The 142,428-nt window shown below is 45.6% G+C and overlaps 3 protein-coding genes, 1 long non-coding RNA gene and 2 other non-coding genes across 17 annotated transcripts; 1 reads left to right on the plus strand and 5 right to left on the minus strand.

Annotated features, from left to right (window-relative positions):
- Positions 1-11,327: 11,327 nt before the first annotated feature.
- Positions 11,328-41,950, minus strand: LOC105471392 (carboxypeptidase A5). 2 transcript variants are annotated; one of them, XM_011723859.2, is made up of 13 exons: positions 34,946-34,963; positions 34,381-34,438; positions 33,678-33,872; positions 32,430-32,511; positions 30,137-30,271; positions 20,350-20,448; positions 18,792-18,893; positions 17,496-17,597; positions 17,042-17,152; positions 16,528-16,618; positions 12,487-12,686; positions 12,068-12,152; positions 11,328-11,653 (listed from the first exon to the last, which is right to left on the minus strand). In XM_011723859.2, the coding sequence occupies exons 3-13, from the start codon at positions 33,791-33,793 to the stop codon at positions 11,466-11,468; spliced, it is 1,311 nt and encodes a 436-aa protein (XP_011722161.1). In that variant the 5' UTR covers positions 33,794-33,872; positions 34,381-34,438; positions 34,946-34,963; the 3' UTR covers positions 11,328-11,465. The 2 variants fall into 2 exon arrangements, with proteins under 2 accessions (XP_011722161.1, XP_070950608.1); XM_071094507.1 differs by lacking the exons at positions 34,381-34,438; positions 34,946-34,963 and adding an exon at positions 41,815-41,950.
- On the minus strand, positions 33,791-89,739 carry LOC105471389 (carboxypeptidase A4). 2 transcript variants are annotated; one of them, XM_011723854.3, is made up of 12 exons: positions 89,135-89,739; positions 83,834-83,915; positions 83,247-83,381; positions 81,762-81,860; positions 78,090-78,191; positions 76,747-76,851; positions 75,760-75,870; positions 74,237-74,327; positions 71,633-71,832; positions 70,496-70,580; positions 59,817-60,089; positions 33,791-33,872 (listed from the first exon to the last, which is right to left on the minus strand). In XM_011723854.3, the coding sequence occupies exons 1-11, from the start codon at positions 89,200-89,202 to the stop codon at positions 59,902-59,904; spliced, it is 1,266 nt and encodes a 421-aa protein (XP_011722156.1). In that variant the 5' UTR covers positions 89,203-89,739; the 3' UTR covers positions 33,791-33,872; positions 59,817-59,901. The 2 variants fall into 2 exon arrangements, with proteins under 2 accessions (XP_011722156.1, XP_011722158.1); XM_011723856.3 differs by lacking the exons at positions 33,791-33,872; positions 59,817-60,089 and adding an exon at positions 44,297-44,604.
- On the plus strand, positions 34,939-63,059 carry LOC105471390 (uncharacterized). Of its 10 annotated transcripts, XR_011621978.1 has the most exons (11): positions 34,939-35,904; positions 35,984-36,049; positions 36,257-36,419; positions 37,277-37,443; positions 38,246-38,269; positions 51,064-51,186; positions 55,820-55,935; positions 58,049-58,274; positions 61,002-61,165; positions 61,836-61,953; positions 62,057-63,059. It is a non-coding gene; the product is annotated as an uncharacterized lncRNA (long non-coding RNA). The 10 variants fall into 10 exon arrangements; XR_011621973.1 differs by having other exon boundaries at positions 34,939-36,049; XR_011621975.1 differs by having other exon boundaries at positions 35,984-36,419.
- LOC112424882 (small nucleolar RNA U13) lies at positions 35,750-35,853 on the minus strand. Its single transcript, XR_003015820.1, has one exon. It is a non-coding gene; the product is annotated as a small nucleolar RNA U13 (small nucleolar RNA).
- LOC112424881 (small nucleolar RNA U13) lies at positions 63,201-63,304 on the minus strand. The gene has a single exon (XR_003015819.2). It is a non-coding gene; the product is annotated as a small nucleolar RNA U13 (small nucleolar RNA).
- Positions 89,740-92,898: 3,159 nt separating the features above from the next.
- LOC105471394 (carboxypeptidase A2) lies at positions 92,899-115,797 on the minus strand. Its single transcript, XM_011723861.2, has 11 exons — positions 115,702-115,797; positions 113,402-113,483; positions 112,609-112,743; positions 111,620-111,715; positions 109,222-109,323; positions 107,102-107,200; positions 105,606-105,716; positions 104,434-104,524; positions 102,692-102,891; positions 100,174-100,258; positions 92,899-93,136 (listed from the first exon to the last, which is right to left on the minus strand). Exons 1-11 carry the CDS (start codon positions 115,776-115,778, stop codon positions 92,949-92,951), a joined length of 1,266 nt encoding a protein of 421 aa, XP_011722163.1. The 5' UTR covers positions 115,779-115,797; the 3' UTR covers positions 92,899-92,948.
- Between the last annotated feature and the right edge of the window lie 26,631 nt (positions 115,798-142,428).

Consider the following 142,428-nt stretch of genomic DNA (forward strand, 5'->3'; position numbering starts at 1 on the left):
AGTGCCTGACACCTCCTCCTCCCACGGCCCCTGATGGCTTGGAGAGACCAGCAGAGTGGACTAACCTTTTACGTCTGTTTGGCCTCTCACCATGCCAGCTTTGCCCAGGCTGCCCTGACCCTGTGCGGGGCACATCCCCCTCTGTGGGACTTCCCAGCCCCCTCCTGCTGGCCTTAGGGTCCTGTGGGAGTCCAGCCCGGACAGCAGCAGCAGGGGCACGAGCCTAACCCTTGCCGGCATTTCCCTCCACCCCCACTGCTACAGGGCCCTGAGGTCAGGGTTGCCCTTGACAGAAACAGTAACCAGATGTCGTCTGAATAGCAAATGTGGCGGCGGGGAGCCACTCAGACCCCTGTCGGGACTGCACAGTATCCAGGAGAAACCGGAACCCACGCAGGGGAATTCACTGGGTTCCGGATGCTGATCTCACCCCAGAGACTTCTCCAGCAAATCCACCCTCATCCATGGGGCCCCCAGGGCTTTCCTGGCACCATCTCGAGGCTCTGCTCTGTGTCAGGACCCCGACCTTGGGCACTGGTGACAGCCATAGTGCCCATTCTAGTTTCTGTCCACTCTCACTGCCTCCCTACCCTACCCCCTAGCTGGCCAACCCTCCCATGCCAAGGCAGAGTGACCCCCTTATATTTACCCACAACTCTCTCCCGAGCCTAACTCTAGGAAGGTAAGAAAGCCCTAAACCCGCTTTTAACAGATGTGGAGGCTGTGCGGAGGCTCCTGCTCTCCCCTGTACAGCCTTGCTGGCCCCACCGGCCCCTGGCAGGGCTGCAGTGCTCGCTGGAGCTTCCTCCGGCTGCTTCCTGGCTCACCTGTCTGCTCCTTCTCTAAATGCTCACCCCTTTGTCGATTTATTCAATCAATACTTATTCTTCTGGGCCAAGTACTGTGCTCCACACGGACACAACACCCAATACAGATGTTCTCTGACCTCAGGGAGCTCACAGTCAGGCTGGGAAGACAGAAGTAACCAACTAACTTGTTGGTCCTCTACAGGTCCTCCAAGAAGCTGTCACCAATACGGGATTAGACGTGCAAAGGACTTTTGGGGACTGCTCTCCTCCCTGCAAGAGACCTAAACAGCACATTTTCTGTGATGTGGTAATGAAAGTACCATGAGGGCTGAAAGTACACACACTGCGGCACAAAGTCCAGGGAAGACTTTACCAAGAAGGTGACATTTGACCTAGGCTTTTTTTTTTTTTTAGGACAAGTTCTTGCTCTGTCACCCAGGCTGGAGAGCAGTGGCACCATCATGGCTCACTGTAGGCTCAACCTCCTGGGCTCAAGCGGTCCTCCCACCTCAGCCTCCCGAGTAGCTGAGACTATAGGTGTGCACCACCACACTTGGCTAGTTTTAAAATTTTTATTGTAGAGATGGAGTCTTGCTATGTTGCTCAGGCTGGTCTCGAACTCCTGGGCTCACACAACCCTCCCACCTTGGCCTCCGAAAGTGTTGGGATTCTAGGCTTGGGCCACCATGCCCGGCTTAACTTGTCTTAGTGACAGGATTTTGCCAGGTGGGGAAAGGTGTTCATCACACTATTTAGTGCTTGAACACAAACTCACATTGATTTCTTCTTCATTGCTCCTAGAATGTTATTTTTATCTCTCCGTGGAGACTGTAAACTTCCTTAGCTGGGCATGGTGGCGCCTGTAGTCCCAGCTACTCAGGAGGCTGGGACGGGAGGATCTCTTGAGCCTGGGAGTCCAAGGCTGCAGTTAGCCATGATTGCCCCAGCCTGGGCAAGAGAGTGAGATCCCATCTCTCTAAAAAGTTAAAAATGAAATTAAAACATTAAAAAAATAATTCAATTACCCCAGGCCAGGAGGCATGTCTTCCCCACTCCTCATTTCCTGGTGCCCCACAGGGTCCTCGGGCTTCTCTACCCTGCTCCCCATGGGGAAGGAAGGTTTTGTAGAGTCTTCCTTTAGTTTGCATTATAAAAACAATATTCCTAAATATGAAGCTGTCCTATAATTTTGAATCTCTTTTGCTCACACTACACATGTTGGGGGATGTTGGCTGGTTCTTGGGCTTTTTGTGAATTCCTTCCAGAAAAGATGACACCTCTGAAAAAGGGGGCAGCCTGGGGGAAAGGGTGCAGACTCACCAGGGAAGCCTCTTGTACCTCCAGCCAGCAATTTAAGATGCCCAAGAGTCATGTATTTTTTTGTGAGGCTGGAAAGGATGAATTTGATGCTACAAGTTCATCAGGGCCGGCACCAGCAGAAAGTGGACAGCATCGTGGCAGAGGAATTTGGGTCTCGGGTGCGGGCTAAGCTTGATGCTCCGGGCCCCTCCCGACCACCTCAGGAAGTCAAAAAGGTACCTCTTGGTAAAGGCCAATTTGCTAGAATGTAACCTAGGTTACAGGGCTAGGGTTCTGCCTTCCCACTCCATGTGATGGTTTCGCATTGGTCCAAGCAAGGCAAGGGCAAAGATGGAGGCCACCGGGCCGAGGGCTGGGTAAATAGAGCACCAGGACCTACTGCCATGAGAAAGAAGCCACCAGGCTGGGATCTAGATTCAAGAATGAGTCATGGGCAAGTGCCAGAACGCAAACAGTGGGAGGCCTGCAGCAACCTCACTGACTGTGGCCCACAGCGTCCCTCCCCTTTTCTTCCTGGCTAAACAAACCAGATTGTGAGTCAGCATCTGCCCCCAGGAACACTGCCATTGCCAACTCAGGGACAAATTCTGACTGGTCTAAGACAATTGAAGAAATCTCATTCGCTTTTGCAAGTCAGTGGTTTAAAGGTGGGCACATGACCCAGCTTTGCCAATGAGACATGAGAGGAGGCCTGTAAGGAAGCTTCTAGAAAAGGTTTCCCCACTCCCAAAAAGAGGGCACCTTTCTCTGGATACTGTCAGGTCTGTTGACTCACCTTCAGACTATATATATGTATGTTTATATATATGTTTAGGTCTATATATATATGAAATACATATATAGACCTAAACATATATATAAATATATATATATGACCTATATATGTAGGTCATATATATATATGAAAGAATGTAGTTTTCTTTTTTGTTAGTTGGAGTTTCTATTGTTGAAAAAAGCATTCTAACTGATGCACCTATTAAGCTTTTAAAGTGTTTGCATTTTCAGAAAAGGGGACCAATTCTAGCCTATCAGAGCCTTTGTGTAAAATGCAGAAAGGCACCTATTTTGGTCCATGTTCACACTGCTGATAAAGATATACCTGAGACTGGGCAATTTGCAAAAGAAAGAGGTTTGATTGGACTTAAACAGTTCCACATGGCTGGGGAAGCCTCACGATCATGGTGGAAGGCAAGGAGGAGCAAATCACATCTTACATGGATGGCAGCAGGCAAAGAGAGTTTGTGCAGGGAAACTCCCCTTTTTAAAAACCATCAGATCTCATGAGACTTATTCACTATCAGGAGAACAGCATGGGAAAGACCTGCCCCCATAATTCAATTACTTCCCACCGGGTCTATCCCACAACACATGGGAATTCAAGAAGAGAATGGGGACACAGCCAGCCCATATCAGCACCCCTCCTTGGGTGGGCAGGTATAGTCCCTTTTTCTCTCAGCAGGATGACTTTGAGCAGTGCACAAACTGGGCAACTATCCATGACAGCCCTGCTGCCAGAACATCCCCAAACATGGTAGACAGAGGCTCTAAGGCAATGCTCAGAAACTCCCAAACTGAAACCTAGAAAATGGATTGTCAAAGAAGCAAAAGGAGAACTGGTCCCCATTGTCCACATTAGGAATCAATAGGGGACAGTGGAGAAAGATCCCTGTAGAGAACACGATGGGTGCTGTCAGAAGAGCCAGATGTAATAGTGAGATGAGACTTCAGCTGCCTCCCTTCAGCAGGTGTGTTCAGGGTTGGACATGACACAGTTGTGCGGATGGAAGGGAAGCCTGAGAAACTGCCCAGGGACTGCAGTGCATACCTCTCACTCTCATCACCCTGCCTGGTAGCCTCTTCCTTCTAATAACAGCACCTCCATTTTCCCCTAGAGACCACTCCTTGCCCACTCTGAGGCCACATGATTCAGGTGGACTTAGACATCCCACCCCAACCCCAGTTCTCTGGATGGGCCAATGAATTAATTTCTTCTTTTCCTCAAGCTTTTTCAAGTTGGTTTTCTGTTACATGTGACTGGGAACAGTGCACAGGTGATACAAAGACATTCTCTAACTTCAGGAGAGAGTAAAATAAAACAGGAATACTTTCTAAGTGGTTTGCTGCAAACTCGTTATAGGACTTTGGGCAGGTCACTTCACGTACCTGGGCCTCGGTTTCCTCATCTATTAAATAGGGGAGTTGGTCAGAATAATCTCCGTGGTCCCTTCCAGTGGTGACACTTTACAATGCTAGGATATTTGGGTTTTCTTTTTTTCTTATTCTCTCTTTTTTTCTTTTTCTTTCTTTTTTTGAGATGGGATCTTACCCTGTTTCCCAGGCTGGAGTGCAGTGGTGTGATCATAGCTCATTGCTGCCTGGAATTCTTAAGTTCAAGGGATCCTCCTGTCTCAGACTCCCAGGTAGCTGGGACTACAGGTGCACGCCACCACGCCCTGCTAATTTTTTAAGGTTTTTTTTGTTTTTTTTTTTAGAGATGAGGTCTCACCATGTTACCCAGGCTGGTCTCAAACTCCCGGTTCAAGCAATCCTCCCACCTCAGCCTCCCAAGATGCTGGGATTACAGTCATAAGCCACTGCATCTGACACACTTAAATTTTTTACCCCAAAACAAATCAAGCCATGGTGGCAGGTCTGGTAAGGGTGGAGAGAGGATGCCAGGTTTGCAGGGAGGTAAGGATTGAGCCAGGGAGGGCCTGGGGCTTGCAGTGGGTATGCATGTCCAGGGCAGTGTGGGTTGAGGGGGGCTGCATCCTGCTGAGGCTGTGGTAGTGGGAGGTCACCAGGGTTTGGGGGCGTTGTGGGAGGCTGAGAGGACAAGGTCCAGTTAGTGGCCTCCTTAAATTTTGCTTTTATAACTGAGTGTCCAGCAGAGCCTATTGGTGTGTTTTCTTTGAAGCTGCAGGATGGTCAAAACTTTAAAGTGAAAAACAAACAAACAAACTTTAAAGTGGCTAGTGGTATTTTTTCTCTGGAAGTAGAAGCTGAATTTTTCTCTGATGGAAGGGTCCCCTGAAGAGAGAAACCCTCCAGTGTCCAGGGTCTTTAGGGAACTTTGAGAACAGAGCCCCAGTCTCAGAATGGAGATCTGCCACTAAGAGGAATTGGGCAGGGGTGCACCTCGGGTTCCGGGAGCCTGATAGGCATCAGGAGCACCTGGGGGGCGTCCGCACTGTGGGAGGGGGCACAGGCCACCCCAGCAGTGTGGGAGCTGGCTGAGGGTCAAGGAGAGTGAAGGCCTATTGGGGTGACCAGTGGTGGGACATGAACCACCAGCTGCAACACCAGACACATCCAGCGTCCTGGTTCCATGTTTTATTTTCTATATTGTATGTTCCTTCCATATCCTAAGTAAAGTTGTGGGAACTGTTACCCCATGGTCTTAGCCATGCTTTGGGGAATTGAGAGAGGTGGTCTGACAGGGAAGGAAGGCGGACGGAGAGCTGCAGAGCTTGGCAGAGCTGGTTAGGAGAGAGCAAGAGGTGAACTGCAGGCCCCAGAGCAAGAGGCTGGCAAGGGACGACCAGAGGAAATGGATTCTCACACTAAGGACATCCTAGAAGCTCAGGGAAGAAGAACCTCAGTCAACCAAGCAGGCTGGAGTTCTCCTTCAGGGGCCTCCTCCACATTTTTTGCCCCCCAAGTTTGAGATGTGGGGCAGACCTGTCCCACGCAGGTGGGCCATGCTGGAGGACAGGGCAGGAGGAGTCTGCTACAGAAGGGGTATCAGCAGGACCCACGGCTGCAACCCAGGAAGTGGACCTGTTGCCTGGGAACATTCCACAGAGCCCAGCCGGCCCGTGTCCCAACATGCCTGGGACCGGGTCTGGGAGCCGCAGCAGCCAGGCCTGGCTCTGGAACGTCAACAAAGTGACAGCAATAAATAATGGGCGGGGAGGTGTCCGGAAGGACAAATCCAGGCAGCTTGTTTGGCCTTCAAGGTTCTCCAACCCCACGTACTCAGGACAGTCCTTGGAAATGATAACACGTTTCCCAAATCCGGTTTGGCTTGCCCGTCCTAGCCTCTGGCCCTGGAGCCCCGCAGGCCTCCTCCTGCCTGCTGTTGACTCTGTGCTGGTGTGGTCCCCACCACCAGTCTGGGAAGCTGCGACAGGCCCCATGTTTGCTGCATTCTCTCCCAGCCTGTGCTGACTGGCTGCCTGGGCCTTCTTGTTTTCCTAAAGGAACGTTTTTACATTAAATTAAATGTTCTCAGTAAAGTCTTTTTCTGTCTGGCCCTGTTTCTCGCTGGAGCGGTCAGAGGGGCCATGGAGGAGGATTGGGGTGTGAAGGGCCCCTCACTGCACTCCCTGGATCCCTGCCACCGGCCCAGCCCCCGCGGCCTCCCGGCCAGCCTGGCCTCACACAGGCCCCTCACATTCCAAACTGCCTGCCTGGTTTGTTTTTTTAAGAAAGCAATAACCGCAGCACATTTGCTGTGGTTCTTTATAGCTTTCCATATGTAGAATTGCTCTTTCTCTCTTCAGTTTTTCCAATGCTTTTTTCTTTTAAATAAATGCTCATAAATTTTGCTGGTGTAAAGGATGAAAAAACATACCTAAAAAGAGCAGTTTGTTGGAAATAAAAAAAAAAAAGAAACCACCACCAAGCAGTATGTTGAAAAACGGAGCTGCTGTTTAGCATTATATACTTCAGAAAAGGGGGGGAAAACGTTCAAGGTTTATAAAAAGGAGAAGGCTCTTCTGTAACAGCTCTACAACTTGCTTGTCTACATCTTGAGCTTTTATTTGATAAACTTAAACCCCCGCCATCAACTCTCTGGGCTTGCTGAAGGCTGAGGAGACCCAGAGGGGTGGGCCCTCAATCTGTGGTGGAAGGAAGCCACAGTGGGGCTGGGACTAGAGCACCCCCCTGGCTTTAGTCTTCTCCCAGCTGTTAAATTCACGTGGGGCCTTGTGCAAACCTTGTGATCCAGAGGCCCCTGTCTTCATAACTGCAAAAATGAGCGGGTTGGGCTAAAACATCTGGAAAATTCTATGGCTTTAGGATTAAGTCCTTGATAAACTAGAGCAGGAAACAGATTCTGAGGCCTCTTCAGATCCTCCCTGCCCCTCAGAGAAGCTGCTGCAGATTCTGCTGGCTCCTTCCAAATAATCCGTTCTTCCCTTCCTCCTTGCCCACAGAACTCCAGTTTTCTTTGGGGCAGCAATATGCCCAGCTATAGAACAATTTCCCAGTCTCCCTTGCAGTTGGGCATGGCCACATGACACAGTTTCAACAAGTATAGTGTAAGGCAAAGTCTCTGGACCCACCACCTCTGCTGGCTCACTTGTTTGCCCCTCGCTCTTCCTGCCTGGAATTCCATCACAAGGGAGGTAGAGCAGCCATCTTGAAAGTAGAGGTCAAAATAGAGCAGAATGGTGAAGCAGAAGAGATCAGAAGGGTCTGGGTCCCCAGTACATCCAGGAGTCACTGTCCAGCCCTGGACTGCCCACCTCACATGGCTACTTGTTATATGACAGAAATAAAACCCCTATCTGGTTAAGCCACAGTAAGGTGGACTTCTGCCACATAAAGTGAAACCTAGTCCTAATTTTACTAGGCTGAGGAGAAACAGTCCTTTAACAAATATAATCTTCTGTGTGCCCGGTGCTGACAGGTGCAGAGAGAGTGAGCAACACAGACACGGCCCCTGCCCTCATGTAGCTCACACACGAGGAGGGTGACAGACAGCAGTAGACTAAGAGGTCAATTAGTTATTTATTATCATTGCATTGCTCTGAAGGAAATAAATGAAGTATTGGAAAAGAGAATAACAGGAGAAGCTCTACTTCCAGTGGGTGGTCCTAGGATTTGTGAGGAAAGGACATTGAAGGAGGAGAGAGGGAGGAAAGAATGGTCCAGGAAAGCAGCACACACAAAGCCACCAGTGGGGCCGCTAGACAGGAGCATTGGTGTTGAGGGAACTGAGAGGAGCCGGGGAGGTTGGAGCTGGTGAGCAGGGAGGCAAGAGGAACTGGCACAAGGCAGGAGAGGTAGACAGGGCCACCAGGTAGCGCCTTGGGCTTTTTAAGAAGACCTCCATCTGGGGCCGGGCGCAGTGGCTCATGCCTGTAATCCCAGCCTTTGGGAGGCCGAGGGGGACGGATCACCTGAGGTCGGGGGTTCGAAACCAGCCTGACCAACACGGAGAAACCCCGTCTCTACTAAAAATACAGAATTAGCCTAGCATGGTGGCACATGCCTTAATCCCAGCTACTCAGGAGGCTGAGGCAGGAGAATCACTTGAACCCGGCAGGCAGAGGTTGCGGTGAGCCAAGATCATGCCTCGGGCAGCAAGAGCAAAACTCCGTCTCAAAAAAAAAAAAAAAAAAAGACCTCTGTCTGGACAGCAGTTTCAGCCTCAACTTTTGTGAGCTTGATGGCTGCTCAGAGATCTGGCCAAGCTGGCTGTGAGAACAAGTTCCTCGTCCCTGATCCTGCAGAGCCTTGGCCGTGAGTCGGGTTCAGGTCCTGAAAGCAGATGATGATCTACCAGCCTGCAGGTCAGTCCCAGCCCTGCCACTCAGGACCTGTGTGCCTTTCAGCGACTATCCTCTCTGAGCCTGAGTCACTTCCTTGTCTGAAAATAAGGACAGTAATAGTCCTGCTTCTGAGAGCTGTGAGGAGGCGACGTGTTGAATCCCCTAATGCACTTGGCACTGTGCCTGGCACATTGTAAGTGCTAGAAAAGAGTTTATTTTGGCTGTTACTGGGAAGCTCATCAGAGTCCAGGCCTCCTGCCCCCTAGGCCAGTTCTTCTGCAATTTGGCATTCGAATCTCCTAGGTCCCACCCCACAGAGACTTGGATTTAGTAAGGCTGGGACTAAGCTCCAAGGTGATGTGATGCCTGTGGTCTGCAGACCACACTGCTTTAGGCTAGGGCCAAGGCAGCCCCCAGGAAGTACTCTAGAGAATGACTGGCCTCCCTCTGTAGCAGCCACCTCCAGCCCCAGTGCACAATGGCAGAGCTGGGAGACGCAAAGCCCAACTCCCCCCAGGCTGACTGGAATATATTCTTCCTGGGAGGCAGGGGAACAGGGATCAGTGGGTACTTGAAGATACCTCAGAACTCCTTGGGCAGTTGGTAAAAATGCAGATTTGGGGTGTCTAGCCCCAGATATTCTAATTCAGTCTGGAGATGGAACCAGATCCCTTCCTGTTAAACAAGTATCCCTGGATTGTGCTGCAGATGGGCCACTGGCCGCGCTTGAACAAATGGTTACGGTGGTTTTGGAGTTCGACAAACCCAAGTTCAAATCTTTCTCAACAATTTTCTCTCCACGTGGCCTTGTATGACTTTTAAAACATTTCCAAACCTTGCTTTCCTTACCTAAAAAAATGAACTTATTAATACCAGGAATACCCTCCCCAAGAGGATGAAATAAAAACAAAAATATTTGTATAGAGAGCATAAAAGTTACAATCACAGACTCCACTGTGCAAAGGTATAACTTGCTTTGTTTACCTCTAGCTTATATTAACTGAGCCCATGACCTCGAATTTCCACTAGCAGCAGAAAACTTTGGGTTGGAAATTCTAGCTCACTCAGACCAATCCCAGCTTTAAAAAAAAAAAGTCTCCTGTGGGAGACTTCAGCCAAAATCAAGATTTTCTCCTCCACTGCTGGTTGTTCCCCTGAAGATGATCTGGGTTGTTCAGGGGTTAATTACCCTCACTTCCTCAGGGCTTCCATGTGGCACAGCTGGCCTTGGGCATCTGCATGCCCAGCCAGTGCCTGCTGTGCCACCATGGCCACTGGCTGCACAGCCCCGGCTTGGCCTTCCGGCCTCTGTCCTAGGCCTCCTCACCTGCCAACCTTGTTTCTTTGCTCAGAGCTCTCCACAGCTGCACCACTGAGAAGTGCTTGGCCCCTATGGCTGCCTCTAATCCTCTGTCTAGTCTCCTTCTTCAGCCATTAGTCATTTGCTGCTTAGACACCATATTGGATATGAACCTTACTTGGGGTTTTGATCATCTCCCATCCCCTTCTTCTACCAAATGGCCCAAGCACTATCTCCTTTCACAGGCTGAATGGAAAGGGAGGCTAAGTTAATATATACTAGAGATAAATAAAGCAAGTTACACCTTTACACAGTGGAGTCTGTGATTATAACTTTTATGCCTTCTACACGAATATTTTTGTTTCACTCTGTTTTCTTCTCTGTCTCCGTGTCCTCCAGGGGTTGGCTTGTGGTCATCCAGTTTCATTCACGCACACATACACACGTGCACACACATGCACACACACATGCACACACACACACGCACACACAAACACACACACAGCCTGGCTCTTGCAAATGCAAGTCTTGCTCTCACGACTAATGTTTCTGCCTCAGATTTACACAACCTCATTTGGCTCTTCCTGTTTCTAGGGGTTATCTGCCTTCCTGAGGGCAGAGCAAACAGCCCCGCTATCCCTGCTGCCCAGTACAGCCTGCCAGTCCCATCATTTCCCAGAACGCAGCAGGTGGAATGAAGAGGCAAAAGGTACAAGGAAGCCTGGGGCTGGGGGAAGGCTCCTCTTCAGTATCTCACAAGAGTGCCCCTTTAACTCTCTTGGGGGAAGTGCCTACTTAACACAGCTCAGGGATGACAACCAGGATGGTGTCGGTGATGATGAGGATGAGGAGAAGCTCTTCTTCCTGGATATGCAGTGCTTTGATGTGCTGGCTCTGACTAGCTCTGAGCCTGTGTTCCCAAGACCAAGGGAGCCTTTGAGGACACCTCAGGGGGAGCAGGTCATAAACCAATGACTCATTCGTGTTGGGTTGTGGGGTGAGTGGTAACTTCCAAAATGTGTTCCTGCCCCCTCCCTGCATGGGAAGTGAAGCCAACTGAGGCGGAGATGGCCTGTCTGGGACAACCTTTCCCTCAAGGTGGCAGAAATGCCCCCATCAGAAATGCTCTCCTTTAGAGCAAACATTGTCCTCTCCAGGGCATCTTAAAATGTAAATATGCTGGGACAATGTGTGCCTTCTCTGTTCTAGGCCCTGAAAACACTGCAAGAGGAGAAAAGCTACAGCCTCTACCCCCTTTATTTTCCTGAAGGTAGCATGGAGAATGAAGAGGCTTCCCCCACATTTCAGGCTCCCCCGGGGAATGAGAAGAAGCTCTCTCGTCCCCTTGTCAGTGCTGAGCCCATAGGGGTGGTAGCCAACATGAGAGGCAGCGAAGCCTGTTCAAACTTGTATTTATTTTCTAAGAGGTCGGGATGAGGGCATGGGGATGGGGATGCATAACTTGGGTTTCAGGAGGAGCCGCAGACCTTGGGGAGAAGGATGGAGCCTCCCGCCCTGCCCTCAGTCGTGCTGCTAGTAAGGGTGATTCAGGGTGTGCTCCATGATGGTCCGGAGCGCCATCCACGTCTCCTGGGCCGTGGGGATGATTTGTGTGGCGGGCAGCAGGAAGCCATAGCGCCCAGTGTCCCGGAGCTCAAAGCTGAAGGCATACTTGATGCCACTGTCGTAGGCCCAGTCAACGGTGATCCCACTGGCCACATCTAGAAACAAAAAGTCCAAAATGTGACTCCAAAAGGAAGAAGGGGATGTGGCTGCAAGGTACAGAGGCATCCTGAGTGGAAAGTGGGCTCTGGAAGCCAAACCTCCACCCACCCCAGGCCACACCGGGCTTCCTGCCCAGGCCTCAACCGGGATCACAGCCATGCACCCAACCCATTCTCTACTCCTGCAAAAGAAAACTCCTGCAGGCTACCAGGCTTAGGAACCTTGCAGTAAGCCAGGCATTGGGAGCTGTGCACAAAGGCTGCCAAGAAACAGCTGCCTGGGTACCACCGTTACCCTTCTATCCGGTTGGGAGGCAGCTTTGGGCCAGCCCAGCTAGATCCATAGCACTGCCCTGCGGCCAACCCCAGGTGGATGTGGTGTCTGAAGCAGGGCAGGGGAGAATCACTCACAGAGGGTGGTGCTGATGCTGCCAAAAAAGTACTCGATCCCGTGGACCTTATACAAGGCCTCCACCGCATCCTTGGCAAGATCGTACTGCAAGATGACATCGGCAGGGTGAAAGGCAGGGGCTCCCCAGGGCTCCCACACACTCCCCCACCCTCACCACCTGGTGAGAAGCATGGATTTAGGAGTCCTGGAAATTGAAGGTGGAGATGGCCCTTGTGAGAAGGGAGCACAGCATCTCCGGCTTTGAACTTGATCACACATGAGAACAGCAAGCTCCCCCTACCCCTCCCCTGCACCATGGGGTCTATCGGTCCAGACCCTTGCATTCCGAGTAACAATCTGAGCCCTCTGGGAGTATGACAGATATGGATTTTCCTGAGAAGGGGTCTCTTCTCCCCAGGCCCTAAGCAGCCAGTCTCACCAACTCCCTCTGATTTGAAACAGGCTCCAGAGATCGGCCGTAAGGGTACATGAGCATCTGAGAGTAGCTGTGGATGGAGATCAGAGCCTTGAAGTTGCCATGGGCTGTGATGAAGTTCACTATGGCAGCCACCTCTGGCTCCGACTGAGGGGAGGGCCCATGATAAGTCTCTGAGCAGGGGTTGCTGTTAGAACCATTTCCTGGAAGTAAAATAAAGCCACCCAAAGAGTCGAATCCCCATGTGCGACACAGATGGCGCTCACAAAATACCCATGTGTTCCCCTGCATTTCCCAGCCTCCTTTGCAGGTTGACCGAGGTCATGTGACTACTTTGACCAATGAAAAGGTGAACAGAAATGACATGGCACTTCTGGGTTGAGATTGTTAAGAGCAAGTGTGACTTCTCCATGTTCTTTTCTGTCTGTGTGGCTGGAAGCAAAAAAAAATTCTAGATAGAAACAGCCTCCTGGATCCCTCTCTCACTGCTAGAAGAAAGCTGCCAAGGAGAGTCATCTATTCATATTGGACTTTGTGCACATGAAAGACAAACTTTTGTTGTGTCAAGCCACTGAGATCGGGATGGATATTTGTTACTGCTGCAACCTAATGTCAGAGGACTGCAGCCACACCATACCCCGCAGTTCTGAAGCCCTGCAGGGAGCCCCCTCGGCTTGTCCTGTAGTCCCTTTAGGAAGGTGCGCCTGGCTCAGAAGTTGCATCCAGAGAAAACTGTAAGTCTCTGCGCCAACCCTGGCTTCCCCTACTGAGCAGCAACACCTTTAGGCTGATCCTTCCTGGGTGTGCCGTCAGTCGAGGGCTCAGACTCAGTGTCAGCTCAAGCTTTGCCACAGCCATGGCTCCAGGTGAGCCATGAACTTGGGGTCTGGGGACATGGGAAATCAATGTGGGAGAATAGTTCCGCATAGTTGCCTGAGGCTGTTCTGGGAGCCAGAAGTGCAAAGAAGTCTTTGAAAATTCTTCTTGGGGACTTAAGATGAGGGAGCGAACAAAGAGGAGCAGGGCTTTTATTCTTTTCCCAAGTTCCATTTGTTCCCATCTCTCCCCGATTCTTTGCCTTCACCCCATCTCTCTCTTCCTCTTCCGCTCCTCCTCTGCTTTTCCCTTATTCCCGAGGGGAGGGTTGGGCTGCACTGAGCTGGTCAAGACTTTGTAGGCTAAGGACACGCTTGGAAGGAGTCATCCCAGTTTCTCCTCTCACTCCTCTTCCCTGGAATGGTGGCACCGTCCAGAGATCAGGGATTGCCTCAACTTCTGAAGTCTCCTGAGGAGGCCACAGCATTCCTCTTGACTCCTGGGGCAGGGGGCTGGCCCATGGACCACTTCAGATGATGCTCTAGGAATGCAGCACAGGGGTCCTCCCCAAGAATGCACGGGAGGCCAGGCACGGGTGGGAGGGATGGTCTACAGGTTACTCGTTACACAGCCATTCAATTAAGGCAATAACAAAACCATAAACAAAATCGTCCAGCCTGAGTCACCAACCCAGACACACACTCTTGCTGGCCCCAGAGAGGCCCAGGGAGCGCACCCCCTCTCGGTGTGGTGGTCCTCACCTGGGATGGGGACCCTGGTTAGAAGGGGAGGTGCCAGGAGACCTAGGGGGTGAAAGGCAGCCCCCAGGCTGGAATCAGCCCAGCTAACAGCGGCCTTGTTTATTGTGTCTGCCGGGAGCTCCTGCACCTGCTCCACTTGATGAATGACAAACAGCAACAGATGCGCAGAGCGGGGGAGGTTGAAGGCTTTGTCTGCCTTTGCGGCCCACGCACAGAAAGCCGTTCCCCTGCCAACGACCAGGTGGCTTTGCCCAAATATGGAGAAACACTTCAGGCCATTAGTTCTGGTGTGAGCTAAGCAGAATAAACTAATCTTCCCCTGGCCAAATGGGAATTAGCTGCCTGCATCTCTGACGCTCACAGTCAAGGTCCTCTGAGTCTGCCTGTTTCACAAGTACCTGCTAATGGATTCATTAGTTATTTATTTTTCCTTCTCTAAAAATGTAATTTGTAGCAAGGGGAAATCTCTGGAAGGACATGGTAAATTATTAAAAACAGTGATCTTTGAGTGGTGGGATTATGGGAGCTTTTTGCCCCCTCTGGGCTTTTTTTCCATAATTGTTTTGTACATTGTGTGTATACGGATTTTTTTTTTCTCCTGTGGCGAGACCCACAGCGGTTATTTTCTTTAAGAGGTAATTTCTCTTTCTACTAGCCAGCCTATCTTGGGGTGCATGGGCACTCACTCCAGTCAGTGCTGAGGGGCCTCATGGACGCCCCCGCTGAGGCAAGCGTCTGTTCATTTGGAGGTGGAAATGCCTAATTTTGCATGGTCTGGTTCCCTTACAAAAGCAGTTAGAACCCCCACACTCCGGGCCAGGGGCCTCACTCTCAGTGCTTAGGGGCCATCCTTATTTTTCAGTGAGAACAGACTCCAAGAAGCCAGATTTTTAAAGCAATGGGCATCCAGATTTAAATGTTCTACCTCCTTGGTTTGGACACCAGCCTGTAGGTCTGATTATCAACAGCAATGGCACCGTCCCTGTGGAGCCAAACCCTGACCCCGGTGAAGTGCAGATTCCACGTCTGGGGGCCGAGGGCTGTGTCTGTTCTGGAATCTCTGTCTTAACTGGACCCATCAAATTGTCCTGCCCATCAAATTGCTGTATTTCCAGGGTCCATGGACCTGTCTCTGAGCTTTCTGGAGGCCTCAATTTCCCAATCCCTGTGCCCCTCGCATGGCAAGGGAGATAATCCGGGAAAAACACCGAGGAACTCAGGAGAAAGCTGCCCCCTCCCCCTCACTAGGATGAGACAGCTCTGCAAGTATGCACCAGGGTCATAAAGTAATGGGTCAAAAATAAAAACCAGGCTCAAGCCAGCCTTGATGATAAAGAATTTGCTCAAGGCCGGGCGTGGTGGCTTACGCCTGTCCCAGTACTTCGGGAGGCCTAGGCGGCTGATTCCCTTGAGCCCAAAAGTTCAAGATCAGCCGAGGGAACATGGCGAAACATCGTCTCTACAAAATTTTTAAAAAATACAAAAATTGGCTGGGGGAGGTGCCTCATGCCTGTAATTCCAGCACTTTGGGAGGCCGACGCGGGTGGATCACCTGAGGTCAGGCGTTTGAGACCAGCCTGACCAATATGGGGAAATTCTGTCTCTACTAAAAATACAAAAAGTAGCCAGGCGTGGCGGTGGGCACCTGTAGTCCCAGCTACTCAGGAGGCTGAGACAGGAGAATCACTTGAACCCAGGAGGCAGACGTTGCAGTGAGCTGAGATCACACCACCGCACTCCAGCCTGGGTGACGGAGAGAGACCCTGTCTCAAAACAAAAACAAAAATTAGCCGGGCGTGGTGGTGCACACCTGTGGTCCTGGCTACTTGGGAGGCTGAGGTGGGAGGATCACCGGAGCCCAAGAGGTCAAAGCTGCAGTGAGTCATGATCACACCACTGCACTCCAGCCTGGATGATAGAGTGAGACCTTGTCTCAAAAAAAAGAAAACAAGAAAAAAAAGTGGGTCATTCTATTGGACACTTGAAACTATTGCCCTGGCCTCCCCAAAGGGCAGATTTCAGGCCTAGCTCTCAGGGAAAGAGCTCAGAGGCATTTCTTCGTGTTGTGCTCCCTTCAGGGCAGGGCTAGGGATATTTTGGGAGCACCGTAAACTCTGGATTTTGAGCAACAAGCAAGGCTACTTAGTACCTCCTTTAAGCCTTTCTCTGTCATATTTAGGATTTGACCCATGTAGTTAGTCCTCATTTCAGGAGCTGGGGGCTCCCTAAATGTTTCCCATGAAGGTTTAGCACATGTGTACATTCAACACACACACACAACCTCTCCCATACCCACGGCAGTCTGAGATATGTGCTTGCCTGTCCCTGGCCGTGACTCATGCATATCAGCTGACTACATTGTCCTGTGCCTCCCAAGTTGAGTCAACATAATCTGACTGAGTGGGAGAACCTGCCGTGGGCCAACACCTCTTCTCCAACCCTGCCCCAGGACAGTAGGTTGCCATACCTCCAAAGCCCGACTTCCAATTCCTGTTGAGATCCACGCCAATGCAGAAGATTCCAGGTCTGATGGACTTGTTCTTCCGCCATAAGCGGTTCTGGGAAAGCCCAGGTCAGGTGACCTCATTCACTGGGCCCATTCCCAGGAATGGGAGCCTCTGATATCCTGGCCTATGGGGGTAGGGGACCCTGGTGGGGCAGGGAGGAGCAAAGGGAAGGAATTGCCAGGACAGGATGGAGCTGGCATGGGGCTGGGCCAAGGATGCAGCTCAGATACTGTGTAGTTGAAGTCAGGGTCTGGGGAGAGGCTGGGCATAGGCTGCCAATAGTGGCCTTCCCTGGGCAGCAAGAAAGAGGTCAGAGGGCAAGAGGCTGCAGGTGCAGTACCTGAGCAGCCTTCCTGCCCTTGGTGAGGACTTCGGCAAAGAGGCTCTGGAGGGGCTGGTTCCCAAAGTACAGTGACCTTTTCTCCATCCCCCTAGAGCTGACCCCCTCCTTCCATCCTTCCCAGGTGCCCTCACCATGCTGTGGGTAAAAGCAAACCCATCAGGGTTTGTGACGAGCTCTATAAAGATGTCCATGGCCTTCAGTATATCTGTCAGGACACGGTCTTTGCCATAATCACTGACAATCTGCAAGAAAGAGTGAGGAGGGATGGGAGGCCCCACTGGTCTCCTGGGAGGTGGCTCAGGACATTTGCACAGCCAGTGGCTGCAGGAAAGGGTGGCGTGAAACCCCTTAGGTATATCTTTTATGCAGAACCAAAGGCTTGGATTTTAAACAACTAGAAGGCAGGGGATCAATGTGGGCTCTGTGCTGCAAAAGGTAAGAGTGCACGATGGCTGCCCCAAAGGGCAGGAGGGAGACAGCACCCTGAGTGTAATTGTTCAACTGGAGGCATCCTTAAATAGTAAGTCGCTGCCCCTAGTTACAGCCCCCATCATGGGTGCACCTTGGCTACAGGTCCATGCTGACCTTATTGGCAGTCCAGATGCCGGTGGCGTGGGTGATCCACTCCCGGGAATGAATTCCAGTGTCAATCCAGATGGCTGGGTGCCGAGAACCTCCAGTGCTGAACTGAGAAAAAGAATCAGGCCCCAAACACAGGTTTGAACTCAGACAGCTACTGCCTCTGGGCTACCTGGAAGGAGGCCCCCGAGGCATCCTCACTGCCTGGGGCAGCTTTACGCACTAGGTAAGAGGGTGTGTGTGCAGGTACCTGTCCGTGTGCCCAAAAATGCACATTTGTGAGGGCCTTTGAAAATATAGTGGTGCCCTTGGGGAGCAAAGTGATCCATCCAGAAGCACAGAATTTCCCAGGATTGAAAGTATCTTAAGACCAGGGTTTCTCAAACTCTAATGGGCACATGAGTCTCCTGGGGATCTTATTCCAGTGCAGATTCTGACTTAGTAGGTCTGGGGAGGGTCTGAGGTTTGGCAGTTCTACTAAGCTCCCAGGTGATGTTGATGCTGCCTTGCAGGGGCCATGCTTTGAGTAGCAAGGCTTCAGACAGCATTAGAAAGAGAAGACCACGGCCCCTGGAGAAATGGAAGCAGGGACAGGTTAAGTCAAATCCCAAGTTAGGTGGGTCCACTTGGCTGTTCAGAAGAGCCCACCAGAGAATTGTTGAGAGCGGCAGCAAGCACCTGTCCTTCCTGACAGCTGATGCTAAACGCCCCGCAGGGTCCACACTCCTGGGTGCCCTTTTGGGCTCAAACTAAGAATTGCTTTCTGATGGGCTCTGCATTCACCTCTCCTACTTCCTTCATGACCCAGGGAACTGCAGGGTGCTGAGTTTGCTTGATTTCTGTTCCAGTGGCTCCTGTGAAGGGCTGGGAGGCTTCTCTATAGACTCAGGCATATCTGCAGGGCTGTCTGAGCCAGATGAACTCATTAGCAAATGGGCCCTCTGTGTACCTCTCTTCCCATTGAACGGATGAAGCAACTGAGGTAATAGAATGCCAACTCACCCACACTCACATCCCAAGTCCAGGGCGACAACTGCCACTCTGCAGCCCCAGCTCCTTAGCCATCCTCCCACCTACTTCCTGACCAAGGACAGGCTAGGTCACCACACTGTCACCTCTTCATACCTACAAGGGTGGATCTCTGAATGCCGCAACCCCAAAGCTTATGGGTCACCTGGAGACAGGAGTAGACATATTGTCCTTCTCCCTGAAACTCCCGCCCAACCACTGCCCCACATGAGCTCAATCTTATGCCAGAGGCCCTTAATGTAGAGTGCGCAGGTTGACGCTGTTGGCTTTTACCTTCAGGACAAGAATGGACCGGTTTTCAAAGCTGTTGCCAATCTGAATTTTTGAGACAATATCGGAATGCTCCGTTACAAAGTTGTCAATCCAGCTATATATCTAAAAGGAAAGACACGTGTAAGATTGGCAGTTAAGCAGGAAGTGGGATGAACACCAGGGACTCTCTGAATGTTCTCCCTGCCCTTTCCCACTCTCATCAATGGTTTCCTACCTCCTCAGAGGGTCTAAAAGAACCAGATAAAGAATTGCAAAAATAGAGCATTCCCTCAGAGCTAAAGGAAGTGAGTTGTGATCTTGCTGGATTCCCAGGCTCCTTGCTCTGTGCAGAGCTATGCCTTAGCCTGGGAGAACAGTGTGTGCTGAGCCTGCTCAAATCCCCAGGCTTGACCCACATGGCTCTCTCTGGTTGGAAATTCTCTCTTGCCTCCATTCTTTGGCCCATTCAATCCATTTGATAGATCTCACAGACCTTGTAATGATGTTTTTATCTTCTTGCTCTTTTTAGACTGTAAGCTCCTTGAACGCAGAGTTCTTGTTTTATTTATCTTTGTCATCAATAAATAGTGCCAGACTGTATTATTTCATTCTCTTGTTCTTTCAATACATGTAATTAAATTAACAAATATATGAAAGAAAATGGATTCTCTATTGCATGACTTGTGAAGTGGGAAAAGTGATGATGATAATAGATGAATGATATCAAGAATGTCATATCCTTGACACGCAAAATGAGAAGTGTGCCTTGATTTCCTTTCTGGAATGGGCATCCCTGCACCCTCTGTGTACATTCTCCTTTATAAACAAGTTGCTTGCCCTGGCTGACTGCAACTGTGATCATGAACTTTCTCCAAGTGAAGGCACCTCTCTTTTATTCTACAAACATGACTGTCCAATGTGCCTGGCTTCCTGCCCCTCATATTATATACTCCAGCACCCATGGCTGGGACCACTGAACACCAGGACTGGTCACGGAGAGGCTGAGAGCCCTAGGTCCCTAACTGGAGGACTGGATATGTGTAAGAGTAAAAGAAAGAGGAAAGAAACACAAAAGGTGGCTTCACAGTCAAGGACAGGTTTATTTTAGAGAAATCAACCTGAGAGGGGTTTCTGGATGATTTTTGTCCTTTTTTTTTTTAACTATAAGCACTGGAATTAGGCAGTTTTTTAATCAAAGGGAACTTAGAATGGTGGTGTTTGTTCAAGATGGCGATGCTCCGGCTCTGTCAAGATGAGGGTAGCTTCTACCTGCTCTATTCTGGCCCATAATGGGTCCCTGACTTAGTGTTCTGCCTAGTAGACCCATTACTCTGCTCTGTACCTGCCTAGGGCTGTACAATTGAACTACTGTCCCCTCTATCTGAATTGTGGCTTCTGGACATCTTTGAATATGACTCTCTGCCTAAGAGACCTTGAACTAATGTCTGTTGTACAGTCCCCAAGTGTCAGTCACAGTTTTCCATAACCTTGGAGTCCTTCACTAGTTTCTGCATGAGTCAGGAAACCCTAAGGGGACCAAAGATACAAGAGAGCCCAGAGCTTGACTGGCCAGACCTACCTCCTCCAGGGTGTGGTATGAGGAGTAACTGAAGCTGCTGGTGCTGCGCTCCAGCCGGCGGGATTTCGCCATGGCCTCTCTTTCCTCATCCAGCAGCACCTGGGTGATGGGGAACACATATTGGAAAAGAAGGGGAGAGCTGGGCTGCCTATGCCTCTTCTGAGCCCTGCCTCTGCTGTCTGTGCATAAAGACAGCAGCAACACAGGAGAATGAGCCACCATGAGTGTGAACTGCACAACAGAAGGAAGGTCCAGATTGCTGGGTAATTATTCTGCCTGGCAAGCTGGCAGTCATGCTGCCATTTCCCAAATGAGCACAGGGCCAGGAGTCCAGAGAGCTGGGTTCTAGGTCTGCCTTTGCCACTAACTGGCTGTGGAACTTGCTGTGGCCTTAGTTTCCTCAGCTTGAAAATTGGGAAAGCAATATCTGCCTTACCACCTCATAGGATAAAATGTAATAATGGATTTGAAGGTGTTTTGGGGGGAAAAAAGAGTGCTCACAGTCTACTGCCAACATTGCTTTTGCACTTAATAAGCACTCTGTTGAGTCAGGACCCAAGCCAAACCATGCACACTGACCCCGTTGGGGGAAGCAGAGGGTTCTTCTGACCCCCAACATTAACTCCACTTCCAGGAAATAGCCTAGACAACTGGTATGCAAGCCATTCAGAAAGCCAGGCATGACCAAAGTCAGTCTAAATAATTATGATTAATGTGCCAATGGTCTTTCACTTACCTCCTAAACACAAGTCTGGGTGAGTCAAAAGCAATGTCCTTGGGTATCAACGTGGAGTTAGCATTCAAGCTTTACATGGTACTTCCCGCTGCCCATACAGAGGGCAGTATAATGCCTGGCTGGGTTAACCACTCACTCACTGCTCAGACCACCTACATAATCTTGAGACATTTTTCCCTGCTTGGGTCACAGTGAGATGAGCTAGTGTCCTTCACCCCAGCTTATGCCCTTATAATGGCATCCAGGAGCCAAAGCACCCCAGGATTCGGCACAGACTGTCCAGTGTGGGAGGTACTCAGGTCCTCTGCCACTGAAGATGCTGAGAAAGCATCTTCATTAACCCAAATTGCCCTTTGTTTGCAGCACTGGGCCACAACTAAGTCTTGCCGATGACTTATTTGGGGCTAGAGCCTTAGTTAACCAAGCTTCATCTTCATGATCTCACTTGATCTGGTCAGATGACCTGATAACAGAACAGAAATGAGCTATTTGTGTTTTAGAGCTAAAGCAGATTGGAGTGGTAAAGGGACATAAAGGCAAAGATAACAAGTGGCAGAGGTGAGACAAGAACCAGGCATTTTAGTCCATACCCTTGGGTTCCTTAAGGCCAACTATCAAAACTAAAGGCCAACAGTAATAACACATATGCAGGTTGGGCATGGTGGCTTACGCCTGTAAACCCAGCACTTTGGGAGCCCAAGGCAGGAGGATTGCTGGAGCCCAGGAGTTTGAGACCAGCCTGGGCAACAAAGCAAGACCCCATCTCCACAAAAAATTAAAATTAAAAAATTAGACAGGCTTGGGGACGCATTCCTATAGTCCCAGCTACTTAAGCTGAGGCAGGAGGACTGCTTGAGCCTGGGAGTTGGAGGCTAGAGTGAGCTATGATTGAGAGTGAGTTATGATCATACCACTGTACTCCAGCCTGGACAATAGAGCAACACCCTATTTCTAAACACACACACACACAAACGCACGCATGCACAAAAACACACACATACACAGATACGTTTATGTCTGTGTGTGTCCATATGTGTGTGGACAGAAAGAGCATGTAAATGTTAACAACAGCTAAAAACTCCATTCCTGCAATTTGAAAGTTTTTTGCGATAATGAAAAATCAAGGACCCCTGAGAAGAACCCAAGAACCTAAGACACTAAAATGACAAAAATATAAACCAAAATGTTCACAATGCCTGCTAAGATAGAAGAAGGCGGATTTGAAGTAAATTTTTTCTATCCTTTATTTTCACATTTTGGCAATGTGCTTATATTACTTCAATAAGTAAGAACTTTTTTTTTTTTTTTGAGACAGAGTTTCTCTCTTGTTGGCCAGGCTGGAGTGCAGTGGCGTGATCTTGGCTCACTGCAACCTCTGCCTCCCGGGTTCAGGCGATTCGTCTGCCTCTGCATCCCCAGTAGCTGGGATTACAGGCATGCACCACCACGCCTGGCTAATTTTTTGTATTTTCAGTAGAAACAGGGTTTCTCCATGTTGGTCAGGCTGGTCTCGAACTCCCAACCTCAGGTGATGCGCCCGCCTCAGCCCAGAACTTTTAAATGAATAAGTAATAGCAAAACCAAAAGCCCTAATGGCTGCCGTGGCGTCTTCCACCCCGGTCAGGAAGAGCAGCCTCCCCGCCCCACCTGCCACGGATGAGGCAATGCCTAATGACTCACTCATCCCCGAGGCCTAGTCGGCTTGCTCACAACGCTCAGGTTCATAGATTTCAAAATGGGACTGGAAATTGATGTTTGGGGCTCACTTTACTTTTGAGCACCGACTCCATGCAAGGCAATTACAGTTGTGATATTTTCCAGCTGCACTGGCTGGCCAGGGGCAAAACCGAGATTGCTGGGTAAGTTAGACATGGCCGGAGGAGCCCGGGGCCTCTCTGGCCCTTCGCAAACATTTCTGGGAAGCTCTAACAAAAGGAATTTGTCTTCTCAGGAAGCCGACCCAAATCACAACAGCCTACCATGACCAATGTGTGCCTGGTGCCATCAGCTGTGACCAGCAGCTGCAAGGAAGAGAACAGCCTGCCAGCCTTGAGGACAAGGCAAAGGGTTTCCAAGGATCTGGTGGAAGCCTGAAGTGGGGGTGAAAGTGGAGGACAGGGAGGAGAAATCGGGAAAAAAAGGACTAGAGGACCCAATTCTCCCCACACAGCCTGGGGCACCCACAGGAAGACAGGACCCAGGAGATTGTCCTTTGTTCCACATAAGAGCTTGGAGGCAAATGGGAAGTTAGCACCAAACTGCAAATAACTTTCCAGACACCCTCACAGCCTTGTGAATGGAGGTGACACCCTCTTTCAAACTGGAAATTCTCAGGCCTCACAGCGGGCCCCACTTCTCCAGGAACAGGAATCTGCCTTGGCCTGGAAAATGCAGCAGCGTTTGCTCCATTCCTGGGACTGAGGGAAGGGGGTGGGTGACCGAAGAATGCGGTCTGGCCACAGGCGGAGGAATGCCTAATGACAGCCCTGTCAGGCTTCTCAGGAAAAAATAACAAAACACAGAAACCAACCAACTCAGAAGTAAAAGCCATCTGCCTCGCTGGAAGCCATAACCTGACAGGGAAAGCAATACCTCGGTGTGAATTAATTTACGATGAGTCAGGAAGGATGGGGGCCCTAAGGGAAGAACAGCCCTCCCGGGTTGGGCAGGGGAGGAGGCAGCGGGGCCCCAGTTCCTGTGAGAGCAGGATCTCTCACAGCCCAACCCCAGCCACAGATGCAAAATGGACACAGCTCCTGAAAACAGAGTGGGCTGGGGGCTCTGGGACAGCAGCCGCTGCCTCTCCTCCCCAGTTCCTGGCCTTCTCTTCCAGGACTAACATCTGCAGTAGCAGCTACGTGGCCAGTAGCAAATCCAGTCCTGTGGCACTGGACGTGGCGGGAGGCTGCCCATCTGATGTTTTCAGAATGGACTCCTTCAGAGGTCAAGGCCAAACCACAAGGCTTCCCTGTCTAAAAGGCGAAGTTAAAACACCACACGGACAACAATGATGACCGCTGAGGGGACAGGTGGCTTGAGAGTGGAGTCTGAAGGTGCAGGACCTAGGTTAAACCCCGATCCTGTCACCAACGCCATCAAATTACTAACTTCTCTGTGCCTCAGTTTCCCCTTTGTAAAATGGAGGTCATGTTATCACATACTTTAGCATATACTTTAAAATGTTCTCACGAGGGCCAGGCGCAGTGGCTGACACCTGTAATCCCGGCACTTTGGGAGGCTGAAGCAGGTGGATCACTTGAGGCCAGGAGTTCAAGACCGGCTTGGCCAACATGGCAAAACCCTCTTTCTACTAAAAATACAAAAATTAGCCGGGTGTGGTGGCGGGCGCCTGTAATTCCAGCTACTCGAGAGACTGAGGCAGGAGAGTTGCTTGAACCCAGGAGGCAGAGGTTGCAGTGAGCAGCGGTTGAGTCACTGCACCCCAGCCTGGGTGACAGAGCAAGACTCCATCTCACACACAGACACACACATACACACAGACACACACACACACACACACCAATGTTCTCATGAGGATTAGAAGGGCTAATACATGCTAAATGCTTAGACTTTTGCCAGGCATGTAGTAAATGCTAGTGAATGTTAGCTATGATGAGGAGGAGGAGGGTGATAATGATAAGGAGGATGATAATAACTTTGGGGTGACTCCAGGGCTCTGTGAGGGAGTATTACAAGGCAGGACCAGGAAGTCTGGGTTCTCCAGAGGTAGGATAGCTTCTGTAGGACTTGGAGGGCAGAAAGCCCCCACTAATGGTCATCTGGGTGAGTCAGTCGGCACCTGCCTTTCGTATGGCCCAACAGAGGGGCCTGGTTCCTCTTCTGTCCCTACCCCCATGATGCAGCCAGGCTCCACCTCTCCCAGGGTCTTGCCCATCACTGCTCCTGTCATCCCTGGCTTCTCTTGCAATCTTCCCTGTTGTCTTCTTCTCCTCTCTGGAGCTGCCACTCACCCTCAGACCAGCCAACAGCATTTCTACCTTTAAAACTCTGCTGTTCAAGCCAGGCATGGTGGTGCATGCCTGGAGTTCCAGCCATTCAGGAGGCTGAGGCAGGAGGATCTCTTGAGCCCAGGTGTTCAAGGTTGCAGTGCGCTATGACTGTACCTGTGAATAGCCACTGCACTCCACCCTGGGCAACATAGCAAGACCCCATCAAAAAAAAAAAAAAACCTCTGGTGGTTCATGCCTGTAATCCCAGAACTTTGGGAGACTGAGGCAGGTGGATCACTTGAGGCCAGGAGTTTGGGAACAGCCTGGCCAACATGGTGAAACCCTGTCTCTACTTAAAAAATAATAATAATAATAATACAAAAATCAGCCAGGCGTGGTGGTGTGTGCCTGTAAGCCAAGCTACTCAGGAGGCTGAGGCATGAGAGTTACTTGAGCCTGGGAGGCGGAGGCATGAGCTGAGATCATGCCACTGTACTCCAGCCTGGGTGATGGAGTGAGACTCTGTCTCAAAAACAAAACAAACAAACAAATAAAAACTGTACTCTTCAGCTAGCAGATAACAATTGAAAGAAGTAAAGAATTAAATTATATAGGCAATGAGAAAATGGTAAATGTCAAGAAGAGTGAAATGGGAAGGAAAGAGGAAGTTGGGGAAGTGGGGAAGAAGAAGGGTACAGTTTAAAACAAGATGAGCAGTCTGGTGTGGTGGCTCACACCTGTAATTTCAGCACTTTGGGAGGTCAAAGTTGGCAGGTTGCCTGAGCCCAGGAGTTCAAGACCAGCTTGGGCAACATAGTCAGACCCCATCTCTACAAAAAAACAGAAAAATTAGCTGGGTGTGGTGATGTGGGCCTATAGTCCCAGCTACTTAGGAGCCTGAGGCAAGAGGATGGAGTGAGCCTGGGAGTTTGAGGCTACAGTGAGCCATGATTGTGCCACTGCACTTCAGCCTGGATGACAGAGCGAGATCTTGTCTCAAAATAAATAAATAAAATAAAACGAAAAGAAAGCCTTATGACCATTGCAAGGGCTTTGGCTTTTACTCCAAATGAGTTGGGTTTTAAGCAGAGGAACAACATGCTTGAATTTGCAATAGTTTTAAAGGACCCTTCTGGCTGCTGTTTAGAGACTAGGTAATAAGGAGTCAAGGTGGGGAAGTGGGGAGAGCAGTTAGAAAGCGAATGGAAGGCCGAGGCGGGCGGATCACAAGGTCAGGAGATCGAGACCACGGTGAAACCCCGTCTCTACTAAAAATACAAAAAATTAGCCGGGCGCGGTTGTGGGCGCCTGTAGTCCCAGCTACTCGGGAGGCTGAGGCAGGAGAATGGCGTGAACCCGGGAGGCGGAGCTTGCAGTGAGCCGAGATCGCGCCACTGCACTCCAGCCTGGGCGACAGAGCGAGACTCCGTCTCAAAAAAAAAAAAAAAAAAAAAAAAAAAGAAAGCGAATGGAAGAACCCAGGTGAGCGAGGAGATGGCGCATGGGCCCTAGGGGCTGGTGTGGGATGTGCTAAGATCCATCCTGAAGGCAGCGATAAATCTGTTGTTGATGGGGGGGTTTGTGGAAGGGGTCAAGAATGGCTCCCAGCTTCTGGTCTGAGTGACTGGAAGGATGGTGTTGCCATTTCCTGAGACAGAGAGGGCTGTGGAGGCACTGATGAAGGGCCAGGGGAACTTGGTCTGGACCTGGAAAGTTGGAGATGCTCATTAGACCCCCCGGTGGAAACACTGAGTAGGCGGTTGGATCCAGGAGAGGAGGTGCGGGCTGGAGACAGAACACAGAAGTCCTGGATGCCAGGAGAAGAGACAGACTCCAGGAGGCAGAGAGCCACCAGTTGTGCTGTTGGAAGAGGAACATTGAGAGTCGGCCATTGGGTTGGATTTGGAAGTTGTGTGTGACTTTGTCGAGGGAAGCTTTGGTGAAGTGAGGGGATAGGCAGCCTGCTGGCGGAAAGGGATGGAGATGACAGGGAGAGTCAGTATTTTCAGGAGTTTCACTCTATGGGGAAGCATAAAAATGGGGTGATGGCTGGAGGGGAGAGGGAAGGGATCAAGAGAGGGTTTTTGTAAATGGGAGAAACAACTCTATTTGCATGGTGATGAGAGTGATCCACTAGGGTGAGGGAAATTGGCAAAGCAATATTTACACCCAATTGTATTCTGCTCTGGATGGTCAGAGCATGGGTGATTTTTGTTTTCTCCTTGTGCTTTCCACTATTTTCCAAATTATCTAACATGAATATTTATTAATTTTGTAATCAGAAAAAAAGCCATTAAAAGCCACAGAGCTGATTGCTCAAGTGAAGCTTTTCCATGGTGACTCATCCTAGGGGGAAAAAAAAAAAACCAAAGGGCTGAAAAGAACGAGGAGGTGAAGAAAAATTAAATGCAAATAGAGCTCGCTCGGAATCAGATAATTTCTTGCCTGGCCCACTGCAATTTCCTCACCACCCTCCTGCCTGTCAGTCTCTCCCTGGCCCTGTCCCCAACTCGACACTGTCACTGTCAGGGTGGTTTTTCTGAAAACCACCAGGTTTTCATGCAAATCTGATCATGTCAAAGCATCTCCGGTGACTCCTCCCTAGTTTTCGGGATAAAATCCTGACCTTGTCACATGGTGGAGGGCACTCTTTGCGATGGGGTCTGGCTTCATCGCCAATCGGGGTGGGGGCCCCCCTTCCTCTGGCCAGCCCCCCTTACCTGCTCTTCAGCGCACGGTAATTACCGCCTTCTCAGAAGCGCAGCGTGCAGTGCCTCTTGTATGCGCTCCCATAGCAACCGCCCTCACTCCATCAGCCCCTCATCCACTCCATTGTAACCACCGGCTTACTCCCCTCCATCCCTGCCCCCCGCGACCCTCCGGCTCTCCTGGACACAGGGCCAGGTTTTTTATCTCTGTGTTTCCAGCCCTTTGCCCAATGCACAGCACACAGTAGGGCTCTCTGTGTCTGTGAGTGGAATGAATGGCCCTGCCTCATGTTTCTCAAGCATCCCGCTGATCACAGAGCAGAGGGAGGGAAAGATTCCAAAATCTCCCCTGCCTCTGGCCAAAGTGAAAACCAGCATCGAGGTTTTCCAGCCTGGTCCTAGCCACCAAACACGACCACTCCTCTTTCCTTTCCTCCTCCTAATGAATGTCCATTTGTTCCACTGACATTTATCAAGCCCTAATGAAGCAGCAAGTCCTATGGTGGGTGCTGGGGTAGGAAAATGGATACAGAGCGTGGAGCTGAACCTTGGCTGAGGGGAGGGGGCCAGAGGAACAAAGACCCACATGTGAATAAGGTCGTTCCTGTCCTGAACTCCCCAACTGAGCAAGTCATTCAGCAGACAACCACCGAAGGCCCACCCTGCAGGGGACATTGGCAAGTACTTGGCTGAGGGGATCCAGAGGACAGGGAGAAAATCACGCCCGTGCCTCTGTATCTGAAATACAAGACTGGACGCCAACAACCTGAGGGGTGCAAAGCCCTTTCAGTCCTGTTAGCAAATCTCAGCTTCCCTCCTCCTGGACCCCTCCCCATCATCAACCCCTCAACACATCAACACACCAGCCACCCCCACCCCCAGCTCCCTCTAAGCCAAAATATGATCTCAAGTATGGCAGTGAGTGCTTGATCCCTGCAGGAAGAGCGAGTTGGTGAAAATCCTGCCTGGCTGGACCAAGGCTAAGAGGTCAGAGCATTTTCCTGAAAGGGAGGGCAAAGCCCTAGAGGGACTCGGGGCTGCGGATGTGGGGAGAGGACAGGCTAAAGCCAGTGGGGGAGGCTCAGAGGGGACTCTGGGGCAGTCCCTGATGTGCAGAAATCAACAGAAAGTTTTTAGAGACCTCTGTGTGTCTGTTTGCCAAATGCTGTGGAGTTCCCAGGGTGGGGCTGAACCAGGGAAATGGAAACTTCAAAATAGAGGCCTGGGCTAAAAATGAGAATTCAGTTCTATTTCTTTTGATGTGGTAGCCTCTTTTGTCTGTGGGAGTTTCCCCATTTTTGCTTGTGGGGGATTTCATTAGAGAAATATCCCACCCCCACATGTTGAGCGGGAAACAGATGTGCCTGATGAGGGATAAAGGTCTTTGAAAGGACCAAAGTGCCCCAGCCCTGCGCTCGCATGGGAATGGAATGCTGCCTGATGCGTTGATCCCCTGACATACAGTGTCAAGTGTGTGTGCTCCGGGAGGCTCTGTGTTCCCACACTCGGAGCCCTTAGGGGAGATTAGCACCGTACAACAAGGTTGGGAATGAATCTTTATGGATACACTTCCACAGGTACACGGCCAGCAGCAGCAGCTGCAGAAAGATGCAGCCAGGGAGGCTTAACCAATCAGTGGTACCCACAGAGATCTCTAGGAAGGAGGCTGTGCTGCCAGCACCTTTCAGGGGCTCTTTAAGATATCCTGGCAAATAGAACAATTGAAACAGAATTTCATGATGTTCAGAAAAGACTCAGGGAAAGCAGCAGGGAGACTGGGGTGTCCAGGCTGAAGGCTGCCTTTGTCCTACCCAAGAGCGGTTCTGCTCTCCCAAAGTGGTTCCTCTGGGAGAATCCTGCCTGGGGGAGATGCCCTGTGCAGACAGCCATGCGGTGGAGGTCAGGGGAAGGCAACCACATCAGTGATCTCTCTGCTTCTTTCACCATTTCCCAATCCTCTGGAGTAAAGCCGTTCCCCCAGGCATGGGATGGCTGAGACACAGCGGGAACAGGAGGGAGTGGTCAGATAAGCAAAGGAAGAAGTTATCCAGGGGCACCTTCCCACGGTGCCCCTGGGAAGACCCCAGCTACATCCTCCTGTCTCCCTTCTCCACGCGCCTTTGCTGTTTATTGCTGCAAATCCCTCCCCAGGAGGGCTCATCACAGGCGTCCTCTCCACTCCCACACTGTGAGTGCTTCCCCCATGAACTCTGTCCTAGCTTCAGATTCTGAGAAGCGTGTGGCTCACTTCCTTCCACAGCATGTTCACAAACACACCAATGGAGACCCAGAAACCACCTGTCCGCTTTTAGCCCCGAGAACATCTCCTCCATATTGGGCCCCAACCAGAAAGGCAGGCAGAAGGCAGAGACCTTGCTGGGGCAGGGCCTCACCTGGATGTCCTTTATCATGATGCTGTAAGCAAGGCCATGGGACTCCAGATACGCTTTGATGTATTTCAGTTCAGAGAAAGGAACTCTCATATCCACGGGGAGGCTGGGCCTGGCTGGGCCACGCCAGAAGTCCACCTTGTTCACCAAGGAAAGAGAGACAGCTGCATTACTCCATGTCCTTCCACACAATCCTGTAGGTGACCCCAGAGATCCAGAGAATCTCTCAGCCAGTAGAGACCTTTTTTCTACGTAGGAGATGGGGACAGGGGTGTGATGTCCCAAAACCTCCCAGTGGATGCCTGAAACAGCAGATAGTACTGAATCCTATATAGACTATGCTCTTTCCTATACATACAGACTTGGGATACAGGTTTTTTGTAATTTTTAATTTTTGTGGGTACATAGTAGGTGTATATATTTCTGGGGTATATGGGATATTTTGATACAGGTATATAATATGTAATGATCATATCAGGGCAAATGAGGTATCTATCACTCAAGCACGTATTCTTTGTGTTACAGACAATCCAAGTACTCCAAGTATACTCTTTTAGTTATTTTAAAATATACAATTAAATTATTATTGACTATAGTCACTCTGTTGTGCTATTAAATACTAGATTTTATTCACTCTACGTTTTTGACAGACCTATAATAAAGTTTAACTTATAATTTTTTTTTTTTTTTTTTTTGAGATGGAGTTTCACCCAGGCTGGAGTGCAATGGCATGATTTCAGCTCACTGCAACCTTTGCCTCCCAGGTTCAAGCCATTCTCCTACCTCAGCCTTCTGAGTTGCTGGGACTATAGGTGCGTGCCACCACGCCTGGCTAATTTTTGTATTTTTAGTAGAGACGGGGGTTTCGCCATGTTGGCCAGGCTGGTTTCGAACTCCTGACCTCAGATGATCTGCCCACCTTGGCCTCCCAAAGTGCTGGGATTGCAGGCATGAGCCACCGCACCTGGCCCTAACTTATAAATTAGGCACAGTTAGAGATTAAAAACAGTAACTAATAATAAAATAGAGCAATTAGAACAAATGCCAGCATCACTAGCCTTACACTTCGGGGCCATTATCAAGTCAAATAAGGGTTAGACAAACAGAAGCACCGTGACACAGTGACAGTCGGTCTGATGACCCAGACGGTCAGTAAGTGACTCGCGGAGGGGAGCGTGGACAGTGTGCAGGTGCGAGACTTCATCACACTACTCAGAACAGTTTGCAATTTAAAACTTATGAGTTTTTTCTTTCTGAAATTTTTCATGTAATGTTTTAGGTTGACCGTCAATCAGGAGGGACTGCCATACACTTAAAAGGGCCCCAGTTCCATAATGAAACCCTAAGGCTGAGCGGAAAGACTGTGACAAACAAAATCCCCAAGGCACTGAGGTTCTTTCCCTAATTTCAAGCCCTGTCACCTCCACACCTCACTCACACTCATTGCAACTTCGCCTGGATACAGAGAACCTCAAGAGTCCTAAAGAGTCCTCAAGATGAGGCCGCTCATCATCTGGGACATGAACACGGACAAGAGCCCTGGTCAGGAAAGGGAAGGATAATTGCTCCCATCCCCACAGAAGTAGGAGAGGCCGGACCTGGGTCCCTAGGTCAGCCTTTTGCAACACCTATTTTTCAATTAGTAAAATGGAGAGAATGATCATAAAACGTCATGAGTCCCAGTCGACGGGACACTCAGACAAGTAGGAGCAAGGGCTTTGACCACATCCAGAAATATCTGGTGGTTCCAGTGGCCCCCTAACAAAACCCTTCTATGTAATAGTCAAAGTCAACAAAAATGTTTTCCATTGTGAAAACCTGCAGAGGACAAGTGTTCTCAGAACAGATGCTCAGGCTGACAGGGACGAACTCAGATAAGATACAGGTTTGCCAAGCTAAGCCGTTTCACTTGGGAGGCCAACGTGTCCAATCTCCATGCGATGTGGCATCCCACCCAGAGACACTGTGTTCCCTCCCCCTCCCCCCGCCATCCGTGTGGCTTTAGGAAATTCCTGCCGTTTGGAGATCAGTGCCCTGACGGGTTGTGTAGCAGCTCCCTATCCAGGAGAGATTGGGTGGCTGGAGGAGATATGGCCTAAAAAGGCAGCCCAAATTTCTGGGCAAGTGTCCCTGATTTTTCCTGAAGAGGAGCCACATGTGATTTCCCACAGGTCTGTGCTCTTTGCAGGGACCTCAGGAGGGCAGGTTTGGGGTACAGGGGGGCAGGACAAGGAGCTGAAGGTGTGAGCCACTGCGGAGGGTGTGGGGGGTGTCCTCAAGCCTGAGGAGTCCTCACCTTCTGGGGCTTCAGGCCCTCCAGATCCCTGAGAAGTGAAAGCTGCTTCTCATCCTTGGCCAGGACTCGAAGAACCTGGTCCCTAGAAAAACACAGGGAGAGGCGGAGGAAGCTGCAGAGAAGGATCCCTGGAAGGCTGTGTCACTTGGAAGGGGCAGAATGGAGCAGAGGCCCCGCTGAAGGCAGAGCGGGAAGGCTGGAAGGCACCACACGAGTGGAGGCTGAAGGAGCCCTGAGCAGCCGGGACTCGCAGGCAGCTCTGAGAAGCACATGGTCCTTCAGCCTAGAGCCAGTGAGCTCTCCAGCCCCAAGGACAGATCACCCCAGGGTCTAAATAAAGCCTGTCAGTGCTACTGCTGGACTGAAGGCCAAGCCAGGGGAAGAAGGAAGGGAAAGGAATGGGGACGGGGGCAGTGTGTCAAATGAAAAGAATGAAGGGGAGAAAGGAGTAGACACAGGGGCTGGGGGGACCAGTGGTGACCCCAAGGGCTCTTCGCGTGGGGGCCCCAAGGCCATGGTCTGTCTCAATGCCCGGAAGGTGAGATCAGATAACCTCACCCCACCTGACGTGGAGGAAGCTGAGCTCCTTCCCTTCCCGATGGAGGTGGGCGGGAGGTGGCGTAACCAAGAGGCCTGTGGTGTGGGCTCTGGGGTGTGACGCCGGGGATGGGGTTGCTGCCCTCACAGGCTGGCTCTGAGACCATGGGTGAGGAACCCCCTCTCTACGCTTGCTGTGTCTCCCCTTCTCTACTGTGGAGCGTGGTGGGGCATCCACCTGTGGACCTTGGGGAGGCTCAAAGTACATCCACAGAGGGCCTGGCGTGTAATACTAGAACTTCCTGTCATTCAAAGGAGGACGACACCCACATCCATTTTTGGTAGAGGTACATAGTCTTGTGGGGGCTACAACTTCCTTGAGAATCAGAGGAAAGCTATGCATGCTTCCTCCCTGAAGAAGCCCTTGTTGTATAGGAAAACTGTTGCATGTGGTTTCAGGGGATTCTTGGAGCCCCGGGGGCTTCCTCCTGGACTCTGGATTAAGAACTCTGGATTTGGGGAGGACCACCAACGAGCCAGCCCTGGAGCATGAGAGTGGGAGGCTACAAAGCTGGAAGTGAGTTCAGGGCAGGAACCCACATCCTGACTCTCCGCCTTGATCAGGCACCAGTGGGGCAGCCACCTCCTGCTGGGACATCCAGTCCCCTCCTCCCAACCAGTCCTCCCTCCCGCTGCGGAGCAGCCACTCACCCTGTGAAATTCATTTGGCCCAAAGCTGCTGCCAGGATCAAACTGAAGACCAGGAGTGTCTGCCTGTCCATGGGGGATGGCCCAGGGCTCGTCCCTCCTGCAGGAGTGCCCTGCATGCGTCTTCCTCCTGGTGAGCTTCAGGGGCTTTCCTTGGGCACCATGGACCGGGCTTCAGGGCAGCACAGCACCTAGAGGCTGGAAGGTCCGGCCTGAGAATGAGCATTAGGCTGTCTGGGGCACCCAGCATGTGGCTCCCACATGCCAGGCCTTGGGAGAGCTAGGGCTGCCCTGCCCCAACCCAGCACATCCTCTCCTGGGAAAGGGAGAGGGAAGAGAGAAGGAGGAAGACAGGCCCTTAGCTTTTCTTTTCTCTCAGGTTTGCCAGGGCAGCCCCTTGTGAGCGTCAAAGCCTCCAGCTCCGGAGAAAGACCAGAGTAGCCAGCAGCCCTGGGACACCCTCCTTTCCTCCCTCCTCTATAGCATCCTCTCTTTTGCTCTTCTTCTCCCCCTAGCCCACTCATGCTTTCCCTGGGCTATATCCTCCTTACACATAAGGGTGTGGACGCCGTTGAAAGACCACTGGGCTTAGAGACAGAGACTGGGTGCTCACTTCCCGTCTAAAATATCTGGGGCAGCTGCCCTAATCTCTAAATCTCAGTTTACTCATCCATCAAATGGGGTAAATCATACCTCCCCTCCCTACCTCACAGGGTTTGGAGGGGTATAGATGAGGCAACTTGAGTGAACTGGCTTGGTAAAGCCTGCAAAATGCAATGTATTATTATTTCAAAGGCATTAACTTTTAGTCACAGCCACATTTGAGATCAGTCCTCCAGTGGCAATGGGGAGAAGGGGAGAGAAGAGAATGGAGAGGAGAACAAAGGAAATAACTATATATTGTATGAGAAGGAATTCAATCAAGATTCCCTTTTCTCTGTCTTCAGGTGGTCATCATTGTGCTAGCACAGATAGTGGGTTTTCTGCTACACATGAAGGTCGCCGTAGTCATTATTATAGTTCTCAACAGACAGCAGAGTCAATTTCTCAGTCCTGCTGAAGCCCCACACAGTTCCCTTTATAGTGTGGGAATAGCAGGAGTAAAGCAGGGGCCAGCACACAAAGCAGTCATCTTGGAAGGAGAAAGTGAAAGATGATGCCTGAATGGCAAATGATGAATCTAACAGAAAATCCACAGGGGGTGGGGGTAAGGCAGAGGCTGAATCCAACCAAGTCGTTCAGCAGAGGACGTCAACAATAGGCCACTTAACTGTCACCGGCGATTCTCAGAAGCCCCCTCTCCCCATCCATAGTATCTCAGAATGGCCAATTAACCGGCTATGTGTCCAGAGAAGGCAGCTCTTTTATCGACAGAATGCCCTGCTCCCCCACCAACCTGCCCTACTCCATTATTTTGTAGTTCAGCTGTTCACACATGCCAGACTCTCCTAGAACCCTGGCTTTGGGGACTCTCAAAGAGTAACATTAGCAAAGGGTTTAAGGACGTAGAAAAGAAAGCAGTTATGCTTTCCACCCAAGTAACATTCAGCTTCAGTATCAATGGAGATAAAAGGGTGTATTGCTAAACAATAGCTCAAGAGTTTAAAAGGAAATAAACAGAGATAGTGCTAGTCACCAAAAGTACCCAGCATCTTCTTGTTCAAAAACATCATTTTAAGCCACCAATAATGAGACAACTATCCTTGTACTTGGCTTAAGGGTGGGAAAAGAGACAGAGAGGGAGAGAGAAAGAATAAGAGCAAAAGAGAGAGAGAGAAGCAGTTAGGAATTTTTGAGAATTCTATGACACAGCTTCCAATAGAACTTTCTGTGATAATAGAAATGTTCTATGTCCACACCCCCCAATAGGATAGCCTACTTGAAATGTGGCTAGTGTGATTGAATACTGATTTTGGAGTTGTATTTAACTGTAATTAATTTAAATAAAATTTAAATAGCCACATGTGGCTAATGGCTACCACATTGGACAGCAGAGTTCTCTGGGAATTCGCCAACACTGAAAGCACCATCTCCAATGGCTGGATTTGTTTTTGATTTTGCTTCCTCTAAGTTCATGTTGGACGGATAATGTGCTGACATCGTAACAAGGTTTGAGGGTGATACATCTCACACACGCATGCGTGAGCACCCAATTATCATGCTTATGAACTGCAATTATCAGCTTATGGCTAGATTTGAAGCAGAGACACATAGCTATGCTTGACCTAAGGTTGGCTTTTCACTCACAATTAATTACTCACCTAATCATTTACTCAGTAAATGTCCACTGAATACCTACTATTTTCCAGGCACTTGCTAAAATCTGGAAGCAAAATAGAAAGCAACACATATCTGGCCCTTCCATTTCTAAAGGGGTAAGTAGACAATTAATTTAAATAGCATGCAGATAATTGGTGATTGGAGCCCATCTCACTCCAGATAAGTGTAAAACTGTAGCTGGTGTTTGTGCTACAAGGGAAAGGCACATTGTACCATGAGGACGGGTAACATGGGCTCCATATAGACTGAAGGAGAGTTTCCGTAAATTAGAAATTTTATTGGAGGACTTTTATTTCCTGCAGGTTGGTAGGTTAGATACTTAAGCAATCCTGCCCAAATGAAAGAACTCAAATGCAGGATAAAATATTTTGAGTAACAGCTTTTTTAAAGCCATCGCTGGGTTGGCACAAATACAAGAATCTACAGATCCCCAAAAGGAGGAAAAGCCAGACAGACACCAAAGAGGTAAGCAAGCTTTGCCTCAGAGAACTTCTCAGAATGCTGGTGTTCTTGATTTTCCTACTGGATGCATGTACCATGCATCTAGAATCATCTTCCCTCTGCTTCAAATCTATCTTTTCAAACCTTCCTTTAGTGAAGGTTTCTGTTTTTACTTATTTGAAAATTCTTGGCCAGGTGTAGCAGCTCACACCTGTAATCCCAGTCCTTTGGGAGGCCAAGGCAGGAGGAACCCAGGAGTTCACTTGAGTCCAGGAGTCCAAGACCAGCCTGGGCAAGTCAGGGAGACCCTATCTCTGCAAAAATAAAATAAAATTAGCTGGGCATGGTGAGGCATGCATCTGTAGTCCTAGCTACTCGGGAAGCAAGCAAGAAGATCGACTGAGCCCAGGACTTTGAGGCTGCAGTGAACCATACTCCAGCCTGGGTGACAGAACAAAAACCTATCTCAAAAAAAAAAAGAAAAGAAAGAGAAAAAAGAAAGAAGGAAGGAAGGGAGGGAGGGAAGGAGGGAGGGAGGGAGGGAGGGAAGAAGGAAGGAAGGAAGGAAGGAAGGAAGGAAGGAAGGAAGGAAGGAAGGAAGGAAGGAAGGAAGGAAGGAAAGAAAAAAACAAAAAGAAAGAAGAAAGAGAGAAAGAAAGAGAGAGAAAGAAAGAGAGAGAAAGAAAGAAAAGAAAGAAAGAAAGAAAGAAAGAAAGAAAGAAAGAAAGAAAGAAAGAAAGAAAGAAAGAAAGAAAGAAAGAAAAAGAAAAAGAAAGAAAGAAAAAATTATTTTGCTCTCATTCTTGAAAGGGTTTTTGGGGATAGAAATTCTAAGTTTATTACTGTTTTCCTCTCAACACATTGAAAATATTATCCCACAGTCTTCTGGCTTCCATTTTTGCTGCTAAAAGGTAATCAGTTGTTGACTTACTGTTCTTCGGAAGCTGACCTCTCTTTGTTCCTGGTTTCTTTGAAGATCTTCTCTTGGCTTTTGATGGTCCACAGTTTTACTATCATGTATTCTTCAGATACACCATCATATGTCCAGGTATGGAATTTTTGTTTGTTTTGTCTTGCTTGAGAATCATTTGAATTCCTCTATCTGCGTGTTACTCGCTTTCCATTATTTTCCAAATTTCTCAGCCATTATATTTTTAAACATTGCCCCTTCTCCTCTCTATTACCTTCATCTGAAACTTTTGACTGGATAGATGTTAGACGTCCTCATTCTAGCCCCCAAGACTCATAACCATTCTGTTATATTTCCATTGTGTGGTCTCTCTGGGCTACATTCTGGATAATTTATCTGTAAAAAATACTTGTGTCTTTATTCCACTTACCTGATTTTTTCATTGGCTGAGTTTAATCTGCAATTTAATTGATCTGTGAAGTTTTACATTTCAATTGCTAAGGTTCATTGATTCTGCAACCTTTTTCTCACGTTTTTAACACTGTTAAAATCAGGATACATCTTACAATTGGTGGCATCTTGCAATGATAATTGGCAGTATTGTTGATGGCACATAAAATTATGGTGCATCTTATAAAATCAATCCTGTTTTATAGTCAATGCAATATGATATTCATTTTTTATTTTTGGAAGTTCTATTTGTTTTTTTTTTTTTTATTTAAGCCCAAATGACTTGAATTTCTTATCTATTTTAGAATTTATTATTTCTTTAAACGTATAAGACAGATATTTTATATTCTGTGTCAGATAATTACAGTTCCTAGATATTTTAAGTCTATTTCTGCTGCGTATTCTTTCTGCTGGTTCTCACTCATGGTGCATTTTCTTTCATGCCACGTATCTGTGAACCAATCATTTTCCTTGAACATTTATCTGTGAGAATCCCTTGAGGCCTGGGTTGAAGGTGAGTTCTTCCAGAGAAGATTTGCATCTACTTCTGTAAGTTGCTGGGGACACTACCAACCTGAGACCACTCTAAATTAAATAATTTAAGATTTTTTTTGGACTGCATAGTTAGCATAAACTTAAACCACAGACTCATGTTGGGGAGCTTACTTGTGGGTATGAAATCTCAGGAAACATTTTTCCCAGCATCATCTAACAGCAAAGTTTTAAGTCCTGGACAAGAATAGTATGTTATCTGCAAGTGGGTCATCAGAGTTAAAGTGTCTTAAGGTCCTGGAATTGTTGGGAGAACGGAGAGATATTGACAATAGGCCGGGCGCGGTGGCTCAAGCCTGTAATCCCAGCACTTTGGGAGGCCGAGACGGGCGGATCACGAGGTCAGGAGATCGAGACCATCCTGGCTAACACGGTGAAACACCGTCTCTACTAAAAAATACAAAAAACTAGCCGGGCGAGGTGGCGGGCGCCTGTAGTCCCAGCTACTTGGGAGGCTGAGGCAGGAGAATGGCGTGAACCCGGGAGGCGGAGCTTGCAGTGAGCTGAGATCCGGCCACTGCGCTCCAGCCTGGGTAACAGAGCAAGACTCCGTCTCAAAAAAAAAAAAAGAGAGATATTGACAATTTTTTAGATTTTGGTAAATATGCGTGTTCAAATAGCTAGAGCAACAACTAGAAGAATAGATCCAGTGCATACAACTTTCAAACAGGTAGAAAGGATAAAGATAAAAAGAGATGAAGGAGGAAACATAAACCAGAAAAAGATGAGGAAAAAAGATTTACAAAAAGAAATTTTAAAAAGTAGAACATAAAGATACTCCAGAGCCTAGAAGAAAAACAAAGTAGAACAAATTGAAAGGGCATAAAAAGAAGAAACTTGCCTAATAATAATAGTAAATGTAAATGGATTTAACTCTTCAGTAAAGGACAAAAATGATCAATATGATTTATTTAAAATCCTAGCTATATGGCCAGGCATGGTAGCTCAGGCCTGCAATCCCAGCACTTTAGGAGGCCGAGGTGGGTGGATCACTTGAGGTCAGAAGTTCAAGACCAGCCTGGCCAACAAGGTGAAACCCCGTCTCTACTAAAAATACAAACATTAGCTAGGCATGGTGTGGGAGTAATCCTAGCTACTCAGGAGGCTGAGGTGGGAGAATTGCTTGAACCCAGGAGGCAGAGGTTGCAGTGAGCCAAGATCATGCCACGGTACTCCAGCCTGGACGACAGAGCAAGACTGTCTCAAAAAAAAAAAAAAAAAGAAAGAAAGAAAAAAAATACTAGCTATATGGTTTCACAAGAGGCACTCTTAAAACATAAGAACAAAGAGAGACTCAAAGTCACGGATGGAAAAAAGATATTCCAGGTAAATACTAATAAAAGAAAGCATGTAGCCAGGTGCAGTGGCTCATGCCTGTAATCCCAACACTTTGGGAGGCCAAGGAGGGAAGATCACTTGAGGACAGGAGCTCAAGACCAGCCTGGGCAACATAGGGAGACCCTGTCCCTACAAAAAGTAGAAATAAGTTAGTCAGACATGGTGGCATGCACCTGTGGTCTCAGCTACTCGGGACACCCCTTCTTAAAAAAAAAAAAAAAAAAATCAGGAATAATTCTAACAAGCAATGTGCAATCCTCCCTGTTCTGAAGTAAGCAGGTATATGCAAACCTGCCCCCAAAGTCTTAGGAAGCTGAGAGGTCCAAGAAAGAGGCCGACAAATCTGTTTTTTAGAAAGAAACATTTAATAGGGACTTAGAAGCAGAAGTCATGTCTGTGTATCAGGTATTGGTGAGATAAGCTGGTGATTCCTGCACCACTACCCCCGAGACCCATGGCCCATACACCACAGGGACAGGATAACTCCGAAGGGATTTGTAGGACAGTTGAAGGGTGATAGTATCAAGGCTGTACCAACCCCAGGGCAGGATTCACGGCAAGCACATACTCCACACAAGGAACAACAGACAAACTGGAAATCCTGAGGCCTTCCCCGATCTGGGGGCAACCAGAAGTCAACATGGCAGATTAGCATCCAAGATGGAGTTGCTTTGGCCTCCATGCTTCCTGGAGACAAATATAAAACTACTGGAAAATGCTAACATTCCAAACAAATCTAACAGTATACTCTATTCTTAAATAAGAAAACTCAATGTCATCACGCCACTGTGCTCCAACCTGGGTGACAGAGTGAGACCCCATCTCTACAAAAGTTAAAATTATCCAGGTGTGATGGTGCGCGCCTGTGGTCCCAGCTACTTGGGAGGCTGAGGTGGGAGGATGGCCTGCACCTGGGAGGTAGGGGCTGCAGTGAGCTGTGATCACACCACTGTACTCCAGCCTGGATGACAGAGTGAGACCCTGTCTCAAAAACAAAAAAAGAGAGAAACTCTTGCACATGTCACCAGAACATACGTACAAGATTGGCCGAATAAATGGAGATGTCATACAACGGAATACAAAGAGCAGAGAAAAGGAGTCAACTACAGCGCCATGCATCCACATGGTTGAACCTCAAAAAATGTAATGTTGAGCGAAAGAAGCGAGTCAGAACACACTGTGTTTCCATTTACATACATCCACAAAACAGCATATTGTTTAGGAATAAGTCCTTATGCAGTAATTATAAGGAAAAGAAAGAAAATTAGTAGCATGATTAGTGGTTTTGTCTAGAAAAGGAAAGGAAAGGGAGTACATTTGAGGGGCATGTGCAGGCTACTCGAATAATGTTGCATTCTTGTTCTTAAGCTGAATGATAGGGTAAGAGTGTTAATTTTTTTTTTTTTTTTTGAGACAGAATCTCACTCTGTTGCCCAGGCTGGAGTGCAGTGGTGTGATCTTGGCTCACTGCAACCTCTGCCTCCCAAGTTCAAGTGATTCTCCTGCCTCAGCCTCCCAGTAGCTGGAATTACAGGCACCTGCCACCACACCTGGCTAATTTTGTATTTTTAATAGACATAGGGTTTCACCATGTTGGCCAGGCTGGTCTCAAACTCCCGACCTCGGGTGATCTGCCCGCCTCGACCTCCCAAAGTGCTAGGATTACAGGTGTGATCCACTGTGCCCGGCTGTTAATTTTCTTTTTAACAGCCACTGAAGTTTTATACAGGATCTTGTACATATGATATACTTCACAATAAAACATATTTTAGGCCAAGTGCAGTGGCTCACACCTGTAATCCCAGCACTTTGGGAGGCAGAGGTGGGCAGATCACGAGGTCAGGAGATCGAGACCATCCTGGCTAACACGGTGAAACCCTGTCTCTACTAAAAATACAAAAAATTAGCCAGGCATGGTGGCGGGCGCCTGTAGTCCCAGCTTTGCGGGAGGCTGAGGCAGAAGAACGGTGTGAACCCGGGAGGTGGAGCTTGTGGTGAGCCGAGATTGCGCCACTGCACTCCAGCCAGGGCAACAGAGCAAGACTCCGTCTCGAAAAAAAAATCATATTTTAAAGGAAATACGGGGAAGTTAATTTACTTTTTATAGTGAGAATCAATCAAAAATGCCCAAAACTGAAAAATCAAGAAGTAGCAATATAAGCACTTTACCTAGTCTTATGAATGTTGAGCATCAAGGCTAGAAGAACTCAATGTGGTTATTGCCAGAGAGCAAGACCGGTGAAGAAAGCGAGGAGCAGGACTCTGTTGCTTCTTATAACAAGTCTTGTAGAACTCTGACTCTTCATACGATGGCTGAGTAACCCTTTAAATTAAAGAGAAGTTGTAAAAGTGGCATTTAATACCTAGAGTAGTCCAGCTCATAGAGACAGCAAGCAGAATGGTGGCTGCCAATGGGCAAATGGGAAGTTATTTAATGAGGATATAATGTCAGTTTAGGAAGAGGAAAAAGTCCTGGAGATGGATGATGCTGATGGTTGCATAGCAGTGTAGGTATACTTAATGCCGCTGAACTCTACACTTAAAAACAAAATGATACATTTTATGTTAAGTATATTTTATCACATACACAAAATTAAAGCTAAAAGCACCCAGCCAAACAGTAGCATTTGAGCTGAGTTAGGTAAGATGTGAAGGAGTTAACTCGACAAACCGTGATGGGGAGACTGCAGGAAATTTGATTCTAGCCCTGAATCTCGTCCTCGTTAAAGGCATTAATTCCCATGTCTGGCTGGGGACCACCTGGGGGTCTCCAGAGATCGAGTGAGGTGCTCCAACATCCACAAACAAAACTTCCAAACTAAATTATGTTTTAGTCTTCAAAAGTCCCCTTTGGGTGTTTTAGGAAAATAAATACATCCAGTGTAATCTTTAAAAAAAGAACAGCAGGATCATCATCATTCCCTTTCTAAAAGGATTCTTTGATTATCGAGAGGATTTGCCACTGTTTCTTAAAATGAAAGCTCCCCTAGTGCAGTCAAAATGTGATTTAATTAACAAAAAAACAGGCTTATCCCACCTTTCAGAAATATGCCAAGCAGGTGCTTTCAGGAAATGGAATATTAAAAATCCAAGAAAACAATGAAACGCCTAAAAGGTAGGTTAATGCTGCTCTGGATTAGAGGTTCCAAATTTACTTGCTCATGCAAAATCCCAGTCTGCGGCCACCCACTGCAGGGAACCCGAGCCTATGACCACATCTCCCCAGTTTAGCTAATCATGCCTTTTGCCTCCATCACACACCATAGATTCTAATTCTTTACAGGCATTGCAAACACAAAACAAAGTCTTTGTGGGCTGGGGCTGTGTCATATTCATTTGCATCATCCCAGGAACTCTTGGTATAGCCAGGCCACTGCCCAGGACCTATTTGTTGACTGATTTGTGTATTCACTCATTCCAATGACTCCCCAAAGCTTAGGGAACAAACCTTCACATCCAGGACCTTCACCTTTGCCTGCTCCACTCAGCTCTGCCTCTGTCAGTCCAGAGCTCCTAAACCTTTGCTTTGAGCTGCTCCCCATGTTTAGTTACTGGACCTCACTCTCACCACCCACAACCAGGGACCTGCCTCCCCTGGTGTCATCCCCTGGTGTCATCCTTAAATGCAGGCCTCTAACACCAAGGTCTTGCCTCCCTCTCCTCCAGGATATACGTTCCTGCCCAGATATATGCCCAGAAGTTGATGATAGACTATTGGGCAACCCTCCGCCACATGGCTGCCTCCATCCAGGCACCCAGTTGGCCTCCTCTCAACCGTACTACACCCACTCCTTCCCTGCCAGCTGGATTTCTGGATGGAGGCCAGACCCCCCTACCAGCCACAGGGCAGTAAGAGCTACGGAATGGCTGGCCAGGACATGTCACTTGCCAAACTCCTCAGAGATACTGCAAGGAAGTGGGCTGGGGCTGAGGGCTCCCTGGTTGGGTGCCTAGTGTCTGGTCATCTGGGACTTAGCTAATGACCACCATGAGGTGCCCAAGAGCACAGGCTGAGGGCCTGCTCCCAGCGAGAGCATGGGTTGGTAGCCTACAGGCCAAGGAAGGGATGCAGCTGCAGCCACGGCCAGCCCGTTGGGCCTGGAGAGCCACCTGGACAGCCCTGTGTGGAGCTTTCCAAGGCCTCACCATTTAGAGGAAAGGTAAAGGTGACCCACATGCTTTCCCTGCCCAGGGTCCAGCAAACTTTTTCTGGAAAGGGCCAAAAAATAAAGATTTTAGTCTTTGGGGTCCAGAAGGTAAGATACAGCAACTGTTCTCACTAAAGAGTCTGTTTTTTCCTTTAATTAAAAAAAAAAAAAGAAAAAGGCTGGGCGTGGTGGCTCACGCCTGTAATCCCAGCACTTAGGGAGGCGGAGGTCAGGAGATTGAGACCATCCTGGCTAACACAGTGAAACCCTGTCTCTACTAAAAATACAAAAAATTAGCCAGACGTGGTGGTGGGCACCTGTAGTCCCAGCTACTCAGGAGGCTGAGTCAGGAGAATGGCATGAACCTGGGAGGCAGAGCTTGCAGTGAGTGAGATCATACCACTGCACTCCAGCCTGGGTGACAGAGCAAGACTCCATCTCAAAAAAAAAAAAAAAAAAAAATCATAGAGACGGGGTCTTGCTGCATTGCCCAGGCCAGTCTCGAACTCCTGGGCTCAAGGGATCTCCCACCTCAGCCTCCCAAAGTGCTGGGGTCACAGGCATGAGCCACTGTGCCCAGCCTAAAGAGTCTTTTTTACGTTTAAAAAATGTAAAAACCATTTTTAGCTTGAAGGCTATGGAGGCTAGATTTGATCTGCGGGCCGTAGCTTGCCTACCTGGTCTGCTTGAAGAGGCAGGCATTCGTTTATGAGATTATTCACATCTATTAGAGAGCTCAAGGTAAATCGGAGTCAAGAATTAGAAGCATTTTCAGTCAAATCCAGTGATTTCCAAAGTGAGGCATTCATTCCTACCAGGGGGTAAAGGAAGGAGCTATTAAGACTTATAAGCTCTATTTTTATCTCATTCTTTTTATTTTAATTTTTATGTTTTATAAAATATACAATATGACTACAGTGGCATTTGTACAGAATGTATAAATACATAGTTACATATGTTGGGTGTGACAAGCTAGATTTTTTAAAAATTATAGGGGTGCAGGATGAAAAAATCTGAAGAATTCTGCCTAGAGTTCTTACGTCAATTTATTTTGTAAGCTTGCCACCACCATGCTTTTGTTTCTATCAGTACCTCTTCTTTCACATATTTCTGGGTGGCAAAATCTGATTTTTAAAATTGAAATTTATTTAAATTCATGGTGATAGATATTGCAGAATTTAACAGTCCTTGAAAGCTATGTATTAGGAAACAAAAGGCTATTTGCTGAGCACCACCGTGAGCGAAATTCTGCCTTTGTGACCTCATGTCTGACTGGGGAAAGTGGGCAAAAGTTCACTAGTTTTTGATCAAATTCCCCCCCACCCACTTTTTTTTTTTTTTTTTTTTTTTTTTTTTTTTTTTTTGAGACAGGGTTTCGCTCTTCTTGCCCAGGCTGGAGTGCAATGGCGCTATCTCAGCTCACCGTAACCTCCACCTCCCGGGTTGAAGCGATTCTCCTGCCTCAGCATCCAGAGTAGCTGGGATTGCATGTGCCAACACACCCAGCTAATTTTGTATTTTTCAGTAGAGACGGGGTTTCTTCATGTTGGTCAGGCTGGTGTACGAACTCCCGACCTGAGGTGATCCCTCCCACCTCATTCTCCCAAAGTGTTGGGATTATAGGCGTGAGCCACCACCCTCCGGGCCAAAGTTCACTTTCAAATAACACTAGACTACTTCACATGTAGAGCAGATAACCTCGTAACGAAGTATTCCCAGTTTTTTTCTCCTGCCCCTTATGACATTGTTGAAATTTATTTCACTTATCCATATGTTATAATCACATAATACATTGCTACTATTATTGCTTTAAACAAATAGTTATCTTTTAGATAAATTAAGAATAAGAAAAATAAGTTATTTTACTTTCATTTATTCCTGGTCCTTCCCTTTCTGTATGTAGATCTGAATTTCTGACTTATACTATTTTCCTACTCACTTAAATGCTTCTTTTCTTTTCTTTTTTTTCTTTTTTTTTTTTTTTTTTTTTGAGACAGAGTCTCGCTCTGTCGCCCAGGCTGGAATGCAGTGGCGCAATCTCGGCTCACTGCAAGCTCCACCTCACGGGTTCCCGCCATTCTCCTGCCTCAGCCTCCCGAGTAGCTGGGACTACAGGCGCCCGCCGCCACGGCCGGCTAATTTTTTGCATTTTTAGTAGAGACGGGGTTTCACCATGTTAGCCAGGATGGTCTGGATCTCCTAACCTCGTGATCCACCTGCCTTCGGCCTCCCAAAGTGCTGGGATTACAGGCGTTGAGCCACCGTGCCCGGCCCCTTAAATGCTTCTTTTAACATTTCTTGTAGAGCAGATAGGCTGGTGATGAATTCCCTCAGTATCTGTCTGCGAAAATATTTATCCTTCACTCTTTTTCTTTCTCTATTTTTTTTTTTTTTTTAAGCAGAGTCTCGCTCTGACACCCAGGCTGGGGTGCAGCAGTGCAGTGGCACGATCTTGGCTCACTGCAACCTCCACCTCCTGGGTTCAAGCGATTCCCCTGCCTCAGCATCCTAAGTAGCTGGGATTACAGGCGTGTAACACCACACCCAGCTAATTTTTGTATTTTTGGTAGAGACGGGGTTTCGGCATGTTGGCCAGGATGGTCTCAGACCCCCTGACCTCAGGTGATCATCCTGCCTCAGCCTCCCAAAGTGCTAGGATTACAGGCTTGAGCCACCGTGCCCAGCTGAGCCTTCACTGTTGAAGGATAATGTTACTGGGTATATAATTCTAGGTTGGTGGGTTTTTTTCTTTCAACGTTTTAAATATTTCACTTCACTTTCTTTTTCTTTTTTTTTTTTTTTTTGAGATGGAGTCTTGCTCTGTTGCCCAGGCTGGAGTGCAGTGGCGCGGTCTCGGTTCACTGCAAGCTCCACCTCCCGGGTTCACACCATTCTCCTGCCTCAGCCTCCCCAGTAGCTGGGACTACAGGCGCCCACCACCACGCCTGGCTAATATTTTGTATTTTTAGTAGAGACGGAGTTTCACCATGTTAGTCAGGATGGTCTCGATCTCCTGACCTCATGATCCACCCACCTCGGCCTCCCAAAGTGCTGGGATTACAGGCGTGAGTCACCGTGCCCGGCCTCACTTCACTTTCTACTTGCTTGCATAGTTTCTGACCAGAAGTCTGCTGTGGTTTTTATTCTTGTTCTCTATTGCTAAAGTGGTAAAGTGTTCCCTCCGGCTCTTTCAAGACTTCAATTATTTTTTTTTTTCAGTTTAATTATGTTATGCCTAGGTAGAGTTTCTTGGTATTTATCTTTCTTGGTTTTCTCTGAACTTCACAGATATGTGTTTGGTATCTATTAATTTTGGAAAATTCTCAAGCATATTACTTCAAATATTTATTTGGCTCTGTTCTCTCTTCTGCTTCTGGCATTCTAATGACGTGTACATTATACCTTTTGAAATTGGCCTCCAGTTCTTGGGTGTTCTGTTCTGGGTTTTTTCATCCTTTGTCTTTCGCATTTCAATATGAGAAGTGTTTTTCCCCCCTTCAGTTTCACTGATGCTTTCCTTGGCTGTCTCTGGTTTACCAATAATGAGCCCATCAAAGGCATTCTTTGTTTCTGTCACAGTGTTTCTGATTCATAATACTTTCCTTTAATTCTTTCTTAGAGTTTCCATCTTTCTGCTGCTTACATTACCCGTCTGTCTTTTCCCTTAGAACACTTAACACATTAATCATTGTTATTTTATTTTTTTTTATTTTACTTTTTTTCTAGAGACAGGGTCTCACCATGTTGCCCAGACTGGACTCAAACTCCTGGGCTCAAGCAATCTTCCTGCCTCAGCCTCCCAAGTAGCTGGGACTTAGGCATGAACCACCACACTCAGCTCTAATCATTGTTATTTTTTATTCCCTATGTGATAATTCCAGAATCTGTATCATGTTTGAGTTTGGTTTCTTTTTCTCTTCCGATAGCTTTTGCTTTGTTTTGTTTTGTTTCTCCAGAGACAAAGTCCTGTTCTGTTGCCCAGGCTGGAGCGCAATGGTACTATCATAGCTCACTGCAGCCTCGAACTCTTGGGCTCAAGTGATCCTCCCCGGTAGCCTGCTGAGTAGCTGGGACTACAGGCATGTGCCGCCACACCCAGCTACAGACAATGTTTTTGATTTTGGTTTTGGGTTTTGTTTTGCCTTTTAATATGCCTTGTAAATTCTTTCTGAAAGCTGGACATGATATATTGACTAATAGAAACTGAGGTAAATAGGCTTTCAGTGTGAGACTTGTATTAGTCTGGCTAGGAGTTGGGCTGTGCTTAATGTTTTCTGTAGTTATTGGTGCCAGAGGCTTCCAATTCCTCAGGGATCTTTGGTTTTGTCTCCCCAGCTGTCTTTTGGTTTCCCTAAGTACTCCTCCTCTGAGAAAGTCAGCATCTTCCAGTTCTTTCAGCTTTAACCCAGTTTCATTATACCTCTTGGTGTGGTGGTAGGATGTAGGAGGAGAAAAATGTTCTATCATCTTATGATTATGAGATGAGCAGGTCTCTGGGCTGTGACTTTCACAAGTGTTTCTTAGTTTTTTTCCCCCTCTCTTGGGTGAGATAGGAATATCACAGGGGACTGGATTTGGATAATTTCCCTTCCCCCAAGTAGATAAGGCTCTGGTAAAGTCTTCTCCTAGCAACGTAGGCCTCTGTTATGAAGAACACTCTGGGCATTTCAAAATGGTTACCTTTCTTCACCCTGCCAGAAACACCAGAGATTTTTTCTTGGTGCTTCATTATGAGAACGTGGTGGAGTTCCTAGAGGTAAGATCCACAAACATATTGGGGGAGCCCCTAAGGCTACAGGCCCCCGGGAGTTTCTCAATCTCAAGCAGGTTCACACTCAGCCTCCAATTGCATCAAAATTACCATGTAAGTGTTTTTACCAGCTTATGGCTTTAACAGTCTCTCCTCCAGGTATACAGATCACAGCTGTGTACCTGGAGCAGAAGGTTGGCCTCTCTCCAGATTTGGGGGTGGCAGGTGCCTTGGGAGTTCAGTTCTCTGATAGGTCCGAGAAAAGTCATTAGCTTTCAGCATATTCAGCTTATTTCTTGTTGAAACAGTTTCCAAGTTCTTTACATGTCAGCACTAAAGCCGGAAGTCCCCAAATCTTTTATAATAGGCAGTGAGCCTAACTGCCCTTTGCTCTAGAAGGAACATTACTTTTATTATAACGGACAGTAGAGAAATCTGTCCTTCACTCCAGAGGGAGATATTGTCTATCTTTCAAGGTTGTTTGTTCTTCTAACATTCTTGAAAAGATCATCTGGAATTATCTAGATATGCAGAAATATAAAAGGCCCAAGGAGAACTGTCTCTCAACAGATGTAAAAAACACTGGGAAAATGGTGCCGGAAATAGAGTTTAAAACAGTTGTCCTCAACCTTGGCAGTCCATTAGCACCACCTGGATGGATTTTTATAAAACCAATGCCCAGAGATTCTGTTTCCATCGGCCTGGGGTAAAGCTCCAAGCGTCAGTAGTTTTTAAAAGCCCCCGTGTGATTTTAATGTATAGCCAAGGTGGAGACCACCTGTCTAAAAGTTGATGAGGTGAGATATAATTAATAATATATTTTTTACCTCAGTGCTTCCCAAGCTTTGCTGTGCATGTGAATTACCTGGAATTATATTCAATGCAGACTCTGATGCAATAAGGTCTAGAGGAGGGCCAGAGATTCCGTTTCTGACAAGCTCCCTGGTTTTGCCTGATATTGTCATTCTATTTGAGCAGCAGGATTTTGGCTCACTGGAAACAGACTTCTCATTATAATCTGTGTCTACTGCTAGACTTGCATCCTTAAGGCTTTTTATAGATATACATACATACAGATAGATAGATAGATAGATAGATAGATAGATAGATAGATAGAGGTGTGGATATGTTCAGGAATGTATCATGTAGGGAAGGAGAAGGTAGCCTGACTCTGGAAGATGATTCTTGCAGTAACAGTAAGGCCCACACGTATACATGTGTAACAAATCTACACATTGTGCACATGTACCCTAGAACTTAAAGTATAATAATAATAAATTTAAAAACAAAAAACAAGGAAGGCCTATCCTTTCCCAGGACCACAGAAATACCCTAAGCATTGAGACCACGAGAAATTTGAGAGATGCTTCAGGATGTTGAAAACAAAGATTTAGAACACAGGGCCGTCAAGTCCTAAGTAACAACTTCCCTCTGAGCCTTACATTGCTCAAGTATCAACGGTAGCTGTTGGTGAAGAGTATTTGGATCCAAGTATCAGAGAAATAAAAAGTAAAATCTTAATATTGCTGGAGTAAAAGCCCTTTCCAGTATGAGTGACCCAGAAGAACACTGATCAATGTCGTTTCTATTTCTTCTATTGGGAGTAAGGGAAACAGCTCTGGCCATCCTCCTCCCGATCTCCTGATTTAATTTCCAAAGGTTATGATGCGGTTGGCCTCCACGACGGCAGAGCTGGCGTCTGGGCCTTCCCATCTCTCTGCAGTGCTGACAGCAAGAGGGAAGGAAATACCCTCTTCCAGGGCCGGCACTGCTCATGCACAGGCCTTCCCCGGCCCAGCAACATGTTCACTTTCCAGCTTGAATGAGTCTCTTTCTGGCTACACGTATCTTTCATCTGTTTTCTAGAGTAAACAGAAGACTCCTAGATAGGAGTCAGGTTCCAGAGAGCCCATAGGGACCTACAGAGACATGTCTGCTAAATATTGATTGTATTGGTGGTCCTGGGGCAGGAGGGAGGGAGGAAGATCTAGTGCCTTCTTCTTTAATGTCTCTTAACCAAGTTAATACCTGTCCACCCGCCAGCTGCCTCTGGAAGCATTTTAGAAATACCACTTCACGGCCGGGCGCGGTGGCTCACGCCTATAATCCCAGCACTTTGGGAGGCCGAGGTGGGCGGATCATGAGGTCAGGAGATCAAGACCATCCTGGCTAACACAGAGAAACCCCATCTCTACTAAAAATACAAAAACAAAATTAGCCGGGCGTGGTGGCAGGCGCCTGTGGTCCCAGTTACTCGGGAGGCTGAGGCAGGAGAATGGCGTGAACCCGAGAGGCGGAGCTTGCAGTGAGCCCAGATCATGCCCCTGCCCTCCAGCCTGGGCGACCGAGAGACTCCGTCTCAAAAAAAAAAAAGAAAAAAGAAATACAACTTCATAGTGAGGAGACACGTTATCCTTTCCCACCGAGCCTGGTGTCTCTGAGTTTTCTAATACAGATTTGCTGAAATGGGAACAGGAGGTCTTTGCTTTTCCTGACCTCTGTGCGTCTCACATCCATCAGAAAGAACAATGCCATGGCGAGGTACTCAGAGCTGAGGGAGGAAGATTGCTGCAGCCTGTGAGCTAAGCCGAAAGAATATCCCGGGCTTCTTTGGGATCCGATGTGGACTTGGTCCCGCTGCAGGTACTCATTCAATACCTCTTTATGATGCGCCATTGTGTGCTTAAATGCTGAGGATTCTCAATGACTAAGACCTTGGCTCTGCCCGTGAAGGGCTTAGAAGCCCAAAGCCAAGGTTAATGGTAAAGCTAGGCCGAATTGCTTAAATACTCAAACAGAATACATCTATTTGCTTGTTGAGAGAAGTGAACATATTGTCATCCAAGGATGTGAGAGGCTAATAAAGATGGGGATAGGTGGTTCCACAGGCCGTGAATCCCTATGAAAAGACATAAAGTCCCTTGGCTGAATGCGGTGGCTCACATCTGTAATCCCAACACTTTGGGAGGCCGAGGCAGGCAGATCACGAGGTCAAGAGATCAAGAGCATCCTGGCTAACACGGTGAAACCCCGTATCCACTAAAAATACAGAAATTAGCTGGGCATGGTGGTGGGCACCTGTAGTCCCAGCTACTCGGTAGGCTGAGGCAGGAGAATCGCTTGAACCAGGGAGGCAGAGGTTGCAGTGAGCCAAGATCACGCCATTGCACTCCACCCTGGTGACAGAGAGAGATGCTGTCTCAAAAAAAAAAAAAAAAAAAAAAAAAGACATAAAGTCCCTGAAGGTTGGAAATAGTCTTCAGCCCATTCCAGATGTTTTGCATTAAAATATTAGCCATAACTCTCCTGATGGCAATCCTGAGCCCAGACCCATAGTGGGAGAGCCTATAGGAACAGCAGGATGCCCCTCAGCCGGCGAGGGAGACCTGGCTTTTGCTCTCTAAATTCCCTCTCATCAGTGCACAGTTGAAAACTAAAAGGTTTCAGGAGCCAGGCACAAAATACAAAAGTGTGAGACCAGAGGGACTGCAGGAGCTATGTGTATTTTAAAGGCATTCAAATTCAAAACCAAAGTCAGCAAAGCATCTCCTGCCCTTTTGCTACCTTAGCAATAATCTGTAGAGCTGCTCTTGACAATCTGCCTCGCCATTTCCATCGCCTTAAGTCTGGGCATGTCCCTTTGCCTCTTCAACACTTCAACTGCCTCAACAGTTAAATAAGGATGATAATACCCAGCCTGCATCTATCACCGGGTAATTGTGATAATTTAATTATCCAATAGCTATAAAGCACTTTAAAACTATAAATCACTATAAAGCTGCAGGCAATTTAACCAATACCAAGCCTTCCTTATCTCTGAATATTTAATTTATGCTCTGTCTCTCTTAGAACGTAGGGACATACATTCCAATATATTTTCCAGACTTCCACTGATAATATTGGTTGGAAAAAGTACCTTTTTCCTGTTTCCCTGACTTGTTGAGAGCGTGGCTTCTGCAACTGTTACCCGGCTGTCCTGCAGCAAATCATATCAACAAATATTTACTAGCTGCTGAGCTAAGCCTTGTAGGAGATACAAAAAAGCATGAGATTCACTTTCTGCACTAAAGGAGCAAACTGCCCAGCTGAACCACAGAACCTGTGTATTCTAGAGACGAAAAAAATGCCTGTGCTCCCTGGATGCCCCCAATATACCTGAAGCTTTACTTCAAATACAAGAAACAGCTGGTGTTTGTGATTTAAGGCTCAGTACAAATAGCAGAGAGAATTTATTTTACAAGCTGCCTGGGTTGGCAAAATTCCAGAATTCATCAAACAGAAAGATAAGGATGATGATGATAATGATAAAAATAATTCTGCATAATTAGTCTTCCTATAGTAACATAAAACAAGCGCAGTCTACATAGGACATTCCAGAGTTGGAACATGCCCTCAACATCACCCAAAACCGATTTACAACAGGGCCTTTCCAAGACCTGTAAAACCCAGTGAGCCTTTATGTTTGACATGGTTGTGTTTGGAAGCTGGACCTGCGAAGGTTTCAGGCAGTGATCCTTTGTCTTAATCTCATAAAGGAAACTCGATATCTATAGAACCTGGGGAAAATCCCAGAGAAAGAACCCCAATATTTCCAAACCCAAATAATAATAAAAATTACTTAACATCCAGCTAGTGTTTTTCCGTGATCTGTTGAGATCTTTGTTATTACATTTCATGAACAATCTGAAGCAAATAAGTCTCTCACTTTAGGGAGAATGCTGAAGACCTAATTTATAAATGAATTTCCACCACTCAGTGAGAATAATTCTTGTTTGTTTGCTTGTTTGTTTTTGAGACAGGGTCTCACTCTGTCACCCAGGCTGGAGTGCAGTGGTTTGATCATGGCTCACTGCAGCCTCAACCTCCTGAGCTCAAGCCGTCTTCCCATCTCAGCCTCTCAAGTAGCTGGGACTATAGCCACCACACCTGGCTAATGTTTGTATTTTTTTGTAGAAACAGGGTCTTGCCCTTTTGCTCAGGCTGGTCTCAAACTCCTGGGCTCAAGCAGACTGCCCACCTTGGCCTCCCCAAATGCTGGGCTTACAGGTGTGAACCGCCAGGCCCAGCTGAGAATAATTCTTTTACTTTTTATCTTTTTTTTTTAATTTCACTTTAAGTTCCAGGATGCATGTGCATAGGTAAACGTGTGCCAGCTGAGAATAATTCTAACACATACCAAGAGCTTCTACTGCCAGGTAAATATCTGAATGCTTTAATACTCACTTAGTTAATTCTCTTGATAAGTCATTGCAGATACTGTCGTTATTCTTCTAAAGATGAGAAACTGAGGAGCCCAGAGGTTATCTCATGGGCCAAAGTCATGTGGGTTGGTGAAAAAGTTGGTCCATTCCACAGCTTTCCACCACCTGTGACCCAGAATACAGAAGTGGCTATGGTCTGCTCCCTGCCTCCCGGGGGCTGCAGTCCAGTGAAGGGCTCTGGTGTCAACTGGACAACAGCTAATGCCAAAGATATCCCTCATTCTGTCAGCTACTTCACAAAGATCTTCTTTTGGTCCCCAAGAGAATTGGGTGCAAGACCTGGAGGTGGCTAGGAGAAACCCCTCCTCCCCAGTACTGCAAAAAAGAGAACTCAAGACATTTTTCCCCATTATTGATAGATTATACTTTTTCCATCCTCATTGATGTCTTACTGGTGGAAAATTCCCTGCAGACTGATTTGATGAGGTATGAAAGCCTTTCAAACTTAAATGTGCTTCAGAAATGTAAGTCGCCACCAGGCATGGTGGCTCATGCCTATAATCCCAGCACTTCGGGAGGCCAAGGCAGGAGGATCACTTGAGCCCAGGAGTTTCAGACCAGTCTGGGCAATGTGGAAAGACCCCATCTCTACAAACGATTTTTTTTTTTTTTTAATTAGCCTAGCTACTCCAGAGGCTGAGGTAGGAAAATTGCTCGAGCCTAGGAAGTCAAGGCTGCAGTGAGCTGTGGTTGTGCCACCGCATTCCAGTCTAAGTGACAGAGGGGAGATCCTGTCTCAAAATAAAAAATCTAGCCCACTTTTTTCACATGTTTTGGGGAAGTAAACAAAGAATACAAAGAATAAAGTTAAGAATAGTTTATATTACTATCTTCCCTAGCTTTCCAAATCTAGACAGGCTCCGCTACCACCCATCACTCTCCTGACAGCAGTCTGTTTTCTTTTATTTATAGCAGCTCTCCTCACCCAAATTAGCTTCTTAATTTAGTTACTTGAGTACTTTACTTGAGTACTTCCAACTACAGTGAAATTTCATGCAATAACAGATTTTGTCTTCTTGTTTGCAATAATAAAATAATAACACTGTCTCAAGAGCCAGGTGTCGTGGCTCGTGCCTGTAATCCCAGCATTTTGGGAGGCTGAGGTGGGAGGATGACTGGAGCCCAAGAGTTTGAGGCTACAGTGAGCTATGATTGCCCCACTGGACTCCAGCCTTGGTGACAGAGCCAGACCCTGCCTCTAAAAAAAGGAAAAAAACTGTCTCTGGCACGTAGTAGGTACTCAATAAATCCATGTTGAATAGTACAATTTTTGTTTAAAATTAGTATCTTTATAAACATTTTTAAAATTGTTTTTCAAGTCCATAGAAATAGGTTAATTACAACCCATGGTTAGTGACACACCCTTCATTGATCTATGCATGCTCCTCCTTTTTTTTTTTTTTTTTTTTGAGACGGAGTCTCGCTCTGTCACCCAGGCTGGCGTGCAGTGGCACGATGTCCACTCACTGCAACCTCTGCCTCCTGGGTTCACGCCATTCTCCTGCTTCAGCCTCCCGAGTAGCTGGGACTACAGGCGCCTGCCACCACGCCTGGCTAATATTTTTTTTGTAATTTTTCAGTAGAGACGGGGTTTAACTGTGTTAGCAAAGATGGTCTCGATCTCCTGACCTTGTGATCTGCCCGCCTCGGCTTCCCAAAGTGCTGGGATTACAGGCGTGAGCCACCACGCCCAGCCACATGGTCCTCTTTTAATTATTTATTTAGCTACTTAATTAAGTTTTCTAAAAAATCATATAATAGGCTGAGAGCAGGGGCTCACACCTGTAATCCCAGCACTTTGGGAGGCCAAGGCAGGAGAATTACTTGAGGCCAAGAGTTCAAGACCAACCTAAGCTGCATAGGGAGACCCTTATCTCTACTTCAAAAAAAAAAAAAAAAAAAAAAAAAAGTAATAAACACCTGAAAAAAAACAGAATCTAAAACAAAAGCTAAGGTTCATCCTCTAACCACAGGGCCCTGTCTCTCTCTCATCCTTTACCTCTCTCCATTTGAAGGAATCATCATTCAGGAATCCCAGGTTCTTCATTTCCTGTGGTCTTAGTCTCCCTAGAAGCAGAACCCGAGATGGAGATTCTTATGCAAGTGATATGAAGGGGAGTGGTCTCAGGAGGTGAGTGAAGGAAACAGGCGGGGCAGGAGAAAAGGCTAAGCAAGGATGACTTGCCTGAAATCATCTGGAGCTCTAGCCCAACCCCATGGGAGCTCGGGAACATTTGTTGTGCCAAAGTGTTGATCTCACCTGGAAGCAAAGAGCTAGCCATGTGTACTCCTGAGCCAGTCTGTCATGGGTAGACATTTGGGAGGATGGTAAAAGAAAAGACAGGTGCGCAGCCTCCTGCGTGAGGCAACCCCCATTTGGCCAAGAGCAATTCTCTAGAGAGGGACATAGCCCTGAACATTGGCAGGCAATACTTAGCTGCTGGGATCTGTGCACTCAGCCAGGAAGTGGGGTCTGGACATGTCCACTATGGCTTGCTTCTCTTTTTATATAGTTTCATCAAAATTTGTATATCTTCTTTAAAAGTATGCATGTATTTTTTGTCAGGTGTTTGGATCTTTCTATAAAGGAAATCACACTAAATTTTGTTTTGACTATTGTATAATAATCTCTCAGTATGTGAATGTACCACACCTTTTCACCCATTCTCCCACTGATGGTCTTCTGAGTTATTTTTAGGTTTTTATGATTGTGAACAATGTTGCTATGAACATTCTCATATGTCTCCTCTTGTACAATTGCAAGAATTTCTTGAGGTCATGCCTAGGGTGGAATAGCTGGATCATAAGGTGTAAACTTGAAAAGATAATGTCAAACTGTTTTGTAAAGTAGTTTTACTAATTCAGCTGCCCACCAATAAGGTATGAGACCCTGCCACTCACATCCTCTCCAACTTTTTGATTTTTGTAAATTGAATGAGTATAAAACGGCATCCCACTGCAGTCTTGATTTGCATGTCCTCAATCACTAATCATCCTTTTATATGTTGATCAGATATATCTGCTTCTTATTCTCTGTTGTTTTTTTTTTTTTTTTTTTTTTTTTTGGAGACAGGGTCTTGCTCTGTCACCAAGGCTGAAGTGCAGTGGTGGATCATAACTCACTGCAGCCTTGAACTCCTGGGCTCAAGCAATCCTCCCGGAACCTCAGCCTCCCAATTAGCTGGGACTACAGGTGCATGCCGCCACACCCAGATAATCTTTTTCCTTTTCTTATAGAGACATTGGGGGCGGGTTCTTACTATGTTGCTGAAGCTGGTCTCAAACTCCTGGGCTCAAATGATCCTTCCACCTCAGCTTCCTGAGTAGCTGAGATTATAGGTGCTTTCACCACACCCAACTAATTTTTTATTTTTATTTTGTTTTTATTTTTGTTGAAACAAGGGTCTCACTTTGTTGCCCAGGTTGGTCTCCAACTCCTGGGCTTAGGCAATCTTCCCACCTCGGCCTCCCAGAGTGTTGAGATTACAGGCATGCACCACCGTGCATGAACTGTGCTTCCTCTTTTGCGAAATGCTTGGTCAATTTGGCACATTTTTCTATTGGCTTATCTGTGCTTTCTTTATTGATTTGTTGAAGTTCTTCATGCATTCTTTGTCTGTTGTGTGTATTAGGAATATGGTGAACATCCTCTCTTGGCCTTTAACTTGTTTTCTCCCTTTCTATAGTATCTTTTAATGAACAAAAGCTCTTAATTTCATTATGGTATCTGGCATTTATGTCTTGTTTAAGCAATCTTTCCCTTGGCCGGGTATGGTGGCTTACACCTGTAATCCCAGCACTTTGGGAGGCCAAGGTAGGAGGATTGCTTGAGACCTGGAGTTCAAGACCAGCCTGGGCAACATATCAAGGCCCCATCTCTCCATAGAAAGAAATAATAATAAAATTTTAAAATTAATCTTTCCCTTAAGGAATCTGAAGGCTAATCTCAATCCGAGGGGAGTGACCACAATTAGGCCCAGGTTACAGGCCAGCCACAGAGGCAAGCTTGGTTATGCTCACCAAGGCACGGCCCTGTCTGAGGCAGCCCTAACCAGCCAGCACAAGTGACCAGCTGGCTGACTGGCAGGTGTGCTCTGGCTACAGAGCTGGATATATTATGCTATTAGAGCTGGGTGCTGTTAAAAATTCTAATCATAGACTTTAATTAACTTTCCTTGCTCTGACGCCCGCTCACTAAGCAACCTTCTGATTATAATTTGGCTTCCCATGTATCTTGCCTACAGGGAGAAAATGTACTGCTCAGGCCGACGTGAGGATCCAATCCACTCAACAGTTACATGCCACGATGTAAATTAATAAATTCGCATTCTGATTTTATCATCTGCCTCATCTGAGGTCTATAGGCGTGAGTCAGCATCCCCTAGTTTAATCAACATGGACACTGAGACTATCAAGCTTTTGAGCTGAAAAGCTAAGAACTAGACCCAGGACCACAGTGAAATCACCAAGGTAACATTGCCCTGGAGGCCCCTTGGCCTGATGAAGGAGGACTTCTTACATGTCATGCAATACAGACAGGGATTAAAGTCGACTTCTGACATTATAAAGAGTTGCATATTCAAAACCATGGCTTGGTTCTATTCAGGTGAAGGCAAAGAATAGGAGATGATCATGAAACTCACATTGAATATTTATTGGCTTATAAGCACACACCAGATGCTGTACAAATCCTAGGGAGGAGATTAAGATTTACAGAAATGTTTGGAAAAAGCGAAAAAACAAAAACAAAACAACAACAACAAAAGGACAGATGGTACGTGCTGAGGTGAAATGAAACAAGAGGCAGCTGGTTGATGAATTCTTGCTCTACTTAGGGACTCGCGGTCCAGGATACAAAATAGACAGACACACACACACACAAACCAGGACAAGGAAACACAGGATACACCACAGCACAAACGGAAATGTGCCAGGGCGGTGAGATTATCCAGGCCGGAGGAGTGATTTAGGACCTGTAAGATGAGGCCTAGATCTTTGAAGTGAGTTCAAAAGGCAAAGAGGAGGTGAGCCCATTAGGACAGATGGGGATAATCTCACCACCCTGCAATTTAGATGGTCACTTCACCCAGCCTTCCTGGGTGAGCAGTACCTACAGTGACACAGATCCCCTCCCGCCATCCTGGTCACACTGAATAATAAAGGGAGGAGAGGGGTAAGAACTGTAGTATGTAGAAATTCTCAGCGCAGGGAAGGGAAGTGAACTTCTACTTTGTATTCAGGCCTAAAAAAGGAGGGGAGGGGCCCAGCGCGGCGGCTCATGCCTGTAATCCCAGCACTTTGGGAGGCTGAGGCAGGCAGATCACCTGAGGTCAGGAGTTTGAGACCAGCCTGACCAACATGGAGAAATCCTGTCTCTACTAAAAATACAAAATTAACCGGGCATGGTAGCATGCGCCTGTAATCCCAGCTACTCGGGAGGCTGAGGTAGGAGAATTGCTTGATCCCAGGAGGCAGAGGTTGCGGTGAGCCAAGATCAAGCCATTGCACTCCAGCCTGGGCAACGAGAGCAAAACTGTCTCAAAAAACAAAAGGACAGGAGGGAGGGAAGAGACCTTCACTGATACCCCTGTGAGATTTGCTGCTCAAAGGAAAATATTTTCCAGGAAGACTGAGAGAAATTAAAGGAAATTCTATGTCATCTTTGAGACCCACCTGAAGATAAGCAGTGCCTCCCACAGTGCCACCAGAGCAAGGTCATTGGCTTGGCTAGATGTGGATGAGGCTAGAGAATCATCTCAGATTTTCTTTGGTTCTAAAAATGAGGTAGAGAGAGACATGCCGCCCAGGAAGGGGTGATGCTAAGTGCAGCTGCCCAGCCAGCAGGGTGGAAGGAGAGACAGACAAAAGGCTCATCAAAAACAGCGGGACCAAAATTGAGCAGGCTGGCAGAACCACTCCTTGCAGGGACACCACCAGCACACAGGACTCCAGGGAGCTGGCTGGAAAGGGGCAGGCCTGTGTGCTCTACAAACCCAGAGGGCTCTGACTCACACAGGAAGGAACGGCCTCCTTTAACAGTGGCCTCAGTGGGTGCACGTGTGGGTACAAATAAATGTAGACAGAGCGGGGCCGTCGCCTAGTAAAGGTTGTCCCGCACGTGCTCCATGATGGTCTTCAGCCCCAGCCAGGTCTCCTCCGCAGTGGGGATGATCTGGTTAGCTGGCAGGAGGAAGCCATAGGTCCCGGTATCTCTCAACTCAAATGTGAATGCAAATTTGATGCCATTATCATACGCCCAGTCGATGCTGCTCCCACTAGCTGGATCTGTAAGTCGGAGGACAAAACACTCTTGAAGCCCAGTTCCCTCCTGGGTTAGACGGGAAGGGGCCAAGAACTCTGCCTGCCTGGGGTTCCTTCAGGAATCCAGAGTTTGATCCTCAAGTCATCAGTCCAAATCATCAGCCTGATCCCTATGTCTCAGACCATCCTGCATTGGTCTGAGGTGCATGCTGGTCTCAAACCAAGAGATCTGAAACCCTTACTCCCGCCTTATTACTAACTTACTGTGTCCGTCCTGTTGGTCCCTCAAAACCAATCTCTATAGAAAGAGAGTATAGCAGGCAGCCTCCAAGGTAGCTCTAATGATACTTGGATCCTAGAAGTCAAGTCTTTGTGCAGCTCCCTCCTACATTAAATAGGGCTGACCTCACCAGTGTAACTGACAGGATGCTGCAGAAATGAAGCCATGTGACTTTCAAGGCCAGGTCATAAAAGACACTGTGGCTTCTGCCTTGCTGTCTCTTGGATTACTCACTCTGGATAAGCCAGTTGTCATTTGGTTTCGTAAGGACATTCAAGTAGGCCTCTACAGAGGTTCGTGGTAGTGAGGAACTGAAGTAGTGAATGAAAAATGCAAGCTGATATGGTTTGGCTGTGTCCCCACCCAAATCTCATCTTGAATTGTAGCTCCCATAATTCTCATGCATTGTGGGAGGGACCCAGTGGGAGATAACTGAATCATGGGGGTGGTTCCCCCATACTGTTCTTGTGGTAGTGAGTAAGTCTCATGAGATCTGATGGTTTTATAAGGGGAAACCCCTTTTGCTTGGTTCTCATTTGCTGTTTGCCTGCTGCCACGTAAGACATGCCTTTTGCCTTCTGCCATGATTGTGAAGCCTCACCAGCCACGTGGAACTGCAAGTTCATTAAGCCTCTTTTCCTTTATAAATTACCCAGTCCCAGGTATGTCTTTATCAGCAGTGTGAAAACGGACTAATACACAAGTCTTAGGTTGACTGTGACCCTGGAAGGCATCTTGACTGCAGCCTCATGAAGGATCCTGAGCCAGAGCCATCTAGCCAAACCACTGAATTCCTGCCCTACAGAAACTGTAAGAAAAAGTATGTTGATTGTTTTAAGCTGCTAAGTTTCAGGATTTTTTTTTTTTAACATTACAAAAGATAATGGATACAGAGAAGGCAGCACAGACCTTGGGACTTCCCTTCACCAAAAGGCTTATGAAAGGCAAGAGGCCCATTTTTCTGCTTCTTCCCAAACTCTACTAGCTCAGAAATTGCCTAACAGTGCAAAATATAGATAATTATTTTCTTGTTTCTTTTTGAGACAAGGTCTCACTCTGTCACCCAGGCTGGAGTGCAGTGGCATAATCACAGCTTATTGCAGCCTTGACCTCCTAGGCTCAAATGATCCTCCCACCTCAGTGTCCCAAGTAGCTGGGACTGCAGGCACATACCACTATGCCTGCATAGTGTATGTAAATAGATACAAATTTATCTATTTGTAGAGATGGGGTCTTACTATGTTGCCCAGGCTGGTCTCAAACTCCTGGACTCAAGTGATCATCCCACCTCAGCCTCCCAAGGTGCTGGGATTAAAGGTGTGAATCCCACGCCTGGCCTGGATGACATTAAATAATAAATCAATGTCAATAGCAGCTACCATTTGTTGAGCATCTATCATGAGCCAGGCATTATATCAGACACTGCACATTTATGATCTCCTAGTCTTTAAAAACTCAGTGAAGTAGGTTTTATTGTCCTTGTTTTACAGATGAGGAAATCCAAGCTCAGAATGGATAATTCACCTAAGGAAATACAGATGGAAAATGGCGGAGCTGCAATCTAAACCCAGGTCCATCTGATAATAAAGCCCAGGCTCTCCTCAACCAGTGAGTATAAAACAAGCCTGTCACCTGGAAATACGGGTCTTTTGGCTTTTCTGTGGTTCCTGAGAGCTGTGTGATTCCTGAATAGCATTTGTGATTTTTCTAGGGATGCTTCCAGTGAGACGCCGTGCTCCCTCCCTGTGTGGAGGGAGCCTTTCTCTACCTCGAGAAAATACTGAATGAAAAGCAATGGCACCAGAAGTTTCTAGAAGTTACTTATATGGCAAGTCCAAGTATTTGAGAACACATTTGAGATTCAGGAAGGAGGCAAAAAGGCTTCTGCCGAGCAGTCAAAATGACAAAGTTTGTAAACTTCGCTTTATTTGGGTCCCTGCTCAAAGTCTACCTACTGTTAAAAAAAAAAAAAAAAAAAAAAGGGAACACGCTATTAACACTGTTCTGCACACTGTATTTTTCAGTTAACAACTGGTGAGTATTCCCTTTTAGCGCACATAGATCTACCTCATTCGCTTAAGGACTGTGTAGTGCTGCATTGTGTGAACGCACCAAATGGTATTTATCCTGCATTCTCTATACAGACATTTTAGACACTTACAAGGGTTGGGGCTCAGAAAGTGATACTCCAAAGACTGATGTTTTGACATGCTGAGAGCCCTCAGAAGCCACCTCCAAATCAAGGTCCCTCTAACTTCTTATTCCCCATACCTGCCCCACTACCAAGCACAGGGAGGGACTGTCTCTGTCTCTGGAAATTTCCTCATCTGACTGAGAAAGTGTCTTTCCAAAAGAAATGCAATTGTCTTAAACAGCCTCCCTAGAGGTCTCATCAAATAACAAAGAAAGATAAACCACCAGAAGAGATGAGACTGTGAATCATCACCACACCCAGACAGACTTCATCTATTCTTCTGAGGGCAGCTCCAAGAGATTGCCTGGAGGACTTTATCTGCTTAATAAGACAACCTTTGTTCCTGTGCAGCTCCGCCCCTCACCTTCCTGTAATGTCTGCCTCCCACCTCCCCAATCCATACATCTCCTCCCTCCTGTATGAAAAAGGGTGCACAAGCTTCTGTGCCCCATTGGGTTATTGGGTAATCATTGTCTTGTGATTCCCCTGTGCCATGCACACTAAAATAAAATTTGTTATGCCTTTTCTCATATCGATCTGCCTTTGGTCAGTTGATTTTTCAATGAACCTTCAGAAGGCAAAGGGGAAGTTTTCCCTTGGCCCCTATACATGTCTTCTGTGACTATAGATAACGCTGTCATGAACACCCTTTCTTCCCCCATGTCAGATGGGTAATGCACTAACATTGTAACAAGATTGGAGGAAGGCATATGTCACACAGGAGCGTGAAAACCCAATCACCATGCTTACGAACTACAAAAAGTACATGGAACTGCCTTATCCATGAGTCAGATGAACCCAAAGAACTTGTTTCCCAGCCCTTCCTGGAGCAGAATCAGTGAAGAGGAGGGGAAAGGGTTGCTAGAGGCTGTTGGCCTGAAGCAATACAAGCTACTGCTGACAGTCTGGCAGGAGAAAGGAGACATAAAACTCTACAAAGCAAACACTGGAATTAAAGAAGCAAAACAGGCCGGGACCATTTAGCAGAAGGTCCAAGCAGTCCAAGATGGCAGAGTAGGCCTTTAGCATATATGAACTGGGGTGGAGAAGTCCACTTAACCATGAAGAAAGGGGCTTAAATCTCTTCTCCATGCTCCGTTTTAGAAGGCAAAAGAGTGTAAAATCCATTTTAGAATTATTTTCCTCTAAAATGGCCATCTAGGAAAAGGTCCAGTACTTGAAAGGGCAAACGTTGACTGTGTATGTAGCACACACCATAACCTATGGCGTTGGATACAGTGCTATTGTACAAAAATTGATTGCCTTTTTTGAAAAACAAGGACAGACAAGGCCTGTAAAGAATATGGAAGATGGGCTCTTAGAAAAGGTGGACATTTTGGCGGGGCGCTGTGGCTCATGCCTGTAATCCCAGCACTTTGGGAGGCTGAGGTGGGCAGATCACCTGAGGTTGGAGGTTCAAGACCAGACCAACCAACTTGGAGAAGCCCCGTCTCTACTAAAAATACAAAAATTAGCTGGGCATGGTGGCACATGCCTATAATCCCAGTGACTCGGGAGGCTGAGGCAGGAGAATCACTTGAACCCTGGAGGTGGCAGTTGCGTTGAGTGGAGATCACACCACTGCACTCCAGCCTGGGCAACAAGAGCGAAACTCCGTCTCAAAAAAAAAAAAAGAAAGAAAGAAAGAAAAGGTGGAAATTTTATGTCTCCTGGACAGCCCTCGAGAGAGCCTTCCTCCTCTTCTGTTGGAGGAATCCGATGAGTATCTCCCAGTTTTATAAGTTTATGCTGCGGAGGAGAGAGAAGAATGATGCAGGAGGACAAGGCCATTATTTAAGCTGGTGTTTGACCCAAAGGCCGGGACCCTGGTGATCCCCAAAGATCTTTGGAGAGGACGTCCTCAGAGGGCACCTACCAAGTCTCTTTTAACTGTCTTTGGCCCCTCACTCCGTTCTAATTAGGCAGAGGATGGAGAAACTCTCCAGGTGTGTTGTCTGAAGAGTTCCCACTTAGCAACACTAATATCAAGAAACCATGAATTATTAATGGATTGTTGCTGCAATTAGCAACACAAACACCAACATCATCTGATGGCATCTGAAACAGAGACAAGACTGTTGAGATGGAGTCCAGAGGAGGGCCCGGGGGTGGATGGAGAATCTTCCTGAAAGAGGGGTTCTGAAGCGAAGCCAGTTGAGGATGAGTCCAGTTGGAGGGGAGAGTGGGTGGAGAGTTGAAGAGGACAGAAACAGCAGTGAGTTTGCAGGGGTTCTCAGGGTGGATCACCTATTGAGACACCATTATAGAAAAGGCAATAGAGGGGAAAGAAGGGTGCGGTGGCTCACACCTGTAATCCCAGCACTTTGGGAGGCTGAGACAGGCAGACTGCTTGAGCCCAGGAATTTGAGATCAGCCTAGGCAACATAGTGAGACCCTTTCTCTACAAAAAAAAATACAAAAAATTAGCTGGGCATGTTGGTGTATGCCTGTACTACCAGCTGTTCAGGAGGCTGAAGTGGGAGGATCACCTGAGTCTGGGGAAGTCGAGGCTGCAGTGAGCCAAGATTGCACCACTGCACTCCAGACTGGGTCAGAGAGTGAGACCCTATCTTACCAAATTTAGAGAAAAAAAGGAGGGTACCACCTTAAGGGGGATCAGAGTTGCACCTGCCATGTTTATACAGCCATGCATCACTTCACAATGGAGGTACGTTTTCATCATCATGCAATGTATTTACACAAACCTAGATGGCATCGCCTCCTGCACACATAGGCTATATGGCGTAGCCTATTGCTCCTAGGTTACAAGCCTGCACGGCATGTTACTGTACTGAACACTGTTGGCAGTTGTAACACAATGGTGAGTATTTGTCTGTCTAAACAAATCTGAACATACAAAAGGTACAATAGGCCAGGTGCACTGACTCATACCTGTCATCTCAACACTTTGGGAAGCTGACAAGGGAGGATTGCTTGAGCCCAGATAAACATCCCTTCAGGTATTTTCTTCTCACAGTCTACAAGATATGCTCAGCCATAAGGCATTCACCTCCATTTCATCCTCTCCCATGCAAGCCCTATATTCAATACTCTTTCAACCTTCTCTCTCTCTTCATAGATGCTACCCCCCAAATCCCGCCACTCTTTTACCTTCATTTTTTTCTTTTTTTTTTTTTTTTTTTTTTTTTTGAGACAGAGTTTTGCTCTTTTAGCCCAGGCTGGAATGCAACCTCCGCCTCCTGGGTTCAAGCGATTCTCCTGACTCAGCCTTCCAAGTAGCTGGGATTACAGGCGCACATCACAATGCCCAGCTAAAGTACTTCAGTAGAGACGGAGTTTCATTCACCGTGTTGGCCAGGCTGGTTTCAAACTCCTGACCTCAGGTGATCCGCCCGCCTCAGCCTCCCAAAGTGGGAGGACTACAGGCGTGAGCCACCACGCCCAGCCTCAACACCAATTTTAAACCCCAACCAGCACTCGTGCTCTGATCTAATTAAAAGTTCTCTCACCATGTTTCACCACCTTACTTCCACTCACATAAAAGGAGCCCCAAATTAGTTTATAAATGGCAGCACATCAAAAAACCCTCCCTCCAAGCAGGATATGCCATCATTAAGGGATAACATAATGATACCCACTCTCTCCACCTAAAAGAGTTGTAGAGGCTGCCCCCTTGCCTTTGGGCACATCCTCCAAACAAACAGAATTAGTTGCTCTAATAAGAGCACTAACCCTAGCAAAAAACACACAAGTTAATTTATACACCGATTCTAAATATGCCTATAACATCATCCATTCCAATGCCCAAATTTGGAAAGAGCAGGGCTATCTCATGGCCGAGGGAACTCCTATCATTAATGGAAAACTAATTCATCATCTACAGGCAGCTTTACTTCCAGAAAAGGTTGCAGTTATCCATTGCAAAGGACATCAATCAGATAAAAGCCACATTTCTTTAGGGAACCGTGAGGCTGACTATTGAGCAAAACACGTCTCAACCAATCATCGAATTCCCCAATACCTATTTCCCCTCATACAACATATCCCCTCCTTTTATCCTAAACACCAAATACAGCAACTAGTTACGCCAGGGGCACAATTGAAACCCCCATACTGGCTCATACAAAACAAATTAGTCCCACCTAACCCTGAAAAAAACAACTCTTTTATGAGACATTCACAATCTTTTCCATAGTAGCCATTCCCCTCCACAACATTTCATAAGTTCTCATATACACATAACCCCAGATATAAAGGAACAGTTAAAAGCCATTTCCCATCAATGCTCTATTTGCCAGAAAGCATCACCCTATTCCAACACTAAACCTCTTCTTTCCCAAACCATCAAGCCAGGGGACACCTTTCAGGACAAGACCGCAAATTAATTTTACCCATATGCACCAGGAAGAAAGGCTCAGTTTCTTTTAGTTCCGGCTAATACCTTTTCAGGATGGGTGGAGGCTTTTTCCATCCAACAATAGAATTTCTATTATTGCCTCCAAATTAATAACAGAAATCATCCCCAGGTTCGGGGTGCCTCTTTCTTTCCAATCTGATAATGGCCCTGAATTCATTTATCAAATTACTCAAACAATTGCACAAGCCCTGCTAATGACCTGGAAGCTACACATCCCCTGTCAACCTCAATCTTCAGGAAAGGTTAAAAAAATGAGTAACATTCTAAAAAACACCCTCACCAAGTACTCACTCCAAACACATACAAACTGGGTTACACTTTTACCTTTGGCCCTTCTAAAACTGCAGGCACTCCCACCTAAACCTCCAATGCTCAGCCCCTTTAAACTCAAGTCCGAAAGACTACTCACCCCTTTTGTTCCACCTCAGAGTCAAGGCCCGCCTCTACCCACCCCTCTCATTTCCCCTCTTCTACATACCATCCGCCATTTTATTTGGGAATATGCTGACAAATGCCTGCCACAACCTGTAACCGACTCCTCTAATCCCTTCCTACAGCCAGGAGACTGGGTTCTGGTAAAAGATCCCAGTCCTACCCCCAATTCCCCCCTTCACACCTAAATGGAAGGGATCTTACCAGATCATCCTTACCACACCCACAGCAGCAAAACTCCAAGGACTCCCCAACTGGTTTCATTATACTTTTCTCAAGAAAACAGACTTCCCTTCACCACATACCCAAACAACCAAGTCTAAAACCCCTTCAGCCTTTTCTTATGTCTCCATAGGACCCACTTCCCTTCACCTCACCCGAATCCCAAAGAAAAAGGAAGAGAAATCCACGTAAGCCACTTACGTCTCTTTCTCTCCCAAACTTTTCATCGCTTCCTAACCAACCTCATTACAGCCCTTCAGTGGTACCCTTACAAAATTCCCATTCTGCATCCTGATCAGCTCCTTACTGTGTTGTGGGACCTATGGCTTCAAGGAACTTTCCAGGACTTTACTCCTACCCAAATAACTTTCTTCTCTTTTTGCTTGTTTCTTTCAATACAAATTCCCTAATCACATCAACCTCACCAATACAACCACTCCTCGCTGCTCTCAAACTAGAACTCTCTATAAACCTTACACGATCCCCCTTGCTGCAAGCTAACTGTTCCTTTGCTCCGGAATGCTGAATGTGCTTATTGCTGTCTTCCTTAGCTTACACAGCCCTTCCTACACCCCTTCATGACCTTTTAACAGGGAACATAACCTAATTTATAAACTCCAAAAAGGAGCTTCCTTTTTTAAAAGAGCTGACACCCTGGTCAGTGATTATCCCACTTCCAGGGCCAATCAGGCCAACAAATTATTTCAAACCTATTACAGCTCCCTACAACACCTCAAGCCCCAAGGCCCTCCTATTAAAGGGCCCATAACTAAACACACCCCCCTTTTACTACAAGCCTCACTTTGCTTTTCAGCCTCTAAGAAAAATTTTCCTGTAGGATCCTTAACACCTAACCAATGCAACCACACTATCATTATTAAAAACCCCTCTGACCATCAAACTAATGAAGTTGACTACCAAGGATCACCAGAAGCAAATGTAGCATTTCTGCAACCAGCTCGTTCTACAGCCTCTCGCTCAACTAATGCCTCTGGCCCAACTTGTGTTGTCCCTGGTGCCCACCTTTTTCCATGGTTGTATATCAATGGTGCAACGTCCAACTGCATATTGTGTAAAAAATAACTCTTCCTATATCTCTACTATAGTGGGTGTCTCCCTGGCCTCCTCCTTGTCCACCTGGAGTAATGAACCACAGGAAAGAAACAGTACCCTATCTTTAATTCACTTGTTTTCTTTCCATATCTCCATCTGTATTTACAATGAAGGCTTGTTCTTTTGGTGTGGCACCAACACATGTCTTTGTCTCCCCACCAACTAAACTGGAACCTGTGCCCTAGTTTATCTTTCTCCCTCCACTAAACTAGTTCCTCCTAATCAAACTTTACCCATTCCATCTGTCCAATAGGTTTTAAAAAAGAGGGCCATCCACGTCATTCCTTTGATGGTGGCCTATAAGTGTAACCTCTATACTTGGATTGGGAGCAGGCAGATCGGCCACCTCTTTAACATACTTTTAAAAACTCTTTCAACAGAACTACAGGGTTCTTTTAAAAATATAGCCCAAAGCCTTATGAAAGCCTAAGACCAACTAGACTCCTTAGCTGGAGTAGTCCTCCCAAATAAATGGGGATTAAATCTTATAACAGCTGAAAAAGGGGGCCTCTGCCTCTCATTGGGTGAGAAATGTTGCTTCTATCTCAACCAATCAGGCGTAGTAAGAAACACTGCTGAAAAACTTTTAAAAAGGGCTAAAAAGCTAAGGAACAGCAAAACAACCAAATAAATTATTGGTTTGGAAACAAAATCATAACACAGGCCATCCCATTCCTGGGCTCTCTCCTAATAATATGCCTAGGACTAATGTTCTTACCCTGCCTAATCAACCTTTTTCAAAGATATTTAACTGATAGAATCATGCCTATCTCACAGACTACTACCCAAAAGCATCTACAGATAGCATTACTCCTACAGTCAATCCGAGACCAAAAAACTCTCCATGCTCCCCTCAGCAGGAAATAGCCAAAAAAAAAAAAAAAAACAAAACATGCCGCCCTTTGTCCTTTTATAATTATAAGGTCTGGATTGACAGAGCAGGAGCATCACCATCTTGGGCAAACACCACTATTTTAAGTTCTCCTTGATTAAAAATCAGCCCCAAATATCAGCCTAATGGGTAATGTCAACATGACCAGAAACATTCCAACTCTAAGATAAACCTCCCCTCCGACCAGATATTCCAACCCTGAAATAAAACTCTCCTTCACACAGAAACATTCTGAGCCTGCGATAAGCTCCCCCTCCCTAAATCTTTAAATACCCTTAGTCTGTAAGAGAGAACACTCCTGACCGAAATCAGCCAGAAGCCCCTCTCAGGTTTATTCCCAGAATAAACCTGTCTTTGACTGTTATGCTGCTTTTCATGTTTCTTTCCTCTTTTTTAACTCTTACAAGAAGAGGGCTTGTGCAGGAAAACTCCTTGTTATAGTAACCATCAGATCTCATGAGATTTACTCACTATCATGAGAACAGCACAGGAAAGACCTGCCCCTGTGATTCAATTACCTCCCACCAGGTCCCTCCCACAATATGTGGGAATTCAAGATGAGATTTGAATTCCCACCATATCAGATGGGGTCTTGCTATGTTGTCCAGGCTCAATGTTTGTTCATCTCCTTTAGGAAGATGAGGGAGTCTCCCCCAACTCCATTACCACCATCAGTTTACCAATTGAAAGGTGGGTTTCTCTTGAAAATGGAGGGATGGGCATGAGGAATTTTTGATATGATGTTGATGAAGTGGACTGCATGCAACAGCTGTCACCACACAGGCATGACGTAGTTCAGTCTATTACTAACAATAAAAACAATCAGATGGCAAGTAAGTCTAACAGCTCTCCTCCCATTCCATTTCAAGTTTCCTCTCAAAGTGCTTTCTAAGTAACTCATAAATAAGTGAGTACTTACAGACAGTGGTGCAGGTGGGACCCACTTGGTACTCAGTGCCCGACACAGAAGCCAGAGCTTTGGCCGCACGCCTCGCCACCTTGTCCTGGGAAGGGGGAACGTGGAGTGAGAAAAAATGGATCCTGAAGCTTGACCTTCCTCAGCTGCTCTGCTCTGGGATGGTTTGGAAGATTGATTCTCGGCCCCTCTCCTGATTTCCTTTCTGGTCCCTTCTTTCCCCTTCACCCAGTGCCAAGGCCCAACTGTAAACTGAGGGAGGTGGCATGGTTCCTTCAACTCCTTCTCCCACCACACACCCAGTTCTTGACTCTCAGTTTGGGGGAGGAGATGAGGAGGGAAGTGGAAGCCTATGCATTATGTACTCAGATTGGAAGAGATAGGGGGTCTGGGGCTACTCACTGACCCGCTAGGAATCTAGTAAAGGCACCATCTTCACCTATCCTGAGAAGGGGGACGTCACTCATACATGAGGGAAGACCAAGTATGTTCAAGGGAAAGCTCTCAAAGAGTTGGGTGTTGCAGAGTAGAGGAGGAGAAGGACCACCATAGGCGAATGGTCCCTGTGTAGAGTGCCTGCCCGAGAGGCCAGCTGGGAGTAGGGGAGCAGAATCAAGCCCACAACTTGCCATGAGCCTGGGAGGGGCTGCATCTGCCCGAGGTTTAAGGGCTGGCTGTGGCCCTGGGCAGCCACCTGCAGTCACCCTCCAGATGTCAGGCCTGCTCCTGATGGCCCACGTTCTGGACAAGACACAGAGCATCCCCGGCCGTGGCCTTCACCCTCCTTAAACTCTTCCTTCACTAGAGTGAGGAGCTCTCCCCATTGCTCACCCGGGTGCCACCCACAGTCCTTGGTAAGCAGCGGGTCCACAACACATGGCAGTCAGAAAAACAAGGGAGAAGGAAAGGCGGGGCAGGCATGGTTCAGGGAACTCATAGCAGACACAGAAATAAAGAGCACTGTCTTCCTGTCCCCAGGAGATGACAGCGTATCCCAAAGGGCAGGGAGAGAAGACTGGGCCTTCAATGAAACATGCCCAGGCTCCTGGACTCTCCCTATAAAGCTGCAGAGCTACCACCTTAGCAGCGCCAGGAGGGTCAGGCAGGCCCCAGGCTGGGTGGGAGGCAGCTGTGACTCACCAGCTCCTTGGCATCTGGGGCCTTTTTGGCTGAGTATCCATATGGATACATCAGCAGCTGCGAGTAGCTGTGCAGGTCGATGAAGCACTTGAAATTCCCGTGTTTTTGGATGAAATCTACCACCGATTTCACCTCCACTTCTGAATTGGCATGGGGTCCATGGTACACTTCGGAGCAAGGGTTGTCACTGGCTCCCTTTCCTGTTGGGGATAGCCCAAGAAGAAACATTAACTCATAATCCGGGAACACAGAAATGCAAGACATTCCACCTAGAGAGGGGCCAAAGGTATTGGGAATGGGCAGGCCACGGTGAGACGGCCCAGAGCACCTAGTCCACGGTGGGTGTGGACTGCAGAGAAGGCACGGAAGAGGGAGGGTTGGGTGTTGGGTCTGCTACAGCTGAGGAGAAAAACTGTTGGAGTTGACCTTGCCTTGTACCAACAGCAGTTGTCATAAATAATTAATAGCACCCTTGAGAATGAGTTGTAATTAATAAGTAGTCTAGATAATTAATACGAATACCAATAAATAATGAAAATGACTCCATTTATTCTGGTGTCAACTTATTCTCTTGGTTCAGATTTTAAAGGCCAAGTGTGCCAGAAATAATCGATTGTTGTGGCTAAAATCTCTTGATTATTTGACAGGTTTTTAGAAACACTGCCTTCTGTATTACTTCATAATGTGGTTCCCTTGGGTTTCTGGGGTGTGTGTGTGCACACGTGCGTGTGTGTGTGCGTGTATGAGTGTGACTGAAACCACCCCAGTGGTGGGAATATCTGACTTAACTTTGAAGCTCTGAGTTCCCACATTTGTATCAGTTCCTTTCCCACAGTCATTATTTTCCCCCACTGGTTTATGTGGTATTTCTACACAAGTAAAAGAAGTACATTAAAAACAAACCATCAGGGCTGGGCACAGTGCCTCATGCCTACAATCCCAGCAGTTTGAGAGGCTGTGGTGGAAGGATCACAAGCCCAGGAGTTCAAGACCAGCCTGGGCAACATGGCAAAACCCCACCTTCACAAAAAAATACAAAAATTAGCTGGGCATTGTGGCGTATGCCTATAGTCCCAGCTACTCGGGAGGCTGAGGTGGGAGGATCATTTAAACCCAGGATGTCGAGGCTGCAGTGAGCCGTGATCATGCCACTGTACTCCAGCCTGGATGACAGAGCACAACCCTGTCTCAACAAAACAAAACAACCAACCAACCCCATCAGCACAGCCATGGAATAGTGAAAGGGAACTGTCTGGATTTGGAATTGGAAGGTGAGTTTAGATCAGAACTCTGATCACCCATGTCATCTTGAGATTGTCTCTGAGCTTCCACCATCTCATTTCAGATCATAAAATTCACTCGCTAGGTGAGAAGAATAAATATGATAAATATGGGAAGGTACTTGGTACACAGTCGGCACTTTTGTGGAGGGTGGTTTTTAAATTGCTGGCACTCAGAGCCCAGGTCTCCTAATTCTCTTTCCTTTTCCATGACAGCCAGCTGCTAAGGTTCATATCTACACATCTAAGGGTACTGGAGTGGAATTTTCAAGCATGGTCTTGCCTATTGGGGTGACAGTGCTAATTCCTCTCTTCTGAGTTGCTGCCAGGAGTCCTTCCACCCGCTCAGAACTTGCCCAGGCAGGGCTGGTAGGGTCAGGGATAAGGAAGGTTCCCCGTTTTGTATGTCTTAGAAGAGGGCGTTTTTAAAATATTAGTGCAGATGACAATCTCAATGTAAGATGGTCTGTCCCACCATTCTCTCAGGAGGACAGACATTACTATCATTCCCTTTCAAAATTATAAAAATACATTTAAAAAAACAACAAACAGGCCGGGTTTGATGGCTCATGCCTGTAATCCCAGCACTTTGGGAGGCTGAGACGGGCAGATGACCTGAGTTCAGGAGTTCAAGACCAACCTGGTCAAAATGGCAAAACCCTGTCTCTACTAAAAATACAAAAATTAGCTGGGCATGGTGGCATGCACCTGTAATCCCAGCTACTCAGGAGACTGAGGCAGGAGAATCATTTGAACCCGGTAGACAGAGGTTGCAGTGAGAGTGAGCCAGGATCCTGCCACTGCACTCTAGTCAATGGAGCAAGACTCCGTCTCAAAAAAAAAAAAAAAAAAAAAAAGGCTGGGCTCGGTGGCTCATGGCTGTAATCCCAGCACTTTGGAAGGCTGAGGCAGGTGGATCATGAGGTCAGGAGATCAAAACCATCCTGGCCAACATGGTGAAATCCCATCTCTACTTAAAAAAAAAATGCAAAACATAGCCAGGCATGGTGGCGGGCGCCTGTAGTCCCAGCTACTCAGGAGGCTAAGGCAGGAGAATCACTTGAACCCAGGAGGTGGAGGTTGCAGTGAGCCAAGATTGTGCTACTGCACTCCAGCCTGGGCAACAGAGCGAGACTCCGTCTCAAAACAACAACAGCAACAAACAAAACACTAAGTCAGAGCCTAAGGAGTGCTCCTCAGTTTCTCAGTGACGCAGCAATGGAACCAGAGTGGAAATGGGCTCTGTCCTGGCCAGCTCAGAGCACTGGTAGACCAGGCGAGCCCAGGGACAGCAGGATTTGAAAACTGTCTCCCCACCACCTACCTGCAAAACTAGCGTTCCAGTTTCTATTTGGGTCAGCGCCAACGCAGGAGCTTCCAGGATTTAGGGACCGCGTCTTCCTCCATAATCGGTTCTGAAAAAGCCACCAAGGAGGGGACAAACAACCCGAGGCAGATCAGAGCACTGAAGAGGGCTAAGGTGGAGACAACACACAGGCGGGGCAGGCTGCTCGCAGTTCTGCCGTGAGGGCCCTGGGGCTCCGGTGCTCACTGAGCAGTCGCCTCTCCTCCCGCAGAGAGAGGAGTATTTCCCCTTCTGGCTCTAAGGGAAGGACTTCTTCCAAATGTACTGATGAGACCTTTATGTGCTAGAATCAGTCAGAAACTACCTGAAACCACTGAATCATTTTTGGCTTTGGTAGAAGTGGGACAAATGGACACTATATGCCTCTTTGATAACAGACGTAACTGGAAGTGCACAGCCCCGTTTCTTGCTTGCCTAAAAAATTCCCCTGAATCTAGTCAGGCTCTAGACCTGGCAATCTGTGAATAGGAAATACCGCAGATAAGGGAACAAACTAAATGGCATAACGAAGAAGCCATCAGCCAAATTCAGAATGTGAGACACTGTACAGGGCAAATTACTTGGCTTCTCCCCTAAATGAGTGAGACTTTCAAAAGGTGTGTGTGTGGGTGCTGTTGTAGAATGAAAAAGACTGCAGAAACACAGCACCACGTGCATGCGCAGACCTTGTTGGGTCCTCACTTGAACAAATTGACTCTTAAAAACACTTTTTTTTTTTTTTTTTTTTTTTTTTGGAGACGGAGTCTCGCTCTGTCGCCCAGGCTGGAGTGCAGTGGCTGCCATCTCGGCTCACTGCAAGCTCCGCCTCCCGGGTTCACACCATTCTGCCTCAGCCTCCCGAGTAGCTGGGACTACAAGCGCCCACCACCGTGCCTGGCTAGTTGTTTTGTATTTTTAACAAAGACGGGGTTTCACCATGTTAGCCAGGATGGTCTCAATCTACTGACCTCATGATCCGCCCACCTCGGCCTCCCAAAGTGCTAGGATTACAGGCGTGAGCCACCAAGCCCAGCCTCGACCTCCATTTTTAAGATAACTGGGGGTGGTGTTAGATGATATGAAAGAACTTCCATTATTCCTTTAAAAGTGATAATAGCGCCACGGGGTTTTTAAAGGATTTTTTGTTTTTTGTTTTCCATCATCAGTTAGAGATGCATACTAAACTAGTTTAGGGTGAAATAACATAATGTGTTGAATTTGTTTTAAACACGTCAGGAAAAAAAATGTGTGGGAGGGTAAGAGATGAAAAGATTGGTAAAATGTTGGTCATTGTTAAGACCCATGATAGGGAGTTCATTAGACTATTTTCTCTAAGAAAAAATATGCCCTGGTGATTCTCAGCTCTGAGGATGACTAGAAGAAGAAATCGCAAGGAAGCTCATAAGGTGCACATTTGTGGTAATTCTCTCCAAGGTCAGACAATTAGTGGCAAAGCAAGGAATTCAACAGTCTCCAAGCCCAGCCCATTTGGGAATACTCACTTGAGTTTGAGTATACACATATCCATCAGGATTGGCCACAGGCAACAAGAAAATATCCATTTTTTCCAAGATGGAGGTGATAGCTGGATCCCTCTGGTAATCAGATACAATCTAAGCAGAGACAATATGCTTGTCAGCTATCCCATAGCAGGATGGGTCATTAGGGCTGAACCATGTATCTTCCAAAGATGCCCGGCATCCAGCTAGAATGGATGCTCCTAGAACAGCATCTAACCTCAAAAGCCTCCCTGCCACCCTCAAAAGCTTTGCTCTCTGCAAAGCCCTCTGAGCCCTTGAAATCCTGGAGAGACATAGCTGCTTGGGGACATGGCTGCTAATGATATCAACTGCAGTGAGTCCTGGGGTACATGCTTTATTCCTTCCTTCCAGGAGGAGGGAGTCACACATCTAATAGTTTTTAGGAATTTGAACCTCCAATGAAGAGGGAGGGAAGATGTGTCCTCCACATGCAACCCTCCTCTCCCAGCAGCCTTTCTTTCTTTCTTTCTTTCTTTTTTTTTAAGACAGGGTCTCGCTCTGTTGCCCAGGCTGGAGTGCAATAGCATGATCTCAGCTCACCACAACCTCCACCTCCTGGGTTCAAGGGATTCTCCTGCCTCAGCCTCTTGAGTAGCTGCCCTCCCAGCAGCCTTTCTAGGAGATGGAGATGGCAATGAGGTCCCCAAGGGCCTGTGGGGCCTCCGCTGGGTGTTGCTCCACTCCCTTTCTGTGGGGTGGACTGCGCTCAGAGGCTCAGGCCCACCTCTGCTGCATATCAGCTTGTGCACCAGCAGGAACGCAATCGTTTGGCTGCAATGAGCTGACCAAGGGGCTTTGACCATTTACTTCTCCACTCTGAAAAGGCCCCCAGCCGACTGGGTCTTAGCAGAGCACCCTCCCACCTCGTGCCCCAGGCCCAGCTACATGGCATGCTTCAGGGGCACCCCGGGCCCATCAGCATTCTTGGCTAATACCAGGCGACATGACCTTCCTTGCCGTCCAGATTGCAGTGGCCTGGGAGATCCACTCTCGGGAATGGATGCCTGCATTCAGCCAAATGGCCGGCCGCCGTGCGCCTTCCCCAGTGCTGAACTGCAGAAGGGAGAAAAGGCTCAAAAATGACTGCCTGCCCACATCTCTGCTCACTTCTCCTCTCTCCAGCTCTCTCCCATTCATTTAATTCATTTAAGATAATTCAGAGACCAAATGTTCCTAAGGGCACCATCTATTTATCGAGCTTATCCGTGACCAGGAAGCTTAATTGGTTGGCTGCGGGGCCAAGCTGCAGCTCCAGGCAGCCTGAACCTCTCCAGCATTCGGAGTAAATGGGAGGGGGAAACAATCGTTACTGTGTTTTATGATGCTGGTGCCATTAGAGATAATGTTATGTCTCTTGAAAGACCTCAAATGGTATCCCAACAGCGAGAGACACAAGGGTACACAAACCAGGCTGTTTCGGTCGATAAGATAAATGAATTTGGTTTTAAACTAGGAAGAAGCGGGGCTCGCTATAGCTCTTTGTAAATGGCAGTCATGAATCCTGGCTCCTGCCTTTGCCATAGTGTTGGGCTCCCTTGGGTCAGAGCTTGGTGCTAATGAAGCCAGGGTCTCCATCAGATTGGCAAAATATTTAAATGTAATTATCCAGCTCCGCGGCAGGTCTCCTCTCCCACTGGTAATTTGCTTAGTGCCACAAGCCTGAGTTCTTTGGGACTTACATGAAGCTGAGGGTTTGGCAAATTCTTAGCACCTTCAGTGTTCCATGAGTTATATGCCCAAATTCCTTCTGATTCATTCAGCTGGATTTTTATGTAATTTATGTCATTATCATAGTTCTTTACCTCTTTTGCCAATATAGTCTTGAATCTGTTAGAAATATTTGGAAATTAGGCTTTGTGCAGCCAAGGATCAGAGGCTGTGCTTAAAATTACACCAACCCTCGAATTCACTTCCTAGGTTGATTTTCCAATAAGTACCCCCTGCAAGCAGAACAGAAGTCAGGCCCATCCCAACTTGTCCGGCTATTTACAGAGGTGAGAATGAAAGTAAAAGACTCTGTCCCATCTGAGAGCTTTCTGGAATACTAATCGCCTCCCTCTGATCCTGTCTTTCAGCCAAAACTTGGATGAGATGTGCTCCTTCTAACTCCCCCTACATTAGACAAAAGCAGAGGACTCTGTCAGACCAAATTCCAGCCCAGGTACAACGTGTCCTGATCTCACTTTCCTCCCTGAAGTCAAGGAGTTCAAAAAGCTGCCCTTTTCAGAGGTCTGAGGCTGGGTCCTGGACATGAGGACCCAGGAGATCCTTCCAAATGCTTGTGGCCTCACCTTCAGTACATACATCGGCCGGTTTTCAAACGAATGTCCAATCTTCACCCTCCTCACCAGGTCAGGAAAGTCTGCGGCAATGTTGTCCATCTCGTGGTAAATCTGAAGCATGAAAGAGCGAACCCAGGGACATTTTAAAACTCTGCTCAGCTCTGGCTGGGTATCTGTGATTTACTTTGTTGGTCTTAATTATCTCTTCCGGGACTCTAATCTTGGAGTTGACCATATTATCAGCATGGAAATGCTGAGTATGAGAACTGCCTGAGTAGTCCTTTTCTGCAGTTTTCTAGAGAGTAGCACACTTTATTTGTTCACAAAATTGTAGTCCACTAAACTAGAGTAGAGAGGCTTTTGCAATATTGCTCTAACACTGTGTCCTTTGTCACTGTACTAGACTGGACAGTCAAAGACAAGGGGCCAGGCGCAGTAACTCATGCCTGTGATCCCAGCACTCTGAGAGACTGAGGCGGCAGGATTGCTTGAGGCCAGGAGTTTGAGACAGCCTGGGCAACATAGTGAGACGCCATCTCTATAAGAAACATTGAAAAATAAAAATAGTTCATAAAAAATACGGAAGAGGAAAGACATTTAAAAATTTAAGAATAAGATTCTTAAAAAAAGAAAGAAATTTTAAAATTTAAGAATAATAATAAAATAAAATAAAAACAAGCCAGGTGCAGTGGCTCATGCCTATAATCCCAGTACTTTGGGAGACCAAGGTGGGAGAATTACTTGAGCCCAGGAGTTCGAGAGCAGCCTGGGCAAAGTAAGGAGACCCCCCAGCTCTACAAATAATGAAAAAAAAAATAGCCAGCTGTGGTGGCGTGTGTCTGTGGTTTCAGCTACTCGGGAAGCTGAGGTGGGAGATTCATTCAAGCCTGGGAGGTTTAGGCTACAGTGAGCTGTGAATGCACCACTGCACTCCAGCCTGGGCGAGTGAGGCCCTGTCTGAAAAATAAAAAATAAAAAGAAAGCTCCAAAGCTCTTAAATCATTACTCTCTAAAATTCTGTGATCACTTTCTCTACTCAATAATAAAAAATTAGCATGCACCATATATATGTACACACACACACACAATGATATAAATATACTGTGTGCATTATTAAACAATTGAAATGGTTGTGTTAATAATAAACATAAACATATGTAGAAATATAAATAGAAGTTGTAATCGTTTCTTCCTTCATCCCTGTGGACTATCTTGCTTATACCCTGTGGATACATGTGCGCCGCTTTGGAGATAATTTATCTAAAGGCTTTGAGAGTGCAAGTGAAGAAAGGCAAATAAATGGCTAAGAATACCCTTATTTGCTTTTGGGAAAAAAGTTCAATTTAAATAGAATTTATCCATCTTAGTTTTCAAACCACTTGAGGGCCAAAAGAAAATAAACAAATGTATTTGTTTCGGCCTTAAGACTGGAAGAAGGAACTATACAGAAGAGGAAAATGTGTAATTAATATAGAACAAAGTCAAGCTTAAAGGGTTTATCAGACTTGCTGTCGATATGGTAGACTGAGCAGAAGCAAGAAACCACCTCCAAATATATAGGCAAACCAGGTAAAATACAAGGAAAATGATTCACAGCCAAGTTAAAAAGATAAACAAGAGGAAATTGTAGGTGCCAGAAACAAAGAAGGAACTAACTAGGAGGGTAGAGGGTGGGAGATGATGCCACAGAACACCATCTCTGCCTTGGGTGCTACAGGCTTGGGCAAACCTGGACTAGGAGGGGAGCCATAGGACCCAGCATGGCACAAGGAGCTGGAACCTGAGAGCTAGGAATGGGCAATTTGGGCCACAAAAAGGGCCTACAAATTCTACCCACTCTACCCACTGACCCTAGAGAGTGGAGGAAAAGCAAGGATAGCTGCCTTGAGCCTTGGGAGACACTCACTGCTTGGGCCACACTCACTGCTTTCAAAACACCAAGCTGTGTCCCAGTGTGGGGTGCAAATTCACACTGTCCACCACTGCCACAACACAGACAATGGCTTTGGAACCAGAAACTCTGGCAGAGACCAACACGAAATTCCCACTAGAGACCTAAGAAAGCCTAAGTGGTTATATGAGCCAGTATGAGCTTTTTTTTTTTTTTTTTTTTTTTTTTTGAGATGGACTCTGGCTCCGTCGACCAGGCTGGAGTGCAGTGGTATGATTTTGGCTCATTGCAACCTCCACCTCCCAGTTTCAAGTGATTCTCCTGCCTCAGCTTCCCAAGTAGCTGGGACTACAAGTGCCTGCCACCATGCCTGGCTAATTTTTGTATTTTTTTAGTTAAGACAGGGTTTTACCATGTTAGCCAGGCTGGTCCTGAACTACTGACCTCAAGTGATCTGCCCACCTCGGCCTCCCAAAGTGCTGGGATTACAGGTGTGAGCCACCTTGCCCAGCCTAGAATACAAGTTCTTAAAAGCTGTTTTTAGGAAGAACTGCATGTGACTGAGCTAGGATGATGGTGGCACAGTTATCCACAGCAGAGAGCTTCACAGTGAGGACAAGATTGCTGTAAAGGGCGCCTCACACCAGAGAAACCAGAGGTGAGCACGTGAGAGATGGTGAGGCTCCAGCAGCCGGCAGGTGAAGCGATGGCCCCTCCAGGGTCTTGGGTGACATTTGCAACTGTTTAGCTCAGTTGGCGAGGGCCCCATGTTCATGAGGCTTATGTCACGAGCTTGATCCCTGTGTGGGCTCTGAGCTCTGCTTTCGTCCATGGCCTGAGACTGAACTCCTAACTTTATCCAGCTGTTTTGCAGATGTATGTCACTGGTCTCAAGAGGGATCAAGGGTCAGAGCCGTTGGAAGTGTATGCAATAAACAAAGCAACCGACAAGCATGGGAAAGAAGGGGAAATAGTCAACCTTTGAAATCCTCCCTCAAGAAGAGAAACAACTTGAAGTACACGCCTTGTGAAATGCATGCCAACAGCACCATGTCTGTATATCAAGAACAACATGTATTAAGGTACACCAGAGGGAACACTAATTTAGATGTGGGGGAGTGTTCCTGAGCTAGTTGTCTGCAGATGAATGGAGACACTGAGGGCTGTAAGAGAACTGTACCGCATTCATGGTACAGTTCTATTCTACAGCCTCTCTTGATTTCTTAAGTTCCAGTATCCCAGGAAATTTTTCTACTTCAATTTTTTCATTTGAAGGTTTGGCTTACCTTGAAAGTCAGCCATCTGTATCAAGTGGTTCCTAACTAAACACAGCACCAAAATGCATGATGGAACAACTATATACATTATAAGTAGTCATGATAAATGAGTGGAAATATTTGGTTAACCTTGGAAATCGCTGCTTGTCTACTTGCCTGGAATAAGTAACATTTTATTCTGAGTGAGTAAAATAGAGGGGTTATGGTAGGGTAGAAGAAGTTTGAATTACAAGGACTAGAAATGATTGCAATTATTTTCATGGTGTTCTGAAGGAGTTGCTTAAGGAAAGAAGGATGGTTGAGGGAGGAAATAGCCAGGCTGTATTTCATGACACTCAGGTGCTGGTAGGAGTTAAGCAATCCAAGAATTACACAGGAATTGAAGTGTACACATCTTAGCCCCTCAGTGAGTGGATACTGTGCTGAAGACTAATGTCTCCTGGAAGTAAGGAGAGAGGTTACAAAATTAAGGAGGCAGAGAACCTTGATCTTAACCCACTCTGAAACACTTACAGCTTTCAGGGAATGGTAAGCCCCGTAGTTGAAGTTATTACTGTGCCGTTCTTGCCCTTCATTCTGTTGCATTTCTTCATCTTCATTGTCTAAAAGGGCCTAAAAACACACAGCAATGTTGTGAAGTAATCCACTGCAGACGCAGGTTTTACGTTTTTTCTGCCATATCTTGGCATATGGGTCAGCCAAGATGGCGGCCCCTTCAGCCCATCAAGCAGCACAAATGTCAAGATTTAAAAGGGGGTCAGATTTCTTTCATATCTTTATAAAATTTTACTTCTTGGCTGGGCGCGGTGGCTCATGCCTATAATCCCAGCACTTTGGGAGGCCGAGGCAGGCAGATCACGAGGTCAGCAGATCGAGACCATCCTGGCCAACATGGTGAGATCCTGTCTCTACTAAAAATACAAAAATTAGCTGGGCGTGGTGGCGCGTGCCTGTAATCCCAGCTACTCGTGAGGCTGAGGCAGGAGAATTGCTTAAACCAGCGAGTTGGAGGTTGCAGTGAGCCAAGATTGCACACTATACTCCAGCCTGGTGAAAGAGAGAGACTCCGTCTCAGGAAAAAAAAAAAAAAATTTTTACTTCTTGGTGCCCAATTTACATGGCCTCATTCAAAATCCACTTACTCCCTGGAAGCAACATATGCGCTCTTTGGCTATTCTATAGTATGAACTCTCTAGACATGAGCCCGCATCTGGTATCCAGTGCCTCTGAAATACACAGCTTGGGAAACCATTCAGAAACAAAGAAATTCTTATAACCACTCATACTTTGAAGGTTCCTGGCAGATGTCTGTGACATGTGAGGATGATTAATAAGCTCATAGCTGCTAACACCATCAGGAAACTCCTGGGCCAGATCACCAATTAGTCCATAACCCACCTCGGTGAAGGAGAGAGCATGAGCCAGATACAGGTCGTGAGGCCAGAGGATGGCGTTCCCTCTGCTGGGGCTATCCATGACATTCCCCCTGTCTCCAAGGGTGCCTCTGTGGCAGGTCCCCCACACCCTCCCCCTGCTCTGCTCTTGCCACTTGACTTCAAAGAAGAAAAGAAAGAGGGACTTATGGCTTAATAGCAGATCTAGGATATGCCAGGCACTGTTAGACATTTTACATACATTTAATCCTGAATCTTCTCAACAAATCACATGACAAAGGTCTCACTATCACCATTTTACTGATGAAGAAACGGAGGCTCAGCGGGTTAATAACTTGTCCAAAGACACAGCACACAGCACTAGTAGTTAGCAAAATCAGGATTTGGATCCAAATCTGTGTGGTTCCCTGGCCTATTTACGCCCTTTCTACTACAAAATGTTGTTCCTCTAACAAGTCACTGCACTTTACTTCCATTTGCGTCCATTTCCTCATCCATAAAATAGAAAAGGATAAAACCAGAACTTGCAAATCACTACGGTCTACTCTGGACTGGCTGCCTGGTCCTATGCGAGACCAGGAGGCAGGGGGCATAGTCTACCTACCTGCAGGTCCTCAATTGCCACTGCATACTCTAAGCCCTGGGATCTCAGGAAGGATTTAACTGCCTGCAGACTGACAGATGGGACCAGGACATCCACAGGCCGATTGAAGGTGGAAAGAGATTTCCAGACATCGAGCTGAAGGGAACAGAAATGAAACCAGGTTAAAGGACAGTTCAGGTAAAAAGTACAATGAGCTCATTCTTCTAGAACACTGCCAAAAGCCAGGGTGATCCCTGAGAGGCTGGGCTCTGCCCAAGGTCAAAGTTTGTCCGTTTCACAATTGTGTCTGGTCGGACCCGCCCAACAAGCAGTATCTGGCAGAGACTGAGCATCATGAGTGGATGGCAGCTAGAAGGATGGGGCATGTACTGTTCAAGCATCTCCTCTCCCAGGACACCACAGCTGTGATGTCAACTACAGTGCTCCCTTTCTCCCATTGGCCCCATCAATTGTGTAAATGGCCAGTGGACTCACACGGGATTATATTCAGAGACTCCTCAGAAATAAAAATAATAATACCAGTAGAGCAAGAGTCTTCTCCTACCAAAGTTAGAAAACACTCAGGAGAGCCAAAAAGAAGCAGATACCTTCAAGTTGTTTGAATTCACTAGTTGACTCAATTTGCTGATCTCGTCTCCATTTCTGACATTAATCCTAAAAACTTGGTCCCTGGGGAAGAAGAAAAAAGAGAAAAAGAGCAAAAGATAATGATGAGCTTTCAGCTGGCAAAGAAACCCCAAGCCTCCTATCCCAGACGCAACCAGGCCGAGAGAAAGGAAATGGTCTAGTCTTTGGTTTTAATGTATGGCCATTAAAAATGAGGCTACATGGCAACTATGAAAAAGTGCTTATGGCATAACTTTAAGGGAAATATTAAGTGAAAGAGCAGGACACAAAATTGTACGTATGCCATGATTATAAGTATGGAAAAAGCAGATGCATTGGAAGAAAAACAGACAGCGGAAATATACCAAATGCTGACAGCCCTTATGTTCGGGTCGTGGGATTATGGATGACTTACTTTTTTCCCCCTTGTATCTGTTTTCTGTAATGTGGTCATATTACTTTATAATGAAAAACATATATATTTTACAGGAAGGAATGTGCCTGAGTTACACGCAAAGCTAACTCAAGACATAAAGAAGCACTTCTTCACTGTCAGGGCTGAGGACGGAAACCCTGGCGGCACCTCCGTGCTGGAAAGAAAACAGCATCTCCATGCTGGGAGGGTGAGCTGTGCCCTCTTAAAACACAGGCGAGGCTGGTGCTCGCTCAGTCCCTTCCAGCTCCAGAACCCCATACAAAGGCTCGTTTGGGTGGAAACTGACTATGGCCCATGGTGCTGAGGCTGGATTTGGGATCCACTCCTCCCCACGGGGAGAGAGGGTACCCTTAAAGGACACAGACGGGGCCGGCCAGTCTCAGTCCCCTTTGTCGTTTGTCCTGAGCTTGCTTCATATACGTGATTTAGCTTCCGCAGCGGCGGCAGGGGTAGCGGGCCCCCAAGGTCCTGTGTGTGGGTGGGAGAAAGCGGGGCCTGAAAAGCTGCCTTTGTGCTCTCAGCTGGCTGGGGGAGACAGGGGAGCCATTAGGCTGTTGCTAGGTGACGGCCCCAATGAATCCGCACTCGATGCTGTCACTGCGTCATCCCTTTGACACAAGTGAATGCAAAGAGAGCCGCTGTGACTCAAGGACCTGTTGAGAGTGAATGGCTGTCACAGGGAGCTGAGCATGCAGCCCTACGGGGCAGCTCCTCAGCCGAAAACTGGTTTCATCCAGATGGCCCTTCAGGGTTTTGCTGGGTTCTGGAAGGTTCTAGGGGCTCTCCAGTGGGTCTAGGCCAGCCTCAAGGAGTCAAGGTCCACTACAGAGCCGTTCCTGCTGCAGGTGGCTGGCCAGGAGGAGATGCCAGTGCCGAAGGTTCCGTTTCTCCTAACCCACCTGGTCCCCCCACAGGGTCCTGGAGGGGAGCAGGTAACTGCACCCTGTGGGCACTGCTGAGGGCCCTGAAGAGATACCACTGGGTGGGCAGGTCTCAGTCTGAACCCTACAGGCTTGCCAAGAGTTGAACCTACCGCCCTGGGAAGATGAGGCATCAAATCTGATCTTTCCCCGACCTCAGCAAGCACCCTTGAAAAAAAGGCACCGATGTAAGACAGAATGGAGCCAGGCACCGTGGCTCACACTTGTGATCCCAGTGCTACAGGAAACCAAGGTGAGGGAATTGCTTGAGGCCAGGAGGTCAATATCCTCCTGCACAAAATAGTGAGACTTTGTCTCCACAAAAAAAATGAAAAACTGTTAGCTGGGCGTGGTGGTTCACAGCTGTAGGCCAGCCACTCTTTAAAATGGCAATTCTATACTCGGGAGACTGAGGCAGGAGGATTGCTTGAGCCCAGGAGTTCAACACTCCAGTCTGGCTGACAGAACAACACCCTGTCTCAAAAAAAAAAAAAAAAAAAAAAAAAAAAAAAAAAAAATTGGGGCTTCTAGAAAGATCTTGTGTGGTGACATATTTATTAGCACAATTAGGCATGTGTAAAATACAGCACTGGCTACAACAATCACAAAGAGGAAAGGGAGGAAGAAGGAACAGGAGGAGAAAATAAAGGAGGACATAAGAATAAGAAGCTCTTTGAGTATGAAAATCATGTTATGCATCCATCCAACACATGCGTTTTCATTTTTCCAAAGTGGTGACTTCACAACAAAACTTGTGCACATTCCTGGGCACAGTCCAGGACAATGGGACACCGTGTCTCTGCCTGGCCCTGAGGATGATTAAATCCGCAAACCCATTTCATCCTGCTCTAATCAGCCAAGCTACAGAGGTCAAAGAAATATCTGTAGCATGCAAAGCGGCAGGGCAGAAGAGCAGGTGCAGAGTGGAGCCCATTTCATCTGTCTCTTCTTCACTTCTCCCTTCCACCCCACCTCGGACCCAGCCCAAACTCACTATGTACTTTTGTATGCTTTTGTACATGCTGTTCCCACTGCCTGCAATCCATCCTTTTTCTCATCTGTCAGGCCCATCTAGTCCCATCTAATCTTTAGGACCGACTCACATCACCCATGAAGCTTTTCCTGACCAGAGGAGGCAAAGTCTTAACAGTCTTCAGATAGTGCTGAACATTGGCAGTGGTGGGAGTGAGTAGCAATATCCTTTTTTTTTTTTTCAGACAAAGTTTTTGCTCTTGTTGCCCAGGCTGGAGTGCAATAGCACGATCTCCACCTCCTGGGTTCAAGTGATTCTCCGAGTACCTGGGATTACAGGCATGCACCTCCACACCTGGCTAATTTTGTATTTTTAACAGAGATGGGGTTTCTCCATGTTGGTCAGGCTGGTCTCAAACTTCCGACCTCAGGTGATCCACCTGCCTCGGCCTCCCAAAGTGCTAGGATTACAGGCGTGAGCCACTGCACCCGACGGTAGCATTATCCTTGTGAACAGAAGCACAGCAACACCCGAAAGCAGGGAGGACGTTGAGGGGTGCCATGTGAAGAACAGCCTTTTTCTTGCCCTCACTGTCCTTGTCTGTATTTGGAAAATACCCTTGTCAGTTCATGAGACTCAAGATGGTGGAGCACATCCTATCTCCACTATCTGGATATTCACTCAAAGACTTGAGCTCTTTCTGAAGATGGAAGATTGGCCCAGGAGTCGGATGTGTTGGGATTTACAGGCGGCCATGTCTGCCCCTCCTGCTCTACACAGGTGTTCTCGCAGCTCCTCTTAACTCGATCCTCTCCAATAGCCAGGGCGTCCGGCTGCTGCCAGTGCAATGGCTGGCACCCCTGCTCCCTCACCCTCACAGGCATCTGTGCTTTGGACAGTCAATCCCCACTTTGGTGACTGAGCATCTATCCCTCCCCTTTCACCATGCTGGCAGCCAAGTGGCCCATTCTTTGTGCCTTTCTCATCTGCCTCCCTAGCCAGGCTTAGCAGCCACCACAAATAATGTTAAGAGATGGTTCCACAGAACCCTTAGATGCCTGCCAACTACTGCTGATGCTATAACCAACTCTGCAAATGGTTCCTGTTCTCTGCCTGCCCGGTTCCTCTAGGCATCCTGGCCATTGTCCCATCCGGAAGATCTCTGAAGACCAGGGCAGAAGACTCCAGTAAAGCAAGAGAGACTGGGGAGATAGGTGAGGCAGAGAGAAGGAAGTGGAAGGGGTGGTGGGCAGTGGGGAGAACCATCATCCTTATCTTCAGCAGCCAATCCAGAGCCTGGTTTCCCAACCACTTGAGTGCTCAGAGGCCAGCTTCTCCTTGCTCTAAATGTTCCCTTTGCTCTAAAAGCTGGGTGTCCGGGACATCTCTAAAGGGCCCAGGAAGAATTCCACTACCTTTGCTAGGTTTCCTACTGTGGCGTGAGAACAGATTTGGGGATGAGAATGACACTATCAGTTAAAACCATCTGCAGTCAGCTCAGGCACACAGCTTTTTCTGTGCAAAATTCCTGCAGAGAGCATTCTAGGGCCTGGCCCAGCTGTCGCAGCCCAGGTGCCCACCGCATTGCAAGAGAGGTCTGTATCTTGCGAAATAGAGATCTTTCAGTCACATGAATAGCTGCAGTGGGAGCCTGACAGTTCCATGCGTCAGCCCACACGGCAGTAAGTCTAGTCACTACACACCTACTGCTGAGCCACCTGTGGGAAAATCATCCCTGGCCACCTGCTGCGCCTAACCCCTCTAAGCTGTTTGGCAATAGAGACACAGGTGTGAACAGAAGACATCATCATAAAAATTAGTCAATCTCATATAAGTAATTACCTCAGAAAACAACCCCAAAGTCTCATTAGCCAGAGAGTAAAATAGAAAGTAAACTAAGAGATAGATCCAAGAGATACAGGATTTTATTTGGAGACGAACTTGTGTTACAGCAAAAAGAGTTTTACGTTCAGAGTTCCAGCTCCCCTGCTTCCCTACTAAGTGGCCTTGGGCGTGTTCCTTAACATTTCCAAGGCTGACTTTTTTTTCATGCTTAAATGGAAGAAAATAACACCCCTGCCTGGCAAAGTTGTTGCGTGATCCAAAAGATAATGTACATGAAAGCTCTTTGCAAATGGCAAAGTATTACGCAGTAATGAGTTATTGTAATTCAGTCTTCTAACAGGGCACCATGGTATCCCTTTTCTCTCTCCTACCACCCGAATGTCCTCTCCCCTGCAAACCTCAAAGCATTCTGTGTGAAGCGTGTTGAGCATGTGTGTGTGTGTGCACACACATGCGCACACACACACACACACGGGGTACAGGCATGTGTCTCTGCATGTCATTTTCATAGCTGTGTCTAGGCAAGACCTGTGAAATCTCCACGTCCCAGAAGCCAATGAGAAAGCACCAGCTCAGAAGGGCGTATAGCTCAGGGGTAGAGCATTGAACTACATACAGATCAAGAGAAAGCACCAGCTCTGCAAAGCCTTCGCCATTAACAAAGAAGTGAAACCAACAAGCTTGAGACCCAGGGTTTCCCTTTAAGCATGGCGGAAATCGGAAACAAACCATTTCTGGCAACCGGTACCTCTTAGTAATTAATAACGTAGCTCTTAGTAATCAGTAACTCTTAGTAATTAATAAGGTAGGAGTAAGAAAGCAGATGCCTGGAACTGACCTTATAAATAAGAACTAGGCAGAAAAAGAACTGGCAGGAGATGAGGGAGCTGGGGAGAGACTGCAGTGATCATCTAGTCCTGATTTCACAGATGAAATTGGGTCTCAGAGAAGAGAGTGGACTTGCCCAGGATGACACAGGGACAAAGCTGGAACAAGAGCCCAGGCCTCCTTCCTCCATGTGAGCTATGATCAGCCATTCATTTTCAGTTCCATTTGGCTCCCATATTTCTGAAATAACCAAATAAGAAGAAGTCCAAAAGGAACTTACCCAAAAAATTTTTCTCGGTCACAGATGCTGGACCCAATGAGGGCCCCAATGAACAGTGTCCACCTCATGTTCCCGGGGAGTCAGTCATACAGTGGCTGAGTCAAGCTGTATTTATAAAGCGTCTGAGAGTGACTCAAGTCCTCAAAAATGCTAATGCGATTCCCAACCACCCTTGCAACTCTGACAGTGTGACAGGCAGGCCTCACCAATGCCTCTCCCATTCCTTTCAAGTGATAAAGGTTGAGCCTCTCCATTTACAAGGTCAGGAACTTGCTCCAGGAGCTGAAAAAGTCTGTGCCAAGGGTACCATATTGCTCATCACTTGGCATTTAAATAGTGTTTTTTCAGTGAATAAGAAAGTTCCACAGTGTTGGATGGAATTTATCCTGATAGGAGAGGTCAGATTATAAACCTGGCATAGAGTTACCTCTAGAATAAAAAAACAGAAAAGTTAAGACTATCAAAGCAAACCTGAGCTGGCTCCAAGACCACATGCTTGACAAGTCCTGCCAGAGAATTTCACCAGGGCAGGTCAGGATGAGGAAAGAGGTTTGTGGCCTCTTTTATGGATCTGAAGCCTAATTCTTATGACCCCACTAACAAAATAGAACTGTATCGGGGAAATGATATACAAAGGATGTTTTAGTCTGAATAAATTATCAGGGTTCCTTGGCGTCTGAACTATAGGGAAGGCTTAATGGTTTTATCAATAATAAGATTTTCGGCCGGGCTCAGTGGTTCATGCCTGTAATCCTAGCACTTTGGGAGGTCAAGGTGGGTGGATCACGAGGTCAGGAGATCAAGACTATCCTGGCTAACCTGGTGAAACCCCGTTTCTACTAAAACTACAAAAAATTAGCCGGGCGTGGTAGTGGACACCTATAGTCCCAGCTACTCAGGAGAAAGGCGCGAACCTGAGATGTGGAGCCTGCAGTGAGCTAAGATCGCGCCACTGCACTCCAGCCTGGGCACCAGAGCAAGACTCCATCTCAAATAAGTAAATAAATAAATAATAAGACTTTCTTATACTTCCTAGACTGTGGGTCTGGTATCCTTTCCATCAAGTCACAGCTGAATAAATGGAAGACACTCATGGTCTCCATAACGTCTTCAGGGGCTCCGGGACCTTTGAGTCTGTCCTGGGAGCCCCAGTTCCCATAGCCTTTCCCATCCCACCCTCCCTACGGTCTACATGCTTTCCACACCCACACAAGGGGAGTGGACACAACCAAGGGTCACAGTTGAGAGAGTTAAAGAAAAACTATCCTGACATGTGTTAAAATGTAAGACCTAATTCAAGATTATGATTGGGACCATGGTTCTTTCAATAGGAGAGACTTATTGTGCTTAAACTGAACACAGCAAAGAAAACAGAGAGGATCAGTGGGATTACTAAGAGAAGACATCGAGGTAGGGGGATTCTTGCTAAAGGCAGGCCAAGGACTTATACATCAAAGGTGGGGATGAGGAACTTGATCGGATATCAAGGTGGGAGGGATGACTTTGCAGGATCTTTGCTCAGCCTGGCTTAGCCAGGGCTCGAGAACCAGCCTAGTCAAAAAGAGGGTGCAGAATCTCAAGTGCGGTCCCAGAGAAAGCCTTTGTCAGGAGCTGTGGAGTTAGGGGCCATCATCTCCTCTTGCTCCCTCAGGGTCCTTCTGTCCTCTCAACACTTAAACTGAATTCCTACACCCACCCTGTCCACCACAAAGCGTGGGCTCAGTGTCACTGAGATCGATGTCAGCTTTGATGTTAGCAACAAGAACAACTGAGACCCAAATCTAAGAGATGTGAAGTGGAAGAATCAAGGACCCAGAATTCTAGGCAAGCTGAAACTTAGTTCTTACCTTTTTCTCCCAGGGAAAATCATCCACATGAAGAAAACCTAAATCCCCAATAGAAGTCAATATCTAAAGAGAAACTGTGTGCAACCTGAGACCGAGGCTCGACAGGGGGGCAACCAGGAAAAAGGAATGTCGTTGGCTTGGGTCCCCACCAGTTTGTGTGTTTGTTTTTTTGAGACAGAGTCTCACTCTGTCGACCAGGCTGGAGTACAGTGGTGCGATCATAGCTCACTGCAGTCTCAAACTATTCGGCTCAAGTGATCCTCCCACCTTAGCCTCCCAAGTAGCTGGGACTACAGATGTTTGCCACCATGACAGGCTTTTCATTTTGTTTTGTTTTGTTTTTGTAGAGACGGAGTCTCACTGTGTTGCTCAGGCTGATCTCAAACTCCTGATCCCAAGGGATCCTCCCACCTTAGTCTCCCAAAGTGCTGGGATCACGGGCCTGAGTCACCATGCCCTGCCCCACCAGTCTTCATAAAACAGCACAACACACCAGGAAAGGAAAAACCAAAGGCAACGATGGAACCAGGTATAGCACCTGGGACAAGGCCTGGCACAGTGCAGTTGCTTAATGAGTATTTACTGAATAAATGAACTTGAAAGTCCATTGCTAGCCCTAAAATGCTACATTCTTAAGATGAAGGGGCTGACACATGCTACACCATGGATGAATCTTGAAAACATTATGCTAAATAAAAAAAAAAAAATGCCAGCCACAAAAGGACAAATACTGTTTAATTCCACGTATATGAAGTACCTAGAATAGGCAAATTCATAGAGACAGAAAGCAGCCAGTAGTTGCCAGGGGCTAAAGGGCAACAGGAATGGGGAGTTATGGTTTGATGGGGAAGAGTTTCCATTTGGGATGATAGGAAGTTCTGGAGATGGATGATGGTGATGGTGGCATAATGTTGTAAATGTACTTAATGCCACTGAATTGTACACTTAAAAATGGTCAAAATGGTAAGTTTTATATATAATTTAACACAATAAAAAACTGTCAAATGGGGCCTGGCACGGTAGCTCATGCCTGTAATCCCAGCACTTTGGGAGGCCGAGACGGGCGGATCACTTCAGGTCAGGAGTTCAAGACCAACCTGGCCAATGTGGTGAAACCCTGTCTCTACTAAAAATACAAAAATTAGCTGGGTGTGGTGGCAGGTACCTGTAATCCCAACTACTCAGGAGGCTGAGGCAGGAGAATTGCCTGAACCTGAGAGGCAGAGGTTGCAGTGAGCCGAGATCGTACCATTGTACTCCAGCCTGGGTGACAGAGTGAGACTCCGTCTCAAAAGAAAAAAAAAAAAAAAACTGTCAAATGATGTTGGGAGCACTCTGCTCAGAATGGATTCTTTTTAATATTATTATTATTATTTTTTTTTTTTTTTTGAGACGGAGTCTCGCTCTGTCGCCCAAGCTGGAGTGCAGTGGCACGATCCTGGCTCACTGCAAGCTCCGCCTCCTGGGTTCACGCCATTCTCCTGCCTCAGCCTCCCGAGTAGCTGGGACTACAGGCGCCCGCCACCTTGCCCGGCTCATTTTTTGTATTTTTAGTAGAGACGGGGTTTCACCGTGGTCTTGATCTCCTGACCTTGTGATCCACCCACCTCGGCCTCCCAAAGTGCTGGAATTACAGGCGTGAGCCACCGCGCCCGGCCTAAATATTATTATTTTTAGAGATGAAGTCTCCCCATGTTGCCCAGGCTGGTCTCAAACTCCTGGGCTGAAGCAGTCCTCCCACCTCAGCCTCCCAAAGTGCTGGGATATCAGGTGTAAACCACCACACCTGGCCTCAGGATGGATTTTTAAAAAGATGAAGGGGTACAATGCCATGACTTGCTGTGTTTAAGGGCAGCAGAAAATGGAGAAACAGTGCTCCCAGATCAGGCTTAGAAAAATAAACAATACAACCCAACGTTGCTTCAAACCAAAGAGATTTTAATGGCTCTTGTTTCTTCCTCAGCGCCCTAATAGGGGTGGTCTCGCACATGCTCCATAATTGCCTTCAAGCCAAGCCAGGTCTCCTCAGCTGTGGGAAGGATCTGATGGGCTGGCAAGAGGAAGCCATAGCGCCCTGTGTCTCTCAGTTCAAAGGCAAATGAGTACTTGATGCCGCAATCATAGGACCAGTCAATGCTTCCTCCACTGGCTTGGTCTGAAGGGCAAATGAGAATGAAGTTTAGTTACACGACTCCCACCAGCCTTCACAGCAATGGAACCTCTATATTAAATTCTACCTTCATAGGTAAGCCAGGCCCCTAGGTGTGAACTGTAAGAGGGGGAAGAGTTTAGTAGAGGATCACATTTATGAAAAAATACAATAATTTGAAAAGCAAAAGGTGTTATTCAATGGACACTGAACTGAGCCTTCCTTTGGTGTTCTTAGGAGCCTCTGGTTTTACCCATGCCATCCTAAGTGGCCTCTTCTCCACCTTAAGTAGGCCACACCACTTCCTTCTTTAGAAGGTACAGACATGGTTTTCTCTCGTGGGAGTGGAGGGATTATAAATGCAGTAAGAGGTTCGGTCCCTATCCTCAGGGGACTTTCAGCATTAAGGGTGGGGCAGGCTCTGCTCTGCTACCAAGTCGCATGTCCGGCACCTCTGTGTGGTGGGTTCAGCCAACACAGTAATGTGCACCTGAGATCTGTGTGCCTGCTGATGTGACAGATGATGAAGGAAGATGGCATTAACCTATGAGTCAGTCATGACTCAGAAAAGCCTAGCAATGGACCAGCCCTGTGGCCCCTCTCAGGAAGGGCAGCTAGAGGTCACAGGAGGACTTGGCGAGGGCACAGATGGTGGAAGAATTGAGCTGGAAAGACCAGGGAGGTTGTACCAGAAAAGAATAGGGCTAGAGGTTAATCTTGTAAATTAATATTGTCAACTCCCATGAGTTTTGTCTTTGCCTTCACCCAGCAGAGCAGCTTGGAAATTAATGCCTGGTAAATAATAAATACTAAATGGTTGCTGATTTGAACTGAATCTTCCCTGGACCAAAATTACCCACTCACACCTTTTGGTGTGGCTATGTGACACGGCCAACCACACTAAGAGGTCCACTGTAGACAGAATACTGGCCTCAGATAAAATCCCAACCCTATAAATCATTATCTGGGTGACCTAAACTAAGTCATTTATTTCCAGATGCTTCACCTGTTACATAGGGATGATATTACTACTTGTTTCACAGGGCAGTGAGAATTAAATAGCATAATGGTTGTGATGACATTAGTTGGCTGTGTCCTCAATGTGCTAGGCTCTATGTTAAACTGGTCCATGAATCTCTAGGTAGGTACTAACATTATTCCCATTTTACAGATGAGGAAACTGAGATTAAGAGATTAAGTGGCAAGGTGTCGTGGCTCTCTGCCAACACTTAGGGGACCAAGGCAGGAGGATCACTTGAGCCTAGGAGTTTGAGACCAGCCTGGGCAACATAGTGAGACCCTGTCTCTACAAAAAAAAATTTTTTTTTAATGAGCTGGGTGTGGTATCGCATGCCTGTGGTCCCAGCTACTCAGGAGGCTGAGGTGGGAGGGCTGCTGGAGCCCAGGAGGTCCAGGCTACAGTGAGCCATGATCCTGCCACTGTACTCCAGCCTGGGCAGCAGAGTGAGACCCTGTCTCTAAAAAAATAAATAAAACAATAAAATAAAAACAGAGCTATTAAGTGAAGGAGCTAGGATAACGTATGTAGAATAAGCATTCAATAAATGTCAGTTATGTTCATAACTATCATTGTCAATAAATGACCAGGATGCAATCAAAAAAGTTAGGCCACATTAAGGATTGGAGTTACCCGTGGGAGAGCATTCACCAGGAAACGAACAATCGACGTTTATATAGTACTTTAGAATTAGGGAACACTTGCATTCCACATATCTTTTGAACCTCTCAACAACCTATTTCACAGATGAAGAAACCAAGGGAGAATAAGTGACTGGACCATAGCTACTTCGTTCCAAAGCGGCAGTGCTATAACTCAAACCCGGGGCTCTGTACCCAAGCCCTGTGTTCTCTCCCCCCTATGCCTGTCTGAGAAAGAATTCAAAGAACAACTTCTGGGCCAGGTATAGTGGCTCATGCCTGTAATCCCAGCACTTAGGGAGGCCAAGGTGGGCGAATCACCTGAGGTTAGGAGTTCAAGACCAGCCTGGCCAACATGGTGAAACCCCACCTCTACTAAAAAATACAAATTAGCCAGGCATGGTGGTGCGTGCCTGTAATCCCAGCTACTCAGGGGAGTTAAGGCAGGAGAATTGCTTGAACCTGGGAGGTGGAGGCTGCAGTGAGCCAAGATCGCCCCATTGCACTCCAGCCTGGTGACAGAGCAAGACTCTGTTTCAAAAAAAAAAAAAAATTAAAAAAAAAAAAAAAAGAACAACTTCTGAACCAAACACCTACCATAGCACAGCTCCTCAAAGCCCCTTCCAGATGGGAAGCTGCCCAGGAAATACCTCACCCACTACAACCATATGGACACCTTTTGCGTGGAGTGAGGCAGGTGTTCTGCCCCGAGCTGCATACTGACCCGGGGCAGGAAGCAAAAAGTGCTGAATTCAAACTAGTGCTTAGAGGCAGAACTTGTCCCAGCTGGAATGAGGCCAGGATAAGAGTCAGCTGTGGACAATGATGCAGCTAGAACTTGCCGGGCCATTCACAGTCGGGCTCCAGAAGATCATACAGCAAATCCTACACCTGTCCAATATCTGCTTATTGGAAATAGCTTCCATTTCTGTGACCTCACCAAAGAAAACATAGTAAACGTCAGCTTCCAAGGTCTATCTTACTAGTAAATACCTCCAGATAAGATGGATGAAAAGCTAGATTCCTTGTAATAAAATAGCTGAGACCTATGTAGGGGTCTCGGGGATACACGATGCTATTCGGCTGAGACTCTGAACTCCAGCCTCCACTCAAAAGCTGCCAAGCAAAGGCACTCATTCCTCAGTCTTAAGCTGCCATCATGTCTCAAGCTGGGTCCATCCTCTGTCCCCACTGCCACCACTCAGAAGGCCCTTCTCCCTGGGGGTATCGCTGATCAAAGTGAGGACAATCCCATGTAGAACATGGTTAAAAAGGTCTCAGCAACTGTAAGCAAACCAGTCTTCCCAGAGAACTGCCTTAAAAATATGTAACAAGCCGGGCGCGGTGGCTCACGCCTGTAATCCCAGCACTTTGGGAGGCCGAGGTGGGCGGATCACAAGGTCAGGAGATCGAGACCACGGTGAAACCCCGTCTCTACTAAAAATACAAAAAATTAGCCGGGCGCGGTGGCGGGCGCCTGTAGTCCCAGCTACTCAGGAGGCTGAGGCAGGAGAATGGCGTAAACCCAGGAGGCGGAGCTTGCAGTGAGCCGAGATCGCGCCACTGCACTCCAGCCTGGGCGACAGAGCGAGACTCCGTCTCAAAAAACAAAAAAAAAAAAAAAAAAAAAAAAATATGTAACAAGAGGCCGGGCGTGGTGCCTCATCCCTGTAATCCCAGCATTTTGGAAGGCTGAGGAGGGCAGATCACGAGGTCAGGAGTTTGAGACCAGCCTGACCAATATGGTGAAACTCTATCTCTACTAAAAATACAAAAATTAGCAGGCATGGTGGCGCACGCCTGTAATCCCAGCTACTCGGGAGGCTGAGGCAGGAGAATTGCTTGAACCCAGGAGGAGGAGGGTGCAGTGAGCCAAGATCACGCCATTGCACTCCAGCCTGGGTGACAGAGCAAGATTCCATCTCAAAAAAAAAACAAAAAGTAACATGAGCGCCAAAGCTGTTCATTCCAATTAACTTGACAATCTTGCCTCAGGAATATACTCCAAAAAGATCATCTAAGAGAAAAAGGAGTTTATACAAACATGTTTATAGTAGCACTATTTAGCAAAAAGATGAAACAATCCAAAGACTCAGTAATTGGGATATAGCAACATCATGGAATAACAAAAAACTAGAATGTAAATTCATAAAACTATACAGGAAATGATGTTAATTTTAAAAAGCTGAACATATCGGTAATCCCAGCACTTTGGGAGGCCAAGGTGGGTAGATCGCTTGAGGCCAGGAGTTCAACACCAGCCCGGCCAACATGTCAAAACCCCATCTATACTAAAAATACAAAAATTAGCCTGGCATGGTGGCACACACCTGTAATCTCAGCTACTTGGGAATCTGAGGCAGGAGAATCTCTTGAAGCCAGGAGGCAGAGGTGGGAGTGAGCCAAGATTGCACCACTGCACTCCAGCCTGGGTGACAGAGCGAGACTCTGTTTCAAAAAAAGAAAACCATGACTAGCAAGGGTGCATTCCCATGATTCCCGCCATCACCCCTCCTATGGCTGTGGCTGCATCCAAGCCCACAACACATCCAAAGACATGCTTCTCTCATTCCATCCTGAGCCATAACTTCTGCCCACCTCTGCCTGTCCTCCTTTCCCCAGCTCTGGAACCTCACTGCACTGGTCATTTCTTCTCTCTCCTGTATCTTCCACTTCTCCCTCTTTATTTGTTCTTTCCCACAGTCAATAAATACATCTCTTATCTCAAAAAGAAAAAAGGCTTCCATTCTGCTCTCCTTCCCTTATCCACTCTTCTGAAACTGCTCTGGGTAAAGGTCACCAGTAAACTAGTGATGAAAATTCAGCGGAAAATGTCCTGTCCTTATCTTAGTTGACTTTTCATGGCCTTCACCATTGTTGACCACCGCCTCCTTTTCAATAATTACTTTTCCCCTGCTTTCTGACATCCAGGGTTCTCTGCCTTTCTGCCTAGACTTGCTGCTAACCCCTTCTGCGGCTTAACACCTTGCTCCCTGCTTTGCCCAGGGTTCCTCTCACTCCAAATGTTCTCCCTGCTCTACTGGTCCAACCACCCACTCTATACCAACTCTTCCCAAATCTCTCTCTCCACAGAATCCCAGGGCATATAGTCCAAAACCTACAGACCATCTCCATTTGAATACCCTACAAGGAGCTCAGCCTCAATATGTCCACAGTTGAACTCATTATCTTTGCGATCTCACCCCTCTTTCACCTTCCTGGACTTCTCCCTCAGTGACTGGCACCACTCAATGACTTTCAGTGAGGATCTCTCCCCATCCAATAAATGACAAAACTTCTTGGCTTTACCTCCTAAATCCCTTCCATCGTCACTGGCCCTGCTGTAGTTTGGGCCATCGTCTCTCACCTGAACTCCTCCTCCTCTTCCTATGGGATGTCTCTACTGCAGTCCCCATCACTCCATCCACACTGCTGCTATGTTTTAGCTAAACACAATGCCTCAATTCCCTCACCGTCCTGCTGAAAACCCCCCAATGGCTTTTAGAATCCTCTGGGTTAAACCTAAACTCCTTACCATGGCACACAAAACCCTGAACTTCCCCAGCTCCCTTTCTCCCTCTTTCATTTCAGCAATCTCAACCTCCTTGTAGCTCCCAGAACTCATCGTGCAGTTTTATACCTTCTATGCCTTTGCATATGCTGTTGACTGTGAGAATGCCCCATCCTTTTTCTCCTTCTCTATCTTCCTGGTGATCAGTCTTTACAACCCTACCCTCTTCCTACATGAAGTTTTTCTGCTTCCATCAAATCCCCCGACTTTCTCATACTTCTGTACCATGTATACCCTACTATTGCACACATAATACAAAAGCTCACTTGCCTTCCTGTTCATCTCTTCTATTAAAGAGTTCTTTGAGGGCACATTATGTCTCCAGTGCTTGGCATAATGCTTAACATATAATAGATGCTTAATTTAAAAGTCTGTTAAGCAGAATGGGTGGTCAGGCGTGGTGGCTCACGTCTGTAATCCTGGCACTTTGGGAGGCAGAGGCGGACAGATCACCTGAGGTCAGGAGTTTGAGACCAGCCTGGCCAACATGGTGAAACCCTCTCTCTACTAAAAATACAAATAAATAAATAATAAATAAATTAGCTGGGTGTGGTGGCGGGTGCCTGTAATCCCAGCTACTCCAGAGGCTGAGGCACAAGAATCCCTTGAACCTGGGAGGTAGAGATTGCAGTGAGCCAAGATGGTGCTACTGCACTCCAAACTGGGTGACAGAGCAAAACTCCATCTCCAAAAAACAACAACAACAACAACAACAACAGAATGGGTGCCTATTAAAGGCATTGGTTTCCAAAGGATCCTTGGGCATGGAAGCACTAGGGAACTCCTGGGCATGGAACTGTGTGGTCCTGAGTTTCCAGCTTTGTCCATAAGGAAGGGACCGTGCCTTTGAAGGACTCAGAACCTGCACAAGCATGCTCTGGGATTTCCCAAAGCACTGTAGTCGCTTCTTGTTTTATCTCAATCCATTGGGGAAGAGGAGGGCCTAGAAAGTCTGATGGCAGGCTCCCTAGACTTATTCTTCACACTGCCGCTATTCCTGACTTCTCCTCCATCTTCACATACTCTGCATCAACACATGCCTGCCAACAGAGTCTATCCACAGAACCACCTGGGTCCTCTTCAAGAGTCACACCCATTCTGTCCCCACAGTCCATGGAATTCTAAGAGCATGACCCCTCTTAGCCAGGAAAGGGAAGATAATAAAACAGCCAGGTCTTAGGCCAGGCACAGTGGCTCATGCCTGTAATCCCAGCACTCTGGGAGGCCGAGGTGGGCAGATCACCTGAGGTCAGGAGTTCGAGATCAGCCTGACCAATATAGTGAAACTCCGTCTCTATTAAAAATACAAAAATTAGCTGGGCATGGTGGCACACACCTGTAGTCCCAGCTACTTGGGAGGCTAAGACAGCAGAAGCGCTTGAACCCAGGAGGTGGAGGTTGCAGTGAGCCGAGATCATCCCACTGCATTCCAGCCTGGGCAACCAAGTGAGACTCCATCTCAAAAAAAACAAAAAAAAACAAAACAAAACAAAAAAACCAGAGCCAGGCCTTGATAAAGGCTCATTTTTAGATAAAGAAATTCTACAGAATGAGAGTGAGCTGTAAGGATCTGAACAAGCACAGGAGAGGGCACAAAACATATACTTAGGGAGTCCTTTGTTCCGGCCATCACACAGTAAGTATCTCATGGAAGAGACTAGATTCACTGAGGGAAATTGGGGAAGTTTGGGTTCCATGCATGAAGACCTATCCCTTTCAAATAAAGGCATGTAAAAGTTTTGGCCCAAACTCACACAGTGCCTGCCATCTTAATGGGTCATTCGTAAAAACTTCCAGCACACTGGATACTTACAGATGACAGAGCAGATTGGTCCCACTTTGTACTTGGTGCCATGCAGGCTTGTCAGAGATTGGGCAGCCTTTTGGGCCACTTCACTCTAGAGTAAGAGAACCAAAGAAAGGTAGACAGATAACACTTGTCTCTTGGGAGATCAGCTGCCCAACAGCAGAACATAGAATGCTCTAACTTAATGCTCCAGTTAATTGAGGTGAAGGCACAATACCCTTTTTATTTCAACCATTTTCACTGAGAAGTAAGCACAAGTTCACTTCTATTGGCTTTGAAAACACAACATGAAGGTCCTCATTGTCTATTTGATCATCCTGGTGTTTGCAACACTCACGGATTCATTATTTTGCCACCAGTTCTCCCTGGTGAGAGGTGTGGCTAGAAATAGGGTAGATTTAAGGGGTCTAAAGAGAATGTGGACTGACCCCAGGACATATGTGGGAAGCTGACTTTTCTTTTACTAGATCCCTACATTGGCTTATTTCCCTGTGGCTGTCTCTTTTTCCAAGAAGTAGAGCTCAGAAAAATATTTTCCATTATTTGAGGCTTCCAATTTTGACTGATTGAGGCTTTACTGTCCTTGTCAGGGATAAATGTAAGGTCTTGAACTTGGGTCCAGGAAAACAACTGTACGATTACCAGATGGGGGAAAGCTGGCGTGGTCGAATCCTTGGAGAGCCTGGGGGTTACTCTTGTCAATGAGCCCGACATGAGTCAACATTACAGGGCTACGGCCAAAAAACTAATGTGATCCTCAACTGAATTTGCAGAAGTGCACGGTCTGGCTGAGGGTAGTTATGGTCACACTCTGCTCTGTGCTGGGTAACCCACAACATACATTTCACATTCACTTCTGGGAGCTACCTGCTATAGTTTGGATGTTTATTTCCCTCAAGCCCCATATTTAAATCTCATCCCCAATACTGGCGGCAAGGCCTAATGGGAGGTGTTTGGATCATGAGGATAGATCTCTCATGAATGGCTTGGTGCAGTCCTCACAGTTAGGAGTGAGTACTTGCTCTATTAGTTCCCTCGAAAGCTGGTTGTTAAAAAGAGTCCGGCACCTCTCCACTCTCTCTTGCTTCCTCTCTCACCGTGTGATCTCTGCACCATACCAGCTCCCATTTGCCTTCCATGAGTGGGAAGCAGCCTGAAGCTCTCACCAGATGCCCAATCTTCCAGCCAGCAGAATCATAATCCAAATAAAACTTTTTCCTTAATAAATTACCCAGTCTTATATATTTCTTTACAGCAATGCAAACAGATTAAGACACCACCCTTGAAGAAGCATATTCAGAAAACAACAACCAGAATAGTAAGGGAACTTGAGCCCATAATACGAATGCTTGAAGGAATTGAGGTTATTTAGAAGAAATAAGAGCTAGAAGAAGCAGGCTGGTGGTCTTCAAGTAATAGTGGATTCACCTCTTAAAGGGAAATAAGCTTGCTCAGTAGAACCAGATGATAAACCAGGGCTGATGGGTGAAAAACACAGAGATTTCGCTCTCCATAAAGAAGAACACTAACAACCTAACAACCTTCCCCGACAGAATAGGCTCCCTTGAAGGCAGGAAGCCATCTAATCATAGCCTAGATTAACTATCTGCGAGAGGTTTGAGCACCAGGTTTAGATAATTTAAGGTCATCTAGGTCTTAAAAAAGAACATTTTAGAACATTCTTTTTCCCTGATATGACCTTGAATGGTAATACTCACCATCAAAACCTCACAGAGCTCAAATCTAACTGATGAGATGAAAGGCACACTTGAATGGGAATAATATAGCCTACTTCTGTGTGGGGCTGCCGACAATAATCTACTCAAAGGTAAATTGACAAAAAGGTTCCAATTCTGGGCTTATTTCTAACATATGGGTTTCACAAATCCAGCCTAAAAGCCAAATTGGAAATATTTGCACATTCTTTTTAGCTGGGGATAGCTCTTGCTCAATTGTGAACAGCCTCCTGAGATGTCACCATCTGATCTAAGGCTGGGGCCAGTTGGCTTATTCCTGAAACAGGAAGGGTGACAGAAGGTATCAAGTTAGGGAAGTGAGTGTTTTACCCCCAACATCATACACCAGTGCATCATCATGGTAGATCATAGAGCCAAAGTCCCCAGAAAAGTATAAGACAAGTTGCTGAGAAGCAGAATTGCTCAGCTTAGAGCATTTGACTACCAATCCAAGAGTCTCATATCCAAATCCGAGGGCTTTTTCCCCCATATGCAACGGAATAGCATGTTCTGGGAATCTATGCTCAAACCAGGCTGCTGCTCATCTAGATTAAGGTAACAATAACTTCATGAATTCTATTTCCCAAAGAAACTTAGTTTAGTAAAGTTCAAAACCAGTCTTTCAAACCTTTGGCTGCATATCATAATTTTCTCTGTGTCTGACTTTATGTCTCATTCATCGTTGTAATGGTACACCTCCACCTCAGGGCATGACTTTATGCCTGAGACTTACTTGACCACACAACACACGTTTGTTGCTGGGCTGAAATTAAGTTTCAGAAACTCACCAGCTCATCAGAGTTATCTGGCTTGGTACATTTGTACCCGTAGGGGAACATCAGCAGCTGGGAATAGCTGTGGAGGGTAACGAAGGCCTTGACTTTTCCATGACTCTTGATGAAGTCCACTATGGATTTCACTTCAACTTCAGAGTTGGCACTGGGTCCATGGTATGAATCAGAGCAAGGGTTGCTGCTGGCTCCAGGTCCTGGGGAGATGCAGAAGTAGCCCAGTGAGGACAGCGAGCTCTAAGAAGACACTGTAGGGAGGAGGTCACCATGCATCACTAATTTTCTCCTCTGGAAGTCAGGGCAAGATTGTCATTGTGTTAGATCAAGTGTCTTCCAAAGGTTATAGTCAGAAAGCCTAACTGAAGTGATTCTGGACACATCTCTTCTTCAAAAAATATGGTTTCTCTATACAGTAGAAAGAGCCATCTAATTAGATCATCTCCTCTCTGTAGGAGTTGTTGGAAGAAAAGCTAGATTTAATATTATAGATGGAATTCCTGCATTGGGTGGGAGTTTAGCAAGTTCATTTTCTGGGATCTCATCCAATTCTTAGAGTCCAAGAGTAGAAGATTCTATGCTCTGTAATTCCAAGGCACAAAGCCACAAATGCAAGGAACCTCTGACACCCTTTCTGCAGTGAGGAAATCATGACTACATTTCACAAGGCCACCTTTGGCCTTGATTGTCTCAGCAACTAGAGTGGTTCAAGACCCCTGAAATGGGTCCACTGTAGGCCTGGCCATTGTAGAGAAACTTCCAGGGGATGAGTAGGGGTTAGGATTCCCTAGGCTCCCCATGTGATACAGACAAAATGTCACCTTATTTTAAAATGATTTAATGAAAATAATATTGGGGAGGATTGACATTGAACTGTGGGCCATGGCTCAGTATTGTGCTTTATTTTTCCCCCTACACTAAAAAAAAAAAAAAAAAAAAAAAAAGAACTGTAAAAGCAATGAATGAAGTTGCCACTCATCCGTATCCTGTAGCAGTTCTCTAATATGTCCTATCTTAGTTCCATAACTCTATTTAATTAATTTGTCTTACAAATACGTAGTGATTGCCTTCTGCGTTGCAGACACTGTGCTAGCTGTTAGGAATACGTCAGTGAAAAAGACACAGCTCCTGACTTCAATCTTATCATAGCCTAGTGAGGGGGAAAAATTTTTAATTCTATGGTTAGTGAGACATAAGGGGTTTTCTCCAGTGGCTGAGGGCATAAAGGAGCCCCTAACTAGCCTGCCACGGAACTCCAAAATGTAAGAGCTGTCACAAAGCCAGGGCAGCAAGCTCACATTTTATATTTGAATCTGTTTTGAAAGTCAGTTTCTTCATCCTGTGTGTACGTACTTCTTTTTAGTTTTCTTTCTCGAAGCATCCATAGATGATGTAATGCTTCTCCTTGGAATAGATCCTAACCCCCTCTAGTGGCGGGCTCAGGGCTTCCCGAGTCCTCCTGCCATTGCGCAAAGTCTTGCTCCGGCTGCACAGAAGGCTAACCGGGCAACAGCTTGTGGGAAAACCAAGATGTGAGACAAAATATATTAAATGCTGCTCAGTGCTCTGTGACAGCACTGTGCTCCTGTGAAGGGAATTTAGTTAAGTGTTTTTCAAAGAGGTTTTTAAATGGCTTAAATCCTGGATGGGCTTAGCCAGCTGATGCACTGCAGGGCCATCTGAACCAGTTTGTGGGCCAGACCACGGGTTGACCATCCCTGGGGGCAAGTCCCAGGGCTCACCTCCAAAACCTGCATCCCAGTTCCGGTTAGGATCCACACCAACACAGAGGCTTCCAGATACCTTGGACCGGGTCTTCCGCCACATACGATTCTTTCAGATCCCACCCAAAAAGCACATGGAAAAAAAGAAAGAGGGTCATTCAGCCTGATCAGAAGGTTCCTTGAGAATTCTGTCAGTTTCCCTAGTTCTCTGGGATACTTCTTTCCCTTGGTTGGGGCGGTGGTGGACAGTCCTCATACAGGTTCTGCTAGGAGTTTCTCTGCCATTTCACCAAAGTGAGACATGAATACACCCCCATCTCCTCAAATGAACCTGCCAAACACGTGTCATGGAACCCTAGTTCTGTCCAAGGCCAACAGCAACAACCAAAAGCAGAAGAGAGGGTCCTGTGATGAGACTATTTGGGGGAAAATATAGGGCTAACTTGGTAAACTTTCTTCAGAACTTCTAAGGATTGTTAATGCCTTGTTTTTTATGAACTTCTAAGAAACGGATATGGTGGGTGGTGTTTCCTAGACTTGACAATGGAACCCTTGATTCATATGGTATCTCATGGGATGAGTACTAGTATTAGTATGAGTTTCTTTGAAAATGTCTTTGAAAATGCTACTGTAGTTAGCTCTCTCTAAAAATAAACTTGAAGCTGTCATTCATTTTGAATATATGTGGGGTCACAGTTGCTACAATAGTGTATTGTAATGAGATTTTAAGGGGGAAAAACTACGTAACTCCTTTTAGTGATATTACGGAGGATTTCTCCCACAGATTTTAAGTAAAATGCTAGATGCACTGTACTGCCCACCTAAATCCTACTGCAATCTAATTGTCAGCAGGTAACATCCGCCTCCTCTTTTCTATCAATCCTAACACAAAAAACGCAGAGATAATTGGAACAAATCTCCTAGATGACTCACGGTGAACACTGAGCTCTAATAGCCCAGCCTAACAGCTGAAATGGGCTCTGGCTGAGGCAACATGTAAAGACATCATGCGTTGGAATAAGAAGTGATTATAACCACTTCTCTATCCCTCATTTCTGGGCGACTACTGAGAAATTAGGCGTTCCATTTAGAGTAAATCAAGAAAAGAATGATTACTTTTATTTTACTTTTGAAGTTCCTACATATCTCCTTAGGTCTTTGTTGAAGAAGGAAAAAAAATCCAGGCTTACTTTGGTTTGAGAGAACACGTATCCATCAGGGTTTGTGACTGGCAGGAGGAAGATATCCAGGGTGTCCAGAATGGAAGTGATGGATGGGTTCTTTCCATAATCAGAGGCAATCTGAGCAAAGACAAGATAGATGTCAACCTCACACACCCCTTTTGTCAGGAACACAGGACAGAATAGTAAGGGAGTGGTTTTTTCCCAGATGTGAACCGGGGATCACTATTGGTCAAGGAAAGTCTTCCAGGTACCCAGCAGTACGGTCTCCTGCAATGTTAATGTGTTGAATATGCTAGCGCCTATACTTTTACTTCTAGTCAGAATAATTTACTTCTATTGAGTAAAAAATCAGATCTCATGTATCTACTCTCTTTCAAAAGCAGTAACATTCTTCCTGTTCATTCCAGTGAGACATTTTGCAATAGTGAGCAGTGATATATGTGACTTATGTGGACCTATGCACCAAAGAAATTTTGTCTGGTATTCCTTAATCCCCTACATGGGCTAACTTTCCAAAAGAACTCACAACAAACATTGGATTACTTAAATATGCAGAGACATTGCTAAAGACACAGAGAACCAGTTAAATTCCATTTGGGGAATTACATTTTTACTTGCCATCAACTGCAGTTGAGTTGAAGTTTCTGCCGGATTAAAATTTATTCATTTCCTGTGCTCAGCCATCCTAAGGCATTATTATTCAACTGTTAAATATCCATTTCATAATACCCTAAAGGTAACCGCATTTTAATTGAAGGGAAAAATGTATCAGTCGGTATGCACGTGGTTGCACATGCTTGAATGATCTGATGTGGATTGATTTCCTCTGCTCATGAATTAACATTCTGATTTATAGCATGTCATTTTTGAATTACTTAAGAAATACCAGACTAGGTCACTCCCAGCCCCAGGTCCTGACTCTAATGCCAACAAACTTGTGGAAGACAGATCTTACTACACCTTACCTTCAAAATCAAATTTGGGAAATTTTCAGAACAACCCAAACACCCTTAGCCAACTCCACTTTGGATCTGTGGGTTAAACTCTTCTTGTACCTGTTTGTATTTTCCAGCTGACTCCCTTTCATGATTTTTTAAATTTCTAGTACATCACACCTCAGCCCTCAGGGTTCCAGGCAGCAAAGTGATTTTTCTCTAGTCGGTTCTTATGCTGAAATCTGGCTCCCAAGGGTCCTCCCTGGACACCCGTTCCATCTCTTTAGCTTACTGAGTCTTTTTTTTCCCCCTCTCTCTCACTCAACAGCAATCACCACATCGTGGTGTCTTTTAACAGAGCGCACAGTGGGCTGCCCAAGGGAAGGAGCCTGGGGTGCTGGATGGGGCAATATCAAAAAAGGCTGGATGGGTTCATTGCCAGCCCATGTGACAAGAGAGGGGTTTTGGCTGAGAGCGCCAGCCATCAGGACCACTGGGACTGTCATGGGTTTCAGTGGGCCTGACCCCAGAAAGGTAAAATAAGCGAGGAATGTTAGGCAAAATGACCTTATTTGCTGTCCAAAGTGCCGTAGCTTGTGTAACCCACTCTCGAGCATGGATCCCAGCATCCAGCCAGATAGCTGGCTTGTCTCCTCCGGTGCTGAACTGCAAAAGCAAGTGTGGCAACGTGAACGGCTCCACTGCCGTGGCACCTGGTTGCCTCCTCTCTACCCCAGATCATCCTTCTTTGTCCCTCTCTCTGTTCTTGATGTGATTAACAGAGAAGGAAATACAGACAGTGATGCTGTCGACTAACTCTCATTTAAGGAGAATTTTCTTTTGTCCCCTTCTTCGAATGCAAGTGTAAATGCAGACTGAGGGGCATAGACAATTCTCCTCCGATGTTTGTAAAAAATCATTGTAGATAATGACAGGAAAATATCTTCATATGCTGAAAATTGGAAAAAAAATGGATTACAGGATTTCATTTTTATTTTTAAAGAAACTAGTTCATTTATATACCCACATACATATGAGAAAAAAGGAAAAGGAGAAGGAGGAAGAGAGAAAAGGAAAAAGAAAAGAAAAAAGTAGAAAAATATACAACAGATTGTTTTTTGTTTGTCTGTTTGTTTTTTTTGTTGAGACGGAGAACAGATTGTTAATAGCTATTATCCCATAGTTGTGGGATTAGAATTATGAGGATTTTTTTTCTTTTTTGTTTCTTTTGTTGCTCTATTTTCCAAATGTATGCAATAATAGTGTTTTATTATAAAAATGCTTGTGATAACCTTCTGAGACCTTCATAAAAACATGATAGCAAACCTCTGGAGGTACTTTCCAGAGTTTAAATTTTATAATCTAAGTGACTTAGTTTTATTTGAAATAGTGGCTTTGCCAATTGGATCAGTAAATGGGGAGGAAAAGATTATTTTTGCACCATCAACTTCTATCTCTGTGCTGCATTCTAAACACAGCAGATAAGGTAAATGAGAAATGCAAATCCTTGCTAAAAATTACAGTTCATGGGTTCTAAGAGTTTTAGTTAAAAGTGTTTTGTGCCTTTTCCTCTAAAGAGCTCAAACGTAAAAAGCAGGGAACTTTCAAAAACACAATATCTTCCACCGCCGAACCACCCGGGAAAAGGGAAGGCCAGGGAAGACCACTGTGGAAGAGACTGGGGTTTTCTGACCAGTTGGTGGGCAGGGGGTGCGGGTAGAGGAAATAAAAAGAAAGAAGGGAGGTAAACATTAGCAAATGTATCCCTGTGGTATAAAGCAGGCAAATCACTCCTCTCAGGCCTGCTTTGGGAAAAACGCTCTGGAGAAATCCATCTGTCCCAGTTAGTCAGTTGGTTCCCAGCCATAACGTTTCCAAATTTAGCGAGGAGTTGTGACATTACCTCTTTTTGATTTTTTTTTTCTCTTAACAAACTCTTTCTAGGAAATCTGGGGAAACAATTTTCACTGTTTTTGAGGACAAAGTGCAAAGCTTGAAATTATGTGCACAAAGACGGTCAGAGGTTACGAGATGGCGTCAAACCCTAACCTCTTTCCGTCTATATCCTTTTTCAAAAGATCTTCGTTCAGGGCATTTGTCTTTGCGGTTTAGGGTTTAGTTGTTCTGCATACGACCAGAACTCTTCTTTAAAAACTAAAAACAAAAAAAAGAAAAAAGAAAAAGAAAAAGAAAAAATGCAGCTTAGGCAATTAGTGCTTTTTCTTTTTTAACTGGTGTGCTTGTGTGTGTGTGTGCGCGCGCGTATGTGTGTGTGTGTGTGTGTTTAAAGAGGAAAGAAAAAAAAAGAGAAGGGGAGGGGAGCCAGAGAACTCCCAGCTTGATGAATTACAGCCCCCAGCCCCCAACCTCCCCCGGCCCGCACCTCCCCCTTCCTCGGCTCCTATTGGCGCGTTTGCCCCGGTTCCCCGGGAGCTCATCTCTCAGGACGCGAGCATTAATTCACTCCTGCAGACCTGCGTCAGCTTGCGCAGGAACAGAGAGAAAAAAAAAGAAGGGGGCGGGGGTGGGGGAGTGGATACTCAAAACCAGCAAGGACCGGTTAGGAGGAAAAAATAAAAAAATAAAAAAAGGAGCCGCTCTGTAGCACAAGCCGGGACTGTTGGCTAGCCTGGGAGGAGGGGGATTCTAGAAGCATCGAGAGGAAGAACCGCCCCTGCACCGTGTACCTTAAGCACGTTCAAAGGCCGCTTCTCAAAAGAAGAGCCAATATTCACTTTGCTCACTAGACCAGGGTACTCAGCCACGAGGTTATCCATTTCTTGGGAAATCTGAAATGTTTCAAGTCAATAAATAGACATTTGCGAGTGAACCATCTGTTGCATGAGATCTGATCCCCTGGTGATTTTCCCCATTCCCTTGGGACACAGCGGAGGGGGCAGCGCGGCTCGAGCTATAGGGTCGGAGGGTTTGGATCCAGCTGAGTGCTGCTGAGTCCATCGGCGTCTGCGGGGGCTGCAGTCCAGCCGGCCCTTTGCAGTTTTGTGCAAAGCAAAATGACACACTTCCCTGGGGTACCTGTGGCTTTTGGCGACCCCAGCCCTTTGGTGGGGTTTCTCGCCCTTGCTAGCAGAGGAAAACAAAAGGTAGTGCCCCCTCAACCCCAAAATGGATGTAGAGGCGATCGCTACAAAATGTCTTCCGGCTAAATCAGGCCCGGGGACGATGGGGTTTCTGCTGCAGACGCACTAAGGCCACCGGCTACTACAGCTCCTATTTTCAAGGCGACTGAAATTTTGTGCATCTGGGGAGCCCTAACTATGTCCCTTGCTGGGATTGAGACGTGTCCGGGTGCATTTGGAGAGCTAGCGGGAGGAAGTCAGTCCCTCCAGCTGTTGCCAGTATTTGCACTCCGTAGGAGACAGACATCAGTTTGTCTGGGAGGGAGGGAGGGCGTCTTGTTTGCTCCACTTCCTTTTCTTCCTTATTCTCTGTGCTGGTCCACAGTTCCCTATCTGAAACCCTTGAGGCCATATATATTTCAAATAAGATATTTTTTTCAGGGGAGAATTTTAGAAAGGTAATAGGAAATATATATTATGTATTACACATGGGACGTTGCTCCGTATTCAAGCACATTAATATTTCTGGCAGTGAAACAAATGAGCAGTGAGGCAGTTCAGGTCAGATTTTGCTCCCAAATGAGTTTAGGTCAAATCAGCTTTTCCCATCAAATAAATTAGGAGAAAAAAAATGTTTAAAGCTTTTTGCATTTAAAAACTGCCAACTCGGAGACTTGGTGCCTACCAGATACCTCTTCTCTGGCTCTTTCCTACTCCCCATGCCACCCCTTAGCCCTACAACCACCATCCCCTCCGGCCCCTTTCCATCCCTCGACTCTTAAGTCATTGCAGATAGATTCCCGTGGGCCTGGAGAAGGGCTCTGTGTTACAGAGGTAAATGCAGCACTGCCCAGGATCCCCACAGCAGCATGGAGCAGCCGATGCAGGAAGGGGATAGTCTCCACAGAAACAACAAAGCCCAGGAAAGACAGCAGAGACTCCATGAGGGTTTGCTGCCATGAGGTCTTACAGAGCACATTCCTGGGAGGCAGAAGAATAGGATCTGGAGGCAGGGAACCTAAGGCCAATTCAGGCTGACTCCCTAGAACTACATCAAAAAGCAAACCCCAACTTTCTATGCCCAAGTAACAAAAGGACCAGGGGCTACTCCCTTTGCACCTACCCCCCCTCCTCTTTCTGGCGTGGCAGATGAAAAATTGAAACTACCTCTAATTGGTCCCCTCCCGCAACGAGTCAGGTTGGTTGCAAGCCAAGTCTTCATTTGCGTAGGAGTATAACTTTGTAACTTCACTTCAGCCTCTGACTGGCTGCTTTCTGCAACCAATCAGACTGATCGAAGGCTACTACTGTATTTACATAGGGCGTACACCAAGTAACCAATGGGAAACCTCTAAACGGTATTTAAATCCCAGAAAATTCCGTAATGGGTTTTTGGGCCCCTATGCTCGGGCTGCTCCCCACCTGTGGAGTATACTTTTGTTTTCAGTAAATATCTGCTTTTGTTGCTTCATTCCTTCCTTGTTTTGTTTGTGCGTTTTTTCCAATTCTTTGTTCAAGACGCCAAGAACCTGGACACCCTCCACCAGTAACACTTGGATGGAAGTCAGAGGCGTCAAAGGTGGTCCCTGATTCCATCATCGGTGGCAGCCCGGAAGCACAGCTTTCACTTGGCTTTGTGTCCCCATTGCATCGTCAGTGGCAGCCATGATGGCTTCCCTGGCTTTGTGGGCAGCACAGGTCAGAAGTCAGCAAGGGGGCTTAGAGCAAGATCACCAGCCTGAGGGGTCTGCTTGTGGGTACCCTTTAGACACTCCACAGTGGGTGGCCGTTGAGATGAGCAAGTGGACTTCAGCTCCTACAGTAAGCAAGAGTGGGTGCGAAGCCAGTGACACTGGTACTGGCTGTGAAATCCTAGGGAAACTTAGAGAAATTAGAAAATAATAGAAGAATAATTTCTAGGCCATTAAGTCACCACGTGGAAGTATGAGCTTTATCCCTAGAGGAGAGAATGGCCCCTCTGTAATGTTCATTTTGAAACACCTACCTCTTCCAGGGTATGGTAGGCACCAAAATTGAAGTTACCACTCCGTTCTCTTCTCCTGTTAAAAAGCATTTCTTCATTCTCTTTGTCCAACAGGACCTAAGATAAAACAATTCTATCTATGATTGGTTTACAGCAATGTATTTCAGTCTGTAGTTGTGAAGGAAAGGGTAACACTCGGGTCCCCAGTATCAAGCTTTCCTCTTCTTGTCCTGTAGGCTTTGAGGTCATGACTTTCCCTTATTCTGGCCCCACTGTGAAAGGGGATGGAGCATTAATGGGACTTCCTACCAGCCAGATGCTGCAGGTGTGCCAGGGTGGATTTGCAAGCATGGTCTTATGGCTCATCTTACCTTTCTGGGAGCTCAGGGCCTGAGTTAACCTCTAAACAAAAACTAAATCAGGCTAGACTTGGTGGCTCACTCCTGTAATCCCAGCACTTTGAGAGGCCGAGGCGGGCGGATCACTTGAGGTCAGGAGTTTGAGATCAGCCTGGGCAACATAGTGAAACCCCGCCTCTACTAAAAATACAAAAATTAGCTGGGTGTGGTGGTGCATGCCTGTAGTCCCAGCTACTCAAGAGGCTGAGGCTGGAGAATCACTTGAGCCTGGGTGGCAGAGGTTGCAGTGAGCTGAGATTGTGCCACTGCACTCCAACCTGGGTGACAGAGTGAGACTCCTTCTTTTCCTTCTTCTGCCTAACACCCTTTGGTTTGTACTTTATATTTCATGCTGTAGCCTCTCTTTTGCCGTTTCCCTTAAATTCTTTGTTACAATATTCTGCATGTATTCTGCATGTGCCAAATTCAAAAAAGAGAAAGACAGTGCCCTCCTACCCACCTTGCAAGGGGAGCCCAGACTGCTGGAAGGTCCTAGTGGTACCCACAGGTCCCTTCCCTGCAGAGAGTACTCAAGCATGAAAGAAGATGGAACTGAACTGACGTTCATGTGGCCCAGCAAGCTGCAGGAAGGTGAGTCCGTGGCATAATTACCTGCACATCTTCAATCATGATGGAATAGGCAATTCCCTGGGACTCCAAGAATGCTTTGACTGCCTGAACGCTGACAAAGGGAACTCGGATGTGGGCTGTCTCCCCTGGGGTGCTGGGTGATCTCCAAAAATCAAGCTGAAAGGGATAAAAGTCCAAGCCAAGGCAATGAATGGGCTATTCTGGGGAATGGACAGTTCAGCACTGATGGATTTCTGGAAATCAATTTGCATCAATTTTATCTTGAGCCCACAAGTTTTGGAATCATTGTGAAATCACTATGATATTGCAACAACGGCGTTTAAACATCCATGTGTCAGCAAATCCATTATATTGTTTCCTCTGCCCCTATGGCTAGATATTAAAACTGGCAGAAGGAAAAGATTATTAATACGATGGCAGTTTTTTTAAGCTGGGATTCTAGTGATCCAATTCATTTAATAATAGGATATAAATACTATAAATTATTTTACAAGGGAAATATGCACTAAGGGTGCTTAATTTTTGAAAGTAACTTTCACATTTGATATCTCCTTTCGTTCTTACAATAAACCTGAGAGATAGAAGAATGATATATTTATCGCCATTACTCTGAATGAGAAAATGAGACACAGGGAAGGTAGGTGACTTGCCCAGTATCCTGTAGTTGGGACCAGAGCCCGGGTTTTCAGAAACCCAGCTGCATGAGTTAGCATTTCACACTATGTCATGGGAGTCAGAATACAGTCCAAAATAGATCTCAATCATGTTTAACAGTATTCATTCTGGGAACAGAAACTCGCACTAGATCAAATACCTGGAGATGTTCTTGAGCCTCCAATTGTAGCAGATTTTTAATTTGTTCTTCATTGCTTGGTACAATCTCAAGAACTTGGTCTCTAAAGAAAATTAACCACAAATGTGACCTTAAAAGCAAAACCTGGACACTTTCCTGTTGCTTTCTGCACCTGTTAGTCTCTGTGTATAACAGGTTAATGCAACGGTCAATAATCTCTGTGACAATCCAGAAACTAATAAATAGTATACTAAACCCACATCGCCAGAATGAGAAGGTGATAGAATGGCATTATTTCTTCCCAGGAAATGTTATCTAAATAATAATGAAGAGGTGTACCTGCTCCTAGCAGGAAGCCTGCTGTTAAAGTTACCTTTCCCTTAGCTAATGAATCAAATAACACCTGCTGCTCGTGGAGTGTTAGCTTTTAATACTTGCCTGTTCCTGTTGTTCAGAAGTAAGTTTTTAAAAAGTGGAATAATTTGGTGCTTGTAAGAGGAAACAGTTCATATGTGGGTAGACCTAAGGGTTTGTTTTTAATGGTTTTGGGGGTTTTGTTTGTTCCTTGTTTTTGTCAACTGAAAATGTATCAAGGTTCTATCCCCAAACTCCATTTATGTGGCCCAAACATGGGACATGGCCAGAGATAGTTGGGACCTTGACAAATTATGTGCCGTGCCTCTCTTTATACACACACACACACACACACACACACCCTTCATAGGGAATGAAGGGTGAACAGGAAAGAGAAATCTCAAAACAATCAAGCACATATCTTTACGAAGAGTTCCCTTGGTGACAGAGCTTCGCCTTCTAGCCTTTCTCCAAGTAGGCAGACTTCCTAAGTCATTGTCCAACCATTTGTAAAGTGGGGAAGGAATCAATACAATGAACCATGTACAGGGACCAGAATATGGGTCTTCTGAAACCAAGCCCCATGCAATTTCCTACGAACTCCAGTGGAATACAGAAGTGATGGAACATGAGCTCTTTGAGGCTCATCTGCCACAAATGGTCTGAAAATTCTTCCATTTAAGTCTCATTATTTTTGGTTAATGCATGGACTCCCAGGAGTCCTCCTTTAAAATGGGAAGGCACTGAGAAAAGTAATACAATAGGCTCATATTTCCTGGTGTGTGTTCTGAAGAATAGTAGTTCTTTGAGTTACTCAGAGACAGAAAAGAAGGAAGGAAGGAAGGGAGGAAGGAAGGAAGGGAGGAAGGAAGGAAGGAAGGGAGGAAGGAAGGAAGGAAGGAAGGAAGGAAGGAAGGAAGGAAGGAAGGAAGGAAGGAAAGAGAGAAGGAAAGAAAGAGAAAGAAAGAAAGAAAGAAAGAAAGAAAGAAAGAAAGAAAGAAAGAAAGAAAGAGAGAGAGGGAGGGAGGGAGGGAGGGAGGGAGGGAGGGAGGGAAAGAAAGAAAGAAAGAAAGAAAGAAAGAAAGAAAGAAAGAAAGAAAGAAAGAAGGAAAAGAAAGAAAGAAAGAAAGAAAGAAAGAAAAAAAGAAAGAAAGAAAGAAAGAAAAAGAAAGAAAGAAAGAAAGAAAGAAAGCTGGAGGCAGTGGGTAGTTGATAATTTTAAAAAAGGGTACATGCTGCAACCTAGATCCCCTCTTATAGATTTATAATGCACACTGATTTAACCAAAGCTCCTAGAAATCCTATAGTTTGTTTAACCCTCTGATTCCCACATTTATTTGACCAGTGGCTTTTTGGAACCAAACTTATTTGACTGTTTTCTTAGTTCCCTGGACCACTCTTCAAAAAATGCTGCCTAAAGCCCTTCATAGAATCATGAAGCAAAGTACTTCGGAGCAAAGATGAGTCCTCCAAAGCCAGGAGAGGAGGAGTTGAGCTGAAATCTATAGCCCTGGCTTTTCTACTTCATGAGGTTCCACCGCCTAGATGCTGAATCTAAAGATCGGGGGGTAGGGGACAAGGGCTAGTGTGAATGGTAAAGCCCAGAAGAGCAGGAGGAGGTGGGAGAGTAGCCTTGACACCAGCTGAGTTACCTGAAACAAATGGCTACACAGCTGTATTTTCCTTGATGTCTATCAAGCCTACAGTCTGATCACTGGAGGGAAAAATGAGTAAGGACAGAGAGAAATAGGGTTATGTGTGTTCAGTTTTCCCTTTTGTCTTTCCCTTTAAGTGTCATTCATCTCTTTTTTGATCATCCACTCCTATTTTTCCCACTATCGACTTATCCCCAAATCTAAGAGAACTCTGAAAACACTGAACACTTATACCCATTTACTCTGTAACAATCAAAGCCTCCATCAATCAGGTAAGTAAAATTCAAAGAAGCACCAGAAAGCATAACTTACCCCACAAATGTTTCTAGACAGTAGATATGACCAAAAAGGGCACCAAAAAACAAAAACAGGATCGACCTCATGGCCATGGGTTTTCCTGGAATCCAGAATTCAGAGTCCTTCCTGAACTTTATTTATAGGGATGGCAGCTGAGGGTGATGTGCTGGCCCTCTGAGAACTCACGTGAATTCCCACATGAGAAAATTCCCACCTGCATGTGAAATTCTCAAGGTTGTAGACATCCACCTGTGTGATATCACCAATCTGTACATTTTCAGTTCCTAGGATAACAAACTTTGATGGAAAGAGACCAAAATTGCTAGAGCATACCAAGGGCAGTATAGGTATGATTGAGAACATAAAATGCCACTAGCTACCCTGCGATAGAAGCCAGATTAATAGACCTAGAGGTTAGTCTTTTCTGGGTCTCTGACAAAAAAAAAAGGCCAGAGCATTTATAGTAATTACTCAGGCATCCTGTCTATCACATTCCATTAGCTTACTCATTTGTTTATTTTTATAATGTTTACCTTGAAACACTGCAATCACTCAGTTCACATCTGCTGAGTGTCCCTGTAGATGTGACCCATTCCAATCCTCATTCTATATTAAAACAAAACAGAAGGCCTTTTAATATTCAATTTTGCACTGTCTCAAAAGTGATCCATCTGCATTTACACCAAATTGATATCCCTCTTTCTGTGCTTTTTCCCAAAATGAAAATGTCTTTCTGATGACATTTCCTATAACAAGCAACAATGAAGTTGCTTGTTATAAAAAGTATGAATTAAAAGGAAGTGTTTTCTTTAATCATCAATAATTCTTCCATCCAAAGAAAACCATTTGGCATATATCTTTAAAAATTTCTTTCTCTGCTTTCGAGTTTTTTTCTTAAACAAAGATTAGACCATATCGCGTATACTGTTCTTTAAACAAAGGTGATCTTTTCTTGTTCATAAACATAGATCTACATTAATCTGACTTTGTTCTTCATTGCTTAAGAAGAAAATACACCTGTTTATTTTTAGAAACCATAGTTTATTTAATTTTAGCTGTTCATACACATTATATTAAGCCTAGAAAGACTCAACCACAACAAGCAGCAAGGAAATTTTCATCTGTCCTCTGTGTGTCAAATTTATCTGCACACACTTTAAATCTCTGGGTTTGCATTCTCAAATATCTGCTTGAAGGGGAAAGATATATACACAGTGTTTCTGATTTCAAGAATGACTGGATTAACTTGGTTTTTCATTCTCTTGGGAGTCAGAGAGAAGACAGAAACCAAAAGGCAGAGGCCGTCATTCATCCTCATGTCCCCAGCATCTATCAAATAAACAGGAGTTCAATAAATTGGAAGTATGTACTTGGAGAATCAATAAAAGCTTCCTGGAAAAAATGGAGTTTTAGGCTGGACGCGGTGGCTCACACCTGTAATCCCAGCACTTTGGGAAGCCAAGGAGGGTGGATTATGAGGTCAGGAGATCAATACCATCCTGGCTAACATGGTGAAACCCCATCTCTACTAAAAATACAAAAAATTAGCCTGGCATAGTGGCGGGCACCTGTAGTCCCAGCTACTCGGGAGACTGAGGCAGGAGAATGGCGTGAACCCTGGAGGTGGAGCTTGCAGTGAGCCGGGATCGCACCACTGCACTCCAGCCTGGGCGATAGAGTGAGACTCCTTCTCAAAAAAAAAAAAAAAAATGGAGTTTGAGCTGAGACTTTGGGCAGGCAGGATCGGCCAAGGCAATTGTGAAAAGAGCTTGAATTTCTGGTGGTAAGAAAATATGAGCTAGACAGGGAACCAGGGGAGAGCACATGATACACATCTGGGTTAAGGAGGAAACTTGGCCCAGCGGAGCAGGGACTTGACCCTGGGAGTGGTGGGGAAGGTAAAATACCAGAAGGTGGGCTAGAGGGCAAAGGATCTCACAATCCATACAGAGGAGTTTGCTCCAGATGAAATGGAGAGCCTTGGAAGGTTTCTGAGCGGGTAACTGATTGATGAGGGCAATGCTAAAAATTGTGAACCTTGCAGGATGGTGCCTGGCAGAGATCCTCTAAGCAGGGAGCCAAAAAGGAGCCACTTGGGGAAACCTAGATTTAGGATGATACCTCTGGACTTGTGGATGGCAGAGGAAATGTCTGAGATGAGCTGCTGAGACCAGCTCAGTCGGGGAGACCCTAACCCAGTGGTGCTAGAGGAATTAAAAACACACACACAGAAATATAGAGGTCTGAAGTGGGAAATCAGGGGTCTCACAACCTTCAGAGCTGAGAGCCCCAGGCAGAGATTTACCCACATATTTATTAACAGCGAGCCAGTCATTAGCATTGTTTCTATAGATATCAGATTAACTAAAAGTATCCCTTATGGGAAACGAAGGGATGGGCCGAAATAAAAGGATGGTTTATTTGGCTAGTTATCTGCAGCAGGAGCATGTCCTTAAGGCACAGATCACTCATGCTATGTTTGTAGTTTAAGAACTCCTTTAAGCGGGTTTTCTGCCCTGGGCAGGCCAGGTGTTCCTTGCCCTCATTCCGGTAAACCCACAACCTTCCAGCGTGGGCATTATGGCCATCATGAACATGTCACAGTGCTGCAGAGATTTTGTTAAAGGCCAGTTTTGGGGCCAGTTTATGGCCAGATTTTGGGGGGCCTCTTCCCAACAATGGGCTTGACGAGAGATTTCAGTGGAAGAAACACGAGCCCATGGTGAGTAATTGGTGCATGACTGGATATAGAAGCAGAAGGTAGGAAGGAAGTTCCAGCCAGTGTTAAAGGAGGGACAGGTAGCCACCTCCATGGCTGCCCCCACAACATCTCCCCATCCATTGTGACACTGTGTGAAGTTCCACTGTAAGAATTTGTTTTGATTATCTCCCCTACTGCTAAGCTTTCAAAAAGAAATTTCTGCTGAGAAGTGCTACTCAATGATTGAATCCACTCTAAGTGCTAGGAACATGCTAGCTCTCTTTCCTTCCTGGGAAGAACAGTGGAGAGGGGTGTTGAGCCTAGAGCTATAATGGGAGTCCAAAAGATGCCTTGCCCCTACCTCACTCCTGAGTCCAAAGGACTCAAAGATGATGCCTGAGTGACAAAAATAAACATTCTCTGGATGGGTGTGTCAAGTAAAAATTATAGAAAGCCATTGTTTTGGACCAAGCTTCCATACGAAACCCCAGCAGACCAGACTAAAAATCAAAGCAGAGCCACCCATGCTAAGGACCCAAGATAGGTTGTTAACTGACCTGAGAAATCAGGAGAAAGAGATAACAGGCAATTTCCCAAACAGGGCCGTTTAAATCTTCAATAGGCATGATAATGAAGTTCCTTTGCTTTAGTCCTTACACAAAAAATGTGGCCTGAAGTCACCTGAGTTATTTTTCTATTGTGGTGTCTCACTGTCCCCACCTTAAAAGAAAAGTAGCTTGGAAAGACTAATAGTCTTTGTTTTTTGCTTCTGTGCTATCCAGCCCGTCTTTGTCTGTAAGGCCAAGCCCTTCTGCTTAGCTCATGACAACACTCACTGTATTTTATGGGATGAAGTGTTGCCCTATTCTAGAATCGCAAATCAAGCCAATTGAGATCTTTAAACTGAATTTGATGTACTTTTGTCTTTTGAATGGTGAAAATTGTAATTTTAAAAAATAAATAGAGGAAGTTAGAGAAGGAGAAAGCACAAGCCTTCGTAGGAGGTTGTAGGAAAAACTTAAGAAAGCTCTGTTTTCTGTTTGTGACAATATAAACTGATATATATCAGAATAGGGCATCGTCATTTCTACCTCCTCACCACTATACAAGCTGGGTGAAATCTATTTTTTTAAACAGTCATATTGAGGTATACATGACGTATAATAAACTGCATATATTTATTTTTAAATTTTTATCATTCTCTTAAGAAACTCAGTCTATAAACTACATATATTTAAGACATGCTGCCGGGCGCGGTGGCTCAAGCCTGTAATCCCAGCACTTTGGGAGGCCGAGACGGGCGGATCACGAGGTCAGGAGATCGAGACCATCCTGGCTGACATGGTGAAACCCCGTCTCTACTTTAAAAATACAAAAAACTAGCCGGGCGTGGTGGCGGGCGCCTGTAGTCCCAGCTGCTCGGGAGGCTGAGGCAGGAGAATGGCGTGAACCCGGGAGGCGGAGCTTGCAGTGAGCTGAGATCCGGCCACTGCACTCCAGCCTGGGCGGCAGAGCGAGGCTCCGTCTCAAAAAAAAAAAAAAAAGACATGCAATTTGATATGTTTTGACATAGGTATACATCCATGATGAAATCATCACCACAATCAATATCACATATCACAGATCCATCATCCCCAGTAAAATCTGTTTTTGAGAATCACTAAGAAAATCTCCAGCCGGAAAGAGATCATTGAAGCCTCCTTGCTTTGCAGAGGAGGAAAGGAGGCCCCAAGAGGAGAAGCGACTTCCACAAAGCCTCAGGGCTCATCTGGGCTAGAGCAAGCACCAGGAGCTCCAGCCTCAGACCCTGGTTCACTGTTCCATCCAACTAACTAAGGTAATTCTACTCGGTTCTAGGAAAAGACCATGTTAGACCAAATGCTTCTTCATCAACCTATCCCCCAGGAAGCTGTAATTCAGAAAGAGAAAGATGATAGCTCTCTTTAGAGAAGTGTTTTAATAGCATATCACTCCCTATGAAGATGATGTTAGGCACACTTCGCCTTTCTTGCCCTTTAACCCCAGAAGGTGAGATAGCCTAACAGTAGGGTGAGTAGGTCACTAGATGGGACCATATGAGAAAGAACCACAGATTGAAGCCTTCGGTAGAGTTACCAGACTCTAAAGCACTTCAAACTCAAAACTCTGAATGCCTTTGCCTGTAGAAACATGGTTATTTGTAGTACTTTTTGTCCCCCTGCCTTGGGTTTATTTGTACAAATAGCACTGGAGGACATCAGCCCCATGCAAATGGCAGCCCAGGGGTCACACCAGTCCTCTGTCCTCATATTGGCAGACAAAGGTCTCTACTCTGAAGCATTTGTGAGAGCCTGGACACCTTTTGGAGTCTAAGCTAGAACTGAAGCTGGAGCTGCAGCCTAAGCCTTGCTTTGATACTTGGCCTTGGCTTTTGGCTGGCAGAGTCTGAGACCCTTGGCAATGCAGGCACAAGCACAATTCCCAAGCTGTGTTGCAGAATTTTTGCTCCTCAGTTCAGCTAAAACGAGGTTCTTGTCACACAACCAGGAAAGATTAGGCATGCAGACACATTGAAGGGTGAGTAGAGTGGAGTTTACTGGGCAAAAAAGAAAAAACTCTCAGCAAAGTGAGAGGGGGTCCTGCTAACAGGCCCCCACTTCACAGATTGATTTCAGGTCGCCACACATGAGCTGAAGAGGCCAGGTTCTTCCTCCAGCACAAGGTGTGAACTTCCCATGGCACCACCTCATCCTCCCAGTGCACAGGCGGGTCCCTGGTCCATTGCGGGCAGGTACAGACAAGACCCTGGGCAGGTTCCCCCATCTGCACAAAAGCATCTGATGTAAACACTTGTGGGGCAGGTCAGAGATTCTCCAGGGACCCCTCCCCATATCTGCCTCCTGCATCTATTATTTCCCCCTCTAAAGAAGTCCATCTAACTGCCTTTAGAATAAGGATTAAGATAAGGATAAGGATGAAGACCGATCTTAACTGCTTCATGCTGACAGGAGGCGCTGTTTTGGGATAACGGCAGTGAGATCTCCCTCAGAGGCCTATCTAAGGGTCCCCAGGAAAAGGGGCCATTGTCCAAGTCCCAAGTTGCATGATCATTTGGAGTTTGAGGGCCTGAAGGTGAGAAAAGACAACCTGGGTTATTAGGAAACATGTCTCAAAATGAAATAAGGGAGCGTAAGGACAGCTCAAAAACCACAAGGCTTTTCACCAGTTTGCACAAGAAGAAGCAGGCCAAAAGCCCGACTGATAATAAAAAGCTTTTACCCTTTTGCCAGCATGTCAGGCTTCTGGTTTCTCTTTCCCCAAGCCCAGTCCTAAGTCAATGAGTTTAAGGTTTGGAAAATTAACTTTTTCCAGTTTGGAAGAGGTATCCAAGTAGAAGGTATTGTAGTACAGAGACACAATTACCTATCAGTGAAGAGAGCACAGAGGAGGAAAAAGGAAAAAAGAAGGTTTTCTTTTTTTCAAAGGAGCCCCAGGGCTTCAGGATGCATTTGAAAGGGGTACAGACTGAAGATGAATGGCTACTCGTTTAGAAAGAGGGGAGCGAGGCATCCCAGGTTCCCTTCTCTTCCTAGAAAATATCCAGGGTACACGAGAGAGAAAGCGAGGTGTTCCTCCTGGCAACTGTGACAGGGTGCCACCCATGGGTGTCAAAGTGGCTTTCACACATGTTAACAGGGGGGCCTCGGGGGTGAGAATATCCGCTCTTACCAACATATGCCATATCTCCTCTGCCGTCAGTAGTCTTCGAGTTTTCTAGACCTCATTTATGCCACGGATACTAGCATAACCTTTATCCATGAAACAGGAAGCTTGGCTTAATCAGCAGGACTCAGTCACACTCTGCTGTGCCTTTTAACTTCCATTATCATCTACCTCTGGATCCCTCAGATCCAGTTTTATTTCCTAGGGCTTCAACCCGAAGCTTGGAGTTGAGTTTGGGACAAAAATGTTTCTCTGGAAGGGGGAGGCAGTGTTGCATGGACTCCTTATCATAAATTGAACACTAAGGTGAAACTATGGAATTGAGCCATCCTCCAACAGGGAGAGAAAAGGATGTCCTGTGACATGCCCAGATAATTGGTGGCTATAGTTATGCTTGCTGAGATTTGCGTATGTGGGGCTTGGCTTTAGTTAACTCCCTTGGTCTTACTTTCCCAAAAAGGAAACCTCCAGTTGATGGACATTCTATTTATTCCCATCACCTGGCAGAATTCACAGGCTAATTGCTCAGAACTAGAATATTGATCCAGATTTTTACATCATCCATCCCGTTTGTTCCTTCCGAGTTGCAGCCAGGGATTACTGGTTAGTTCAAAAGAATAAGCACGATTAGTATAAAATGTAGGCAAGAACTTAAAAACAACTAATGAGTCTAGAATTTAATGACAAATGTATGATAAATTTTAAAACATAATTTCTCTCTCTTCAGTCCTCATTTTGTTAAAAACATACCATGATAGGACTGAGTTGTTTGCAAATAGACTTTAGTCTAATACTTGGCCTGATTATTTGCATAAAATAGCCCTTTTAGACTGGCTTTGATGAAACTCTGTTCCACAAGGAATCTCACATAGGACTTTCTAAAGCTGAGCCCAGGCATGGGTTTGTACCTTCAAATACCTGTGAGTTGGGTAAACTCCTCCCTTCTTGAGGTCCCAAGAGCATGTGGTTCCTGGCCTGTTGGAATGTGACATTACTCACCACAGGTTAGGAACCCTGTACAGGGACTGTGAAGACAAGGTATGAGGCCAGTTTTCCCGAGGGGCTTTTATCATGTCTGCAAGTTGAACTTGACCCTTAAAGGGAAGCATACTCATCCAGTCAAAGCTTTGGTAAAACAACCAGTTTCTCCAATCGCATCCTGTTGCAAAAGAAAATGGATTCTTATTGCACTAATGGAAACTATATTGCCATAAGTTAAGAATACTCACAACTAGTTTCCAAATCCTGGGCCTGGCGTGGTGGCTCATGCCTGTAATCCCAGCACTTTGGGAGACCAAGGTGAGTGGACCACCTAAGGTCAGGAGTTTGAGACCAGCTTAGCCAACATAGTGAAACCCCTTCTCTACTAAAAATACAAAAATTAGCTGGGCATGGAGGCAGGTGCCTGTAATCCCAGTTACTCAGGAGGCTGAGGCAAGAGAATCACTTGAACCCAGGAGGAAGAGGTTACAGTGAGCTGTGATCACACCATTGCACTCCAGCCTGGGCAACAACAGCAAAACTCCATCTCCAAAAGAAAAAAACCAAAACAAATTCCAGAGAAGCCAGGCAGAGAAAGAGAGACAAACATGCTCCAAATTTTGTTCACAGGAGTATAGCTTACTTAATTATTAAAGGCCATAAATAGTTCAAAATAAGTATCCTTGACTCTGAGAAAATAAGGATCAGCAATGTTCCAAGCAAAAGTCAAAAAGATTCCTTTAATTTTCTATTAATTTAGTCAATTCGGTTAATTCTTGTTTTGCTTGATATTCATGAACATTTCAGCTCTTCATGAGTTCTGTGTGTTTTTCCTTTATTCCAATGTCATAATCTCCAAAGTTATCAGAAACCTCCATTTGAGAGCACCTGTCAAAGTTCTATAGCTGATTATAAATCATCTTTTGAGGAGGATCAAAACAAGACAACCATGGTCTGTGAATAACAAAATGTCCAGGGTAGTTATCATCAGAAACATGATTGACAAAGAAATTTGGTTATCCTCGTGATTTACAATACGTAACAACCTTAATTGTTATTGATAGCATATACTTAGACATTAGAATTTTTTAAAGCCCATATAATTTTGGAACATGTATTAATATTAGGTCCTAAAATATAACTTGAAGAAGATTAAACATCATTTTGGGAATCCCATGTACCTAAACATGTCAACTAATCCTGTTTACCTCTCTTCTGAATGCTCCAGGGGCCCTCTGTAGCATCCAAAAGCTAAGTGTCAGGAAAGACAATTTTGAAACTGAAGTTTGATTTTTGGGAAGCCTGTTAAATATGTTAGAGGTTTAAAACAGTTGATGTTATAAAACAGAATTCCAGATTACCATAAGTTATTTATTTTGCCAAAATGGTGACTCAAAAATTTTTTAAAAAGCAAAAAACTTTTATAACTCTTTTGAATTTAGTCAACGTTCACAAAGAGAATTTATTTTGCAAGATCAATTTTTTAGAAACCTTCCATAACTTGTTTAAACTTTTAGCTTTATCTTAGCTAATTCAAAACAATCCTTTAACCCCAGGCAAAAATTTACATTTTGACGATATCTGCATTTTACCAATAATCTTTAAGGCTGTTTTTATTTCTCAAAGATTAAAGTCACATGAACTAAAAGGTACTATAGCTTTTATATTCCCTTTAAAAACTATTTGATCCAAGTGTTTATCCTTCTTTAAGTCAATAAGTTAGAGCTCTTTTTATAGACATCACATACACAATACATGTACTACTAAACAGAGAGGTAAAAGAAAACCCAGTAGCCATACATTTGCCAATCTCCTAAATGGATTATTGGCTTCTGGGTGGAGCCTTTTAAGAACAAGGCTAGGAAAATATGCCATTTTTAGGGCCTAATACACAAATACAGCTGGAAGGCAAAAACAGATTTTGAAAGGGATCCATCTGCCTTTAATTCCCAGGGATCCATGAGTAAAACAGAAGTATCTCCCCTCTCATGCTTGCGTTAAGAGTGGTAAGGCAAATGAAGAAAAATATTTCAGTTAATAAGAAAAAACCTTTTTCCAGCAAACAAGATTCAAGAAGAGAAAAACATAGCTGGGTGTGAGCCACACTTGTAATCCCAGGACTTTCGGAGGCCAAGGTGGGTGGATCACCTGAAGTTGGGAGTTCAAGACCAGCCTGACCAACATGGAGAAACCCCATCTTTCTAAAAAGACAAAATTATCCAGGCATGGTGGCACATACCTGTAATCCCAGCTACTTGGGAGGCTGAGGCAAGAAAATCACTTGAACCCAGGAGGCGGAGATTGTGGTGAGCTGAGATCATGCCATTGCACTCCAGCCTAGGCAACAAGAGCGAAACTCCATCTCAAAAAAAAAAAAAGAAGAGAAAAACTTAAAGGCTTTTTAAATATACTCATAACTTGGATATCCACTTTTAATGAAGATGAGCACTCTTTAAGAAAGTCCTTTTAAATCCCTTGTTATCCAACTTTAGCCGTGCCAAGCAGCCAATATTTCTGACAGAGAAAGGAAAATCCAAGGCAGTTCATGGAGGGGAAAAGAATCAACAAATGACAAGAAGTCATGTGGATGTCAAACCAGAAAGAACTCATTCCCTAAGCCAGGATTGAATCTAGGCCGCCATTGTAAAATGGCAGATGCTAAAATAAAGCATTGCCTTGTGGTTACAGGTCACACTTCCAAAGATGTAAAACAAGATGGAGAGCTGCAGCAAAGTTTGCTGCTGACCATACGGAAAGGTATGCAAAGCACACCAGATTGGCTACAGCTTAAGACAAACCTGGCAAATCCTTTTTCATAATCAAAACTTTACAGAGAATATTAGCTGTGTTAGTTGGGGTCCTGGCCTAGTAAAATGTTTTCTAAAAAGGAAAAAAAAAAAAGTCTCACTTAAAATTTAACTTCTGACCTGGTAGAGAAAAAGAAAACAAAGCAAAACAAAAAAAAAAGCTTAAATGCAGGGCTGTGTTAACTGCCACAGGGTGGAGAAAAGAAAAAGATGCCTTTGGAAGAACCTTTTATTCTTATGCATATGGATTCCTGCAACAGGGAGAGATACTTAATTGCTGTCTGATGGAGCTGGCCCCCTAGGCCAGGGAAGGGGAAGACTCCATGGATGCATAGCCGGGCTGGCCAACGTGCCATTCAGCACCCTTGGGAGCCCCAGCCCCAGCCAGGAGGGGAGCAGGGACCTGCTATTCGCCCATCCATCCTGCACGAACTTGCAGTCACTGAGGTCAGGTGGTGCACAGTTTCCTTTACCGTCAGAAAAAGTCTGAGGACAAAAAGGCTTAGAAGCAAAAGGGAAAAAGATGTTTTGGTTCACATCTTACTCACCCTTCCTCAAGTCCCTGTTCAGGCACCAAAATGTTGCAGAATTTTTGCTCCTTAGTTCAGCTAAAACCAGATTCTTGTCACAAGACTGGGAAAGATTAGGCACATTGACTGGTGAGTAAAGTGAAAAGTGTTGAGCGAAAAGAAAAAAAAACCTTTCAGCAAAGCAAGAGGGGTCCTGCTAACAGGCCCCCACGTCACAAAATGATTCCATGCCACCACACGAGCTGAAGAGGCCAGCCTCCTCCCTGTTGCCCAAGGCGCGAAATTCCCATGGCTCTACCCCATTCTCCCAGTGCACAGGTGGGTCCCCAGTCCATTGCAGGCATACACAGACAAGACCATGGGCAGGTTCCCTCATCTGCACAAAAGCATCTGATGTAAACACCTGTGGGGTGGGTCAGAGGTTCTCTAGGGACCTCCTTATCTGCCTCTGCATCTAACGCTTGGGGTGGGTAATGTAAGCAAGACGATTGAGCTCACAGCTGATGCCCGTTGGGATCTTGGGCTTAACCTCCTCAGGCTTTACAATGGCCTTGATAACCTTGGCACGTGCATCTTCTTTAGGACCTTCTTGTTGTGCTTCTTGTAAAAGCAGATGTTCCTCAGGAATATGGGGTCCACCCCCTTAAAAGATGCATATCTTTGTGATGAGGGCTTCTTGATGCCATTTCTGTGCCATTTTCAGGACTGGTTGTGTATGGTATGGTTGTTGGACTTGGCCATGTCTGCACCATAACATGTGACTCCCGAAGGGACTGATACTAGAAGAGAAAAGCTATTCGTAATAAAATGAGTTCTACAGCACTATTAATAAACTATTAATGATACGTTTCAAAAGATTATGAATTAAATAGACATTGGTACTCTCACAGGGAAATACATAAAATCATGGTTGGCAGAAATAGGATGAACCTGGGAGGCAGAGGTGCAGTGAGCCAAGTTTAAGCAACCAAACTTTAAACAAAATTTTTCATTACAGGAAGATGAAGGTTGTATCAGTTTCTTCTTTCTCTGGAACCATGAACAAGGCTCAATTCTCTGGAGCCACGAACATTTAAAACCTTATGGGATTTTTTTTGTTTTGACAAATGTACCATGGCCATGTAAGATGTTAATATTAGGGGATCCTTGGTAATCTAGTGGCTGGGAAAAAAAATTACAGGTAGCTAGGTGAAGGTATACAGGAACTCTCTGTATTATATTTGCAACTTTTCTGAAAATCTAAAATTATTCCAAAGATTATTTCACAATAGAAAATTTATTTTATAAAATAAAACCTTCTGAAAAATCACATGCCAAAAACAATGAAAAGGCAAATAATGTACAAGGGGAAATATTTACAGCATGTATAATAAAGGGTTAATATCCTTACTATGTAGAAACCACCTACAAAATTCTATAAGAAAAATCTTGTAAAAAATAAATAATGAGTCTCTGTTCCAAGATGGCCAAACAGGAACAGCTCTGGTCTACAGCTCCCACTGTGATCAATGCAGAAGATGGGCGATTTCTGCATTTCCAACTGAGGTATCTGGTTCATCTCATTGGACTGGTTGGACAGTGGGTGCAGCCCATGGAGGGCAAGCCAAAGCAAGGTGGGGCATTGCCTCACCTGGGAAGTGCAAGGGGTCGGGGGATTTCCCTTTCCTAGCCAAGGGAAGCCATGACAGATTCTGCCTGGAAAAATGGGACACTTCCGCCCAAATGCTGTGCTTTCCCCATGGTCTTAGCAACCAGCAGACAAGGAGATTCTCTCCCGTGCCTGGCTCAGCAGGTCCCATGCCCATGGAGCCTTGCTCACTGCTAGCGCAGCAGTCTGAGATCGATCTGCGAGGCTGCAGCCAGGCTGGGGGAGGGGCATCCGCCACTGCTGAGGCTTGAGCAGGTAAACAAAGCAGCCAGGAAGCTCAAACTGGGCGGAGCCCAATGCAGCTCAGCAAAGGCTACTGCCTCTATAGACTTCAACTCTGTGGGCATGGCATAGCTGAACAAAATGAAACAGACAACTTCTGCAGACTTAAAAGTCCCTGTCTGACAGCTCTGAAAAGAGCAGTGGTTCTCCCAGCATGGCGTTTGAGCTCTGAGAATGAATAGACTGCCTCCTCAAGTGGGTCCCTGACGTCTGTGTAGCCTAACCGGGAGACACCTCCTAGTAGGGGCTGACAGACACCTCATACAGGCAGGAACCCCTCTGGGACAAAACTTCCAGAGGAAGGATCAGGCAGCAATATTTGCTGTTTTGCAATATTTGCTGTTCTGCAGCCTCCACTGGTGATACCCAGGCAAACAGGGTCTGAAGCAGACCTCCAGGAAACTCCAACAGACCTGCAGCTGAGGGACCTGACTGTTAGCAGGAAAACTAACAAACGGAAAGGAATAGCATCAACATCATCAAAAAGGACATCCACACCAAAACCCCATCTGCAGGTCACTGACATAAAAGACCAAAGGTAGATAAAACCACAAAGATGGGGAGAAACCAAAGCAGAAAAGATGAAAATTCTAAAAACCAGAGTGCCTCTTCTCCTCCAAAGGGTCGCAACTCCTCACCAGCAATGGAACAAAGCTAGACGGAGAATAACTTTGACAAGTTGACAGAAGTAGGCTTCAGAAGGTTAGTAATAACAAACTTCTCCAAACTAAAGGAGCATGTTCTAACCCATTGCAAGGAAGCTAAAAACCTTAAAGAAAGGTTAGATGAAGTGCTAACTGAATAAACAGTGTAGAGAAGACCTTAAACGACCTGATGGAGCTGAAAACCATGGCACAAGAACTTCATGACGCATGCACAAGCTTCAATAGCCGATTTGATAAAGTGGAAGAAAGGGTATCAGTGACTGAAGATCAAATTAATGAAATAAAGTGAGAAGACACATTTAGAGAAAAAAGAGTAAAAAGAAATGAACAAACCTTCCAAGAAATGTGGGATTATGTGGAAAGAGCAAATCTACATTTGATTGGTGTACCTGAAAGTGAAGGGGAGAATGGAACCAAGTTGGAAAACACTTTTCAGGATATTATCCAGGAGAACTTCCCCAACCTAGCCAAGGCAGGCCAGCATTCAAATTCAGGAAATACAGAGAACACCACAAAGATACTCCTCGAGGAAAGCAACCCCAAGATACATAATCATCAGATTCACCAAGGTTGAAATGAAGGAAAAAATGTTAAGGGTAACCAGAGAGAAAGATCAGGTTACCCACAAGGGGAAACCCATCAGACTAAAAGTGGATCTCTCAGCAGAAACCCTACAAGCCAGAAGAGAGTAGGGGCCAATATTCAACATTCTTAAAGAAAAGAATTTTCAACCCAGAATTTCATAGCCAGCCAAACTAACCTTCATAAGTGAAGGACAAATAAAGTCCTTTACAGATAAGCAAATGCTGAGAGATTTTGTCACCACCAGGCCTGCCTTACAAGAGCTCCTGAAGGAAGTACTAAACATGGAAAGGAACAACTGGTACCAGCCACTACAAAAATATGCCAAACTGTAGAGACCATCGATGCTATGAAGAAACTGCATCAACTAATGGGCAAAATAAACAGTTAACATCATAATGACAGGATCAAGTTCACACATAACAATATTAACCTTAAATGTAAATGAGCTAATTGCCCCAATTAAAAGACACAGACTGGCAAATTGGATAAAGAGTAAAAACCCATCAGTGTGCTGTATTCAGGAGACCCATCTCACATGCAGAGACACACATAGGCTCAAAATAAAGGGATGAAGGAAGATCTACCAAGCAAATGGAAAGCAAAAAAAGGCAGGAGTTGCAAACCTAGTCACTGATAAAACAGACTTTAAACCAACAAAGATCAAAAGACACAAAGAAGGCCATTACATAATGGTAAAGGAATCAATTCAACAAGAAGCGCTAACTATCCTAAATATATATGCACCCAATACAGGAGCACCCATATTCATAAAGCAAGCCCTTAGAGATCTACAAAGAGACTTAAACTCACACACAATAATAATGGGAGACTTTAACACCCCACTGTCAATATTAGACGAGATAGATGATTGATAGACGAGACAGAAGGTTAACAAGGATATTCCGGACTTGAACTCAGCTCTGCCCCAAGAGGACCTAATAGACATCTACAGAACTCTCCACCCCAAATCAACAGAATATACATTCTTCTCAGCACCACATTGCACTTATTCTAAAATTGACCACATAATTGTAAGTAAAGCACTCCTCAGCAAATGTAAAAGAACAGAAATCACACCAAACTGTCTCTCGGACCACAGTGCAATCAAATTAGAACTCAGGATTAAGAAACTCACTCAAAACTGCACAACTACATGGAAACTGAACAACTTGCTCCTAAATGACTACTGATTAAATTAAAAAATGAAGGCAGAAGTAAAGATGTTCTTTGAAACCAATGACAACAATGACACAACGTACCAGAATCTCTGAAACACATTTAAAGCAGTTTGTAGAGGGAAATTTATAGCACTAAATTCCCACAAGAGAAAGCAGGAAAGATCTAAAATCAACGCCTTAACACCACAATTAAAAGAACTGGAGAAGCAAGAGCAAACAAATTCAAAAGCTAACAGAAGGCAAGAAATAACTAAGATCAGAGCAGAACTGAAGGTGATAGAGACACAAAAACACCCTCAAAAAAATCAGTGAATCCAGGAGCTGGTTTTTTGAAAATATCAACAAAATTGATAGACTGCTAGCAAGACTAATAAAGAAGAAAAGAGAGAAGAATCAAATAGACACAATAAAAAGTGATAAAGGGGATACCACCGATCCCACAGAAATACAAACTACCATCGGAGAATACTATAAACACCTCTAGGCAAATAAACTAGAAAATCTAGAAGAAATGGATAAATTCCTGGACACATACACCCTCCCAAGACTAAACCAGGAAGAAGTTGAATCTCCGAATAGACCAATAACAGGCTCTGAAATTGAGGCAATAATTAATAGTCTTCCAACAAAAAAAGTCCAGGACCAGATAGATTCACAGCCAAATTCTACCAGAAGTACAAGCGGAGCTGGTATCATTCCTTCTGAAACTATTCCAATCAGTAGAAAAAGAAGGAATCCTCCCTAACTCATTTTATGAGGTCAGCATCATCCTGATACCAAAGCCTGGCAGAGACACAACAAAAAAAGAGAATTTTAGACCAACATCCCTGATGAACATTGATGTGAAAATCCTCAATAAAATACTGGCAAACCAAATCCAGCAGCATATCGAAAAGCTTATCCACCATGATCAAGTTGGCTTCATCCCTGGGATGCAAGGCTGGTTCAACATATGCAAATCAATAAATGTAATCCATCACATAAACAGAACCAGTGACAAAAACTACATGATTATCTCAATAGATGCAGAAAGGGCCTTTGACAAAATTCAACAGTCATTAATGCTAAAAACTCTCAATAAACTAGGTATTGATGGAATGTATCTCAAAACAATAAGAGCTATTTATAACAAACTCACAGCCAATATCATACTGAATGGGCAAAAACTGGAAGCATTCCCTTTGAAAACCAGCACAAGACAAGAATGTCCTCTCTCACTGCTCCTATTCAACATAGTGTTGGAAGTTCTGGCTAGGGCAATCAGGCAAGAGAAAGAAATAAAGGGTATTCGATTAGGAAAAGAGGAAGTCAAATTGTCCCTGTTTGCAGATGACACGATCGTATATTTTAGAAAACCCCATCGTCTCAGCCCAAAATCTCCTTAAGCTGATGAGCAACTTCAGCAAAGTCTCAGGATACAAAATCAATGTGCAAAAATCACAAGCATTCCTCTACACGAATAACAGACAAACAGAGAGCCAAATCATGAGTGAACTCCCATTCACAATTGCTTCAAAGAAAATAAAATACCTAGGAATCCAACTTACAAGGAATGTGAAGGACCTCTTTAAGGAGAACTACAAAATGCTACTCAACAAAATAAAAGAAGACACAAACGAATGGAAGAACATTCCATGCTCATAGATAGGAAGAATCAATATCGTGCAAATGGCCATACTGCCCAAGGTAATTTATAGATTCAATGCCATCACCATCAAGCTACCAATGACTTTCTTCGCAGCATTGGAAAAATTTACTTTAAAGTTCATATGGAACCAAAAAAGAGCCCGCATTGCCAAGACAATCCTAAGCAAAAAGAACAAAGCTGGAGGCATCATGCTACCTGACTTCAAACTCTACTACAAGGCTACAGTAACCAAAACAGCATGGTACCGCTACCGAAACAGATATATAGACCAATGGAACAGAACGGAGGTCTCAGAAATAACACTACACATCTACAACCATCTGATCTTTGACAAACCTGACAAAATCAATAAATGGGGAAAGGATTCCCTTTTTAATAAATGGTGCTGGGAAAACTGGCTAGCCATATGTAGAAAGTTGAAACTGGATCGTTTTTTACACCTTATACAAAAATTAATTCAAGATGGATTAAAGACTTAAATTTTTTTTATGGTTTTAGAAACCATAAAAACCCTAGAAGAAAACCTAGACAACACCATACAGGACATTGGCATGGGCCAGGACTTCATGACTAAAACACCAAAAGCAATGGCAACAAAAGCCAAAATAGACAAATAGGATCTAATTAAACTAAAGAGCTTCTGCACAGCAAAAGAAACTACCTTCAGAGTGAATAGGCAACCTACAGAATGGGAGAAAACTTTTGCAATCTACCTATCTGACAAAGGGTTAATATCCAGAATCTGCAAAGAACTTAAACAAATTTACAAGAACAAAACAAACAACACCATCAAAAAGTGGGCAAAGGATATGAACAGACATTTCTCAAAAGAAGACATTCATACAGCCAACAGACACATGAAAAAATGCTCATCATCACTGGTCATCAGAGAAATGGAAATAAAAACCACCATAAGATACCATCTCATGCCAGCTAAAATGGTGATCATTAAAAAGTCAGGAAACAACAGATGCTGGAGAGGATGTGCAGAAATAGGAATGCTTTTACAGTGTTGGTGGGAGTGTAAATTGGTTCAACCATTGTGGAAGACAATGTGGCAATTCCTCAAGGATCTATAACTAGAAATACCATTTGACCCAGCGATCCCATTAATGGGTATATACGCAAAGGATTATAAATCATGCTCCTATAAAGACACATGCACATGTATGTTTGTTGCCGCACTATTCACAATATCCAAGACTTGGAACCAACCCAAAAGTCCATAAATGACAGACTGGATTAAGAAACTGTGGCACAGGCCAGGTGCAGTGGCTCACGCCTATAATCCCAGCACCCTGGGAGGCTGAATCAGGCGGACCATCTGAGGTTGGAAGTTCAAGACCAGCCTGACCAACATGGAGAAACCCCATCTCTACTAAAAATACAAAATTAGTCGGGCATGGTGGCGCATGCCCGTAGTCCCAGCTACTCAGGAAGGCTGAGGCAGGAGAATCACTTGAACTCAGGAGGCAGAGTTTGCAGTCAGTTGAGATCGTGCTATGGCACTCCAAAACTAGGTCTAAAAAAAAGAAAAGAAAAGAAAATGTGGCACATATACACCATGGAATACTATGCAGCCATAAAAAAGGATGGGTTCATGTCCTTTGCAGGGTCATGGATGAAGCTGGAAACCATCATTCTCAGCAAACTATCACAAGAACAGAAAACCAAACGCCGCATGTTCTCACTCATAGGTGGGAATTGAACAATGAGAACGCTTGGACACAGGGCGGGGAACATCACACACTGGGGCCTGTCAGGGAGTGGAGAGCTGGGGGAGGGAAAGCATTAGGAGAAATACCTAATGTAAATGACGAGTTGATGGGTGCAGCAAACCAATGTGGCACATGTATACCCATGTAACAAACCTGCACATTGTGCACATGTACCCTAGAACTTAAAGTATAATAAAGAAATTTTTTTAAAAACCTACAAAAAAAGAAAAAAAACTTAATTCTTTTGGATTGAAATTACTTCTATCAAACTTCATTCATTAAAAATCGCTTGTTTCATTTGACCAACCCTAAAAAAAATGAATAATGACAAAAATAAGCAGCTGTCTCTCTCTCTCTCTCTCACTCTCACACACACACACACACACACACAGAGAGAGAGAGAGAGAGAGAGAGAGAGAGAGAGAGAGAGAGAGAGAGAGATGACCAAACTCTTTTTTAAGTTCAATACCTGCAGTAATCACAGAAATGATATTTTAAAAAATAAGATGCCTTTTTTTTCATCAATCAGGTTAGTAAAGCTGTTAGGTTTTTTGTTTTGTGTTTTTTGTTTTGTTTTGTGTGTTTTGTTTTGTTTTGTTTTTTTTGCTGTGGTAGGTTGTTTTTGAGGGGGGGTTTCTGTTTGTTTGTTTGTTTATGTTTGTTTGTTTCTTTTGAGACAGAGTCTTGCTCTGTCACACAGGCTGGAGTGCAGTGGCACGATTTTGGCTTACTGCACCTCTGCCTCCCAGGTTCAAGCAATTCTCCTGCCTCAGCCTCTCAAGTAGCTGGGATTACAGGCACATGCCACCCCACCTGGCTAATTTTTGTATTTTTAGTAGAGACAGGGTTTCACCATGTTGGCCAGGCTGGTCTCAAACACCTGACCTCAAGTGATCTGCCCTCCTTGGCCTCCCAAAGTTCTAGGATTACAAGAGTGAGCCACCATGCCCAGCCAATGTGGTAGGCTGTTTTTTGTTTGTTTGTTTTTAATACTACCCAAAGTTGGTGAGGGTTTGAGGAAATGAGCAGCAGAGGAAGTGTGTATACTCTTACAGCTGTTCCAAGAGTGGGATTTGGCAATTCAAAGGCAAAAACTTACAGATATGTCCTTCTGTGCCTACTATTCTACTTTCAGGAATTTATTCTAAGGAAAATCACCATGGATACACACAAAGATGTACCTAGGATGTATGTTGTTTAAAATGATGAAAAATTAGAAAAATCCTACTGTCTTCTAATTGGCATTTGGTTAAATCAAGCAGAGCAAATTCACACCAGAGATAAGGCTACCATTAGAAATGATATATATAGGCCGGGCGCGGTGGCTCAAGCCTGTAATCCCAGCACTTTGGGAGGCCGAGACGGGTGGATCACGAGGTCAGGAGATCGAGACCATCCTGGTGAACACAGTGAAACCCCGTCTCTACTAAAACTACAAAAAACTAGCCGGGCGAGGTGGCGGGCGCCTGTGGTCCCAGCTACTCGGGAGGCTGAGGCAGGAGAATGGCGTGAACCCGGGAGGCAGAGCTTGCAGTGAGCTGAGATCGGGCCACTTCACTCCAGCCTGGGCGACAGAGCGAGACTCCGTCTCAAAAAAAAAAAAAAAAAAAAAGAAATGATATATATAAGAGCCAGCCAGGCATGGTGGCACATGCCTGTAGTCCTAGCTACTGGGAAAGCTGAGATGGAAGGATCCCATCCCTTAAACCCAAGAATTCAAGTCCTTCCTAGGCAACATAGCAACAAGACCCTACCTGTTTAGGGGGAAAAAAAAAAAAAAGTATATAAGAATGCTAAGAAATCTGGCCGGGCAGGGTGGCTCACACCTGTAATCTCAGCATTTTGGGAAGCCAAGGCAGGAGGGTCATGTGAGCCCAGGAGTTTGAGACCAGCCCTGGCAACATAGCGCTACAAAAATTACAAAAATTAGCCGGGCGTGATGGCAAGCACCTGTGGTCCCAGCTACTTGGGAGGCTGAGGTAAGAGGATCCCTTGAGTCTAGGAGGTCAAAGCTACAGTGAGCCATGGGCATACCACTGCACTCCAGCCTGGGTGGCAGAGAGAGACATTGTCTCAAAAAAATAAAGAAGGAAAGAAGGAGGAAAGAAAGAAAGAAGAAAGAAAGAGAAGGAAGGAAGGAAGGAAGGAAGGAAGGAAGGAAGGAAGGAAGGAAGAAAGGAAGGAAGGAAGGAAAGAAAATACTAAGAAATTTAAAGAAGTGAAAAGATGTTCACAAAATATTAAATTGTTTGAGGTTTTGTTGTTGTTTTTAACTTTTAAGTTCAGGGGTTGATGTGCAGGTTTGTTAAATAGGTAGACTCATGTCATGGGGATTTGTTGTACAGATTATTTGGTCACCCAGGTATTAAGCCTAGTACTAATTAGTTATTTTTCCTGATCCTCTCCCTCTTCCCACCCTCCACCCTCCACTAGGCCCCAGTGGTCTCCTCTATGTGTCCGTGTGTTCTCCTCATTTAGTTTCCACTTATTAAATATAAGTGAGAACATGAGGTATTTGGTTTTCTGTTCCTGCAGTAGTTTGCTAAGGATAATGGCCTCCAGCTCAATCCAAGTTCCTGCACAGGACATGATCTCATCCTCTTTTTTATGGCTGCATAGTATTCCATGGTGTATATGTACCACATTTTCTTTATCCAGTCTGCCATTGATGAGCATTTAGGTTAATTTTATGTTTTTGCTATTGTGAATAGTGCTGCAATGAACATGCAAATGCATGTCTTTATGGTAAATGATTTCTATTCCTTTGGGTATACACCCAGTAATGGGATTGCTGGGTTGAATGGTAGTTCTGTTTTTAGCTCTTTGAAGAATAGCCACACTGCTTTCTGCAAAGGTCGAACTAATTTACCCTCCCACTAACAATGTATAAGTGTTCCTTCTTCTCCACAACTTTGCCAGCATCTGTTATTTTTTTACTTTTTAGTAATAGCCATTCTGACTGGTGTGAGATGGTATCTCATTGTAGCTTTGATTCAACCTTCTCTAATGATTAATGATGTTGAGCTTTTTTTCTTTTTTTTTTTTTTTTGAGACGGAGTCTTGCTCTGTCAGCCAGGCTGGCGTGCAGTGGCGGGATCTCGGCTCACTGCAAGCTCCGCCTCCCGGGTTCACGCCATCCTCTTGCCTCAGCCTCCCGAGTAGCTAGGACTACAGGCACCCGCCACCTCGCCCGGCTAGTTTTTTTTGTATTTTTTTAGTAGAGACGGGGTTTCACCACATTAGCCAGGATGGTCTCGATCTCCTGACCTCGTGATCCGCCCGTCTCGGCCTCCCAAAGTGCTGGGATTACAGGCTTGAGCCACCGCGCCCGGCCTGTTGAGCTTTTTTTCATATGCTTGTTGCCTACATGTAGGTCTTCTTTTGAGAAGTGTCTGTTCATGTCCTTTGCCCACTTTTTAATGGGGTTATTTTTTTCTTGTAAATTTGTATGTTCTTTATAGATGCTGGATATTAGACCTTTGTCAGATGCATAGTTTGCAAAATTTTTCTCCCATTCTGCAGGTTGTCTGTTTACTCTATTGATAGCTTCTTTTGCTGTGCAGGAGCTCTTTAGTTTAATAAGATCCCATTTGTCAATTTATTTCTTTTTTGTTGTTATCAATAAGGCTTCCAGTCAATGTCATTTTTTTGTTTCTGTTGCAATTGCTTTTCATGAAACTTTTGCCCGTTCTAACATCCAGAATGGTATTGCCTATGTTGTCTTCTAGAGTTCTTATAGTTTGAGATTTTACGTTTAAGTCTTTAACCCGTCTTGAGTTGATTTTTGTATAAGGTGTAAGAAAAGGGTCCAGTTTCAATCTTCTGCACATGGCTAGTCAGTTCTCCCAGCACCATTTATTAAATAGAGAGTATTTTCCCCATTGCTTGTTTTTGTCAGCTTTGTCTAAGATGAGATGGCTGTAGGTGTGTGGCCTTATTTGTGGACTCTCTACTCTGTTCCATGGGTCTATGTATCTGTCTTTATAAGTACCATGCTGTTTTGGTTACTGTAGCCCTGTAGTATAAAGTCAGGTAGCATCATGCTTCCAGCTTTGTGCTCTCTGCTTAGGGTTGCCTTAGCTATTCAGGCTCTTTTTTGGTTTGATATGAATTTTTAAAGTTTTTTTGCTAATTCTGTGAAGAATGTCGTCAGTAGTTTGATAGGAATAGCATTAAATCTATAAATTGCTTTAGGCAGTATGGCCATCTTAACAATGTTAATTCTTGCTATTCATAAGCGTGGAATGTTTTCCATTTGTGTGTGTCATCTCTGATTTGTTTGAGCTGTATTTTGTAGATCTCATTGTGGAGATCTTTCACCTCCCTGATTAGCTGGTATTTTATTCTGGGTATTTTATTCTTTCTGTGGCAACTGTGAATGGGATTGCATTCCTGATTTGACTCAGCTTGACTGTTGTTGGTGTATAGGAATGCTACTGATTTTTTATACATTGATTTTTGTATCCTGAGACTTTGCTGAAGTTGTTTATCAGCTTAAGGAGCTTTTGAGCTGAGACCATGGGGTTTTCTAGATACAGGATAATGTCATCTGCAAACAGGGATATTTTGACTTCCTCTCTTTCTATGTGGATGCCCATTATTTCTTTCTCTTGCCTGATTGCTCTGGGCAGGACTTCCAATACTATATTGAATAGGAGTGATGACAGAGGGCACAGAGAAAAATCTACCAAGCAAACAGAAAACAGAAAAAAGCAGAGGTTGCAATCCTAATTTCAGACAAAACAGACTTTAAACCAGCAAAGATCAAAAGGACAAAGATGGGCATTACGTATTGGTAAAGGGTTAAATTCAACAAGAAGACCTAACTCTCTTAAATATATATGCACCCAACATAGGAGCACACAGATTCATAAAATAAGTTCTTAGAGACCTTCGAAGAGACATAGACACCCACGCAATAATAGTGGGAGACTTTAACACTCCACTGACAGTATTAGATCGCCCAGGCAAAAAATTAACAGAGATATTCAGAACCTAAACTCAGCACAGGATCAAATAGACCTGATAGACATCTACGGAACTCTCTACCCCCAAAACAACAGAATATACATTCTTCTCATCGCCACATGGCACATACTCTAAATTCAATCACATAATCAGATGTAAAATGCTCCTCGGCAAATGCAAAGGAACTGAAGTCATAACAACCACTCTCTCAGACCACAGTGCGATTAAAATAGAATTCAAGACTAAGAAAATAGCTTAAAATTATACAATTGCATGGAAATTGAATAACCTGCTCCTGAATGACTTTTGAGTAAATAATGAAATTAAGCAGAAATCAAGAAGTTCTTTGAAACTAATGGGACTGACTTTTGGGTAAATAATGAAATTAAGCGGAAATCGAGAAGTTCTTTGAAACTAATGAGACCAAAGATAAAACACACCGGAATCTCTAGGACACAGCTAAGGCAATGTTAAGAGGAAAATGTATAGCACTAAATGCCCACATCAAAAAGTTAGAAAGATCTCAATTTAACAATCTAACATCACAACTAAAAGAACTGGAGAACCAAGAGCAAATCAACCCCAAAGCTAGCAGAAGACAAGAAATAACCAAAATCAAAGCTAAACTGAAGGATATTGAGACTTGAAAAAACAAAAAAAGATCCAAATAAAATAAATTAGAAAAGACAAAGGGGATATTACCACTGACACCACAGGAATACAAACAACCATCAGAGAATATTATGAACACCTCTGTGTACACAAACTAGAAAATCTAGAAGAAATAGATAAATTCCTGGGCACATACACCCTCCTAAGACTGAACCAGGAAGAAATCGGATCCCTGAACAGACCAATAACTAGCTCTGAAATTGAATCAGTGATAAATAGACTACCAACCAAAAAAAGCCCGGACCAGGTGGATTCACAGCCAAATTCTACCAGATGTACAAAGAAGAGATGGTTCATTACTACTGAAACTATTCCAAAAACTTGAGGAGGAGGGACTCCTCCCTAATTCATTCTATGAGGCCAGTATCATACTGAAACTAAAACTTGGCAGAGAAACAGCAAAAAAAGAAAACTTCAGGCCAGATGAACATTGATGCAAAAATCCTCAACAAAATACTGGCAAACCAAATCCAGCAGCACACCAAAAAGCTTATCCACTACGATCAAGTAGGCTTTATCCCTGGGATGCAAGATTAGTTTAACATATGCAAATCAGAAAATGTGATTCATTACATAAATTTAGAACTTAAAGACAAAAATTATATGGTCATCTCAATAGATGCAGAAAAGGCTTTTGATAAAATTCAGCACCCCTTCCTATTAAAAGCTCTCAATAAGCTAGGTATTGAAGGCACATCCCTCAAATCATAAGAGCCATCTATGATAAACCTACAACCAACATTATATACTGAATGGGCAAAAGCTAGAAGCATTCCCCTTGAAACCCAGAATTACACAAAAAAAATTTTACGAGTTTATAAAACAAATGATGATTATTTTGGAAGGAAATACACCAAAAAGTTAACTCTGATTTGGCTATACAAATTACCAAAAATTCTGTGTGGTGAACAGCAATTTTAATTTTCTTTTTTTATTATTAAAAAAAATAGAGATGGGGGTCTCACTATGTTGCTCAGCCTGGTTTCAAACTCCTGGCCTCAAATGATTCTTCTGCCTTGGCCTCCCAAAGTGCTGGGATTACAGGCATGAGCCACCACACTTGGCCAATTTTCTTCGTTTTGTTTACAATTTAAGTAGAAAGAAAGTAAAGGTCAAATCTCCTACTGAAGTGATAAGGGAAACCACAAATTCCCAGCATATTTTCTTTTTTTTTTTTTTTTTTTTGAGACGGAGTCTTGCTCTGTAGCCCGGGCTGGAGTGCAGTGGCCGGATCTCAGCTCACTGCAAGCTCCGCCTCCCGGGTTTACGCCATTCTCCTGCCTCAGCCTCCGGAGTAGCTGGGACTACAGGCGCCCGCCACCTCGCCCGGCTAGTTTTTTGTATTATTAGTAGAGACGGGGTTTCACCATGTTAGCCAGGATGGTCTCGATCTCCTGACCTCGTGATCCGCCCGTCTCGGCCTCCCAAAGTGCTGGGATTACAGGCTTGAGCCACCGCGCCCGGCCGCATATTTTCTTATACATTGATTCCATCCTGGTTTGGCTTTCTAGCCTGGCTTTCCTTTTGATCTATGAGTTTGTGATTTGGGTTCACCCTAACACTCCATTTTCCCACTCATCCATCATCTTTTGGGTTCCCCAGAGCCAACCACCCTGGTGGCTCTCTGCTGCCCCCTCCTGCCCCCAGCAGACAACCACTGTGTCAGTCCCCTAGTCCCAAGTTACACCGGGTTCCTGCCTTGTACCAAAGACAATCTTGAGTCTAAAATTCCATCATGAAAATTCTTTTTTATATTAAGTCAGTTGGGAAGAACAAATAGATTCCACAAATAATTTGCTATCTGCAACACCAAACACAAAATCCCTTCACGTATATTAACTATTTGTCCTGCTCAGGAGGAGGTAAACAGGGCCATCCATGGCCATGTTGTGAAGGTGTGTCTTTTCACCCTTCATCAGTGTGCTACTCATGATGACCTCAGTCCGGGATCTATGAATAGATTCTTCATTTATGGAGTTCCTACTGTGTGACAGGCACTGTTAAGTCATAGAGCTCCAAAGATGAGTAAGAGATTGTATCTGCCTGGAGCTCAATGTCTAGACCACAGCTGTCCAATGGAAGGTTCTATATCTACACTGCCCAACATTGCAGCCACCAGTCACTTGTGGCTGTGGAGCACCTGAAATGTGCAAGTGTGACTGGTCACACTAGTGATGTTTTAAATTAATTTTAACTTACGTTTAAAAACTGAAGCAGAGCTGTCCCTTTAAATACATACATACCTTATTGCTTTGGTAGAACACATTTTAACTGTTGAAAATTTAGCACCCAAATTGAAATATGCTGTAAGTATTTAAAATATTTAGTGTAGATTTAAAATATTTAGTGTAGAAATTAGAATGTAAAATATCTCATTAATAATTTTATATCCATTACATGTTCACATGATAATATTTTGGATATATTGGGTTAATAAAATATCGCATTAAAATTAATTGCACGTGCTCCTTTTAAAAATGTAGTTACTAGAAAATTTAAAATTATATATGTAGCTTGCAATAAATTTCTATTGGATAGCATTGGGCTAGAGGGGAAAAAATATATCTGAGCAGTCTACTTGTATCATAATAGGTTCCTGGAAATGCATAGGAAAGCCTAATGCATAAAAGTGAAACAATAGGGCCGGGCACAGTGGC

The sequence above is a fragment of the Macaca nemestrina genome, chromosome 4, assembly GCF_043159975.1.
Source record: "Macaca nemestrina isolate mMacNem1 chromosome 4, mMacNem.hap1, whole genome shotgun sequence".
NCBI classification, from domain to species: domain Eukaryota; kingdom Metazoa; phylum Chordata; class Mammalia; order Primates; family Cercopithecidae; genus Macaca; species Macaca nemestrina.

What these genes read in the sequence shown, in the direction of transcription:
- LOC105471389 (XM_011723854.3), bottom strand. Translation starts at nt 89,202, where the DNA reads ATGAGGTGGACACTGTTCATTGGGGCCCTCATTGGGTCCAGCATCTGT. An exon ending in GGCCGATGTATGTACTGAAG is followed by an intron (nt 76,852 to 78,089) that starts GTGAGGCCACAA and finishes TCCCTTCTGCAG; the next exon opens with TTCAGCACTGGGGAAGGCGC. An exon ending in ATGTGTATACTCAAACTCAA is followed by an intron (nt 74,328 to 75,759) that starts GTGAGTATTCCC and finishes TGGCTTTTTCAG; the next exon opens with AACCGATTATGGAGGAAGAC.
- LOC105471394 (XM_011723861.2), bottom strand. Translation starts at nt 115,778, where the DNA reads ATGGCCATGAGGTCGATCCTGTTTTTGTTTTTTGGTGCCCTTTTTGGT. An exon ending in CCTACCATACCCTGGAAGAG is followed by an intron (nt 109,324 to 111,619) that starts GTAGGTGTTTCA and finishes GAAACATTTCAG; the next exon opens with ATTTCCCAAGAAATGGATAA. An exon ending in CTGGGATGCAGGTTTTGGAG is followed by an intron (nt 102,892 to 104,433) that starts GTGAGCCCTGGG and finishes GCATCTCCCCAG; the next exon opens with GACCTGGAGCCAGCAGCAAC.
- LOC105471392 (XM_071094507.1), bottom strand. Translation starts at nt 33,793, where the DNA reads ATGCAGGGCACTCCTGCAGGAGGGACGAGCCCTGGGCCATCCCCCATG. An exon ending in GGCCAAATGAATTTCACAGG is followed by an intron (nt 32,512 to 33,677) that starts GTGAGTGGCTGC and finishes GTGTTTTTCTAG; the next exon opens with GGACCAGGTTCTTCGAGTCC. An exon ending in CATACCACACCCTGGAGGAG is followed by an intron (nt 18,894 to 20,349) that starts GTAGGTCTGGCC and finishes CTTTCCTTTTAG; the next exon opens with ATATATAGCTGGATTGACAA.